We start from the raw sequence: 137,970 nt of genomic DNA on the forward strand, positions 1-137,970 counted from the left end.
ATTATCAAGAGCTATAGTCTCTGCATATCAAAAGAATATTCTCTAGCACAAGATACATGATGCATGCAGGAACAGCTTGACTATACCTTCTGTCTTGATTGTCTAGATGTGATTAATCCTACAGGGCAAATACGTCATTCATGTTTTCTTTACTTTCAATTTAGAATGGAGATATTCCCCTCATGGCCATTTACTTCTCTCCTTCCAATGAAAAGCAACAAGACTGGAGTCCTGGAGTCTGCAGCTTCGCATTTAGTCACTGCCTACAGAGTCACTGCAGATGGTATCTGCTCAATGCAACCAAATGCTAGATGGCGTCTATTAAGAGCACAAAAAACTCTCAAAATTATTTCTAAATGTTTAGAAAGTACGTATGCATTGTCAAGGGAGTGCGTGAGCTCAGTCAAGGGTTCTACTCAAATCCGCTATGTAAATTCAGCTGTAACTTACAAATTATGAATTTTATTGTCACATGGAACAAGAGGAAATGTCTGTGCTTCCAAATCCCTCCAAAAAGATAATTTCAGTGTGAGGACTAGACCTTGTAATTATTATTTTAAGAATTTGTTTTAATTGGACTGTTCCATGACAGGGAAGGCTTCTTTTCTCAGTGGGGCTCTGTGTACAAGATAACCAGGATTAAAGACCACAACCAGTCACTGAATAAGAAAATCCCTGAGAACAGAGAAACAGCTGGAGAGAGACCAAAATCTCTGCCAAGAGATGCTTCAGTGAGTGAGTGCATTCACTCTGATGAGGGGGGCCAGAGGATAGCTCTTGAGAAACAGTTCCTGAATTAGCTTTCAGTCTTGTTATCTGGCAGTGAACTTTATAGCTTTCACAACGAGGAGCGGGCTTCACAATCCAGCCCAGTGTCCTTGAGCGATGACACACTGGATGCCACTAGGCTGTATGAGGAAGATTGTCAGGGCTCTAGCTAAGGAAACCCATTAGTGAAGGCTTGAAATGTTCTTTTTCCTTACTGGGTATTGCTTTTGGCATGAAAACAAAACTGGCAGTGCAAAAGGAAGGCTGCCAGCAAAGTAATAATGAAAAAAAGGATTAAACTGAGTTTAACTTTCTAAAAGTGACTGGTTTACATTAATGGTCTCCCAGGAACACAGAGAAAGTACCAGGCAGTTTGCATGTTGGCGAACAACTGAGTATCCAATATGCAGAGGATTGCAAAGGATTTCACCTTTTCCACTCGTTAGTGAAGACTGCTCACAGCTATGCAGGATCAGGCCTTATCTGAACTGCTCTTGAAACTTGAGATTTCCATTATTTGAGCAGGGAATGGCATAAGGTTAAAATATCAAATGAACCCTGCATCTCTTTGAGGTGTCACTTATTTCTTTTGAAGTCACTTGTGGCTCTCGAATAAGTTGTACTCAACAAATTTTTAATGTCCTCTTAAATGTGTGTGGCTCTTTGCAATGCAGCTTATAAGCTCATAAAATCTGAGCAACTTAGTGTTAAATTCTAATTAAGAAATTTAATTGAGCGTCCAGTTGTTACTCTGCCTATGTGAGCAGCAGCTGGAGACTACCTAATCATTCAGAGATCTGTGCTACTTCCCTTTCGTTTGTTTAAAGAGCTGTACGTGACACTGTTCTTCCTTTAAGACAAATTCCCTTGAAATATTGGACAACGAAAGAAAACAGCATGTAGACCTTGTGGGTATTCCTAGACAACCATCTGAGTATTTTGTAAGTGATACTGGAGCTCTCTGTTTCTGCCTTAGGTCAAAACCCTTTCTTGTGTAATGCAGAAAAATAGCAACATTCTGTATTCTTGAAAGCATTTACTATTAGAAAGGCTAAATTGTCAAAGGAACATTTTATTGTCATAGAGATTTCACCACCATTATTTTCCACTGTGTCCTTCCCTCTGAGACTTTGTTATACATCAAAAAAAATCAAATGTCAATCATCTGTCTCTCAGTAGTAGAAAGTGATATCCATACAAAGATCAGAGCCCTCGAATGAGACTTTGAACCTGCTGTACTGGTAAACATCCAGAATAGCTTTGCTGCAGTCATTACAGATATTCTGGTGTAACTCAGGTCAGCCCTGTCCGCAGTGCCCAGCTTCTTCTGAGAAGTATCAGTTGCACTCCAGTAAATTAAACAGCAACACAAATAACAACTCAGATGCCCAGATTTTTCAAAGGTCTCCTCTGCCAAGCCTGTTTAGCCATGCTTACATATAATTAAAGCACACAATAGCCTAACTTCTACCATATTTCAAAGCGCCTGCATCTCGGTTTTGTTAAGGGCCCAGTTCTGTTGAAATGGTTTCAGATGATAAGATTATTCTGGTAAGCAGGGCTTAACCTTGGGAAAACAAAGAATGGATTGAAATAGAGAGTTCACCCTTCCCTTCTCTTCTAGTCCGCACATGCACGCCCGGCTGCTTGTGCTTCCCTCTCGTTTTAAACCCCATCCACACCACTCAACTTGCCAGGAAAATGCGGCATCCCCTTCCACGCGTGTTTCCCACCGCAGGGCTGCAAAGCGCTGATCGGCCTCTGCCACCTGCTGGCAGCGCCGAAAACGTTCAGGACGTTAAAGGGGAAACAAAAGTGCTGCCTACGCACAGCCAGAATCCAGCTCTTTAGCTAAAAACCACCGTAGTACAAACAGGACAACTTTCTACTGCTGTCGCTTTGCCTGCAGCTTTAGCTGCGAAGGCTGTGCCGGCAGAACCTTATCAGAAAAACACCTTCAAACTTAAAATAGTTGTTACTGCGTATGTACAAAATGGGTCTAGGCCACTTGCAGCACAGTGACAGTATGGGAACAGTTTTGTGCTGGTTTTAAGGCAATTCAAAAAACCTTAAACCTCTAGGATGTCTGCATCTGTTCTAGAAGTAAGACTTAACAGCTGAACCCATCCTCATTAGGCCTAACTAACGATTTCTGGTCCTGAATTGTGGTAAAATTGAAATGCAGATCTTGGTTAAAACCCTGGCAATGGTAGAGTTAAAAGAGGTAAACAATCACTTCTCAGCTTTGTATCCTAGGCCCAGGATGCTAAGTGGCCCACGCAACAGATCTGCACATGCCGTGTGAGTGTTAGCTGCTTGTTTAACATAATGTGTGAAGCTGATATTTGTCTCTGTGAGAGGTTAATAACACCTTTGTGAGCCAGAGGGTGCCTGGGCACGCTTGGGCAATTGCTCCAGTTGAATGCTTTAGGCTCCCAGCAGCCTCTGGCAATGAAATTCCCATGCAAAATCCATTCTGATGAATTATCGGTGTCCATCAAAGATTTTTCTCACAGAAGTATTGCATTTAATGTACTGAAGCTTGTTATTGATCAGAAAAGCATAAACACAGTCTGGCTATACAAACCCCTATAGTTTTTCACATTTGCCATGAGCTGTGTCTCGCTGGTCTGTCCTCTGCCCTCCAGCAAAGCTTCCTGTGCCAAAGCTGCAGCCTCGGGGGCGCAGAGCAGCCCTGGAGCTGCCCAGGCACCAGCAGTGCTGCTGACACCGTCCTTCTGGGAAGCTTCAGGCCTAGGAGAGAGATGGCGAGACAACAAAGGTCTGTCCAGGTTATTAAGCAGCTATTGGATTTAGGAAAGGGAAAGAAAAAAAAAAAAAAAGACACTACGTGACTTGACAGCCTTTTCGGTTTTGGGATCCTTCAAGAGGACGTGGCCTTTCACTTGGCATCCCCATTAGAGGCACGAGAAAGGAGAAGAGAGATGGCACACCAGAATTGCCTCCATCCAACTTGGATTTCTATTCCTTGTGCAACAGAACCTTATGATGCCCTTACTTCATCTCACCTCATTGGGCTGTAAAGTAACTACCCGCTGTCCAAAAGCACAGCCTTACAGTACACCTTTGGAAAAGGAAGACCGCGTGCTCAGAGCATCCTTACAGGATGAAGCTTTCCAGCCAGGGAACAGCTCTGGCCACAGCAGCTCCCACCGGGATCACCTCACCTTTCCTTTATGGGGCAGGGGGATGGACCTAACTCTGGTATATTTTAAGTGGACATGGCGATAAGATATAAGACATCCCGTTTTATACAGCATCACAAGAACACATTTAAAGCTTCCTTCCGCGGGCAGACGTGCGGCCTTTCCACGCGGGATGCACCCGCCCTGATCTCCCGCGTCCGGGGCGGTCCCGGGGCGCCCGCAGGGGAGGCCCCGGCGGAAGCGGCCCGGCGCGGGGGGCGGGGCAGGGCAGGGCGGTGCACGCGGGCGGCCATGGCGGCGGGCGGCGGGGAGCAGCCGCCGGGGCGGCTCTCGGCGCTCTCCGTGTATCGCCGGGCGGCGGGGGCCGGGCGGCTGGAGCGGCGCCGCCGCGGGACACCGCTGCCCGCGGGTGGCAAACGGGCCAAGGCGCGGCCGAGACGCCGCGGGGCGGGAAGCGGCGGTCCGGAGCCGGAGGCCCCGCCGCTGAGCGCCGCCGCGCCCCCGAGCCGCGTGGAGCCGGGCAAGGAGCGGCCGAGGAGCGGCGACGCGGGAGGCGGCGGCCCGGGGCCGGAGGCCCCGCCACAGCCGCCGCCGGGCGCTTCCGCGGCGCCGCGCCGCTTGGAGCGGGCCGAGACGCAGCCGAAGAGCAGCGACGCGGGAGGCGGCGGCCCGGAGCCGGAGGCCCCGCCACAGACGCCATTGAGCGCCGCCGCGCCCCCACGCCGCTCGGAGCGGGCCAAGGCGCCGGCCCGCCGCCCCGCAGCGAAGCGGCAGGGCGGACCCGCGGCGAGCCCGGGTGGCCCGCGGCCGGCGGGGGAGGGCGGCGGCGTGGTGGGGCTGCTGCGGCGGCTGGGGCAGATGGAGGACAGCCGGCAGCGGGCGGCCGAGCTGTTCCGGTGGCTGGTGGCCCCGGTGGCACCAGGAGAGTTCCTGGGGCAGCACTGGGAGCGGGCGCCGCTGCTGGTGCAGCGGGGCGACCCCAGCTACTATGCGGGGCTCTTCTCCACGGCCGACTTCGACGCCGCTCTGCGGAGCGGTGAGGTGCACTTCGGCACCCACCTGGACGTGACCAGCTATGCCGATGGGGTGCGGGAGACGCACAACCCATCCGGCCGGGCCCTGCCCGCCGTCGTCTGGGACTTCTACCAGAACGGCTGCTCCTTGCGGCTCCTCAGTCCCCAGACCTTCTCCCCCACCGTCTGGCAGTTCCTTTCCGTCCTGCAGGAGCACTTTGGCAGCATGGCGGGGGCCAACACGTACCTCACGCCACCAGGGACGCAGGGCTTTGCCCCTCACTATGATGACATCGAGGCCTTCGTGCTGCAGCTGGAGGGGAAGAAGCACTGGCGTGTCTACCGCCCCCGGACAGATGCTGAGGTGCTGCCACAGTTCTCCAGCGCAAACCTCACACAGGCTGAGCTCGGAGAGCCCATGCTGGAGACGGTGCTGGAGGCGGGGGACCTGCTGTACTTCCCCCGTGGCTTTATCCACCAGGGTGACTGTCTCCCTGACGCGCACTCGCTCCACATCACTGTATCTTCCTACCAGAGGAACTCCTGGGGGGACCTCCTGGAGAAGCTCCTCCCAGCTGCCCTACAGATGGCCCTGGAGGAGGACGTGGAGTACCGGCAAGGGCTTCCCATGGACTACTTGGGGTACATGGGGGTTGCCAATTCAGAAGCAGTCAACGCTCGCCGAACAGCCTTTATGGAGAAGGTGCAGAGCCTGATAAAGAAACTCGTTAACTACGCACCCATTGATGCTGCCGTGGATCAGAGAGCCAAGTCATTTCTTCATGACTGTCTCCCACCGGTGCTTACAGAAAGTGAAAAGGCACAGAGTGTATATGGCTTCCCGGCCCGGTGGCAAGATGGAGGCCCCCACGATGTCGATATACAGATAACAAAAGACACAGAAGTACGTCTCCTTCGCCATGGCATCATTAGATTGTGTAATGAAGAAGCAGGTGTGATGCTCTATTACACAACAGAAAACTCAAGAGTGTATCACAAGGAAGAACCCAAGTTCCTTGAGATAGATCCTGAGTATACAGACAGTATTGAATTTCTCCTGTCTTCCTATCCAAACCATGTCCGTGTGGACAGCCTTCCATGTGAAACCTTGGAGGACAAGATTTCTCTAGCCACGCTCCTGTTTGAGAAGGGCATTCTGATTACAAAGAAACCGCTGGTGCAAGTGTAACTCTTATTTTTTAACTGAATAAACACACATTTGTTTAGAAAGTGTTCTGTCTTGTTCTCACCTTACACCTGCTAGGCGTGGATCAGTGGTCCAGATCACAGTATCTCGTCTGGTGGCAGAAGGGCTTTGGTGTGGGTAGAGCGATCCAATGCTCTGATTATAACAGGTGTCTGCTTTGGGAGCAATTCTGCATGGCTGAGTGACTAGGGAAGGGAAGTGCTTAATTTTTTTGTATTTTCCTTTCACCAGCGATAGTAATAGATGAATTCAAGAAGCTAGCAAACTTGCTTGCAGTTTGTAATTCATGTATGTGTTTACACAGTGTTTTAAAGCAGTCTGCCCTACTGTGGAAAGTACTGTCATTACTCAAAGGCAGATCTGGTGATGGTCACTGTTTCGTGTGCCTGTGCTGTGCCACACTACACATACAGCCTGGCCTTGAGAACTGTGCTGTGCTGCACAGATCCCTTGGTTACATGGAAAACTTGGCCAGCTCTTCCTAAACGCAGAGCCTGCAGGCAGCTCCTACTTGGTGTTAGCGATTTTGCCACCTGCAAGGCCATGCCCTTGTCAAACAGTACAGCAAGGTGGCCTCATGCAACGTGAGCTCCTGCATTTGAAATGCTTCAGGCTTTGTCTCTTTCAGTCTGATAATCACAAGCTGTCATAGTGTTAAAATAACCTCCCTCACTGGTTTTCCCACAGCAGCCCCTAACAAGGAGATCATTGGTCCTTTCAGGGCAAATGGGGACACACTCTAACATGGGGTTTTTCATGCTGGGTGCAAAAAGTTTCATATCAGGACCTGGCAAGTTACATGAATACACACCTGGCTGTGTGGACAGTTCCTGGAAATACTGACAAGCCTCAGATACAGTTTTCCACAGTGATGTGTTTTTTCCCAGTCAGCAGGTGAGTGCTAGTCTGTCTTTAACGCCTCCTGAAGCCATATCCACAAGGAATGGGCTGCAATGGGTCACAAGGGTTTTGTGAGATGGCACCTAAACGCTCCAGTTGTTTATGATTTAACCGCTGCCTCCTCCAAAGTTACATACTTGCAACAGCCAGTGCGTCAGCCTCTCCCCCTTCTTTTGCCTGTATATTTTTGATAAATTTTGAAACAGGATGTGTAAAGTTGCACACCAGGAGAGCATGCTGAGGTACCCCTGGGGTCCCCTTTGCTTTGTGAATCACTAGTGGCTGGACAGAAATGCTGTTGCTGCACTCATCCCCTAACCTTTTTGTCTACTCATCCTCACCAGAGGATGAGTGGTCTTTGTCCCACCATTCATCCCTCTGACAAATAGCTTGTTCCTCAGTGGTGCCCTTCCTGGGCTGTTCTGTGTGTCCCCCCTTGCAACCACAGGCACCTGCACCATGGCTGCCTGCACCACAGGCAATCACAGCGCAGGTGGCCACACCACAGACACTTGCATCACAGGCAGCTCTATGGCAGGTGCCTGCACTGCAGCCTGCTGCGTGGGGCTGTGGCATGGAGCTACACCAGTACCTCATGTAGGTCTTTGTGGGCTGTAAGCACCGCTGTGTCTATTTCGGTAATGTTAATAACAAGCAAAGATGGCACAAATTCTCCTCAGCTTCTCCTAACCCTTGTCCTAACTCTTGTCCCAGCATAATGTTGCAGCTGGGGTGGGGCATTCTGATAATTCCTCCCCAGTTTCTAAATGCACTGGGAAAACTGAGCCAAACACCTTGCAGATACCTCTCACAGATTTGTGCAGGGCCAGTGAGGCAGAGAGTTTCTCTTTTCTTCGTTTTTCTTTCTCAAGAAAGCATTTCTCACTGAGACCTGCTGACTGTGCCAAATGTTTTGCACTAGGAGGCGCTGGTCCATTACAATCCCAGTAAGCAAGGCACTTGCATTCTGTAAGGTATGATTTAAAATGCCATTTATCAGAGTTAACACTCAAATAAGAGAATAGCGCAGATAATCTTGAATCCCTTTACATGCTAGGGACCCTAAGCAGTATAACATGTAACAGGACTCTGCACACCGTGCAGTCACGGTGCATAGCAGAGATTCTCCCATTTTGGTGTTTCAAGGTATTGTAAGATTTTTACATAAGGAAACAGCTCTATTTATAGTCAAGCAGAAACAGTGTTCACATGAGAACATCTTGCTGCACTGTTCGATAAAGGTAAAGCCATGCCGGTGGCAAGATTGCAGGTCCTGGGTGGGAGCTGCCTGTGGGCTGCGCTTTTAGGAAGAGCTGGCTGAGCTCTGCCTGCAGCCCAGGGATCATTGCCGCACAGCAGAGGCCCAAAGACCAGGCTGTACGTGCAGCGTGGCACAGCACAGGCCTGGGCATGCTCGGGTTGACTCTGTCATTGGTCACTGACTGCTCGATGTACAATGGTCTTCCCTTCAGAATCACTGCACTGACTTCCACTGAGAAAAACGGTGAGATGCCTAAACGTGCTGGAGGATTTCAGACCTAGTGACAAACTGATCTCCCAGTTTCGTAATAAGAAAGCAATTTATCTGCTTCATGCTTTGTTCCCTGTATAAAAATAGGAATGCATTTTCCATGCATGTTTGAATTCATAATAATAATGGAATATGGAATGCATAATAATGCTACAAATACACTTGCAATAGCAATACTTCATCCTCTCTAATGTCCTCTAGCACTCAAGATCTCTATATTTCTTAAGTATCAACATTTTTCAATTTGCAACCCAAGGCAAGGTAAAAAACTACGATTACTCTTATTTTACAGACAATGGCCAGCAAGGAAAACTCTGCATAGCTCAGCCAAAACCACATGGCATCTTTTGCAAAGGGTAGAAAAGAAAGCCATTTGCGTTAAGAACACAGACGCTGCTTTCATGGTCTCTTACCTTCTAGTATGTATGCAATCAAGTACGAAAAGATGGGCCAAAATGCAGTTCACCCAATTCCCTTGATTTCTGAGGTTTCTTAAATTAGAGTGTTTATTTGGAGCATATATATTCTATGGCTTTTTTATAATATTGGATCCAAAAGTACCCTTCCTGGATACTGATGATTTTATAAGTGTATAGGTGCTGCTAAAGAGAGAACAGGCAATTGCTTGGTTTCATAATGTTTCATAGCAGTTAGAATTTCCCATGCCGATACACAGATCGGCAGCCTCCAAGCAGGTTCTTCTCCCATCGAGGACAAGAAAGGGAGTTGGTGACCAGCCCGTGTTGCTCCACCGTGGCAGATGCAGAAGGTTTGATAGCCTTGAGCCTACTGATAACGTGTGTGCTTGTGAAAGCCCTCATTAAACCTCCTGATGCCACACTTTGTCACTGGGGATCTAGTATCGGAGAGGAAAACATGTTCAGACAACTGGCGTTGTCATCTTCTCTCTATTTATTAGATATGGAAGATCTCCCTGGGATATATTCACCAGGGAAATGCAGAAGACTTTCAATATTTCCACAACGGCCCTTTCTTTTCTGTTTCTCTGCTCTAGCAATGACATTTCCATGGAACCTAAAGTGGTTCAGTCACAAATGGGCTTCCAAAGTGACCTCATGGTTTTGAAGAGGTTCACAGAAGGCGAGTGGAACTGTGAAGTTGTCGTGCCCACAGCAGGAAATGCATCTTGCGAATTCTCCTGGAATTCCAGCTGAAAACTTCTCATCCAAAGGCTAGCTAAAAGTGTTCTTAGGAAAACTGCAAGAATACACTTATATTACAATCTATCTATGGGTGACACAGGTCTGCTCCTCTAAGTGGTCACACATGATCTGCCACAGGGCACTTAACTCTGGGCAGTTTTCCTCTCATCCTTCATGATGACCTCCTGCAGCAATCTGATCAATGGCCTGAGGATGGCTGCTAGAAGGAAAGGGATGGCTGATACCTCAGAATCAGTCCTTGATCAAACAGCCAGTCTGTCAGAAACCTGGGTATACCCTTAGTACTCCCAGTGCTCAGCACTAGTACTTAGATCTCCTAGTAAGTGTATGGATTCACCCTGTTCACCACACATAGGTCATCTCCAGTATATCTTTAAACAGCCAAACTGCTACCAATTCCCCACATGTGTGAATTCAGGGAAAGGGGCAACCCCTTCCAAAGGACTCCTGCAGCTTCGTCAAGTTTGAGAGAGAAGCTCGGGTACGGGGCTGCAGCTGCACCTTCCCCTGGGTCCATTCCTGTAAGATAATAACCAGCAGGCCTGAAGGCACATTGCTCCCAAGATCCTGCTGTGTGTTTGCACTTGCCGTTTGGAAATGGTCCCTGTAGCAGCTGGCCTGACAGCAGGTACAGGCATGTGCAGCTGTGGCGCAACGGGGCCTGGGCAGAGCTGCTGCCTTTGGAGATGCTCCTGTGTTGCCAGGGCACTGTCTGTGTTGAGCCTGCCCTGCTGTGGGTGCTGCCAGGCTTGCAGTGAGGGCTCCAGCAGCCTTCATGTCTCCCAGCACAGCAAGTGCCCCCCAGATGCAATCTCCCTGCAGGTGTGAGGGAGGGTATGGGCTGGGACCAGCTGCATTAAGGAGGACCCTCCACTGCAAAACACGAAGATGCACCAAGTAGCCCTAGCCTGTCTGCTCTATCAGGCAAGAGGGTAGATATGGGGTGCTGTTGCCCTGGCTGCACCTGGCGCAAGCCCTCTCTCAGCTCTGGTCTGATGGACCTGGGAAAGCATCTCATCCTCCAGAGGCCATGCCATGGCTCATGGAGGGGAATGTTCTACATGTTGTAAGTCAAGGCTAGGCTTGCTTGGGCTATATCCCTGGCCTGTATCCAAGGGATTCACAGAATCACAGAATCACAGAATCGACTGGGTTGGAAGAGACCTCAGAGATCATCGAGTCCAACCCTTGGTCCAACTCTAGTCCGTTTACTAGATCATGGCACTAAGTGCCATGTCCAATCTCAGTTTAAAAACCTCTAGGGACGGCGAGTCCACTACCTCCCTGGGCAGGCCATTCCAATGCCTGATCACTCTCTCTGTAAAGAATTTCTTTCTAATATCCAGCCTAAATTTCCCCTGGTAGAGTTTAAGCCCATGCCCCCTTGTCCTATTGCTAACTGCCTGGGAGAAGAGACCAATCCCCACCTGGCTATAAGTTCCCTTCAGGTAGTTATAGAGAGTGATGAGGTCACCTCTAAGCCTCCTCTTTTCTAGACTAAACAACCCCAGCTCCCTCAGCCTCTCCTCATAGGTCTTATGTTCAAGTCCCTTCACCAGTCGTGTTGCTCTTCTCTGGACCCGCTCCAGCACTTCAATGTCTTTCCTGAACTGAGGGGCCCAGAACTGATTCCTGCTACATGTGCCTGCTCCTGCAGAAGCACTTGTGCCTGAAGTGCTGGAGTGGAGCAATACAGAGGACCAGAGGGACAGAGATCTGTATGGAGGCAGCTGAGAGGCTGTGGGTCCCTTTCTTTCCCTTTGAGGCCAGGAGAAGTCTACATAGCGGTCTGGGTAGATGAGTAACTCTTAGAAGCTGAGGTTAGGTCTGGTGAGTCCCAACGTGGTAATGGTCCATCTGTATTTGCTATGCTTTGCGTGCACTGGGGACCATTTTCTCTAGGATGGTGGGGCTGAAACAGTAACAGAGTCTGACAACATGTTATAAATTAAAGCTTTGTAGAGGTAGTAAGATTAGTAACTGCACGCCCATATGACGACTCACCTGATCACTGTGGCAAACGCAGGATCATAAGCGATGTTCGTTTGGCACCCAGGCCATCTGGCAGTAAGACCCAACTGTGCAAATGCCTTTTGAATGCGGGTAACAGTCATGCCCAGCAATGGCAGTCTGATTTGAGAGAATCGTTCCTTACACTAATAACATGGGCAGCATCCTGCCTATGCTGCCAGTGTTGTTCAGGGGACAGGGTGTCAGATATGCCACGGGAGGGGGAATGCCTGGAGTAAATACAGCAGAAACCCTTGTGGCTGCTATTACCCCTATGTACTCTGTGCAATCTCTCAGTATACCTGAATGTCCCCACCAGTTACCTTCAGCTGCAGTCCAGCTCAGAAGTTGTGCTGGCATTTGCCTCGTGGTGTTCAGCATTAGCTGACTGACTGAGTCTTTGCAGTACTGGGGAGACCTCGCTTCTTGAGAGTACATCTTCCTTACTGGTCAGGCAGATAATTTCTGCAAAGGCAAGTGTTTTGTTAATCAAACTGGAAAAATGTTTGCAATCTCAAAGAAAGTAAATGCTAGACATATTTTCCTCCCCTTTACACTCTTCACCAGGAACAAGGAGTCAATTTTGAACCAGCTGATCATCTAAGACGGGGGACTAGGCAGCATAAGGCTCAGAGATGAGGATGATACTTGGCAAGAGATCTTTATTCTACCCCACCACCAAGCACACCTGGGTCTGAAAAACTCAAGTTGACAGATACTTTTTTGTTTATTGAATTAATATTGTTCACATCTGTACCAGTATAAACCCAGTATAAACCAGTATATACCTAGAGCTCTGAGTAGAATTGGATTTACATTTTCTGTAATTTCCCAGATCTTTTTTGATCAGGCATTGAGAAAAGGGATAGCATTTGAATTTATCTGAATTGAACCAATCATATGCAATATTTTGATTTATCTCACTGGAGGCCTGTGAACTTTAAATACATTTCTGTATTCTTCATATAACTGTAGTCTCCTCATGTGTATGCCATCTTCAGGCTGTACTTTAAAGCAACCTCCAACATACGCACCTTTTGGTGCAGAGATTTCACCACATTTACAGTGAATGTCTCATCACAAATGGAAACACCTCTGCTGAACTGCAGAAACTGTACAATATGGTGTGTTAGAAAAAGTAGTGGTACTGGTGTCCCTGCTTAAGAGCTGTTGTGAGAGAGACCTTCTCTCTGGAAGAGCTGTGTCTTCTGTGCCTTGGGCTCACCTCTCCTCTGAAAGGATGTGTTCTGGCCGGTAGCTTCCACTTCTGGCCCCAGTATGGTCTGGTCATCCGAGAAGCTGTTCTACAATCTCCTCTCAAAGGATGTATGCCTGCTGCTTTATGTTTGGATTGCAAAATTCATATAAGAGATCAGAACTGATAAAAGAGAATTAGCAGCAAATGAAACTCCCAGACCTTCCCCTACCTGGGATATTTTGTAATCCATGCTCCCAACTGGCACAGCCAAAACCTGTGGGCTTGCCCTAGCGTGAGTAGGGGTGTAGGCAAGAAGAGCAGGTGGCAGAGCAGGCGGGAGGGAGCAACAGGGTCTTCATGGCAGCCCGTGGCCATACCAGGTGCTGTCATTTGTCATGAAGTGCAAGACTACAACGTCCCGGAGGATTCCAGGAGACCAGTGCTGGGTTTGCAGGGCTGTCTCTCACTTGAGATGCTCCCAGGCCATGGCATCAGGCACCTACTTCAGCATAGGGTGGCACCAACCCCTTTGGATGCCGCCACTGTGTTGAGTTGGCCTCATCCCATTATGAGCTTCTGCAGGGAATCTTCTCCAATGGGCAAGGTGAAATCCAAGCCCCAAATGTGCTCCCTCACCAGGCATCTAGGGCAGGAGGGGCTGAAAGAGCTGGGGCAAGAGTTGTAATAGATACTGAGATCTGAAGTTGCAATAGAGTCTGAGATTTGAAAGCCATGGATTCATTTGTTGTGCTTCAGTTAGAAGCAGGGATCTTTGCATCTTGACCACTCTCTCATCCCAGGGTGGTACTTGCAGGATCTTGGGAGCAAGGGCTGTGCAGATGGGGAGAGGAGACCAGAGGAGGCCAACACATAGCCCCCTTACCTTCATTCTTCCACTGCTCTTGGGGCACCAACTGTGGAGGTGTGTTGCTTAAGCCTTCAGCGCCCTTTCCCTTAAAATCTGCTCCAGCATATGGCCAAGCTGGTGATCAAATCTAGCACTGCAAGCCAAGAAGGGTTGTTTTCGACAACAGAAGTTGCCACACATTGAAGGCTGGACACCAGACAACATACCCAAATGCCAGATGACAAAGCACTTCACCTGTTTAGGAGAGACAGGGCAATCCCCATGGGAACGAAAGACCAATGAGACTCTGCCCAATACCTCTGACCACTTAGTATTTCAAAATTGAACAATGCTGAAGGTTCCCTCAGGTGTTTCCACTTGTTTCACACCATTAAGTTAGACATGGGGAGGAGGGGAGCCTGATGAAGCAGCTCTCCCTTTGCAGTTCCCTTTGAAGCAAAAGATCCAACTTTGGGTAAGATGGACCGAGAGCCTTCTTTTTAAATCGTTGCACAATCCGTTACTGGAGGCATTTCCTGACCTGCCTAAAGAGTCTGTGAAAGCGCTCCTTCTTCATCTGTCCTGCACACCTGGGCACCCTGAGCATCTTCCTAATTCATCTGGCTATGCAGGTGCCCGGGTTTGGCAGAGCCTGGTGGAGACATAACCCGCCTTGCCCGGGACGAGGCAGTAAGAAGACATGAAGCGATGCTGCGCTGGCACTGGTTTGCCTTTTCCCCACCTCGGCTGAGGCTGGGGGTCTCTCCCGTCCCCTGGCTGCGCCGCACGGCCAGGGTCGCTTGCCGGCGGGCAGGAGCCCCTGCGCTGCCGGGGCTGCCCCATCTCTGTGCGGTCGCTCACACACAGACTCTTCCCTGTCATGACAATGAATCCCAACAGCTCGGTGGCTCATCAACACCTCTGCCCGCCCTTCCCGCACGTCCCGCCGTCCGCATCCACCGCTCCGCGCTGGGAAGCCCGGGGGGACACCGAGGAGGAGTTCCCTGGTCCAAGACGTCTCTCAGACCACGGGCTGTTTGTCAGATAACTCTCCACAGCGGGCAGGGAAGAAGGCAGGCGGGGCGAGAGACCTGCAGTCCTCTCCTCCCGCCGGGGCAAGACAGCGGCGCTCCGGGACCGCCCGCGCCACAACAGTCCCGGCCCCGCGGGGAACCGTTGCGGAATCTGCCCGCCGAGGCGGAAGCGGCGCGGGCCATGTGGCGGGTCACTGCCCTCGCCCTGTGCCGGGCGAGCTCCCGTGACTGCCAGAGGCGGCTGCGCTGGCCCGGCCTCAGCCCCGCGCCTGGAGCCCCGCGTCGCCGCAGCCCCGCGCTGACCCCCGGGACGGCCGTAGCCCGCGGCCTTTCCGCCATGGCCCCCTCCGTCCGCCTCTCGCCCGCCGCCCGCAGCCTCTTCGATGAGCCGCTGGCCATCGCCGTGCAGGGCCTCGGCCCGCGGCAGCAAGTCACGCTGCGGGCGTCCTTGCGGGACGAGTCGGGCGACCTCTTCCAGGCCTGCGCCCGCTACCAGGCGGAGGACGACGGGGAGCTGGACCTCGGCCGCTGCCCCGCGCTGCCGGGAGGCAGCTTCTCCGGCCTGGAGCCCATGGGGCTGCTCTGGGCTTTGCAGCCCCAGAAGCCGTTCCGGCGGCTGGTGAAGCGGGACGTGCAGAGCCCCTTCCTCCTGCAGCTGGAGGTGTTTGAGGGCCACGGGGACCCCCCCGGGCGGCTCCTGGCCCAGGCGCAGCATGAACGGGCGTTCCTGCGGGATGGGGTGCGGAGAGTCCCGGTGCGAGAGGGGAGGATCCGGGCGGCACTTTTCCTGCCTCCCGGTAAGTACCGGCCGTGCCGGGCTCCTTCCCCCGCGGTGCGGCCTCCACTCTCGGCCCTGTGCTCCCGGGCCCGGAGCCAGACCCCCCTTTGCGCCCAGTACCAGACGAAGGACAAGGGGGAACTGGATCTCACCACTCTTTAAGGAGCAGTCTGATTATCCCGGCCAGCTTTGATCTGCTGGCCACACTCCTAGTGCAGCTACATGAGTTAAAACACGTGGGAGTTTGTTTCATTAACTGTGGTATTGGACATGAAGGCATTGATCACAGCACTCTTTTTGTTTCCAAATGCTGTGAGCTGTGTCAGTCAGCTTTCAAAGTACCTTTCACCTGCTCGGCTGTTTGTTTTCCAGGGAATTCTGCTAGTATAATAATTCTCTGAGTAAGTTGAAGGTTGCTCTCTAGAAGCCTGGAATCCTAAATCTGCTGCTTCCCTTCCCAGCCTTTCCTCAGATACTCAACTCAATAATTTCATAGTTGCTGCAGCCCAAGCTGCCTTTTGCTGCCACATTTGTCCCTGACTGGTTCTCTGTGAGCAGAATATCCAAGTAAAGTGTGAGACAGGTTTAACCATACAGTATTTTTGCCGGAGAGTGATTGAGGGGGTCTGTGAGTTTTCTAGATTGCCTGACAAATGTTGTGTTGTCATCCCAGCGGCTGTCCGGACTTCTGCAAGTTGTCTGTAGGAAGCCTCATCTCTTGCCTCCTCTTGGTTGGGTAGCCTCTGCCAGCCCCACCACCTCTGCATCCCACCTCCCCTTCCCCCTGTGACCCAGAGGCTTTCACAAAGCATGTCTCTGGAACCCTGTGTACCCAAGGAGCTCCTCTACACAGTACATGCATTCCCCTCTTCACCTTTCTCCCTGACTATCCCTGGTAAGTCCTCCATGAGAGTGCTAAAACCATACACGCTCTCCCAGCCAGTGCCCCTGCCTCTGATGGCCTTTTAGCCTTGTGGATGGAAGTGAGTTTCCAGTTCTTCTTGTTTGTTGCACAAGTTCTGCACATTAGTCTGCAGACACCTGAGGGAAGCCTCACCCCCCTTTCTGACCAAGAACGGGAGTCTCTGTCTTGGCCTCCTCCTTTCCGTACTTTGTTATCACTTTGCAGCAATCTGTCTCAGCTCTGGACTTAAGTCCTTGTCCCCTGATGAACTTAATGTAAAGCTTCCCTCACCAGGTTAGCAAGGCTGATTGCAAATGCTTCATTCTCTCAGTCCCCAAATATGGCTGTAGTACATTTACACTGAAACTGAGAAGCTGGAACCATTGGATTAGATGTTTTGGATCAGTCTTCTGACAAATGCACTGGGGTGAAGCCTCCTGGGTATTTTTGAAGCAGAGCTTGATACCTTTGCAGTGAATTCACATGATGGAGAGAAATGTCAAGGGGTCCCTTCTGTTCCAGTCATGTGTCCCCTGGTGTTATCCAAAACATTAGCAGGCCTGCTATTTTGTGCTGTCTTGTTTAATCTTGAAGCAATGTAGTAATTTACTGAAAACTGGCATAGGGATTTAGGACCTTTAGTACCATTCTGGTGCTCTATGTTTTTTGTTTTGTTTTTTTTTCTTTTTTTATAAAGACATATTCCCAGGCCAATTAGTTTGGAATGTGAATTAAAAATAGTGGGTTAATGTGTCCTGTTATATGGTCTCTTGAAGGAAATGGACCCTTTCCAGGAATTATTGACTTGTATGGAGCCGGAGGAGGACTCCCTGAATATAGGGCATGCCTGCTGGCTAACCATGGCTTTGCTGTGCTGGCTCTGGCTTTCTACAGATATGAAGATCTCCCCAAAGAGATGAAGGAAGTACACCTGGAGTATTTTGAAGAAGCCATAAACTATATGTTACAACACACCGAGGTTGGTTTGTTCATTGGCACTCTCTCACTACAGGGAACTATCAGGTCCTGTCAGATGGCAGATGGGGCAAAGCTGCTCTACTTAAAATAGCATTTCTGTTCAAGTTGGCTGTAATTAATTTGTTTCACATCTTTAACTCCCATCACAATGGTTCTCTGTCAGATTATGACAGTTCTTCCCTTTGAACTGGCCAGGTGACAGAGTGACAAGTGAGTCACATACTGGTAATTTCTGCACCATTCAACCAAGTGTGGTAACTAGGGTACCAGTTACCTGGAAGCTTATTTGACTTCCAGTGGGGCTTTTAGGTTTATGCTCTGTAGAATGTCCTTTGAAACTAAATGCTCTTTTCAGCCATGGAGTACATGATAAGCCTCTGTGATCCAGGTCTCAAGAAGTCTACCAGTACACATTCGTTGCTGTGTATTGTGTAAGCTGTTAAAGTCACTCCAGATGTCAGTATTTGGTGAATGTGTTTTTTAGTAGCCAGTTGTGAACTCAAGAATCCTTCCAGTTCTTAACTCAGGAATCCTTCTATGTCAGCATGTCTTGGAAGAGAGTTCTGCTTGGTTCTGCATCTACTTCAAAGTAGCTGTGCACAAAAAAATACTAGAATTGCCCAAAGCAATACTCGGTCTCTCTGGGGAACTCAAAATAAATACCTTCCTCAGTCTCAGGAAGGTGAATTGTTAAAAGTCTTCCTTGCTATTCAGTCACCTTAACTGCTTATGTCACCTCTCTGCCCAAAAATCTCTAAAAATTGCCTTTTTCCCCTCTTTTTTTTTTTTTCCTGAGAGCAGTACCATAGCCTCTCATTAACACCTCCACTGATAGCCCCATCATGTTTTTAACACATTGCAAAGTTGCAGCCATATTTTCTGATTTCCCCCTTTCCATGCTTCAAAGTCAGCCTGTTACACTGGTGATAAGGTACAAAAGGTATGAAATTTTGATGCTGTCTCAGAGCCTTTTTACCCTTGAGAGTCTTTGGATATTGGAGCAGTTGTGATATTAGCTAACCTTCTTCCAGTATCCTTAGAGGATTTCAGCACCCTGTAAGATCATTTAGCTTTTCTCTTCTGGTTAATTTGTCTGTGTAAAGGAAAATGAAGGTAACCTATTCTAGGTTGACTTTAGAGGGAGGCTTAGAAAAATGCTTTCAATAGGTTATTTTTTAAAGATACTTTTTAATGAGTAAGCTACCTGAGAATACTTCCTGAGAATACTGTGAGTTAGACATCAAGCATACTAGAGAAATGGGAGAGCAGCTGATGTGGAGTCTGCTGCCCCATGTTCCCCATGTTAGTTTCTTAATAGCGGAGTCAAAGACAGTGGTTGAATATAAGAAATACATTATCATAATTGATGACAGGAGCATAGTCATTGCTGACTTAGAGCATTTTGCACTGAAAGAAATCATTCATAGAAGAAGCCTCCCCTGCCTCTTCTCTACCCTGAGCTGCCTTATAAGCAAAGTGAATCTGAGGCTGCACATCCGCATGCTCTTTGCAAGTACAGCTGTACCCTCTGCATATGCTTCAACACTGAGCCTTTTAGCTTTGTTAGGATGATGCTGCAGTTTTAGCAGGGCTTATGATCATAAACCAAGCACGGAACAGTGCCCCAGGATCCCTCAGACATGGGCCCTGCACACAGGACCTTAGATGGCTGTACTTGGGGTCCAGATTCAGGACAAAACATGGCAACATTTTTAAGAAGTGGTCTGTTGTGATTCATTGCTTTTGTTTTCTCTTCTTTCCCCTCCAGGTTAAAGGTCCTGGGATTGGCTTGCTTGGAATCTCAAAGGGGGGTGAACTCTGCGTCTCCATGGCCTCCTTCCTAAAAGGCATCACAGCCACTGCCCTTATCAATTGCTCAGTGGCAAATATGGGCGCGGTGCTGCGCTACAAGGACATCACCATTCCACCCCTTGGTGTCGATGCAAAACGCATCAAGGTCGACAAGTCGGGGATTGCTGATATTGTCGATGCACTGAACAACCCTTTAGAAGGGCCTGACCGCCAAAGCTTTATCCCTTTGGAGAAGGCCACGTGTCGCTTCTTGTTCATTGTTGGCCAGGATGATCGCAACTGGAAAAGTGAGTTCTTTGCAGTTGAGGGGAGCAAACGTTTGCAAGCTCACGGGAAGGAAAAGCCTGAGATAGTCTGTTATCCTGGAGCAGGGCACTACATTGAACCCCCCTTTTTCCCAATGTGTGCAGCCTCAATGCACTTGCTAGTTGGCAGGCCTGTGATGTGGGGAGGGGAGCCCAAGGCACACTGTGAGGCACAGATAGATGCTTGGCAGCAGATCCAAAACTTCTTCCGCAAACATCTAACGGGCAAGCCATCTGAAACACCCAGTATGCTGTGATGTGAGTTAGGTCACCTTACAGATGAAGATGCTGGTGTCCTATATTTGTTTTATTACATGGGTCTGAATGAGAATAAAGAACACCAGAGAATAAGCTATTGTGTTTCCTAGAGGACGATAGTGGGCAAAAGCATAAGAGCTTCCTTTTAACACCCTTCTCTAACCTTGGTTAGGGGTCTTGACCTCCTCTTGTGTAGTATGGGGTTACAAACTGTGGAAAAAAAATTGTGGTAAGGCTGTGTCTGCTTTGAATGTGAATTCAAGTGGAAGGTAACTCAGCTGAGATTTGGGATGAAAATTTGCTTTTGCTTTCTCAGAGGAAACATGTTGTATGCATTGCTCTTACCACAGCCAGCTTCATGCTCTATATTTTTCTGAAAGAAGCTGTTCTCTCTTCCTGCCTCCAGAAATCTTTCTATTCTCCATATGCACTTCCTTCTCCTTCATGGCTCCTTTCTCTTCTCCCACATCACTGAAATGCATGTCTTAACACTTAACACCTAAATATTTTACTCGCCAAAAGCAGCAGTACTGTGCCTGCATTCTCAGGTAACCTATCTCCCATCTGAATGACAACGCAGTCATTGGTCCCAGCCAGCACAGGTTCATGAAGCAAAAATCTTGCCTGACCAACTTAATTTCATTCTACGACAAGGTTACCCACCTAGCTGACCAAGGGAAGCCCGTCAACATGATCTTTATGAATTTCGGTAAAGCCTTTGATACTATCTCTCACAGTATTGTGGCAGAATGCACCCTGCCCCCGCTCTCCCCCTCCCTCCTTCAGTATGGAAAGGAGTAGGCACATCTCCCTCTCCCTCTGCTGTTTGAGGCTAACGGCTTCTTTTGTTTGGCCCCAGAGCAGCCTGGCCAGGGCGGTTAGGAGAAGGGAGTGCCAAGGCGCCAGGGAGCCGCTGGGCGCCCGCGGCGAGTGTGGGGGATATTTGGAGGCTTCAGGGGCACCCCACATCCAGGGTGGGGGTGCAGAGAAGCTTCTGGAATGCCTGCAGTCAGATCTGATCAGGCTATAAATAAAAAATGGGACTCTCGTCGAGACTCCGCCCTTCGTCGCGGATCTCTTGGAGCCGAGCAAGATGCTGCTGCCGAGAGCCCCTCCCGGGATGGAGACTCCGCTTGCCTTGCTGCTACGTGTGTGAGTGAAACTAACACTCGCAGGATTGCGAGTGTATCTACTTTCTGTGCACATTTGCATGTATATTTATACTTTCCGTGCACATTTGCACGCGTACTTTCCGTGCTCAATACAAGCACGTGTATAGATTATTTCCTCACATAATTGTGGGTGTATTTTCTTCCTGTGCTTCCACATAAGCACGTGTAATATTCCGTGCACATTTGCATGTGTATTAACCCTCGCAGTGTAATAAGTGATGGTCAAAATTGTTAATGTTGAACAAATCGAGTAGGATTCAATTGTATTATGCATATTATTGTAAGCAGTAACTGTGCTTGTGCGAGTTTGATTATGTTTTGTAGAACCTTGTAGTAGTAGTTAAAGACAATGCCATAAATAACAGGACTACCAGGTGGTGCCATAAATAACAGGACTACCGGATGGTGTCATAAATAACAGGACTCCCGGATGGTGCCACAGATAATAGGACTCCCAGATGGTGTTACAGATAACAAAGCGCTCGGATGTTGCAACAGATAACAAAAGTTCCAGAGACGGAAATTCCCAGCACGTAAACGAACGCACAACGTATATAAGCACATACGAAAGGTTGATTTGGTGTGCCTGTTGGCGGAACTGGGCTTCCCCCGGTCACCCAGCGCTGTTTTGCCTAATTACCGCTTGCTAAATAAAATCGATTGATTGACTCAGAATCGATTTATTGGCTCTTATTTATAACAGCAGGATTGCGAGTGTACACTTTCCGTACTCAATACTGTGAAAAATGCAGTTGTGATTCGTGCTAAGATGTTTAATGTTTACAGATATAACCAAATGAGGCACGGGCTCTGAACTTGGAAAAAAGTGGTTAAGTTCTATGTAAAAAGTTATGAAACTTGCTTATGAAGTTATATTGACAGAGGGAACTAACATTTTAAGGGTTAACTAAACTTATAATGGGTGCCTGCTAACAAGCTAACACTTTAAGGCTTAGTCACACAATAAATGCTTAGTTTAGAGCTTTATGTTAAGAAGAACAGAACCCCATCGAATGCCAAGATAAGAAGTTTTACTGCACCTAGCTGTAAACTTGAGGAGACAAGATAACGAAGATTTACAGCAAAAGGGGGCGCCAGTCTGGTTTCATTCAACTTGGCAGCTTGGGTCCCAGTCAATTCAACATAATGAGCCAAAGGTAAAAAGTTCACTGTGACGAAGCTGAAGGAGCCTTCATCCAAAGACCCCCAAAGACCCCTCCTCAAATTCACCAAGTGGCACTGCGCAGGTGCAACAGGGGAGGGTCTATGGAAATGGTTATCTGAGACTCATTTTAATCAGAAGCGGGGAAAGGTTATGAATATGTATAGGCGTTCCTGGGGTCATTATGAATATGTAATACCTTACTGTATTTAAGCACACTTCTTATTGTTTAAAGGTGTGCGTGTTGGGCGGAGTGAATCCCCCGCGCACCCAGCGCTGCTTTGCTTATGCTCTAATGAACACGTGTTTAAGGAATACAAGGAATTGGATTAAATGTTTTTTATCCATAGAAAAAGCGTAAGTTATTTATTTCAATACGAGTACATGTATCTCTTTAAAATAATCCCACACTGTGTTGAGGCAAGTGTGTACTCTTCCTGGACTCAGGGACGGCTCCGGCATTGTTTTGGTGAAACCACGTGCATGCACACTGTGGACCTCCTGAATGATTAGTTGCTGCCCCTTAATAATTTTCCTCAACTGATATCCGAACCTGTATTTAAGTCACTTTTGGAGTGCTAAAACCCTGTTTCTCACCAGTTTAATAAAGGTTGTTTTGGACCCTGTTGTCCCTTAAAATAACCTCGGGGTGCCTCCATGACAAGTATTCTGCTGGGCAAGATGTCCAGCATACAGCTTGATTAACACACGATGCAGTGGGTGAGCAATTGGCTGACGGGCTGTGCTCGAAGGGTTGTAGTAAACGGGGTTATGTCGGGCTGGTGACCAGTCACTAGCGGGGTTCCACAGGGATCCATTTTAGGGCCAGTGCTCTTCAATGTTTTTATAAATGACTTAGGACTTGAGGGATTGCTTAGTAAGTTTGCTGATGACACAAAACTGTGAGGAGCCGTTGACACTCCCAAGGGCAAAGAAGCCCTGCAGGGGAATCTGGACAAATTGGAGAACTGGGCAATCACCAACCACATGAAGTTCAACAAGAACAAGTGCAGGATTTTCCACATGGGACACAGCAACCCTGGCTGTACATACAGACTGGGGGATGAGATGCTGGAGAGCAGCTCTGTGGAGAAGGATCTGGTGGTTCTGGTCAATGGCAAGTTGAACATGAGCAACAGTGTGTCCTGTCAGCCAAGAGGGCCACACGTGTCCTGGGGTGCACCTAGCACAGCATGGCCAGCCGAGCGAGGGAGGTGATTGTCCCGCTCTGCTCTGCACTGGTGCGGCCTCACCTGGAGCACTGTGTGTAGTTCTGGGCAACACAGGATAAAAGAGATATTAAGCTACTGAAGAGTGTCCAGAGGAGGGGTACAAAGTTGGTGAAGGGTTTGGAGGGGAAGCTGTATGAGGAGCGGCCAAAGTCACTGGGTTTGTTCAGCCTGGAGAAGACTGCGGGGAGACCTCATGGCAGCTACAGCTTCCTCACAAGGGGAGGAGGAGGGGCAGGTGCCGAGCTCCTCTCTTTAGTGACAAATGACAGAACCCGAGGGAATGGCAGGAAGATGTACCAGGAGAGGTTTAGGTTGGACATTAGGAAAAGGTTCTTCACCCAGACCAGTCACAGCCCCAAGCCTGACAGTGTTCAAGAAGAGACTGGACAACACCCTCAAACACATGGTGTGAACTGTGGGGTTGTCATACACAGGGACAGGAGTTGGACTCGATGATCCTTGTGGGTCCCTTCCAACTCAGGACATTCTATGATTCCATGATTTATAGACAGCAACAGCCCATAGCCTGACATGACATTCTGGGCATATGCAATAGAAATGAGACATTTGTGTGGGTTTGGAAAATCCATAAGCATGAAGAAACAACAGAATTAGGCTCCATACCACTGTGTAGGTCCACAGCAGTGCTGAAGGGCGGTTCCTCTCTGCCTGCACATTCCCTTACTGCCTCCACAGCTGCCTGCCTGTCAGCACTGCTACCTTGCAAGCCTGCAAAGCTGCCATGGCAGCTCCGGAGGCATCTTTGCCCTGCTAGAGAGCACAATGCAGGCCAGGTTGTAGGAGCTGCTGTCGTGTGTGGGGAGGCAGGCTGTAAGGGGCTGTGGGGCACTGGAAGGGGCTGCGAGGCAGTGGCGCTCCCATGGTGGGGACCCGTGCCTCTCCTACTAGGCCCTGCAGGCCTCTGGGTGCCATTTCTGGTTGTCTCTGAGGAGCTGGGGGCAGCAGGGGTGCTCACCCCCCCCCCCGCCCAGGGATTGTCAGTAACCTTGGGCATCCAAGTGTGAGTTTGAAAGAAAAAGCACTGAATATTCTTCATGAGGTGCTGGTTGAGGTCACATTATTGAGGGTTTTTTTGAAAAAGCTTTAACATGTCAGTGATTTACAAACCCCAGCCGAGTGGATACAATAAGTTGCTGTTCGTGCCTTCTGTGAATTCTATGGGTGTTTTTAAACGCTTTGCATTTACTCTATTTTTTAATGGGTTAAAAGGAAACGCTAACTCCCATCAACACCTGCGTGCCCCGGATGGTGTGACGGTTCGGGGCGAGGCAGAGCGGAGGCGGGAGCGGCCCCGCGGGAGGTGCCTGTTCCGCACCTGCGCTGTCGCTGTAGCAACGCGCCGCCCGGGCGGGGAGAGGCGGCTCCGCTATCGATTGAGGCCGCCTGGAGGGGGGGTGGCCGCGCAGCCGTTACTGGGGTTGTCACAGCGGCTCTCGCCCAGCTGCCGCCGTCATGTGGAGAGCGGTCGCTGCCACCTCGGCCCGGGCCCTGTGCCGCGCCCCACCGCCGGCCCCACCGCCGCGGCGGCGGGCTGTGAGCATGGCCGTGTCCCCCGCCGCCGGCCTGGCGGACGAGCGGGTGGAGACGCGGGTGGCGGGGCTGGGCCCGGGGCAGCCGGTAACCCTGCGGGCGGTGGCGACGGATGAGCGCGGCTGTCTCTTCCAGTCGTGTGCTCACTACCGGGCGGACGGCCGCGGCGAGCTGCACCTGGGCACGGACGCCTCACACGGCGGGGACTACACCGGCGTGGAGCCCATGGGTCTGTTCTGGAGCCTCGCCCCCGCCGGCATGGAGAGTCCGTACCAGCGGCTCGTTCCGCGCAGCACCGGCACCCCGATAAAGGTGGAGATGTTGGTGCACCAGGGCCACGGGCTGCCCCGCGCCGTCCCCGGGCCCGTGGTGGCCAAGGCCAAGGTGGAGAGGTGGTTCACGGCCCCCGGCGTGCGGCGGATCCGGCTGAAGGAGGGAGGCGTAAGGGGCTCCCTCTTCCTGCCGCCCGGTGAGTGCCCCGGCGGGACCCCCCGCTTCTCTGTCCAGAGCAAGGAAAGTCTCTTAAAAGAAAAACAGATCAAGGAAATCACCCGGAAAATCCATGTTCCATACTAGATGTGAACGCCACCCTGCGGGCAGGTGGCAGGTTTTCGTTGGTTTTGCTTTGTTTTCCTTCAAATCTTAACGGAGACCCCTCCCAAAGGCTTGTGGGCATACGGTCCCGCTGGTGCGTGGCCACACTGCCTCGTCCTTACGGGCAGCAGCGGGCAGGGCAGGCTCCGGCAGGTGGCTCTTGGGGGACAGGCAGAAGCCAAATGAGAACAAGGGTTGTAGAGTTTACCGTGTCACTGCTCGCGGTTTACGATTTTTCAGTGGGCCTGATGTTTGCTCTGGATTACGGGAATCTGTAATATCTCGAAAAGCTGATGTGCTTCACTGTGTGAGCCTGTGTTAAATCTCCCGCGGATTTTACCCCGAGTAAGATGGAACTGAAAAAGCATTTTCCTCTCTGTTAAATGCATGCTGGTACACAGAGCAGTGGAAGAGATTCCAGAAAACATAGGTATTCCACCTCTGTTAACACAGAGTCAGAGCAAAGTTAATAGTGTAGTTACTTCAGTTGTTCTATGGTATAAAGGCAATAATAGATTTCTGAGCGAGTTCTACCTGTTCTGCTTGTGGAATGGTTGTGGTTTATGAGGCATGATATTCTGATGGACTGATAATGTTGTTGGAAATTGAAACCTTACACTGATTATGCTGTATGTACACTAGAGCCATGGTTTGAACTTACTGTATTTCATCAAGGGTTGTGCTACTAGAACTGCCCTCCATATTACCTCTACTTTATAACGACTTGGTTCAGCAAGTCTTGTTAAGTACCACTACAATTATTTGGGATTTAAGTACCTTCAGTGAATGATTTCCAAACCAATAATCTTTTTATCCATTTAGATACACATCCAAAGTCCACTGAAGAAAAAACAACAGAGATTGAACTTTGAATTTTGGATTAAATGTTTAGTCAGCATTCTGGATTTTCCATCGCTGAGACATGGTTGGTTTGATATATTGGAGGATGAGCTGGATTTTTGCTGAGCTTAGTGGGAATCTAGACATCTGCATGCTTGAACTGCGTTTTTCCCTTCAGAAAGTCTGGTGGTGCAATAGTGTAGAAAAATCCGGAATTGTTGCTTAAATGATACTAGCATGATTCTTGATGGAGGATCCAGTTACAGCATTACCACCATACCTTTCTTTGCTCCAGGGATGGGAAAAGTGTTAATATTATTATGATAAGGATCTTAAGCATGAACCGTTCTTAATGAAAGTGAAATGACACAAGTGGGCTTAGGCTGTAATTTTAATAAGAAAGAGATTTCTCAATTCAGGAAAGAGTTACAGGTGTGGCTTTTGTTTGTTTTCAAGCAGTAGTAAGGTTGTCTAGCCCATTTCATCCTGCTTTTTAGTGAGCTGCGCAGAAACCGTATACTTCAGCATGTGCAAGCACTCAGGAAGGCAGTCCAGGATCCTTGTGTAAGTTAAAGGTTGTCTTCATGAGAGAAAAATGCATTATTACTTGACTGCGTTCTGATAATGTGTTCTTGGCTAGAAAGCTTTCCAGGTAGGAGTGATGAACGAATACTTATTTTCTAGTCATCTAAGCTGATTGTTGTTAACAAAAGGTTACTGTTGATTGTGGCGTTATGATAAGTTTATCCAGACATATTTTCTCTCAAGTAGAATATTAAACTTCTATGAAACATTTCAGAACTGAAAGAAAAAGAACCTGAAAGCATGTTTAGGTCCTTTTCTGATTTCCTAATGCTTTAAGTTAGTGTGGCAGATGCACTCTGCCTCCCCCTGAACGCTGAGTTGCCCCCCTGCAGCAATTAGGAGGGTTCCACAATGTTTTGTCCAAAACTTCCTTTTCTCAAGCACCTTGAAATGCCAGAGGTCCTTATTGCATACAGGTAATGCCAGAGAGTTGCACAAGCAGGTACTGTTTCTGGTGTGATAATTGCAGTGAGTGCATCAGTGGTGACATCTGCTGGCCAGGAAAACAAAACAAAAAAAAGTGAAAAAAAGAAATTGCCAGCCTGGGGTCTTGATAGTTCCAAGAGGCAGTATGCTTAGCCTCTTAACTCAGGACCTGCTGGCATGGCATGCAGTAACATTACAACACGACCTTGACTGCAAGAGCATGGTCGTTTAAAATTGTGGTTCTGATTATTTGTGCAGTTTTGTATATGCATGTTTATCTAGATATCGGTCACACACACATAACCGTACCCATATAGCTCTCAGTTTTAGCCTGTTTCTTCACATCTGCAATAGCAGTTCTGCTGCCAAGTGTTACAGTGCTGATGTTGAGACAGAGCTAGTATGTCTAGTTGATTTCATCTAGCAATGGGTGTCTCTTTGCTGTGCTTTGCTCAATGTACCTTATTCCAGAGTTTGTTGAATTTTTGTAGAATTTACTTCTAGAGCTCAGTGCTCTTGCCTCATTAGTAATGACCTTACACTTCGCTAATCAAAGTGTGACTTCTTTGTGGGAAAATAGCTGATTTAGAGTATGATTGTTCTGAGTGTGGGAGGATAAGACCATTGAAAAATATCTTTTATCAGTGTGTGGTTGGTGGGGGGGGAGGTGTGTTGTTGGTTTGGTTTGGTTTTTTTTGGGGGGGGGGGTAAGTTTAACTGTTCACATATTTTTACAGGAAGGTAAGGAGCTATTCTCAGTTTGAAACAGCTTAAGTGGGATACAGCTCTGGCTCTCTAATCTCTGCTGTGCAAATGGAAAAGTAATGAGTATTAATAGAAAATGTCTTAAGCCTTCTATATTTTGTTGTTCATGCTTCACCAGATAGTTTTTAGGGTCTTGTTTGATACTTATCCTCTGTACCTTTTCTTTTTAATATAGGAGATGGCCCCTTTCCAGGAGTGATTGACATGTATGGTGATGAAGGAGGTTTGACTGAATTTAGATCCAGTCTCCTGGCCACCCGTGGGTTTGCTGCTCTTTCCCTGCCATATTTTGACTTCGAAGATCTGCCTAAAGTCATGAAAGAATTAAAACTCGAGTACTTTCAGGATGCAGCTAGATTCCTACAGCGTCACCCAAAGGTGAGTATAGTGAGAGATCTCTCAGGATAAGGGAGTTATAAGGCCTAAGTGGTGCCGGTAATTTTTTTTAGAGTATCAGTTTCTGTTGGGCAGGTTTAGGCCCAATAATGGAAAAAGTATAGGTCCTGCTTAGGCGGCTACGCATGTGACTGCAGAGAGTGGATTTCTTCCAGCACAAGCTGTCTGAAAATAAATTCATGCTGGAAACGAGAAGATTCCTGATCATTAGAGTAGTAAAGTGCTAGAATATCCTCCAAACAAGAGCAGTGGTGATGAAGATGGGATTTTTTTGTTTGTTTAAATTAAAGCGATTATTTTAAGAGAAGAAGATACAAAACTGCTCAATAGTCATCAAAGGAATTGATTTGAGTTGCTTTCAGTTTAACTTTCCAGGCTAGAAGAAGACTAAATACTACTTATCTAATCTTTCAAATGCCATTTGTGAGGTTCCTTTATTTGCCTGAGATATACATGGAAACAGACAGTGCTTGAACTTCCAGTTACCTGTTTTGGGAAAAAGAGAAAATATTTGCATGGAACTATGTAGTAGGGACTCCATGAGGTCCAAGTGATGGTACTTGTGCCTGTCTGTGTTATTTTATGGGGTTTGACAGCTCTTGTTGTCTCTGAAAAATAAGACACTAAGCAGAGGGAGGAGCCTGGGTCCAGTCTGCAGCTTTCCAACAGGTCACATCAATAATTAACCTAACCTTTTTTTTTTTTTTTTTTAATAGCACAACTCCAAAGGCAGTTAATGGCTAATCCCATTATAATGCATACTTCATTTACTCCTTTCTTCTGCCCTTCCCCACCCCCTGTCTTATTTGAAGGTGAAAGGACCAGGAGTTGGAGTGATTGGGACTGGGAAAGGGGCAGAATTGGCACTCTCCATGACCACCTTCCTGCCAGAAGTAGTGGCTGCTGTCTGTATCTCCGGCTGTAGTTCAAACACAGTTGCAGACCTCCATTATGGTGAGATGACTCTGCCTGGGCTGCGTTTTGATATGAATAAGGTCAGTGTTTCTGACACTGGTGTATATGACACTTTTGAAGCTCTGGATGACCCAACAAAGCCTGCTAATTCTCCTTGCACGATCCCCATTGAAAAAGCAGAAGGTCACTTTCTCTTAGTGGTAGGGGAAGATGATCGTATGTGGAAGAGCTCTTTATATGCTGAGCTGGCAATTGGGCGTCTACGCCAGCATGGGAAAGAAAACTTTGAACTCTTGAGTTATCCAGGAGCAGGTCACCGAATTGATCCTCCTTCTACTCCGTTCTGTCAAGTAGCTATGGATCGTGTTCTGGGGGTGCCTGTTGTGGGGGGTGGAGAGAGCAAAGCACATGCCCATGCACAGGAGCACTCCTGGGGGAAGATTCAGGAGTTTCTGCACTTGCATTTGGGATGAACACTTAAGCACCTGCAAGCAGTTGCGGAACTGCAGAGGACTGAGCTTGAGCCACCAAAATGACTCGTGAATTGGAGGGACTGACTTGAGAAAAGCTTTGCAATGTGAAATAACCAAATGACTACTTAGGTACAAGCTTAAATCCAAAAAGAAAGGTATTTATTTGAACTAGCCTAACTTATTTTAATTAGGTACACAGAGAAGTGAAACAATAATAAGTAGGCTGTATTGTAGTACAAATTTGACAGCCTGAATTGGTGATGGTATCAAGAAACAAGTATCTGAAGAGAGTAGTAGGTACTTTCTTGTGGTATTTATAACTCAGAAAATTTAACAGCTAGCCTGCACCCTCGGCAATGACAGACTGGATCGTACCTGGGGAACGATGGCAACCCATGGGTGATGAACTCTGACATCAAAATGATGAATGATTCTGGCTTTGGGTCTTAAATTACCTTAGCCCAGAGTTCTCAGATTTACAGCCATATACACTTTGGAAATGTTCTCTATTTACATGAAGCTTGGGATATCTATTTGTAATGAGATTTGTATACCTTGACCTTAGGTAGTAGTCTTCTGGTGACACAGTCTGCTTCTTTCCAAAAAAAACTACCTGTAAGGTAGGAAAATTAAGAGTCCATTTCACATCATTCCAGGAGAATAGTAGCACTAGCACTCTCTTGTACTAGGGATGTAACCATCTGTTCCTATAGTGTCTTGGATTGGCATTTGATACTCGGGGTATTAAAATTCTGTTGGATAGGTTAAAGCACAGTTAAGTGCAGTTACGCTATGTGCAAGTCTTACTTCTCTCTTTGTTGCTTGTTTTAAACTAATAATGCCTACTATTACATTAGGGACTAATTACTTGTGGAACTCTTTAGTAATTATGCCAACAGATGCTGCCAGCTGTTCTTGGGGGGGAAGCGGAGTTGAGAGACAGAAAACGTAGCCAGTAGAAGATCATTAAGGCTAACTCTAAAAACCTCGCCTTATGGTGGTGATTACTTAATCATAATACTTAAAAAACCAAAACCAATCAAACAACACAACTAATCCGCACACCCCCCAGAAAAACAAACAAACAAACAAAAAGCCCAACAAATCCAAATCTTGGATATCTTTTCTATGACTGCCTGAGAATGTCTGTTGTGTTTTGTTGGGTTTATTTTCCCATCCTAATTCAGTTTTGGCTAGTGCCTTATTTTTCTCCACCATGCAGATAGAAACAACTTCTTCCCGAATGAGTTGATGTCTTGAGAAAATCTTGCTGCAATGGTGGCAGTGCTGAAGGCCTGTTTTACAAGGGCCACTATCAGTATAATTTCTCCTTCCAAGGTCATCTTGTCAGACCAGTTTCAGAGCTGCCCAGGAAGATACAAAACCTTCATTTATGGCACTGAATTTTGCTTTGCTCTCAGAGATCTTTTCTCTCCAGTTAACTGTCATTATGCTGCTGCTCAGGTCTCATTAGCTTTCTGCAACTCTTATTACTCCTTATCATTTGATTGAAGTCAAGTTTTGCACGTGCCATCACTGCCAGTTGAACAATTTATCCATCCACTCCTTGCAAGAGAAGCTCCATCCTGCTCACTCCATGCAAAATGCCTTCTCACCTTGTCTGGCTAAACTCTTGCGCTGGCTGAAGAGGCCTTTGCAGAGTTATATCTGTTGCTTGAATCTCCACTAAAACCAGCAGCCACGGAAGTCCAGGACCACAGCCTGCTGTGATGTGCATGTTGGTGTCACCCACATTTAGTATCCTGCCTTTTTTCCAAACTCACTCCAACTTGCAACTGTAGAGGAAAGGGTTGTCCGAAGGTTTTGGTTTGTTTGGTCTACCCCCCATGTGCATCTTCGGTCCTTGGAGCTGTGTAACTGGTAGAGCAGTGACTTCTCCAGCCTTGTGTTCTTACCCTCCCAGTACTGATACCTGTGTCTCCGCACGGCAGTCCTACCTCAGCATATCCATGGCTATGCAAGGTTGCAAGCTGGAGGTTCAGGAAGTAAATGTTAAGTTGTAAATAAAATCAGGTAGCTTAGAAGTTCTCAGACTTCATTTCTAAAGCACAAGCCTTTAAAGTAATTCAGTGTTAGATGTTGTCAGATATATGCAATTTATTAAAAAGCAAGGCTATGTGAGAATTTGACATATTCTTTTCTGAATAGTTCATTTGTTGGAAAGCTGATTTATTTTTTTTAAACAAAGAAGGGAGGAAAAATAAAAGTAATGTAATTTTTCACTGTGAAGATCCTTTTGTGAACAGGTCAGGATATTCCTGGACAAAATCAGTCACAAAATGATCTATAGAAAACCAGCCAACTTTTGCACTGGTATTTTGTATATGTATAATGCTACTTGGAGACCAAAGATACATCACAGACACTCTGCAGATAATGTAGCTATGTCCTGAAGTATACATTAAACGGAGTGCCCGATTATGGCCTTAGTTAAAGCCACGTTATTTATACTGTTTTGCATTCCTTACCTGGCAGAACTCCCCTAGTGCTCCACTGAGACTTTTGCTTGGGTGGCTGGATCAGCTTTACTAAATCTGGGGGGCTTAGGCCTGCGGCACAGCTCACCAGGGGTTCCAAGCACTCCGAGAGGGCCGTGCGGCCTGTGCCGGGCCCTGGCAAAGCTCTGACCGGCGGCAGAGCCCCGGGAGGGCTCCTCCCGGGCGTGGAGCGAGCGCATCAAACTGCCGCGGAGCGGGTGAGCGCCTGGTGCTGACGCTGTTTGTCATTTGCAAATTGTTGTAACTTTTTGTCACTGATTGTTTAAATAAAAGGCGTCTGATTATGCTCGTGGGGTGTTTTTTTTTTTTACCGCTACCGTTACCATTAACGCCAAGCGGAGGGGGCGAGAAGCCCTGCAGCCGGAGTGGAGGGGGGGTGGGAGGGGGTCCGGCCGCCGACCGCCAGGGGGCGTTCCGCGGGAAGACCACCGCGCCCCCTCCGCCGCGTCCCACAATGCATCACGGACCGCCCCCTACGGGACTTCCGGGATGGGACTTTCTCTGTGGCAGCGCATCTCTATGATCGCCAGGTGTGGGTGCCTTCGTGCTCGCTCCCCCCGCCCCGACGTGCCCGTGGCGCTGCGCATGCGCGGGAAGCGGCTGTGCCATAGCAACCGGAGCGTTAACGGTAGCAACGGCAATGGTGGGTCCCGTCAGGGCCGGCGCGGGCACCCGGGCGCCTGGCGGGGAGAGCGCTGGGCCTGCGGGGGGTGGCGGCCGGCCTAGCGGCTGCTGGGGAGCCGGGGCGTCTCCGGGACCTGGGGGTGACTGGCGGGGGTCCCAACGACGGGGCCTGCTCCGGGGTGGGGGTGGGGAGGGCTGGAAGGGGCTGGGGTGTGTGAGCGGCGTCCCCTCAGGTCTGCCCCGGAGCGGTCCCCGCGGAGCGGCTGTGGCACCGCCGCCGCCCGGGACCGAGGGAGCGGTAGCGCGGGGGGACCGAGCCCTTCGCGGCCGGGGCTCCGCCGTGCTGGTGTCTGGCGCCGGGCAGCCCGGGCGCGGCGTAAGCTGGCCAGAACTAGAGGCCTTGGGTAAGGCGGGGGAGTCGTGGCCTGTAACTGCTCCTTGGAAAATGGGTATTTCAGGGACAGATCAAAGTAGTGGGAGAAAATTAATTTTCACCCTGCAGTTGTTGGGAGGCCGGGATGCCATCACATAAAAACCCGAGTTAGTACAGTTAAGGCAGCACTATCTGCAATTATTACACTGATTAGCCTGGTATCTGTTGCTGTGCAAATTCTGTTTTGCTCTATCTAACATATAAATAAATGTATGCAAATTAAGGCAAAGTGTCACTGTTTTACTTTCTCTTGGGGATCTGAATTTTGTAAATACTCTGTGTCCAACAGCCATGTTTTGGCGGGCAACTATTTCTTTTGTTACAACTTCTGCATGTACAGGGATATGTTTTTTCCCCTTAAAGTGTTATGTTTCTTGTTCCTGCAATGTTGATAGTGACTCTTCAGGGTGACAATTTCAGCTTTGGATCACCTGGCATTTTGAATGCTCTAACTAACATGACTTTATTTAATCTAAATACCTGTAGGAAATTTTTAAATATACAGGTCGAGGAACCCTGCAAATAGGCTTCTCAGAGGGAGGTTTCCCTTAAGTAACCTCTCTTGCCAGAAAATAGGGACATTTCAAGTGCACTTCAAAGAAAAAAACAAAATCCTTGATACATGTTTGCTTGATAAGCCACTAGGCTGATTTTCGTATTTCCACCAAATCAGATATTACCCCAGGAGAGACAAGTCAGCAGAGGTCAGGGAAGAAGCTGGTCCTTGTGCTCCTGTGGATGACTAGTTTTAAAGTCCAGTCCTGTTTTAGGCATGAGATTGAAACAGAAGCAGGCACTGGTCATGTAAGTCTGTTCCTGTCTTCAACAGAAGAGTGTCTGAGATCATGTACCTGAATGCCATGACAGTTGGCCACCATAGTTATGAAAAATGCAATGAATTTCAGGTCCAGAAAACCTGGCTAACTGGAAGCCAGCTGTTTTTGCTGGCACGCTGGCAGCTGTTAAAAGGGTTTCATGAAGCTGTTGGCGTGGGAACTAAGAATGTGATCTGAACAGGAGGTCGTGTAGGTGTTTGTCTGCAGCAGACACTGAGGAGATACTGCCATGGCGCAAGTTTGCCAGGTCATCTACACTGTGACCTACAGCTGCTCTCACACAGTATAGGCAGGATTAAAATGAACACCTGTCAGTGGGCAGGAGCAGCTAGAACATCTGAGAATGTTTAGTGATACGTGTTTAAATGAAGGCATATTTGATATCTGAAATGTGTGCTCGGAGTCCTTGGCATTGTTGGGTCTGAGACTGTTGCTGGGTGGGCAGGGGCTGCAGCCATTCTCTCATGTGCAGCTGCCTCAACTGTTGTCTTTTACTAAGGGGTTCAGAGTTTCTAGTGGTCTAGAGTAAAGTACCCAACCCTAAAGCTCTGTGACCGAGGTGATTGCATATAATTTTGCTTGGAAGCTACTTTGTTGCTTTAACTTCTATGGTCTTTTTTTTTTTTTTTTTTTTTATTTTTTTATTTTTTTTTTTATTTGATTACCTGAAAGGCTGCTTCTATCCACATATGGTAGTGCTACACTGAAGAGCAATAGAGATGCGTGGTTTTGTGGAAAGAAGGCTGTTGATCAGTTTTTGTGAAAGATTGGTCTCTGGCACCTTTTTAATCTGAAAGACATCTTGAAATATGTTTAATATTTAGGATATATCAGAGTTTCTCTATATACTACTGTTTTGGATATCGTCGCTTGGTTTTGATAAGTCTGATGTGAGGGAGAAGAGTTGGAGTTAGTGACAACAGAAAGTTGGTCAGTGGGTCAATCCTCTAAAAGCCTTGTACATCAGCTCTCAGTTTTTTTTCTAAGTGAATAATACATGTTTTCACATTTCATGATGTGACTGGACATAAAGTGGTCGGAGAAAAACAAATATAAACAATCCAGATTGCTCTTGATTTTTGACAAGGTGTGTGTTATCTCCCTCAGTGAATCTTAAGAGGCTTCATCATTCTGTCCACTCACTGACTTGCTTTCAGACAGGAAGTTGCTAATGCACAATAATGGAAAGTGTGGCGGGGTTAAGAACATTAGGCCACATTTTTCAGTGCAGTAACTTTTGATGTCTTTGAATTCAATTAAATTTCACTATCAAAGCTAACAAGCAGCATTCCAAAACCCGTGCTCCAGATGGGGCAGAGAGTAAGATCAAGAAGATAATGTCATTGCATTAAGGCAATTGGTTGCTTCTGTAAATGCTACCAAGTACCCCAGAAATTAACCTTACAGGGCAGTGGGGGGTTCCAGTGTGGGAAGACAATACAGTGAAGCAGTAGAAAGGGGTAGACAAGCAGGATAAGGAGAGAGAAGGGAGGGGAGATATGTTTACTGTGATCAAGCCAACTAAAAATTTGCAATGAATATTCATTTAAATTTGTTTCATTTTTAGGCAAAAGCAACAACTATCAAAGAAGCTCTAGCCAGATGGGTAAGTACTAGAACAGTATTTAGCTGCTTTGCAGTACTCCGTGGCATGGGGTTTTACTGTATTCAGCTAAATTTATTTTTCAAACTTACTGTAAGAAATATGTTTGCTTGAAACATTCACTGTAAGGAGTTTCACAAAGTAAAAAATGTATTATTATTATTTAAGTATAATACATTCTGTTGAACTTTCTGTACATTCTTGTTAAATTGATACAGCTTGGTAAAGATGAGCCTGTTTTGCTCACCTGCCTTGTTCTGTTGAATATGCTTTGATAGAAGGCCTGAGACTACAAAGAGGTTTAAAGTTGGGGATGTCTTATGTTTTAATTATGTGCTGTTAATTTTACCTGAGTGCAGTCCTTCCCACAGAATAAACAAGTAGGAAATTCTCCCTGCATTGAAGTCAGCAAAACTTCTGCTATTGTCTTTTAACATAGTGTTCCTCATATTGTGCAGAGCTTAACTCAGAATGAGTTTCATGCTTGTTTTTCTTCTTGACGTACTATGCCAATACAGGCAGTCATTTGGGGCAGTAACTGACCTGGCCTTGGAGCCTTCTGGAAAGCTGTTTGTTGGCAAGGGTGCAGATGTAATTTCAAATGATGATATAGGATGCTCTGGGGTCAGGTTCACAGTCCAGTAAAATCAGTGAGAATCTTTCCCTGGTCTCAGTGAATTTTAGATGAGGGCACAGATGTGCTGTTCAGTGGACATGCACTCTCCTGCTAAATCTGGCCAGCTGCTAGAGCAAGACCTTATAAGTGTTTTGGTCTCAAGAAGATCTGGATGTGAGGCAGTGTGGGCAGGTACAGTTGAAAGCCAGAAGATCTGTAGTATCAGCTCAAGGTACAAGTCTGTAATTGAAGACTACTTCCTTTTTGAATTTTATAATTGTTTAGTACCTTCAGTATTTCATGGGTCTTTTTAGTTATGTTGGTATATTACACAAACTTCACCCTGCTTTCGTAATAAGAATTAGAATGCAACAAATTGCAGACAACGACATTATTAGAGGCGTGAAGTGAGTATTAAAAAATGTTGCTTTTCCTCCCCCACTCTATCTGCCCTCCAAAACCTGAACTCCATGTTTCCTATTAAAGATTTATTTTCCATTTGCTCCTCTGTCACATGTCTCTTGGGGACAATAGACCCGTGTCAGTGAGTTTCCATCAGTGTTAGGCATGAAGTGCTGAATTCGCTTTTCTGTCCATGTTATTGTGGGTGGTTCTAAATCTTCCTGTTACAATTCCTAGTTTGGGTCCACGTGACTTATAAAATTGGATCTGGTGTTCTGTTGCAATCCAGATATTTTTCTTCCCTTTGCCATAAGGGTTTCCTTATATCCTACAGTCGGGGTGACATTAATTAAATTGAAGTAACTTTGGCTTAGCAAACACTTAGCCTGTTCTTAAAAGAGTATCAGGATGTGCTCACTGCTTCCTGCAAGTGCTCACTGCTGGTCACAGGCTGTGGTAGAAGCTCGCTCTCTTTCATGTTTTTAAGAAAAAATGCATTCTTATTTGTTGGTATAAACGGATAGATTATAAACTGAGTATACATGCAAATAGATACAGTGTTATTCTTAGAAAATAAAATGGAAGTTTCACATTTATATAGTGACTTAGTTTGAACACATTCACTATATTCTAGCAAAACATCTGACATGCTTATTTGCTAAATTGCTAATTCTGAGTAAAAATACTATCACACTGAATTTGGACAGAAACTGGAATATAAGTAAATGCACAAGACAACATGCTAGTTTTTTATTGAATTAAGTTGCTTGAAATATTTTGGTACATAAGAGAGAAAATAATGTTATCAAAACTTAATCTTGTGCTGTGGGATTCTTAAAGACTTCTGGGATGCAATTCATTTCATTACAAAGTAGCCATATAAACCAGGCCAGACCTTGGCTATCTCATTTCTCAGTAGCTGCGTAAAAATGGGGGAGAAAACAAGAGTCCTTGTTTTGAAAGTGCAGAGTAGATTTCTCCTTTGTTAATGGACCTCCAGTCCTCCCTCTGAACACTGAGTGAATTGACAAAGTGCTCCCTTTGTGCTGTCAGGGAGGCAGCTGTCAAAACTGGTGGTACTACCTAAATAGATACTTGTTCCAAGTGTTTAGTCAATAATTACCATTACTTCAGAATTTTAAAAGGTTTAACAGAGTATGTTTTTAAATAAACCCAAATGCTGAAGTTGTGGCCATTTTTCTAAAGCTCTGAACTTTTAAAAGTATTTAATCTAGAAAATTATCAACCTACATTGTAAATAAGAAATGTGTCTTTTTCTGTATTCTCTGAAGTGGGAAATCTTCCCACACTCTTTTTTAATGGCTAATTAGATTTTTTTTTTCTTTAGATTCTTAATTCTGTGAATCTGTTGAAGTTTTCCCCCAAAATGTAGTCCCCTGTGTTCAGTTTGTGTTGTGAGTTAGGCATGAGTTCTGAGTTTTCTGGGTGAAGTGGAAAGGAGATTTTTCTGTCTGAGCTTTTAAGAATCTGCTTCTGCTACAGATTTGCTGTAGTTGTGGCTCCTGTATGTCAGTGTAAGAAGTACTGTCATTCAGAATTTTAAACTTCTGTCTATTCTCCATTTCTTTATGGCAGAGGACCCCTTAATTAAATTGCTCAAGTGTAATACAACTTTTAAAATAAAGCATATGTAATGTACAAGTAAGGTAGCCTTCCCCTCTTTATGCTGTGCCAGCAGGAATCTTGATAAGCGGTATTCAAAATGCTTTCTCTTTTCAGTAATATCTTTTACTAGTATATTTGAATTACTTCTATAGTAATTATGTTTATAGTAATTTTTTTAGTATAGTAATTTTTAGTAATTGCACTTTCTCTTTTATTTAGGAAGAAAAAAATGGCCAGAAGGCTTCAGAGGCAAAGGAAGTGAAACTGTACGGTCAGATTCCTCCTGTAGAGAAGATGGATGAATCTCTCTCCACTCTTGTTAACTGCGAGTAAGTTCAGTTAAAAACAAGTTGGAAACCAAATCTCCTTCTCTCGCTCCTTCTCTCTCTCCTTCTCGCTCCTCCTCCTTTCTCTTCTTCTATTTATATTAATTTTCCATTTTTCTGCTCTCCACTGTGCAAATATGTATTTACTATGTCTAAGTGTGGCCTTCAAAGCAGCAGCTTTCTCTTATTTATTCTCAGCTAAGCTTTTCTTTCCACACTCAGTTCCTCTTTTTAATTAAAAGATCTCTGTCACTTAACTGAGATGATGTTAGGACAGATTCTTTTTTGCTATTTGGAACCAGAAAAATTAGATACTGTTTATCAGTATACAGTTACAGGTCCATGTTTGGAGTCCTTCAGCTGGCTGGCACATTCATGACCCATTCCAAAATTTGTGCCAAAAAAAGGAGACCTATGCAGGACTTTCAGAAAGAAATTAGAGCCATTTCAGAAGTAAATGCACATGCATTTGATAAGGCATAAAAAGTTAATCCGATATGTCATGTAAGTAACTCATGGTATTTTCCCAGAAGCTAAATAAAGTTATAAAAGTCTTGATGGTTTGAAGATATTCTAAGTCTGTTTACACATCCAGTTAGTTCACTATCTATTGAGAGAAGAATAGACAGTTATTTCTAATGCAGTGGTGTTTGGACATGAAACTCTTCTGATATAGTGATCCTTTGTATACTATGAATTGATTATTCTTGCTTTTAAAGGAAACTATCGCTGTCTACAAACTGCATTGAAAGAATCGCCAACTTGAGCAACCTGAGTAAGTGACAGTGGTCAATTACGTTTGGTTTTGAGTTGCTTGGATAGGACATATACCATAATTTGTTATATGTTTCCAGCTTTATACCTCTTCTTATCCTTTTTAATTCCTTCCTCTTAGAAAATTAGAGGTGACCTTTACAATGATCAGTCTTACTGGAGAATGCATGTGTAGCAGTAATGGTGTATTAGAGCACGTAGCCCTGGACTAGCCTTGGCAGTTGTCTCACTGTGCAGGTTTAACAACAACAAAATCCATTCAGAAAGCACTTTTGTAACCACCAGTGGGCCTAGTTATGATATTCAACACCTAATAAGTTCTTGGGTGATTTAATGACCAGTTTCCACACTCATGATGGAGATGGTCTGCAGTTCAACAACTCCATAATTGCGGTATTGGTTGTAGTGACGCTGGAGTGTTGGAGACGTGGATGGAAAAATGTTATTTCACTTTGCAGATGACTGGATGTACTTGGTCTGATTTTGTTCACACTTGAAAGGGGTGTGCCATCTGTTTAGAAGGGGAACCGAACTTTTATTTCTTGAGTGGCTGTCCATGAAACCTTGAAACTCATTGGGTTACTGACTTTGGGACAGAAGCCTTAATGGTCTGTCCTCAAGACTTTGACTCTGTGGCACGAGGCTGGCAAAGAGCTGCAAGTTTTGGGCTGGAGTTTCCATGCTTTTTTGTCCCTATCAAACTGCCAGCTGGACAGACAAGAAACCTGGAATCCCATCCTCTCCAGTTATACACTGATCAGGCTGTCAAGGAGCTTGATGAACTTACTTGTTTTCATAACGTGCTCAGAATTCACCCAATTTGCAAATACTATTCAGAGAAAAATATTGCAGTAGTCTTTCCAAAGAACTGTACCGTAATATTTCAAATTGAGTAACTCTATCATGAACAAAAATAATTAGGCAGTTATATATAAAAGTGAAACAGACCAAATATTTTAGTGGGATAAAACATGAAAAGCATTTAAAGTATCTTAAATACTTGTATTAATAAAATGTAGAACCAAAACACTCAGTCTGTACCAAGTATTTGAACCTAAAGCCAGACAAACTAGAACTACATGGTCTGTCTCTTAAAGGTATAGAATATGAGGAACTCACTGTCTCTGTTGTCTTCTGTGGAAGAGAGAGAAAGCAGTGCTTATAGCTATGGAAACAAGACTAATTTTTCCGTATTTGCTATTGCTTATTGCAGAGAGGAAGCTGAGAAACCTTTTTAAGCATCTGTACTCTTTTCAGATGGAAAAGATTGCTATTAATGTATATACCTGATATTGTGGTTATGTCGAGTAGATAATTCTGTGTAATGGATCACAGCCCTGTATCTGTACCTGTGAGGAAGATGTTTTAGGTAACAGCAACAAGTGTTAGTTTTGTGTTTTAGAGAGTGTAAATGTTCCACGAGGGAGATCTTTCTTCTTTTAAAATATAGAATATCTCAGAACAAGAGTAAGAAAAACACTAACAGGAGTTAGAAACAATTTGAAGGCATGATGTTTTCAGCAACCTGTCATTTTTGTATTTGTAAGTATCCTTTCATTTCTTCCAAATTTCAAATGCTGATGCAAAGTCACAATTTATAAATGTGAGTTACAGAGTGAATAGCTAGCTAGACCAAAAGGCCATCTGCCTGCGCTCTCCCCTGTGGATGGGGATCCTATATTAACTATAGTAGAATTAGACTTACTGATTATGATTCTTCATTTTTTGAGCATGATTGTGTATTAAGCTCTTGTGCTTAAAAAGAAGAAAAAAACTATCATTGTACCTCAACTTTTAAATGAAAATGAATCGTCTTGGTTTAGAATATTTGCCAGGTGTGGGTTTATCAGGTGTGATTTCATCCATATGTTTCTTGAGACAGAACATACAGCTGTCTGTTCTAGAGCAGTCTTGAGCCTTCATCTTCAGCAGTCTCTAGCCACTACATGTGGTGTCTATGGAGTATCTGCTGCTACTTGGCTGGAACTTTCATTGGTCTTTCCATTAGCTATTGTACCATGTGTTTCAAATCATTACGCATACAAGAGCAAAACACGATCATTAAGTATTTGGTCCTTAATGCAGTTAACAAGTGTTAAAACATTAATGAAAGGTACAGATTCAAAGTTAACTCAGCTACATGCTGCAACTCAGTTTGCTTATTTACACCTGCAGGAAAGCTTGTGTGAAAAATGAAAATGAGTTATGCAAGCAGACTTGCTGTTTTGTGATAGCTTTGAGTTACACTAGTATTGCACTGAACCCCAGTAAGAACAGCTCTCTTTGGAAGAAGTTTTGATTGGCTTCTAGACTAAACTGAAATGTCTGTCATCAGATATCTGTAAGGCAACTTTATATGTTGCCCCTATTACAGAAATAAAATCTGCTGCCTTAAAACGAGATCACAATAACTTTTGCCTGGAGAAGGGGTATGAACTATGTAGGATCAAAACAAGCAAGTTAGCAGTTACAGTACCAGTACAAGGTGAAATCCTCATTTTTTTTCAGTCATTATCTGAACTGGATTTTGATTAAGTAACCTACACATGAGCATCTTTATGTTCATGGGTGCATTTCTGTGCTGTTCACTGCATCTATACCTGATGGTCTGTGTAGGTCCGGAGGTTCTGTTTCTTTCTTAAGACAGCATGTTCAAAGTGCAGTTTGTTTGTAAGTAGAAGATGGCATTTTACCTGACTTACAGCAGCTTGTTGTGCTAAAAAAAAAAAATAACAAGAAAATTTCTTTTATCTGTTACAGAAAATTTGAGGATTCTGTCCTTGGGAAGAAATAACATAAAGAACTTGAATGGATTGGTATGCAGTTCTTAGTATCAATGCTTCACTAATAAAATGGAGTGCTGTCTAGAATGTAGGATAATTCCCTATGTTCATAAAAGTCTTTGCTGAATTTATGTTATTGCCTAACTATTTATTTTCTCTTTTCTCTATGATCTGTTTACATTGCTTCTCAATTTTTAGGGTTTTGGTTGGTTTGTTGGGCAGAAGAACATTTTTCAATCTTTTTTTTAATGAATATAGAAATTATTTTCTTTCTCAAGAGATACTGTATTTTTCTCCAATAAAATGTTTCTCTTCAAAGCTATTCCCACCTTCAGAGATGCTACATCTCTTAAGTGTGAAATGTAGAGTCAATGTGTTAATGGCTGGTTTAAAAACACCTCTTTTTTGAGAGAATTATGAAAGCAGCTGACAGGTACAAACATATATGGACCTGAAATGAGTCCTTTCCTCAAATTTTATAAAACCCTCTCTAAAGTAGTTGTTAAATTGCATTCACTTAATGTGTACTTGCAGTGCACAAGCAGCCAAATTTGTCTCTTCTGCCCCTATGCCTTAAGAACAACTACTCCAGCCAGCCATTCCTTGTCTTATTCTAATATCAGATTTCTGTCCTCCTAAATATATTTCAGATCCTTTGTTCTTAATTCCCCTAAGTATTTATCGTGCATAATTAGGGATTTGCTTAATAGGAAATGAGGACCAATATACCTTCCTATTTTCTCACATGAGGTGACCTATAGGGAGTGAAGAGAGAATCTGAGGAATAAGGAATATACACTTCTGCTTACCTGAGTAGTCCTGTCATTTTCTAGGAGGCAGTTGGAGAAACTTTAGAGGAGCTGTGGATCTCATACAACTTCATTGAGAAACTGAGGGGTATCCGTGTTATGAAGAAGCTGAAGGTTCTTTATATGTCAAATAATTTGGTGAAAGACTGGGGTAAGGCGCGCCTCTCTATTCTGCAACTTTACCTGTAGTGTGGTGAATGCATGAGTTAAGTCACCAAGTAAAAAATAGTTTGGTATGTTACAGAGTTTTAAATCTCACTGATAAGCCTGCAGATACGTGCAGAATCCCTGAATATCCACTCATGCATGAGAGTAAAAAGAGTTAGAATATTGAATTTAATTTCTAAGCTCAGTGGATTTTGTTCTTTGAATCATCTTTCTCAGACTTCATTTACAATGCATACGTGTTCTCTAACCTGACACCAGTTCAAGCCCAAGCAATCCCTATCCTATTGTATCCCATGCTATTTATGTTTCCACTGAGTTTGAAAGGAAGGTTTGGTGCATATGTACTTTCAGTGTTCCACAATCTGTGTGGTGTTTTCACCTTTGTGGTTGCAGCAGAGTTTGTGAGACTGGCAGAGCTGCCATTACTAGAGGATCTGGTGTTTGTAGGCAATCCACTACAAGAGAAATACGCCTCTGATCAGAACAGTTGGATTGATGAAGCAGCCAAACGAGTACCCAAGCTGAAAAAGCTGGATGGTGAGTTTGGGGCATGAGGCAACGGGTGTGAGTTAACAGCTTAATATGGAGACAACCAAAGGAAAATGAATCATAGCCTCAGAAGTTCATCTGTGTGCCTATCTAATTAATATTCTTCCCTCCTCTCTTTGGAGTTATTCAGAAGTAGTTATTGAGATCCTGGCTGCAGGATATTCTGAGAATGTTTGATGGATTTTTGAGCATTAAATCTAAGTGGTCATGCAGCCCACAGTTGGGCCTCACTCTTGAAATTATCCAGTCAAAGAGTTTTAATGTATTACGAATAGGGAACTAAAACATACATACATACACACACATATATATAAACACATTTAATACTGGTTTCAAGTTCTCCTTGTGGAGTTCACATGTTGACTGCTCTTATTATAACCTTAAGTATTTAGTATTAAATAAGCTAACAAGGCTTTCATCTGCCAAGTTGAATCACTGTTTTCCCAGCAAATTTGATTTACAGTTTTTCCAACAAAAGAGGGTGACATGGGAGGATGAGGATAGATATGTTCTGTTTTGCTTCTGGTGTAAGGGAAAGTTTTCAAAACTTTATGCAAGTTTCGTAAATGCCTGAGTATCCTCCTCTGTGCAGTGACCCTCAATTTGTGAGCTATCCTCTTCACTGATATGAAAAAATATTAAAGTATGTCCTGATTAGTGACTAAAAGTGAGATAATTTAAAAATATTTTTTCAAACATTGTTAATGGAGATGGTAGCGGGTCACGGTTCTCTGCTGTTTACTAAAGCAATGAAGAGGAGAGCAGGACTGGTAACACTGATAAAAAGCCAGAGTAGCAGCAGGGAAGGTACAAGTGTGGGAATGGTGACAAGAGGACAGCTGCATTTCAGGGAGCAAGAGATGGGAAATCAAAGTCAGATCAACTGAAGTACTAAGAACTACTGGGAAGTGGAAGCTTGCTGAGAGAAGTGTACTGCTGTGGAGGATGGCCTGCAGTAGTTCCTTTGCTGTTGTAGCAGAAAATGTTGTGAGAATGAAACAAAAAATAGAAGAGGGCACATATCTGTATGGGCAAGGAGTGAGCTTGTTAGTATAAGGTTAGATCCTTAGTTTCTTAAGCATTCCCACAGCCTGGAGCAGTGGGCAGCTCTGAATGAGGCTGGTATGTTTCCTATGCAATGTAGAAAGAGAGGATGGTATGTAAGAGTGGAAACGACAAAAACTAGAATGTTGAGAAAAAAATGTCAGAAACACTGTAATTGGCCATAAGGTTCTTCCTGTTACACTGTCCCAGGATCCTGTTATGCTTATGTACTGTATGTGAGATGACTAATATGGGGGCCTCAAAATTATTGAAATGGTTGAAGATGTACTGGACAAAAAAAAAAGCATTGAAGGTCTGTCAGCACATGGGCATCTCCTTCCTGTTAGTTTCTCTGCCAGGAACCCTGCTCAGCCGTTAAGTACCTAAAAAGCAACAGAAACCAGGCTGTGGTGGTTTATTTTCTGTTTCCTACCTCTGAAAAAAGAAACAGAGCACCCCAATCATACAGTAAGCAAAGGGCTCTCACCACAAAGCCTCACCATAGGTCAACTCTGTGCCTCAAGCTGAGCAAAGCATCAGTGTGACCCAGTTCCCATTACCCAGGTGACAGCACAGGTAAATAGACATAAACCTTCACGCCCCTTGTACTAGTTATTTAGGCATGCGTTTGATTGTGTTGTTTCAGCGTGCTGTGAGCTTACCTGTACCATTGGGGTTTGCTACTGTGGGGAAAATTTATAACTTGATACATCTTTTGGGGGGCTATTAGCATTTCAACTTATTTTAAATTCATGAGCCCATAACTATGAAATGGTGTGAACCCTGCAGGCTGCCGCAGTCTGATGTGCCCTAGCTCAACATGGCAGTTAAAAGGTGATTTATTTTTTTTCAGAAGTACCCAAGGGGTATAGGCTATGATGCTACTGTGCAGTGCAGCTTTATCGACATCCAAGTTATCCCTAAGAGATGTGACCATATTGCTTCTTGGATCCACATTAATATAATTGTGTTTTGTAGTCTGGATATCCTAGTTAGGTATCTTTGAGGAGGTATCCCATTTTATTTGGTCATGTATGTCATGGAAATAGCAGCACAAAGTAGGGGCCCAACAAGAGAAGTGCTAGTTGGTTGTTAGCCGTTGAACTGACATGGTGCATCTCCCAGTGACCAAGTTAGGCTGATCTTTGCAGGTCCTGCTTTAGTACCTTTTAAATTCCATGTTACCTGAAACATTGGAAAAACATCCAACAGAATATCTCATCAGCTGAAGGCTTTAGTTAAGAGCACTTCAGGTGTGCAGAAGTTCATGTCAGTTGGAAGCAGTGGCAGAAAATACAACTCTTTCCTCTTTCTGCCAGTCGGACTCTTCCCAACAGTCCAGATTAAATATCTCTTTCTCTGCATAATCTATTTGTAAATCTTTGCAGATTTTTTTCCCTCTTTTTTTTTTTTCCTCTTAGGTACCCTACTTATTAAAGAAGAAGAAGAGGAAGAAGGAGCAAACTGATGACACTGTCTTGTTGGGTATTTAATTATTTAAGTAACTCCAGATAGCTCAGCACATAGAACTTTTATATAAATGTTTGTTTTGAAGAAAATTTTTGGCAAGTTTTGAAAAGACCAGCTTATCTCCACAGTCTCTCACCCAAAGAGTTACCAAAATTTGGGCACACCAGTTCTGTCAAGCTTATGACACCTGCTATAGAGACCAGTGGAGCTGAGTTTGTCTGCTCTTCCTCTAGAAAGAGATCTTTACCTAAACTAATACATAGATGGTTTTAATCCCTGATTAGTGGTGCTTGTTATTCACTCTTCGGTTATATAGAACCATTTTAGCTTGTTCGGTGCAGCTGACCAACATTATCATTGGAAACACTGAGGCCAAGAGAACATTATTGTGGTTTAGAGACGTGTTACAGGCTTTGCTGTGTTTAATTTTGTCATGGGAATCCATCAGTGTTTTAAATATGCAAGTCAGTTTGCCTTTTCATCCCCTTAACTGTTATGCCAAACAAGCCCAGTAGTTGTGAACGCACAAAAAAATTATTGGTCTGATGATTGCTTGTTACTGGCCTTAAGTTTTGAATTGGGCTTCCCACATTGGAACTCAACTGCATTGCTTAGAAGGCCATGTATAACTTATGTATTTATTTATTTTGAAGAGGCAATGGGAATTCTTTGCATGGTTTCAATGAGACTAAAATATCTGCTAGCTTTTTTTGTTGTTGTTTTTTACTAAGAAATTATTTTATATTGGAATATGTGGCCTGTTAGCTGACAGCTGGTTCTTAGTTTTTGTTTGGGTCACCGGTAGACATAATCCTTCTCCGCTCTGGAATTTTCCTATAACTAAGTAGGCTGATACTAATACAGAAACAAGCAGTGAACAGAAGACCTGGGTTTGAGGACAGAAAATGTTGGTTTTGGGGATATTCATTTTTTGTGAAAGCACCGGTGTGAGCAGTGAGAGAAAGTGCATGTAGTCAGTGGGGCAGGTGAGATGAGATGGAAAGTGGGCATTGGAAACGAAAGTATTGAAGACGTCCTAAATGTGCTGCATTACAGGGTAGCCAGTTTTAGTAAAGCCCCATTATATGGCAGGTAACTATTTCTAGTGAAATGCATTAAACAATGATGAAGACATACCTGGTTGTACTGTTGGATGCCAATAGTGTGGGGTTTTTTCTTCTCTTCCGAGAACAGATGATGTCACCTGAGCAGATTTTTCTGCAGATTGTTTTTTGTTTTTTAAAAGCTTTTCTTCTAATTCACGGTACCATCTCTGTTTAAATTAAAATGGTGACAAGTGTAGCTGTGGGTTCCAGACCAGGCAGAAAGGCTGGAGGCGGAACACCACTCTTAAATATTTTGTTTGTGAAGGTGTTGAAATCTTGGAAGTCATGGTCAGAGATTAAAAGGTACAATTGGCCCACAAAACAGTGTTATGGGACTCAAGCTCCAGGTATAATTGTAGCAGAAGAGAGTTCTCTCTCTAATTAATTTGTAGGTGAACAGTGTGAAGTAGAAGATTACAAGACAATCAGAGTTTAGTTTCAATATATTGCTAGTTATTCTATGATTGTTAGAGGAATTCTTAAGCATTCCAACTTAAATTGGCAATTGCTGATAAAGCTTGAGTTTTATTTAGATCTGTTGCTTAAAATAAGGTCAAGAGAGCAATGGCAGAAACTGTGGACATTCTTTACCTAGCACAAACTATTTCCAGGCAGCTGTTCTCTTGACCAGAAAGCAGTTTTCTCACAGGCAACTTTATATTTGTACGTAATTTCTTTTAGAATTATTAAGTAAGCTTTATCGTTAGTAAAGGCACCATTGACCAAGAAACAGGATGAGAGAGTGCGTAGTCAACAGCCGTTTCATATTGGCTTCTTTTAAAACTTCAGCCATTCCATTCACTTGCAACCAGCCACTTTTGGCAAAGGGGATGTGATTTGGTGGTATGTGGCCTGTGACACACTCAGCCTCTACTGACCCCGCCTGCTGTGGTGGGGCAACAGGGTTGACTTGTGTCCTTGATGACTGTAATTGAAGTGTGGTTAACCTGAGCCACAGCTTGAGCGGAGCAAAACTTGACTTCTGAATACTTCCAACCAATGGAAATGCCAAATTGATCTATGTGTTTGGAGACATTTTCAGAACAGACCATACAGTGCTCTTGTCCTAGTGCCTGGCCACAACGAAAAGTGTTTGAACTGCTGTAGCTGGTCTCTCCTAGCACAATGTCTACAAGTCTGGTATGTACAGCGATGTTAGCTCCTCAAATGGAATGTGACAGGAGAGAGTGAGCGATGAGCACACAGTCCAGTGCCAGGTAATCCTGCTGGTTGAATTTTTAATATCTAAATATGGTCCAAGTCCGTACATTTCTGAAGGTTGTGTTGGATACAGCAAATACTCTACACTTTGGCTATTTTGGGACATTTTGAGAGCACTGTTCTCACTGTGTGGTGATGATTGGAACGAAACATAGCTCCACTGCCAAGACATGAGGGGTAAGAGCAGTTCCTGGCTCATGTAAGTGACCAATACAGGCTGTTCTATGGGAGCAGTCCAGGAGCTATTGCAGTTGATGGTGGAGCTGTGGGCATTGTGTGGACCACTCACAGATTTAAGAGCAGAAATTCTCTCGTGCTTTTTTGGGGGCTGCATTGTAATTGCCACCAAAAAAAATAATTGTTGAAGCAATGGAGCATCTGGACTCAGCACAATTATAACAGCAGTAAGGAACACTTGCAATAGAAGGCTTCCCTCGCCTTTCACCCTTCATGCTGTGATGAATTAGCATATAATTTAAAACCCTTCTGATACAACTATATATCTCAATGAAACAACACAGTCAGAGAAGAACAAACTGTGGCTCTCATTTGTCAGGAGATGCTTCAGCTCAAAGCTGGGTGGAAGGTTCAGCTTAATGGTGCTTTGCCTGATGAATCATTATTACTCTCAAGAACAAATCAACACCCCCCCTTAACTTTTTCTCCTCCAAAATAAGTTTTCCTAAATCTTAAAATTTGCACTTTAAAATTCTGCACTGGATGTGGTGGAAGACATACACAGGTGGTAGAACTGAAGCAGCCGCTTTGCACATTGATGGTGCTACACCATGTGGTGTGTAAGCTAACAGCAAAGCTCGGCCTGCGCACCCATAGGGAGCGGCTCAGCAAAGTGTCAAAACGCTCGTCTTTTGGTGTTACGCTTTGCTCTTCCCTATCGCACCACATCCAGTAAAGTCGTAAGCACATTATTATTCATGGATGAAAAGAGCACCCATGTAAAACTTGCAAGCCATGTGGAATTCTGCTTTTCCCAGTGAAATTATGGAGGATTAGCATCCACTTTATTACTTAGAGAAAGATTCTAAAATTAAATTAGTGGTAGGAAATAGCTAGGGTTTTTACTTGCTTGTTAGCACATTGACCCCTCTTCAAAGAGCTGATGTATGCCGTGATTATATTGAGAACTGCTGGAAAAGTGTGAGAAGAGACCTGAGAACCAGCAGATGACTCAGGTTACACTAGAAGTAGATGCATCTAGAAAAATCTTCAAGCAAGAGAGCACTTTTAACATCCCCTTTGACTATCTTTTGTATACAGTAATTTTGTAGCATGACCAACCTGTTAAATTTGCTGTGTTTAAATTATTTAGGCGTATGTTTGTAAATGTTATTCTGTGAAACTTGTTTAAAAATAATATAACATTATTTTTTACAAACATCTTTGGCTGTTGTGTAATGAAATAGTTCAGTTTGTGAAGAGTGTTCAGAAATTAAATTTTGTTCTCATTAAACTTTTCTAGCTGCTCAGGGAGCAACATATTTATAGTATATAAATGCTGTTCCTTATTGCCTCTATATTTTAGAATAGAAAATAACTTAGACTTTTAAAATGCTGATATATTGTGATTGTTGTCATCTGACATATAAATATTTTTCAGTCTTTTAAGACACTGGTTGTCAGACTTTGTTCTTAGGTCTTAAAAGAAAAGTCATCTACTGCTGTACAGGGAAAAATCCAAACAAGTTAAGTAAATGGCTGCCCTTTCTTCAGTACAAAATTACTAATTCACTTCACATTTAAGTTCTGTTCTGTTAACAGCAATATACTATCAATTCCATTAAAGCAGGACAAGAGAAGGTTAAATGATTGATAAACTTCTGTCATAGAAATTTTAGCCTTCAATAGACAGTGTCACTGAAATGTAATTTCAAAACTTGGATATAAAGAACAAGCTTTCTACAGTTTTGGGCCCGTCACTACAAGACAGACATTGAGGTGCTGGAGAGAGTGCAGAGCAGGGTGACAAAGTTGCTGAGGGGCCTGGGGCACAAGTCTGATGAGGAACAGCTGAGGGAACTGGGGCTGTTTGGCCTGGAGAAAAGGAGGCTGAGGGGAGACCTGATCGCTGTCTACAACTACCTGAAAGAAGGTTGTAGCATGGAGGGTGCTGGTCTCTTCTCCCAAGTAGCAAGTGATAGGATGAGAGGAAATGGCCTCAAGTTGCACCAGGAGAGGTTTAGATTGGATATTAGGAAAAATTTCTTCATGGAAAGGGTTGTCAGGCACTGGAACAGGCTGCCCAGGGAAGTGGTGGAGTCACCATCCCTGGAAGGTGTTTAAAAGACATGTAGATGAGGTGCTTATGGACATGGTTTAGAGATAGACTTGACAGCACTGGGTTAATGGTTGGCCTTGAAGGTCTTAAAGGTCTTTTCCAACCAAAACAATTCCATGATTGCTATGGAAAATAGAGAGGTGGGTATGATGAGAGCAGAGTAGCTGAAGGAACGCATAACCGCTTCCTTTGCACAAATGCATCACAGTCACTACCACCCCAAACCCCCCCAGACACTCCCACATACCAGCAAAAAACTCAGCTACGAAACAATTTTTTAAACCTCATTTAATAAAAGGTTTTTTAGATATATAGAGGATATTAAGTAAATAAGTTACATAGTACATTACAATCACATCAGCAAGATTTCCTTTAGTGTATTAATATTTTATAAAAAAGCACACAAAAAATAAATTCAGTCCAGTCTATGACAACTGTACAGCAACAGGTAAATATATTTATATATGTACATTTTAAACATGTAACAGTCTTTTTTTAAAAGGTGCCCTAGGCAGCAAACACACAAAAGGAAGTGTCTGCTCACTTGTTAAAGTAATATACTTTATTATAAAGCATTTATATAGTAATTACAAAGGCTGACTGCTCCTGTACAGTACAACAAAGCTTTGACTACAAATTTTAAAACAGAACATAAAAAGAATGAACACAAAAAAGTTTATATCAAATCTGAACTACAAGGGTACATGTGGAGAAGCTGCAGGAAACTGTTTTTTAAAATATACAATTACATTTCTATAAAAATATATGTTGTCTTCTAATCTGGAGAAGTTAAAGTTTTTTCAGGCTCAGCTGTCAGTGGAATCCTAATCTGGGAAAGAAAAATCCTTAGACAGCTGGGGAGTCAAAGTTTGTGTCTTCCTAAGGTTTGACACGGGAGAAAATGAGGGTGAGTAAAGCAGCTGAACCCAAGTGACAAATTCACATAGAAACTCACCCCCACAAAAAACAACAAAAAATATCAAACACCATTTGTAGACACTGCTTCTCTGTCTCTTTAAAGCTTTATAAACTTTCAGACATACATCAGAAGGTAAAACAGGGAGAAAGTTTGTGTGGGAAAATGCAGTTTAGAGTAAGGTTTCTGGCCGAGGTAATCACTGGGCTAAAAGTGCCTCTGTGTGACAGCAGACAAGACTCCTATGGCTACAGGCCTCCCTGCTCCCATTTCCTTTAAAATAGGATACATATATATATATATATATAGAAACTTTCTAGTCTGCTGCCTGAAAGAGAATTAGAAAGTGTGCCATTGCCGAGAGGGAGAAAGTTCACTCTTTGTTGTTTAGGAAACACTTTTTTTTGAATGCTGATTTTAATCTAAGTTTGTTGCAATGATAAAAAATGACCCAAAGCCTCAGTTTGATCAATCAGAGGGTATTTTTAGCTAATTTGGACTTCACGTTTTATCTCTAGTTTGGGATTAATAGAGGAGTTACCTTTAAGCTTTAGAATGTCTCTCCTTCCACCTCCTGTATTCCTGCCCGGGCCTGGCCAAATGCCAAGGTCCAACACAGCCGACTGAACTCAGTAAATGGAGGGGCTACAGAATTTATCTCAGATACCATTACCTGTTATCAGTAAATGGAAAAAGCATCAAATAAATTAAAATGCAGAGTTGTTGCTCTTGTGCGAGACTGCAAAGCACCTGCGGCTATATCAGGTAAGTGCATGCATGTATCTAGTTGTTATATACACACACAGTCTTAGGAAACAGAGGTGCGACCCCGTGCAGACCACAAACCTGACAGACTGAATCTCCCTGCAAAGGGCAGACAACAGGGGCACAAGTACGTGACCAGGGCAAAACCTGACCTGTCGCTGCAGCTCCACAAGGCCCAGGGCTGGCATCAGCGCTCAAACAGGTAAAGCTGTTGCACTACAGCCACCTGGCTCTGGGGTACGTCCCCCCCTGAAGCCTGGGCTCACACTGTAGAAGGCAGATCACATTCACAGAACTGGAGTCTATAAATCTTGTGTTTGTTCCCATAGAAAAGGCAGCTAAAGCCAAGAGATGCCTTGTTCAAACTCAATTTAATGACTGGGCATATACTGCCTTTTTTCTTAATTAACAGCAAGCCCTTATACTAAGTAAGGATCAGTAAAGATGCCTTTAAACAATGGAAGATAACGAGCATAGGGGTTTAAAATGGACAAATCAACAGAACATAGAAAATAATATATTTTTTTTAAATTGTGATTAAAACAACACAGCCTTAAATTAACACTGTGCTGCAGTAAAGAGCCTCTCAAGTTATTTTTTCCATGCTATGAAGAGTAACAGAATTCATTCCAGATTAGACAAATTCAGTTCAAATGCTTTGTCCACAGCAACTGGGGAGTGGTTGGTTTGTCAAATCTCTGCCAACTTCTTCTAGTAGGCAGGATCTAATTCAGATGTAGGGTCAATTCCAAACTCCTACCACAAGAAACTGGGCAGCAGGTTTGGTTTTGCTTGTTTGTTTTTAAACAAGACACTCAGAGGAACATTTTTACTTATTACCATGACAGAAAAGAGGCCTTCTGGTGGCTACTAGCAATATGTAAACAAGCTCAGAAACATGTCCATTTGATGCCACTTACATAGAACATTTACCTGATTTTGGTCAGCTCTGCTAACCCACAGCTGTTAGAGGGTGTCCTCAAAAAAGCCCTTTTCTGATTTTCTTCCAGTAACAGCCCTCCCTGTATCAAATCTTCCTGTTCTCTTCTACTGCAGCAGGGTGGGAGACAAACAGCCAGTACTGGATTCAGTGTGTAATATTTACACCATTTTTGTGCAATTAAAGAAAACCTCTGATTTGTTCTTATCAGCACCTCTATGGAGTATCCTTGATGAGAGGAAAAATTACTCATATAAATTTCTTAAAATAGGGAGAATCAGAGAAAGATCTGGTCGTTGGAAGACTATAGTAATGCTTACATTCAAGCATCATCATATCTGAAAGAAGATTAAACTGGTACTTAAAACAATCCCATCATTTGTTCCCTCTATCTTTGTACTTCATTGAGTCTGATCGGTTGTCACCATAATTAGCTATGCCGTGCCTAAAACCACTTCAAGTTTGACAATTCCTAAGGGCCAAGACTAAATGTTTGCTCATTATCACCCAGGCCTGCTTCCAGACACTAAAAATATTACAGTAAATGCAGGTGATACACAGAGCAGAATAGCAGAAGGCAGAGAAATGTCCTGATTTTCTGCCTGTAAGGAGAACAGTACATTTCAGCGCAAACCTCTCTGCAGATTTGCCTTGCCAGAGAACACATGCAAGTTCTTCTAGTGTAGCATCCTATTTTTCAGCTGGAACGACACCCACTAGTCTGCACTGTCCCTTGCGTTCTCCTGAGCGCCTGCTCCTGATCACTGTCAGAAACAAGACCTGGAGCCAAACAGACCTGTGGTTTGTCCCAATATGAACAGTCTGTTTTTTCCTAAGGGATTACACACTGCTTGATTTTGCACTGTTTTAGCAAGGGCAGTGAAAGCATTTTCCTAAGACAGTATTGATTAACCTTATTTTAGTTTGAGTTTAATCAGACCTCCTCTCCAATTAAAAAAAAAAAAACAACCCAAACCACTTCATTTTTGCCATGTTTCTCAATGTGTGCCAGTTCCAATTCCACCTCCATTTGTTACGTGTTTCTAGGTGTTCCCAGTCTCTGTTAGGTAGCTGCACACTGTTCTACAGCGGCAACACTAGTATTCCAGACATATACATTCATTCTAACAGTATAATTATACCTACATTATTTTAAAGCCTTTCTAGATATACTCACAAGCCCTGCTTGTTCCTGAACTGCTGCCCTGCAGTTTGCAAGATCTGGAAACTTTTGGCAACTTCCCAGAAACACACTTCAGAATTGTAATTGCATCATTGCTTTTTACTGGAATTAATCCCAGTCCAGTTGCTTCTCTTACTGTCTGTCCCAGCACACCGTGACAAAGCTCCTGTTCTCTTTAAGGGCCCTGGGCTAATGGTAGATAAGCATTTTCTCCATTTTACAAAAGGAAAAATAATCAACGCTGAAACTCTTAATAGGAAGACTGATTTGCTTAAACTTCTTTTATAAGTTCAGTAGCTTTTTGTTCTTTGCAGTTTTTGAATTATTTTAACAGTTTATGACATGCCATCTGCTTCCACGGCCTAGTTAGTCAACAAGACCCGTGCATGTAGGGACATGAAACAGTCATCCAAATGCTGAAAGGAAACCTAATTTTGTTAGGAATGACAAATAAAACCTTGGCAGAAAACTGAACACTTAAAGGCTGAAGTGTCAACACTGAGAAAAGTGCAGCCCTTAATGATACTCCTACTTATTTTGTAAGAATAGCAACTGTTTCTACTATTAAGAAAAAGGATATATTTGTCAAAGCAAACACGGTACAATACACAGCCTCCCAAGACTTGGAGGCTGAAGTGGTCATGGTTGCCTAAAACCATGGGGCAGGACAAGATTGCCAGAGGGCACGCTGGAGTTAGAGCCACTCTCCATAGATAAGCTGGTGTTTATCTGGCAGCCTCAAGGGTGAAGATTTACAAAATTAAAAAATCATCCAGTTGGGAACACTGTGCGGTTCACATACAGCAACCCCCCCGGACCCCTGCTTGGGAATGCAGGAGCAATCAGCTCCTTCGGTTTTGCATCACTGCGGCAGCGCAGACGCCAACTCATAGAATCAGAGAACGATTGGGGTTGGAAGGGACCTCTGGAGATCATCTAGTCCATCCCACCTGCTGAGGCAGGGTCACCCAGAGCACATCGCACAGTGCCAGCACCCAGGACGCTGCGGGACCAGCACGGGCTGAGAGAGGGAGCCGGGCAGCTGGGGCATGAGGCCGGGACTGCACATGGAAGTGACCCGATTCTTTACGTCTTTACAAAATAATGATGAATGTGGGCTATAAAGACGTACAGAACAATCCTGTGCAAATCTAACATCTACGTCAGCTGGACCACTTCTTAACTCTCTTTCACCAGCAGGCTTTGGGGTGACCAGACTTTTTGGGCTATCAGCATGTGTCAGTTGTGAAGTAAGAGTCAGCCCTTCAGCAAAGAGCAGGGCTCACAGCAGGACAACCCAGCAGGCAGGGCTGTCCAGCCACCAGCGGGGAAGTAAACGACAAGCTCCTCCTGCACGTGCATTCTGACAGGAGTATTTGGTGAACTAGGGTCCCACCATACAAGCTCCTGATAATGGCAACTTTGAGGAATAAATGAAGGCTGTCACAAGACAGAAATGGATGTGTTAAGAGGTAAAAGCTATTCACAGAGGGATCGCTGCTGGAGATGAGACTCTGTTCCTCCCATCTCGGAGGTGCACACAGTCCAGTGCATGAGAAGGTCTTGGTTCATTTTCACTAAACAAACTTGCTCCCTTTTATGCAAAGTCAAAACCAGCAGTTTTCATTTTAAATTGCACTTGTGAAGCCCAGACTACTTTCCATCAAGTTAATCAAAGACAAACTATTTTTTTTTCCAAGACGAGACAACCCGCAAGGCCTGTGGCTACTGTAATCCCACAGGATATTTTCATATCCATTGCTGCATTCTTAATGGACTTTAAAAAGCACCTCAGGCTTCCTTTTGAAAAATAAAACTTCTCAAAAGGAAAAAGTGTCTTGCTCATCCCACTTCTCATTTTGCGAAGCAGAGGCCAAAAGGACAAACACCATCTTTCCACAAAACTTGTTGGCGGCCTGAAAAAAACGCTCAGAAAGAAAGCCAGGAAAGTGTAACAGGAAAGAGAACTTGCTGAGAAAGGAAACATCTAGAAATCACCAGTGTCACAGTAACTGGATACACTTAGCTCAGAGCAGAGCATCGTTTTTTTGCTCCAGTCTGGAAACCTTAATATCCAAGAGTCCTGTTATCATGATTCCTGACAAGCACAAAAAGAAAGGTCTGACTGACCCGAAAGAGAACTTACTTCCACTGCAGGTGACATTGTTCTATCATGTACCTCAGGTATAATTATAAATAGAATAGAAATCTTATTTGTTTAAAAAATAAAATCCAAGTTGAAACAAATCTTTCCATCCACCACTCCGGCTTGGTCAGTACTGGCAAGGTGAAGTGGAACATGTGGCGTGAGGGAACGGCAGCACTGAAACTGAGACCTGATGGTTCAGGTAAGAAAAGTGCAAACAAAAAAACTGAGACCGCCAAGAGGGAGGTTGGGTCCAGCCTTGCTACTCCCTCCACTTCTGGTCTGCTGCTATATTTCTCCATCTTCATCTGAGCTCGTGCTGCTGCTCCCGCTGCTGCTGCTCCCGCTCTCGCTGCTCTCATCCTGCTGGGCCCGGCTCTGCGCGGCTGCTGCTGCCGCTGCCGCCTCCCGCTCCTGCTGCTTCAGCGCGGCTGCCTTCTTTTCCTGCTCCGCATGGCTCTTCATGTGAGCGCTGCGGCTCTTCACCTTGTAGAACACCCTGAGGAAGCACACACGTGTGTTAGCATCGGTCTCTCCTACAGCCTCCTTCATTAATTCTCCAAAAGAGCTTCTGCTCCTCCAGCCTCAAGCATGTGAGCTTTGGCATAGGAACTCAGGTTGGCATTGCAGGAGAGCAAACACCGCTTCTGACTTGGCGTCTGCCAGCACCAGGTGAAGTGCCAGCAGGAGATCCCCAGCACCCTCAAACCATTTGCTTTGTTTCTTAATACAGCCTTTTCCTCTAATCTCTCATTCAGCTCTTAAATCTTTTAAATTCTGAGGAGCAGCGCCGGTATCTGAAATACACAGCTGCTGCTTAACAAAACAGGGCGCTGGTTTTTAGGCATTCCCACTATGCTGCAAAAATACAATAAACATGGAGGTGAACAATGGCCGAGTGCCACTCCTGAGCCCTGTACACACAGCCAGAAACACGTGAGCTGTTTCCTCCTAACTTTGCGCTTCTCTGATCTATTCCTGCAGCTTTTGCCGTTGGCTATCTGGGTTTGGCACCAGGTGCCACAAGGCAAGTTTAGACACCACTGAGAATCTTTGCCTGCTTCTCCTTTGTCAGCGGCCAGGACCAAATCCTGGACCAACTTCTCCCAGCACTGCCCTTCCCAGCGCCACGTGCTCCCGAGGGCACGGAGCCAGGGGACCTTGGCAGGACCAGCTGAGCCCCAGCCACAGCAGGAACCTCTCAACACCACAGAGATGTAACTAGCTGGAGATTGCGTTTTCTTGCCACCCCCTGGGCTTGGTGCCTTTTTAAAATAATGGATAACCAACCACTGGTATTAAGAGAGTGTTGGTTTAAGAGTAAGGAATTTATGTAGGGAACTGAATTTTCTTGACATTTATCAATCTGTTGGCAACAAAAAACTGCTAGAACCGTGTGAGGAAAGACAAATATATTTTACAGACACAGAAGATGGGTGCAAGTTTAATCAGATGAACTGTGTACCCACTGGCCTAATATCTGCTGCTATAACAATGGTAGTGTCTTGCACTTCTATACCACTGTTCGTAAGTACCATCTTCTTAATATGTGATCTAGCAAATATATATAAATTACTTGTTACAAAAACATTGCAGATGGGCAATATAGCAGCTGTTTGCAAGTGCAGCTTCATAAGAAATACTGCACACAGCTGCAATGCAGGTGGTGTGTCATTCCATTTGAGGAAAAACAGCAGCAGGTAATTATCCAAGTAGCACTACCTTAATATCAATATATGTAAAACCCCTTAATCTGCAAATATCAGTGGAGTAATAATTCATTAAAATTATTGCCAGCCTCTCTGGCCTAAATAGACAGAAGAAAGCTCATTGGAGAATACGCTTCCACAGGAGATGTTCCACTGCAATTCTTTGACTGTTGCTGGCAACAGAGTTGCTCTTACCTGCCACATTTTTTACATGGAAATGTGTTTTCTGTGTTCGGAGTTTTACTGGTAGCATCTGATTTTATCTTCTGTTTCCGCCTCCTCCTGTGCACCGGAGCAGTAACAGGCTTTCGAGGCTTCACTGGTGTCTCTCTTGGCTTCCTCCCAATTCTGCCCGTGACAGTTGCCTCTTGACTCCTCATGCTGGCATCGTGGGCCTTTGGAGAGAGGGGAGCGGTTAATGCAAACTGAAACCTGAACCCACCGCCAGAAGGAAAACAACGGCTGAGCTCCTGTGCTTCGTTTATTCTGGATCAGGGTTTTATTTAAGGAGAAAGTCTTCAGGGTATTTTTAGGACGTTTCTCATCACGGTCCTATGTGCACACCAACCACAAAGAGTTATACTGGGGTTTATTCCCCTTGCTTACCCCAGTTCTCCCACCACAGCACACAGTCTGGTTGCCAGTAATACCATAAGCTACCTCAGCCCAGTCTCTTGCTCTGGCAGAAGTCAGAGGTGGAAACTTTTTACATCTGGAATTGTCCACTATTTTCTAAACTAGTTGCAGAGTGAAAGCAGCATAGAAAGCACAACATGTGCAATGCAGCACTTACTATTAAACCATCCTGTAGTGTCTGTTCATCTTTGAGAGGAACTGTGCTCTTCTTTCTGTTATCCAACCCTTCCTCTGCTTCCTCTTCTTCTTCCTCTTCCTCCTCCTCCTCCACATGCCCCTGTTCTTCACTGTAAATATCCCTTCTGGGAGGAAGAACACGTGCAAACCTATGGGAACTCTTCACCAGAAGACAAAGGAACTGTTAATTTTGATGTCTGTAAGTAAATGTCATTATGTGACACAGAACACAAATGTGTGAGTCCGGACTCTTCCACACTGGCCAGATTGTTTCTACTTTTGATTTTACCAGCAAATGAGACAACAGACAAAAATCAGACTTCACACCACAGCCCAAAAGGGGTAAGAGAAATTTAGGAAGTTACCTTGATGTCAACTTCAGCTTCATCTTTCATAGACTTTTCATTAGCAACATCAATGTCCCCAAAGATTAAGGTCCCATTCCGACCAATTTTCACTTGTTTCTTGTATGTGTAGTAGAATTCCACACACTGAGCCACTGTTTTGGTTTTTATCTGGTGTTTAAAAAAACATAAAAGTCCAACAGATTACCTGATTTTAAGGCGGCTTGTAAATAATGACCAAAGGTGCAATAAATACATGTCATACTTTTATTTCCCCGGTCACCTCCATTCCACCACAGCTGCTGTTAAAGCCACCTCTTCTGTGTCAGATTTGCCTGTATGGCCTGTCCCGCAGCCCGTCCCCTATTGCCACTGTTATTCACTGAGAACTACAGGAAAAACTTCCCAAAGAAAAGCTGGTCAATGTAATTTGACAGAACCTGGCACTTTGTAAGCTTAATGCACCTCTTAGCCTCTGGAACACTCCAACTGAGCTGTCAGAGTTGAGAGCAGCCTTTCAGTTTTATGGGGGAGCTTTATTTTCCAGCAGCACTTCAGAGAAGACCAGACCAGAATACCGATCCAAAAATGGAAAAGAAGGTTTGCAGCCCTCTCCCATTTTGGCCACACATATTTCGTACTCATATGGTGGCAGACAATTTTCAGTACAGACCCGTGACCACCTACATATTCTCAATCCGTGATTTTTTGGAAGTTTTGGAACGTGTTCTTAGCTTCTGGGCTTTCGCAACTTAAATGCCTTTTGGGAATTTATTCAGAAAATGTGTATGCAGCTCCTGGTTTTGCACCCTCCTTCAGTGACTTCCCCCCCACTGAAGCATCACACCTCATGAAAATAGATGGAAATTATCATATTTACTACCATTGTCACAGAAAATTGTAAAGAGAGATCCTAAAAGATGCATCATTCACATATCCTTCTTTGGTCCTTTACACCAGTAGCAAGGATGCGTTCCTATTTTGTTTTATAAGCAAGTCATTTAAGCCGTACTGGAACTTTACCAGCACTCTATAGATACGCCCTGCAGAAGTGATATCTGCAGTGGGCTAGTGGAAGTAATGCACCAGTGCAAGAGTTAAGTAAACAACAACAGCAAAACAAACACTATTGTTCTAACTATATAGTGAGATTTTATGCTGTGCTGGATGATAAAATTCCTCTGAAATCTTTTGAGTGCAGGACTTAATGCTTAATACTGAGGTTTCAGAAAGGTCAAGATTGAACTCCCTGTATTAAATGCTCAACAAAGGTGTAAGAATGCATCACTGCTGTCATTAAAAAAAAAAAAAATACAAAAAGTAACTTACAAGCTTTTGGACCAAGAAAAAGTCTTTCTTGTAGATGGCAATGCCTTTGTTGAAAAGCTTTTTTTCAGCAACTTTCCACTTGTCTGATCCTGTAGATAAAAAAAGTTGTAACCAAAGTCCTTACAATTTCAAATGTTTACTCTTCTACATAATTTTTCTTCATGTTAGCCTTAAATACAACCAATACACACATGCCAGGATGCAGCCCCACATCACACCGAATCCAGCATCACTGCAGACTGCGGCTACACCCTCCCCTACTGCTCCACTTTCAGCCCCTTCCCATCACTTCTTTTGTGTCAGACCTGTTACAGTACCACAGGTTAACTCAGTTCGGCTTGCAAAACACAGACAATTAGAAGAACTAAGATGTTTTCCAACAAAACAGCAAGGTGAACAGACACCTGTGGTGGCCCAGTCGTTAAGATTTTATACAAGGGAAATGGTGGGGCAGGACAACAGGATCTTCTCTTTCAGCAGCAATCCACAGTACTTGAAGATTTATTACATCTCAAATATTCCTACCATCCTAGCACCCTCGCCTCCAATAAAGCACACATTTTGGAATCTCCTCTTGACTTACAGACATTACCCAAGTAACACTTCCCAAGCATTATAGTAGGAGTCATTTCAATGCTTTGTGGTTCCAGCTATTAGATGTCTCTTTACCACATTACATCAGGTGGCTACAGTCACTCTAGATCACTGAAGTTAGAGTCATACAGATGACTATTTTCTAATTAGGTACAAGAATACAAAGGCAGATTACAGCATTTAAATTTTGCAGAAACACTGAGAGCCATCAATAGTTGGCTGACCTTTCTTCAGCAAGCTTGAAGACTCTTCCCATAAACCCCTCTCAACTCCACCCTGGAAATTCATGCCAGAGAAGCTGTGGTTCTGAGGTCACCACAGCCCTTCTTGCACATACCAGCTATCTTTCTGCATTCTCTGTGTTTAGTGTACGGGATCACATTCCCCTTTCCCACAAAAGAAACCAGAACATACACATGTGCAAATACATGCACATGTTCCACGAGATGCAGCGTTTCTTCTAAGTGCCATAATTTGCACAGGCAAAATTCCTGGCAAGCCATCACTTGATTTACCAGACGGAAGAGTGGCCTTTTAATCTTATTGTAATGTTGCGGAGTTCCCCAAAAGAGCAGAGAAGGATAAAAGAATTCCTTTATGATAGACAGCAGCACAGAGTTATTTCGGTCTAACAAACCTGTGTAGTGATAATCTGCTAAAGGGTGCATAGGGGATCGTACGGGCCTCTTCAACAGCAGCTGGGTCAAAGCTCCCTAAAATAAACACAAATAAAAGAATTAATTTAATATTTGGGGTATTTAAAACAGAGATCAGGAAACTGTCAATTCTCTCTTTTCTGGCAAACTGAGAATACTATAGCATAGTTTAACATTTGAGACAACTTCAAAACCACATTCTTGCTTATCCACTGAATCTGGGGTACCACAGGCAAGCGGTAAGTTCTCAGCACTTCTTCACATCTCTGCGAATTTACACTTTCCAATGCAACCACCACAGTACTGGGGGACAGTTAATTCCACAGAGAGACCACGAAGCAGTTCAGTCATTTACTGAAGGCCTAAGTTACACACTCACATCCAAACACACCACCCTAAATGATGTCTGTCTTAAACATCCAAGTCATTGTGATCTCATCTCACTTAACTAAGCGATATTTCAAAATCAAACAAAGCAGTGACTGAAAGATTCCACACACAAAAACCAAACCCTCTCAAGCAGCTTTTTACTTTGCACATAAACTGGAAATGCTTTCAAAGTTAGCTGGAGGGAGAGGAAGGAGTCAAGCTTCCATCAGCAGTTTAAAGCACCTGAATGACAAACTCCAGCTGCCGGGGCAGTCTTGCTCCTCCCCAGTGCTGGCAACAGCATTCACAGGGTTCTGGGGACCTACCTAGCAGAAACCTAACACACACAAAAATGTACTTTTTATTTATTTCCTTTTCCAGTGCAGGTCAATACAGTCTCACAAGTGTCAGTGCTGGTGCGCTACAGGGGAAAGGGAACAAGCGGCCAGGCAAAAGTGTCAGATACTCCTGACCACAGGGCTGATTTACTCCAGGTTAAATCAATCACAGAACTATAAAAGGACAATAACCCTGTCCCATATGCTACACTCTGCTTTTTGATATTACCTCCCAGGGGTATAAAATGGCATTTATGAAAGTGTTATCACGCCTTACAACACTGATACAAAACTAGCAGCACAGCTGTTGTGTAGACATGCGCAGAGAAGTTAAATGGATCTGCCAAAAGCAAGAGGAGCAGGATGCTGCACTTTTAAGTCTCAGCTTCAGCCCCAGCCCCTTATTTTTCCTTCCGATGTGGTTATCTTCCCAGCAAGACAACATTTAAGATTCATTTAGCAGTCTCAGCTCGCTCACCCTGTTAGACTGTCAGTTTGTTTGTTAAAAAGCAACTTGTCAAAGTTGTAAACAAGCAAGAGAGCATGTGGACATGGCACTGTACGTCAGGCAGAACCCACTATAAGGACAGCAATACCTCCGAGGGATACTGAACAGTGGGAGTCAGATGCATGGGAAGGAGTTTGCAAGGCTCTCCTCTCAGGAACGACAAGTTACCTGGCCCTCATTAACATCTTTGACCACATCAAGGTGAAAAGCTGGAGAGACTCACCAGAATGCTTCCCTTGGCTTCATGTAAGAAATGCAGCGCCAGCTCCTGGTTGGTTCCACCCCCAGGAAAAATGCTTGAACAGGCAGCAGCTAGCAGGTTTTCCACTATTTTCACGGAGATACCAAACAAATTCAGATAAGATGATTAAAATGGAGTTTCCCCATAGAATTCACATCATTAATTATCTCTTTTGAAGCAGAGCTAGACATAACAGAAAGTAAAGCTCTCAGAGAAGTTGAATGTCCTTGCAAATTTATCTGGGTCAAATTTGGACTCAAGAACTCATTAGACTGCAAAGTCACACAACATTGGTCTACCTGCAGGACTATTTTTCTCCTCTTCTCCCTCCTACATTGTCTTCCCATCTCCCTTCAGCTCAGAGATTTCCTCAGTTCCCCCCTTACTATATCGTGAATTTCCATCTCACAATATCCCTTTTTTCTCTTTCATCAGAAAGATTTCTTCCAGGGCTGCCCACTTCCTCTTCCCGTCAGGATTTCTATGTATCACAGCCCATGTGCACAAGCAGCAGACAGCTCCCCAAGCCTGTTACTGGCTGCCACAACTCCTGCTACCACCTACCACCTGATTTTTCCAAGACACTATTACGTCTAGAACAGCCCTTGGAAATACAGAATTTGAGCGCATCTGACATTCAAGCGTTAGCAAAGAGAAGGCAGCTTCACTGAGCAAAAGGCTGCTCTTTGCCTGGTCCCATTTTATCTCAATTGGAAAAACCCAATCCTATCAATCTCCCCCCCCGCCACATACAACCCAATAACAAGTTTTACTCCTAAGACTGTTTTCAAGGCCACTCAAACACAACACTTGAGTGGCAGCTCTGAGACATTTTACATTATGCCTGCAGTAGGTATGTTGTTACCTCCACTACAACTGTGACAATTCAGTCCCATTTACCAGCCTTCCACAGTCTTACCATTCTCCTGGGTGACTTTGTTGGTTTCCAGGTCGCCCCATGGCTGCCACACCAGCTCTGCTTTATGTTCATCAGCTGCTGCCAGAGATCTGTCCTGGAGTGATGGGATTTCTGCTTGAAAGCGAGTTCCTACGTTTATTCGCCTGCAGGAAAGGTAACAAGTAACACTCAGGCCCCCTTTACAATACCCAGAAAGTCTCCATCCCTGCTGGCAGCACTAATTATGAAGAAACTGAAATGCAGCAGGCTCTCACATATAACATGAACAGCTTTCAGGTGTTGTAGGTGACTTTGGCAAGTATGACTCAAAAGGTGAGAGGTTTTATGTCCATTATCAGTTTCCATTGTCTTATCAACAATCATTGGAATTATATTTAAATTAGGATCTCCTAATAACTGCTTAAAGAACTGCTATTAGCTTTCAATAATCATCACTTTTTGGGAAACCGTCATGTGAATTTCTCTTGCGGCAAGCCTGCTCCTCTCACACAAAACAGGTGAGCCTTTTTTAGGATTAACATTTTGCCAGCCATGACTACAGAATCATGGCATCTTTTAGTCTCCAGAAGTCCTTTTCAACCTGTCTAGTTCAACTCTCCATTCAAAGCAGGATCAGTCTCAATGTTTGATATTTTATGATCTTGACACAAGCTAGTATCTTCCAGAAACTATTTCCAACAACTGAAACAAAAAATATAAACCTATAGAAGCTGTATTGCTCATTCTGTACCATCCCATTGTTTTAACAACAACTCCATACTTATAGATTTTGCATTCTACACCAATAACACAGTATGCAGTGAAGTCTGGATGTCCTTTGCCATTGCTCTACATCTCTTACTTGGTGGCAATATACGCAGAGAGACAGCAGTCACTACACAAAGTCAGTGTAAAATATATTGGATAAGTCACGAACAACTTTGAGTACAACAGCAACTACGTACGCAATTCAGAGTCCAGAAGAGAGACCAAGAGAAATGTCCAAACTAAGCGAGCAAAAAGTCCCTTCATAAAACCAAGATATTTGAGAACAGCTGCTGTTCAGACCACTTACAGTATAACGAATATCTCCTATTCTGAGATAAGACAGCTACGCTTAATGCAAAAATGTTCCTCTTTCAGATGTCATTCAACTTGCACCATACTGATAGCTCCTAAAACAGTAAAGGATGGAGAAATAAGGTCTTTTTTGTTTTTGAGAGAGAGTACATCAGTGAGCGCCCACAAGATGGTTAAACTCTGGCGTTGCTTCATAAGAAAAAAGGTAGAACTCCCTGCCCAGGGCAGGGTTTGCTATGATTCTCAAGTCTTGGCTTGGTTCCCCTCCAGCATGAGCGGAAACACAACTGCCAGAGTAAAAAGCGTGATCAAGAACAATAAGGAATGGTAACAAAAACATCAGAGAAGTGCCATCCTCCAGACTTCTATGGTCCTTTGCTGTCTTGAAATGACACACGCATGCCTACTAGGAAAGCAAGTGTCTGGAAAAGGTACAGGGAGGCCTTGAAGCAACACATATAACCCAGACAAAAACCCAGAGAGATGCTAGCAAATGTTCCAATAGGATGTTTTGAAGTCCTAGGAGATTGTGGTAACAAAGGGAAGCAAGAGGGTATCATTTTCTGTTATGGAAGAAGAATGAGGAAACACCTTCATTCCCTTTTCTGCTTCATTTCCATTTTTCACTTTGCTGTTGCCAGTAAACATCTGCATCATGAGACGTCATGAGCTGGAAAAGCCTGCATTCAAAACAAATGGCTGACTTCAAGCATACATAAAGAGATTTTACAAACTGTTTCTTTTTCATCTACAGCAGATCCAGGTCTACTTCCTTACACTCAAGAGGAATGGTTTACAATTCACTTGTGTATAAACGAAGAGATGCAGAAGATAACTACACTACACGCTTGTTTTGACTTCATCCACCCATTCAGCAGCAGCACAACACTCATGGGGTGGGATTCCTACTTGGACAAGCAGAATCTGCTAGATGCACAGACTGATGCTATCTCCCTTCCAGCAGGTGATAACAGGATGACATCCAGCACGACAAATGCGTCAGGAAAGTTTTAGACAGGCTGTCATATACTATTTACCATACACTACCTCCAATACCTGTCAAAGGTAAAGCGATAGGAACATTACACACCTCACATGATGGCAGTGGGCAGGGGAGAACTAACGCAGTTGAAAACTGCTTCTCTAAAGTAATTACTTTTCAAACCCATGCTAAAAGCAGGACCTGCATGGAGAACGAAGAACTCAAGAAAATCTCAAAGTTTGGTTTTGAGTGTTTTACAGGTACAGAAGCTATTTCAGCTATAACACTATGTAGTTTTCCATTTTTCCTTCATGTCTTTATAATCTTGTATGTAAACAGCTTAATCCAGACCAAAAATAAAGAGAGATTTCGTGCAAGATTGAGGAGACCTTGCTAAAAACCAAAGCAAAATAAACACCATGCAAGTCCTCCTTTTGCACACTGCAATGGACTGAAGAACAATGTTTATATGGAATCTTCTGCTCACTGTGATTAGCCATGATTATTGTCGCCACATGCAGTTTCACAGTGGAGGAAAGAATAACGGATTCTGATCCACCCTAGGAGGGATGACTGACAGAAACTGACACTTTGCTGTCTACTGGAAATAGACAAAGAGGCTGTTACTGCACTGGGATTTTGTGTCCCAAGACACAGACTCCTCTGACCTCACCTGGGAGAGATGAAATAAGAAAAGCTGGAGGGAAAGAATGTGGACTTGAAGGGCTATCAGAAGTAACTTCTTCTCTTGAAACTGAACTTAGGATATGGCATCCTTAGGCTAGAAAAGCCTAAGAGTTAGACCCTGCACCTGCAATATCTAAATAAAACCAGATTTCCATTGTAAGAGTTGACCTGAGTAATGTGATCTAATTTGACGTGCTCCAAGCAAGGGCTTAGACCAGATACCTCCAGACATCCATTCAAGCTATGTTATTCCATGATTCCTTCACTGATGAAACTCAGATTTCAGTACAGAAGTACTTGCATGTAAGCACTGATGGTGTTCCTGGGAACTGAGGCTCTGAAGCCAGAAGGCAATTCAGAGCTGATGCCAACTAGCAGAAGGGTGACTTTAAGACTTCGAAGCAACTGAACTGCAAAACTGGTAATACACAAAGATCTGTGACACCAGCTGCCTATTGTAGTACTTCACAAACAGAAGAATTAAGCTTAATTATCACATTTCCCATTCCATATCTCTGCATCGAAATGACCTTTTGAGAAGCATTAGCAGGAGGTCTGGCAAAGCGCAAGCAATTAAAAACATAATACTGGGTAATCACCAATTATAGTCAACTTCTCACAGAGTGAAGAGTACAAATCAAATTAAACAATTTTTCTTTAAAAAGTAGTGCTTGCTGTATTTCCTTTATAGAAGATACATCTACATAACTGACCACAATACTGCTGCACAAACAAGCTCCAGAGCAGCAAACTAATTACTTTGACAACACAAAATGATACCGGTTTGTTAATTTATCTCGGTTAAAAGTTAAACCTGTCTACCTGCGTAGACTTAAGATGACAGCAAGATAACTCTTTGCACATAATTCCTTTTTAGCAACAGGAAATACACTTGCATTACTAAGTTATTATGGTTTGAAATTTTCAGCCAAAAAAATTGAACATTCTCACATACAACTAAAATTATATCAAACTCTATGTCATCAACTTCAGGAATTTAAACTGCAGACATAACAGCCAAAGACAACTGCACCATAAAGAAGTCAAAGATCAAGACTTGAGGGGATTAAAAAAAAAAAATATGTGTTCAAGAAGAGCTTCCCCTGGACTGATGTGCAATGAACCAACAACAAAAAGATGAATTAAGTGATTTTCCAAACAGGTTTAAAAAACAACAAATGTGATTATTTCCATTAATGGACTCATCCTGGATGGGATTTGCAAAGATGACAACAACAACCTGGGTTTATTCACAATTGCAACATTTGCTCAGACAGCCTGCTGACAAAAGTGCAGAAAACTCAGCTTCAAACAGGAAAGCAGAATAGAGAAAAAAAAAAAAAACTGACAGCAAATGCTCCAGTTAATTTTTAAAATATAAGTCATTTTAGAAGAATAATTAAAGCAGCCTGGTATTTATTTGGGAAGAGTTTGAGTTAAACATCTCAAATGTTACAGGCTGTGCTGCAGAGTTAGAGCAAAGATTCCTGGCTGCACAGAGTCAGCAGCACAGAGACATGTGGGTGGTTTTATGCCACAGGGCTGTTTCCATGCCATGCAGCCCTGTGTTTAGATTTTGTAAGAGTTCATTAACCTACGGATAATAACGAATTTGAACTATCTTGCTGTAGTTCTACAGCACTGAACTCAAGCTGATAACACTCCCAGAGGGTTTGCAAGGGCTCTGAGAAACATTTGCTACTCTTGCCTTTTTTGCTACTCCGCTCAGGTTTAGCAGGACTGGCACCAAGCCTAAGCTCCTAACTCCAGCTTCAGCATCTCCAAACTGTATTTTCTTGTGCTGCTGGGTCCACACACATCTGAGCTTTCCCAGCACACCACTAGCTAAAAGGACTAATGAGGTTTATTAGCTCAGGCCACACACAGTGCATGCAACTGGCCACAGCGCTTTCAGACCGAGCAAACCCAGGAGGGAGCAAAGTCGGGGTCACAGCTGTGCAGCCGCTAATACACACCCTATGGATAACGTGTGTCTGACCAGTCCATGTGAGAGCTAACTACATTTTTCCATACTACATTTTGGCCTTCCCCTAAAGGAGCATTGTTTCCCTACTCTAAACCACACACGGAGCATACACATAAGTGTTTGCATACAGCCAAACAGGACAGATTCACCTTCAGCTAACCAACAGGATTTCAGCCCAGAGACAAATAAGCAGTCACAGAAACCAGTTCACATCACCAGAATCACAAGGTGTGTTTTCCAAACAAACATTATTTATCTTATGGATTAATTTTTAATAAAGACTATTTACATTTTGAGTCACTAATAGGAACAGCTTCAATGTTTCTAAGAGATACATCAACTCTACAGGGAGCGGCTTGAAGGTTTAGGAGGAAGAAAAGCAGCACATTCACTACCAGGCTAAGAATCTACTGGGTACTTACGGTTCAATACTGACTGGGGTGGCTTCCCCCACGACCGTAAGAACAGGAGGGGTGACTTCTGAACTATCTGCAAGGAAAAGAACGAACTGCTCAGATGACATACCTTTGCATTCAAGATATATTCTTTACAGAGCTTGTAAATCTATCAGAGCTATCCACCTCTCAGAAAAGTTACCCATATGCTAAAGGAGTTTAAGATGACCAATAACTCACCTTCCGGTCCCCATCTACATCTCAGTAATAACTATTCACTGTCCCTTCAGCTCAAGATAATGACAAGCTTATTCTGGAGTAAGAACTGACTTTTCCATTCCCAAGAACGTCAGCAGGGGGTGTTGCAGATTACTTGTGAATGCACCTTAAACACATGCCCAGATGGAAGCAACATTGTATTTCCTCCATCCCACATCCCCAGGCCACCACTAAGAAGTTCCAGATAACCACACCTCCTCAAGTCACCATCTTCCTCCTCTTACTCCATAGTTCCTAATCATAAATCAGCCAAGAAAGGAAGGTTAAAGTGGGACTTACTTGATCTAAGCAGAGTTCTGTGAGCACTTTTGGGAGTCATTGGAGGTGGAACTGAAAGACCACTTGAAGAGAGGATAGCATTAAAATATAGCCCAGAGCCTTCCCTCACTGGACTAAGAATTGGTGGAGGAGTGTAAGGAGGTAGCTCAAAGTTCCTATCTGAAGGATGATCTGCCAGACGGACAGGTGACCGTAAGTGACTCTGATACGGAGTAATGTTAGAATAAACAGGGGGTGCAATAAAGGTGCCAGCTTTTGGTGGTATGAAGAGTGGCTCAGGTCTTGGCCGCTGCTTTGGTTTCCGGGCAAAGCCCTCTGCTTCATCCTTTGGAGCAGCATCTTCATGCTATTAGAAAAAAAAAATTACATACTTAATTTCATTTTAAAACTTCAGGACATTTGAAAAACTTTAGGGAGATGACAACGTTCTTTCATGGCAGCTCTGAATCTGGGTAGGGCAGCTGGAGGGTGTCTCAACAATTAGCACAAAGGGAAAGAGGAAGGAAGAAGATGGCGAATGGCACAGACACAGGAACTACTAGGTAGCAACACAAGCTCCAAGTGCTTATAAATTTATATTTATATTTTACAAGAACTACACATGTGTGGTCCAACCTCTGGTTGGAAAGATAATGACCTCATGGCAGCTTCAAAAGAGGACATAAGAGTATAGCAGAACCTTGGTACAGATACAGGGTGACACCAAAGAGCGAGAACAGAAGACAACATAACAATATTGTCTGAGATGGTCAAGCATTTAAATGCAGAGAAACCTCCCTAGATCCCTGCAATTTTTCTGGTATCTGAATATTCTATTGTACTTCAGAATAGAAGAGACAAAAAAAAAAAATAACAAAACCAAAAACCCACTCATCAGCACCAGACTGAAGGGGAACATGAAAGTACTGACCTTTAGGACCTCAGTAAGAGATTTCCACTCCATGAGAATAAATCTTCATTTTGGATTTTATTAATATACAAAGATATGTGCACTACTCACAATTTATTATTATGTATGTGTGTATGGAGAAAGCACTCTTTACTCAGACAGACTACTTATTCTAGTGTTATTGGCTATCTGGATTTATTCACTGTTCATTATTGGGGCACTGCTTGGCCATACTAGCTAGCATTAGTCAGTCACAAAAAGTGAGTGATTCCCAAATATATGGCAATATTATGATTAAAAAAACCCACAGTCCCCAGAACACATCCATTCCAAGTTTAAGCCTTGCGATCAAACTACTTTAATAGAAAAGCTTATGGACAAAAAAATACATAATTAAATCTACCAGATTTGGCTCACCTTTGCTTTCTTAGTTTATTCATACCTGATTTGAGGTTTCCATGTTAGTACTACGATTAGATCGCCTCCGAGTGACTATCACAGAAGGTTTGCGTTCACAAGAAGCTCGATCATTTGTTTGGCCTCTCTGGAGCTTTCCATCCTCAGACTTTTCCTTTCCAAGGCTCTGCAAGTCAATTTTTCTCACTGGCACAGACACCGGAATGATAAGAGGCATGAGGCTGTTGTCCTCCCGGGCTCTTTTCGGAGCTGGTGAAGAACTGGCAAACTCCACAACACTTTTTGCAGCTGTAGGCCCTGGAGCAGCCATCAGCACACTCTTCTCTTCTGAAGTATCCAGTTCCTGAGAACAAAAACGATTCCTTAGAAGTTCTGTAGCACTTGCATAATAAAACAGGTATCTCACTTTCAGTGTATATCAAGTTTCTCAATGCAATTTGCAAGCTGAAATGGATTTGGAAAAGTGTTACTGGAGGAAGAAGAATACTTCACAAAAGCATTACCACAATTTTTTAGCATTACTTGAGGATTGCTTGAAGCCTCAACTGCTAGAGTACTTGTATATATCGTTCTTAAGTATCATGTAACTACCTATGGTTTGACATATTATTTTCCAAATGAATTTCTGCCCTGCCATAACTTCCAACAATGTTTCTTCAGTTTTAATCATGATTATAAGCTGCAGGTTATTAACTTCAAATATTGGGCTTCTGTTCCAGGAAAGACTGAACCACAATAACCTTAATTAAATCGCTCATACAAAAAGCAGAGCTAGCTTTTTGCTGCATTTTTTTCTGATTTACATGACAGAGGCAACTTTCCTGATTATAACTGGAGCCTTTGAGGTTTGCTGTCTAACCGCTTGAGCCTGAAGGACTTTTACTCAGCAGAATCAACACTGCATAACTGCAAGCCGGTACTTTTTGCATTGGTATTACAGCTTCCATGTCTCTGCTTTCTTTTACTCATGGAAACCCTAGAAAATTGAGCTCGAAAGAAATGAGAATAGAGGATGAGTTACTGAATGAGTTACATGGATACTGTAACACCAAACGGCTCCAGGTACTGTTAGATAAGTGATTTCTAGTCTTTCAAATGACTATCAACATGTTCATTCCACCTCTTTTCAGGGATGTAAAAGGTCTTCTTGAGTTCTGATGAAGTGCAATCTAGAAGCTGTAGAAGATGCTCCTTTTGCTGTTTCAGAACTTCTCATTCAGAGCTCTGTTTGGAAAGCCTTTGCATAGGATTAGGTATGCAAACTCATCCTCCATCACAGCCACAATCTACTGAGAATCTACTTGAACAGCTGTGTTTTGTAGGTGGAAAATAAGGCACATTATCTCTCAGGCATGACAAGAGGTCTCCAACCTGAACTTCCAAAATTTTGCAGAGATTTACTTAAGTCTTCAAAAAGAATCTGTTGTGTGGCATTAAGAATACCTAATCCTGATTAAAAAGCTAGCATAATCAGGTTTTCTCATAAGTATTCAGACAACCCCCCAGTCATCTCCCTGTGGTTACAGATCAAGAAAGGCAGCTTCACTGATGAGCAAGAGAATACGGTCCAGCTGGCCCATGAAGAGTCAATCATGATAGCAAGAAGGACACTAGACAGAAGTCCCACTTTAATACGATATTTATATTGAGGGAAGTTCAACCGTATTGTCACAAGATGCATCAGTCAGAGCCTGCACTCAATGCTCTGGCCCCTATTCAAATGAGAGTCCTGGTAATTTTTGTTGCTGTTAAATGCAAACAGGTCCACTCTGAAACACTAAGCCTAAGATTTAGGACTGCCTCTTTCCAGACCTTTTATTAGAGTAAGGTTGACCATGCACAAAAAGCTTTGGCCCATAAGTGACACTGCAGTTTAGAAGTCTGACTGCTTCTTCACAGAGACTGGAGACATCTGCCCCCACCATGCAACGATGAAACACAACCGAAAAGTCACAACTGGCATCAGCTGCCCCATATCATGCTGCAGGAGGAACTAATGAGCTCTGAGGACCTCCCTGGACTCCATGGTGGTGACATGCACCTGCACTTTCCCACGAGACTACCAACTTTGGATTTGGAGGGCATTTATCACACTGGCAGATATGTCACTAGGGACCACTACCTCTAGATAGCAAGGGACACTTGTAAATTTTGTAGCCTCCCTCAACTACTTCAGGAAAGTGAGACTAACAAGGATGCCTTTTTAAACATATGAACAGGTCATCTACTGGAAACGTGCCTGCTTCCACTAGTCGTGCCCACATCTGAAGAAGTAGCTCAGATATGGCTTCATGCTGCTACACGTGTGCCTCCATTCATCAGGGAAACCTGTGCTGTTGTCACCTTATTACAGAAGCCTAGTTGAACATCTGGGATAGCTCTGGGGTCTGCTTCTGGCAGTGAGGTCTAGAGTAGATCATTTTCCACCACTGTTTAGAGCAGTGCATTCATACCACATTCTTTAGACCCCTGTCAAGAAAAGTCTTGGTTTTAATCAGATTACTTTTTTTCCTCCTGATGTAGCTGTTACTAGGCAAGCACTCTAGCATACTTTCTGGGTACCTGAGAGAGCAGCAGCAATCAAACAAGTAATGGCAATATGAAAATGTGAACAAGCGCCAATTTTGACCAATCTACAAACCTCAGATATTTCCTGTGTGCTAAACAGATCACTGTAGGTCAAGAGACAGGAACTAATTTCTTAACTGCAAGGAGCTATTGCAGCTAGTCACACAAAGATGTCACATTTCTTTGGCTGTATGATCAGTTAACTATGCTCCTTTTATTTTCAAGATAAGGAGGTAAACAGCAAAGGACTCTCTTCCTTGATGACAGGAGAGGTAACCCTTTGAGAGAAAAGAGGAATGAGGAGACCTGAACAGTAGTACAGATAGAGAGAAGGCACCATTTGGAACTTAACCTAAGTTGTTAAGACATCCTTAAAGATGCTCTGGTCTACATCAGAGCTTTTCTGCTCATGAAAGATCACACGTACCTAAGGTTTACAAAGAGGGGACGTGACTGATTTTGGAATTAAGCCATTTGTTTCAGGTCCCTAGTTTCTCAACTATTTGATTGTGCTCAGAGGCAAGCAGAAAGGAGTCACTGAACAAGGGACAGGACCTTCACTTACAGAACTACTACAGGATTTTCAGCTAGCTCAGCATCTCTGTTGCAGAATTTGGGGCAGAAGGGCTGCTGGATAACTCCAGCAAGCACAACTTGTTGCACTTCCATTTAGATTCTTGCATAAATATTGAGGGATGAACCAGTGATCTAGAGTTCTCCAGGACACCCACCGAAACCTATCAGCCATTTTGGCATTCATCCTATTCCTCAAGTGCTTTCTAAAAAATTTAGAATTCACAGACAAAACCCAGTTGCGGTATCTAGAAGAACTGTTCCAAGGCCACTTCTATGATCAAACATGAAACCACAACAGCCTTTTAGAAACACCTGCCATGCAGAGCTTTCTGCCATCATTCTTCATCAGCTTGCTAACAGTAATGGCAGCTTCTCTCTGCAGTCAAAGTGAAGTCTGCCCATGAAGGGGGTGAGTCCAGGACTGCAATTCCAGAAATACTTTTTCTTTTTTTTCCCTTTTGTATGTGGCAGCTGGTGCCCTGTGCCACAGGAAAGAGGCCAGGTAATTAAAACCTCTGTCTCCCTTCCATAAAGGAACACTTAAGTCCGGACACCCTTAAGATGACCACTTCAGATCTGAGAAAAGGTTTTTTGCACTATTGAAGAAAACTAATTACACTGCCTTTTTGCATATAACATTTGTATGCAAAATGAAAACATAAAACTAAGAGTTGAGAATTTACTGCAGCGTGTAAGCAGCAATAAGTTTGCATCACCTGAAAACCGCAGGCACAGCACGATGGGCAGCTCTGGCACAAAGCATCAGTTGTGACACTACATGTAGACAGATCCCTCTCCTATGAAGACAAGCTGAGAGAGTTGGGGTTGTTCAGCCTGGAAAAGAGGTGGCTCCAAAGAGACCTCACAGGAGCCTTCCAGTACCTAAAGGGGGCCTAAAAGACAGCTGGAGAGGGATTTTTACAGGGGCATGTAGTGATAGGACAAGGGGTAATGGATTTAAACTGAAAGAGGGTAGATTTAGATTAGATATAAGGAAGAAATTATTCACCATGAGGGTGGTGAGGCACTGGAACAGGCTGCCCAGAGAAACTGTGGATGCCCCATCCCTGGCAGCATCCAAGGCCAGGCTGGATGGAGCTTTGAGTGACCTGGTCTAGTGGAAGGTGTCCCTGCCCATGGCAGGGGAGTTAGAACCAGATGATCTCGAAGGTCTCTTCCAACCCAACCCAGTTATGATACTGCTGTCCAAGGTAATACTTTTGCAGAAGGTACACACACCTACGTTGGAACCTACTGGTTCAAATGATGAATGTATCCTCTTTCATCAATAATTTAATCTTATGGCCTTCTTATGCGTTCTCTTCACATAACCTATGCTAGAGAAGGCTTCTAGGTTATTTATAACAGAAAGACACTGTTACGAGGAGACTACTCTCCTCCCATAAACAAACATGTTTTCTTTTTCTCCCTCACATGATATCCAACCCCCTTAAAGATGTAAAATCCATCAGACTCAGGTAAGAATTTTAACATTTTTCAAAACCTCATCCTGAAAGCCTGAAGAGATCTAAACATAAAGAGGAGTTCTGCTAGGGCCATCATGGAAGCAAACAAACTGCTCCTGTAACTGCGAAGAACAAAAGAGCATCTGTCAAAACACTTCTCTGTCTGGTCATTACATTATGAATTGAGCTACAAGTAGACATGCCTTCAAATGGTCAGTTTCTGGCTTTGCCTCTCAGGGCCTATTCCTAGATGCTCTATTAGTTTTTTTCTTGCCACTGTATTGGTGATCAGATTGCAATGTGAATTGCAGGCCTTCCTGCAATATAAACATACAATGGCTGGGATTATGAGCAAATAGCTCACGCTGCTAACTACTAATAGTTTTCTATCAAATCTGCTTGTTCAAGATTGCTCAGAGCAAAAAGGATTGAAGAGAGCAGCAACAGTCACTGGCTGCTGTCTTCAGTGCAAGAGATGGAGTAGGCTATGGATATTTGCCTCATTGTTTATTAGTTCAGTTCTTTCACACCAACAGCACATCCATCTAAGGAAGAAATTGGAAAAATATCCACAGACAGACTAGGAAGAAAATTATGACGAGAACAAGAAAGGGAATAAAATTTGCTTCCCTTTGTTGTCTGACTGGGCAGAAACTCAAGTGGCAAAACCGCAGGTAAAAGTAGCTCATGCTCTAACACCCATATTTCAACAGCCTTTGGCAACAAAGTTTCCAAAGAAAAGTGTACCTCTACTTCTCATAACAGGCAATCAATGCAAGATTAGTCAAACCAAAACTGGAAGAAAACCTCCAAAAAGACCCCTCAAAAAACCCCCACTGAACTCCGCAAGTCCCACCACTTAGTTTCCCTAGCCTAGTTGATTTTGAACCCTGTCATCTTGCCATATGGAATACATACTGTAGAGTTTAGATTGATGGGACACCAGAAGTATAAGAGTAGTAAACTACCAAAACAGCCAACACTAAATTTCTTCCCCATCAAGCCCTACAGAAGGTCTACTGGTAGACTTTGTCCCCAGGTTACCAATCTCCAACATCCCCTGCAGGTCATTCTCAGAAATGGGGTACCACATCAGACAGACCTTCATTATGCCTGCTCTAAGTTCCTAATATAAGTGAGGCTTCCTTAGACTTTCAATATTAGGGAAATATCAAACATATAAATTGCATTATGTCATTCTTAGAAAGCACAATTTAGAAACACTTCAACCGCTAAAACTGAAAAACTGGCAGTTAAGCAGCTGCCTTTTAATGTAAAAGGAAGAGAATGTGAAATCGGTAAAAAGACACTAAATGAGCTGTTTATACTTGTCTTTCCAAATTCCTGATCAGCTTGAGGTCTAAGCTGAAAACATCCATATTTTCAAGCCCTGGGATAAAATCACATTCAGTATTAGTGGAATAAAACTGCCCTTATGTGGTTTTACTGCACTAGGGGATCTCTATTCTCTTAAGTCTATGAATTACAGGAACCGAACCTACACGGCACTACTCCTGAGCTGCCCTTGCTGTACTACAACACTTCTTGCATCAAGATACCTTGTTTTCCTGCATATGTACATTAATTCCTTTCACTTCAGCTCTATTTTGTAGTCTAAAACATGCTATATTGGTTAGGATGTGTACCTTACCTTTACATTCTGAAGAGAAGCCAGCTCAACAGCTTTTTGGGCCAAAGTTAGCAAATTTGCTTCCTGAGAAACACGCCGTCTCCGTCGTGTACTCTGGATTACACCACCTCTGACACCCTGAAAATCATTAGTGCTCTGAGTATTTTCTTCAGCTGCTGCCACCTGTTTCTCCCCTTCTCTGCCATTCTGGGCTGTGGGTTGTCTGTCTGTTTCCATCTGGCACAGCTCACTATTCACCAGGACATCCTTCTGCCCCATATCCAGTCTCTTGGGGTGCAAAAAGCTGCTTTTGCTGTGGGCCAGCGATTCAGGCAGCTGCTGTAATGGGACCTCTTGCTGATGCGTTTGCCAGGGATGCAGAAATAAATTGCTGGCTTGTTCTTCTGCCTGCTTGGAAGCCACCACTTCTCCTGTAGATGTCAGCAGGACACCTTCTTTGGAGAGTCTCCGTGACCTCCTTGGAAAGGGAATCTGGGTCTGAGGTAGGACAGTCTGTTGGTTCTGCTCTGTTAGAGCCTTGAATAGTTCCTGGTTCCTCTCTGGCTGCTGAAACTGATGTGCCATCATGTGATGCTGAGGCGCTGCAGCTGCCACATGAGGCTGTGCTATGGAAGTCGTTTGCTGCAGGCTGAAGGCTTGTGTGGCAGCCTGCTGCTGCTGCTGAGGGTAGAAATTCTCAAACAGTTGTAGCTGGGGAAGAGCTTGCTGTTTCTGTTGAGCAGTAAATGCTGGACTGGAAGAAGCTGGGGCTTCTTGAAAGACGTGTAATAATTCAGGAAGACCCTGCTTTTGGCCCTGGTGACCAAATGCAAGTTGGAAAGGCTGTAGCGGCAGACTTTGATTCTGCTGCTGCTGTTTCTGCATCTGATGAAAAGAATTCATTTGAGCTTGCTGTCTCACCAGGGCTTGCTGTTCCAGCTGAGCCTTCTGGGACATCATCTGCTGGACAGCATCTCCATACAAATCCAGCTGTGACACGAATACTCCTTTCTCTTGATTTCTCTTAAGGGCTTCTGGGTGGCCATAGAAGCCTGGGCCACCAGCATTGGAGTGGGGTCCTTTCGGGTTGCCCCCAAAGACCATACCATGGTTCCACATCGACGGTGGAGACTGCCAGTGGCTGTCACCCCTATCTGGCAACCGGTTTCCCATCAGTGAATTCTGCCATTTGACAGCTGTTACTGTCTGGGGCATCATCATTGATTCTCCCCTATCTTGACTGTAAACAGAGTTCATCAATGCAACATTGTTGGGGGCACTTGTCAGTCCTCCTGTGTGAGAAATCTCCACAGTTTGGGAGACCGGTACATTCGCTCCATGACCATAGTATTGTCCTTCCTTAAGCTGCTGCTGTGGTTCTTTAGATGACACAGGGATTTCCTGCTCACTAAAATAGGCAAGCCGTTTCCCAGTCCTTTTGCTTGAAGACTTTTGCTGAGCCTGAAGATTCATGGTTCAGTCTATTCCCCCAGCTGCATACACTGTATTTACAACCCACCCATCCCTGAGGCTGGGGGAGGAAAGGCACAGAAGTCTCTCTTTTCCATTCAGTTTTAGTAATAAAGGGCAGGAAAGAAGTCCAGATGAAAGTGCATCCACTTCCTTTTTCTTCGTGTGGTTCTCCCACTTCTTTTCACTCTTATCCTTTGTGGTTCAGAGGTCAGTAGGGTCCACTTAGTTACAGGTCCTGAAATAGAGAAGCAATTGCAATGAATCATCAACAGACATAACTGTCTCACATGATAAGCAACAACCTGTATGTCTGTCCCATTTCCCACAGAAACAATGGTCAGGATAATACATGTAGGAAATAACAGATCTGACCTACTAGAAGAATGTAAACCAAAACAACTTAGTTTTACACAACAGATAGCACACTGTATTTGCATGATGCAACTCCCAATTGCACACAGACTTCTGACTAATCACTCAAGCTCATCCTGAAAGTCTTTCTCTTAAACTTCCTCTCTCTCATTTCACCAATTACTTCTATGTCTTCCTGCAGTCAGAGTAATCTGTTTTTAATCTGAACTCAAAAACACAAAAAACCCCTCATGACTCATCAAAAGAAAAATAACGTCAGGCCACATTTCCCAAGACTTTTAAAACACACGCATGTCCACAAAGGCTGCAGCTATACACACAGCAAGATGCTCAATTCCATGTTTTGAAGGAAAGGCTGCAGCTCATCATCCACCTTCCCTCCCCGGTCACGACAGTTGCCTTTGATGAAAAACTGCCCACCGAGCACCCAACCACCACAGACAGGGCCTGCTCAACCTGTTGCCCTCTCGGACACTTTCTTTAACAGCTGAAAGCAACTGCTCCTGCTCAGGTCACACTCATGGAAAAGGAGTTCAGGCAGATTGTTACAGCTGCTCCTGGATACCAACAAATATCTGGTAAAGCTACAAACACAAGCCCTTCCAGAACACGCAGCCTAGGACAGGTCCACCCTCCTCTTTAAAAGCCTGGTTTGCAGGATTAAGATGTAATGTGTTAACACGCACACCCCAGTATTTCTAGTAGGACACCTAAAAATCTTTTAACAAGTCTTAGCTTTAAACTTTATTAAATTCTGAAACTACTACCGCTCAGGTAATTAAGTGCGAGTCTCTATTACTATCTCTTCACTATGCACTCTGTTCCACTTCAAACCACGTTGCCAATATATCTCTGGAAGATTTTAACAAATTTTTCAAAGCCTATTCTTATTGCATCCCTCCTGCTATAAAATCAAGTTTCTCTTCAGTGGAAAAGGCAAGACTAACACACACATCTCCTCCAATGAAACCTGCAATCCATTTATCTCCCTCTGTAAAATGAAAAATAATGGAGCAAAAGCATGCAGCACACTGAAGTCCTGTAACCGAAGTTTGCTCTAGACAGATATGGCTGTGGCGGAGATTTTAATACTGGGGTGGGGTTGGGAACACGATGAGGAGGAAAAGACAAAGAGTTTAAACTTACGCAACTTCCACCTCGGAGGCCAAGCTTGGCTTCAGCGCTACTGGAGCCATGGGCCAGTGTTTCAGAGCGAAGTGACTCACTTCCTCGAGCTGTTACATCGCGGTTCCCCCCACGCTCCCTCCCCTTGGCCCTGGCTACAAACCGTGGACCTGTGCCACCCCGTATCGCAGAGCCAGGGCGTTCCTCTCTCCTCTAAGCACAACGTCTCGGCTCGTTTTCCAGTCCTCTTTCAACGGGACAAAAATAACTCCAGGAGAAATTATGGACACATGAGATGGAAAATTCTCTCTAAACTGCAACTAGTACACAAACGAGGATTCCATAAAGTAAGTTTTTCCTATTTCAAAACTTCATTAGGAGAGGAAAAAAACATCCTACAGCAGGAAACTGGATCCCTGGTAGCAAAAGCATAGAGGTGGAAAGGTTGCTAAATGTCTTTCAGGAGCATTAATGTTACTATCTCTCCTCGCTTTTTGCACCAGTGCTACAAATTGTAACAGAGCTAACAGCTAAACCACAATACATGAGGTAATACTACTAAGAGTGATTTCTGACACTATCTTACTTTCTGAAATCATCACAAGCTATTTTTCTCTCCAAACTAGACAACCTTGTAACAGTTTTCCTTCCACCAGTGCTTCTACGTGCTTTGTATTGATCTGTCACATAATTCTGACAAAAAGAATCCAAGTTTTTCTGTATATCAGAAGACTTTACTACTACATCAAATTTAAACTTGCCAGACAACCTTCAGAAGCTCTGCTATAGATTTTCTACACTTTGAGGAAGAATGCAAATATAACTGCCCAAATGCTTGCATACAACTTCAGGGGTCCTTGGTTTTAACCCTTTCAAAAAACAAACACACACAACAACAACAAAAACACAAAAAAACCCCACAAAAAACCATACCCAAACAACAAACCAATCCCCCCTACCCAAACAACAACCAAAAAACCCCAAAACAACAACCAAAAACCCCACAACCAAATAGCTGATGCTGTTCTTAATAGTGGTGGCTGAGATTTGCAGGTACTACAGACACAGGTATCCAGAAGATCTTTAGAAAGAGGACTCAGGTTAGTTAGTGAGAAACATTGCATTAACACAGCTCTCAAAACCTCCACTTGTATGACTTCAGCTCTGTTTTCTCCATTGCTACATAAGAAGCCACCAGCATTATCAAGCCTAACTCAGACCAGTTTAGAACTGCATCTATCTAGGAAAGAGATGTAACAGAAGTATAAGGGTGCAAAGTTCACAAAAAAAAACAGTAAGTTCAGAGATAACATAATGGAGGGAAAGGAATATGTACTCGTGTGTTCCATAAAGAGAGTCCTAAAAAATATTACATGCCTCTTAGGGAAGTTATCTTGAAGACTGCAGTGATTGAAGAAGAACTGAAGTTACAGCAGCATAAAAAACCAGGATAGTGAAAATGGCATCATTGGGGAGGAAAGAGATTTAAGGCACTTTGAACAAAACACACTTATTGAACATCCCAGCTCTCCCAACAGCACCCAAAAATAAATAAAACATAACTAAGAGATCATAAAGAAAAAAAAAAAAAAAAAACACATTTGGTGTATCCAGTATTAGACAGTAGTCACAAAATTAGCTTTTCAGAATTTATTTCTATATAGAAAACAGCAGGGGGAAAATAAATAAAAAAATATATATATAATAATAATAATCCATAGCTTAAGCTGAGCGACAGGCGTTCAAGCTGCAGCATGACTATGCTCCAGGAAGGCTCACACTTGGCAGCTTCACTGGCTGCGCGCTGCTGGCGCTCTGACTAAGCAGGCTTCCCTCCCTGAGCCGGAGGGATGAGCTCACATTATCATCATCCTACCCAATTACCAGCTTTGGAGACTTTTTTGTTTGTTTGTTTGTTTTACTTTAATTTCAGCACAAGAGTCAGCCTGCAGTAGCACAGTAAAATGGTAACACACTTCCAGGCTTAAGTGCGTTTTGCAGCAGTGCACCCCTGACCATTTCTTACCTTTGAACAAAGCACAGGGCCAGTTCTGATACCGCAGTTCCCAGAAGATACTGTGTCTTGCCTCCAAATATATTGAAGTGTTATGACACCTTGCATTGCTTTTATGCTGCACAGAGAAAAAGCAGAACCTAGCATCAGTATATTTTGTTTTAATAACTTTAAGATTTGGCATGCAACATCATCAGCTATTTTCACTTCCAGGAACTTCTGGCAAGCCTCAGCCTTTTTTCAAATGAATATGAATTGTATGTCACCACCTTTAATACAGTAAATATTTTCAGATTGCTAAGGAATTTATGTTCCAAGGCTTTTTCTTCTAGACCCAAAAAGAATGTCAAATTAGATACACATATACCCAATGGGCACTTATTCCGTATTTTCTGGAATTAAAAAAACATAAGTTAAGTAAAATATGGCACCTTACTGAGAGAAGTTAGGGTCAGCATTTTAAGCTAAAACTTCTCCAGCATATCTACACTACAGCATTAAAGAAAATCATGAACACCTATAAAACACCATGTAGACTAGATCTAGGCAAAATCTTCTGAAGGCCTTTCCTTAAGTACACAACAGGACTAAGGAGGAGTCTCTGCCTGTGTCCAGGCTGCTGTTCTCAAATTCATAAAGTCCTCCCAAAGCAGAGATACCTGAGAAGTGTGGGGCACAGGCACTCACTCGGCTGGTACCAGCCCTGAGCAGGTTTTACTCAACCCAAAATAGGTTCTACAAAACCATTTAGGCATCCTTATCCATTGCAACAATCTTGTCCTAGTTTATCACTAGCCTGGAGAGTTTGCTGTTGAAAAAAAAAAAAAAAAAAGGCATTAAAAAGGTTTTAATTAAGTGTAAAGGTTATTTGATTTAGAGGACAAATTTAAAACAGTCCACAGCAACCATTTAATAGAAAATATCTTTAACTCCCTCTAAAACTTTTTGCCTGTGTATTTAGTAACCACCCGTCACTACTCTATTTCGTTAAATACTCTCTTCACTAAATATGCACATATTTGCACAATTTAATATATCAAGTTCACGACCTTACACATTGTAGTAACCTTAAACTCTACTCTTCAGCTCAGTTGCTGAGGGCTGTGCTGTCCTGTACTTTTCCTTAGTTCACTTACTACACCACTTACACTTGGCATGATAAGCAAGTTTAAATTTTGCATATTCCTAATCTCCTTTGAGATCATTTGCGCATAATTGTCTCTGACAGAATGCTGCAGAAATGACTCAGGAAAGACTCCAACCTCTCCTCAGACCCTGGCAAAGTTAAGGGTGCAGAAAATAACAAGTGTTCTTTTTAATGTGAAAAATGAAGTGTGTTCCTGGGTTCTAGCTAATGTACATTCACTGACTTAACTGCAACAACACTGCCACAGTTTGCTACAGGAGATCTGTCAAATTAAGAGAGAAGAGAATAATGTCTCACTAAATCCTCCTGCCACCAATTCAAATTACTGATTACTGCTGCAAGAAGCTTAATCACTTTTAATGATGATGAACAGACTCCAACAACAATTTTTACAATTCAGTCAAATGCAGCAAGCTAGTCAGTGTTCTTCTGAGACAAAGCAATTGAGCCTTCTTTAATTTGCTCATCATTATGGTCAAATCCCACATTTATGAAATAGGTGAAGAATCATGACGCACATTTTACTAATGAGGAACAAAACCAGAGGAACTAACTCACTTCTAAGATCACACAACCAACCAGGTCAAAAAATCAAGAACAGAATATAGAATCCTAGCTACCAGTTCCCTTTCCAATCCTGCAAGAAAACACGGGTTTAAATCTACATGCACAAGATAAAAGTCAGGTTTGCTATTTACATATGTGCAGAAAGGGCAAAGAAAATTTAATTCCCCCAGTGCAATAGCAGGACAGAGATAGTTTAATAGAGTGGGTTCTGTTTCTGGTTTTGGTGGTAGTGTTTGCGGGTTTGTTTTTTGTTTGTGTTTCGTGTGTTTGTTTGTGGGTTTTTTTAATGACTGGAGACTTAAAGGGCATCACAAACAAGAAACTTGTTCCAGCTAACAGAAGTTTGCCCCAGTGAAAACCACTGCCTATGAAACCAACACCACCTATTGCAACGGTCTTGAGTAAGAACCAAGAAAGCGATGAAAACAGGAGTCAGTTTTTGTGTTTGGCAGAAGATTTGCCAAGCTTATTGCACAGCTTATCCATATCCTACGCTTACTCTGCTGTATACGAAAACAGCTTCAATCTCTCCCCCTCCCACACACTCACTCTGCCACATGTTCTTCCAGACAGTTAGCTATAGCAAAATTCCTGCAGATCATTTGCAACCTCCCACTCACCACCTTCAGACACCTTGAACAGGAAGGATAACAGCACAGATTTCCTACATATTGCCCCAGGATGGAACAAGAAAAAACAGAAAACAGACCATGTTTCCAAATTCTATACAGCAGAGCACAGTAATCTCTCTTCTGAAGAAAGGCAGGAGAAAGCTCAAAGCAACTGAGAAGCACAACATTGTCTGAGAAAGCCAAAAAACTTAAATGGAGGATGCTGGCTTTATATCCCTGTCACCTTATCTTGAATGGGAAAGCATTTTCCACAGACACCTAGAAAGCCTTTCTCTACAGCAATTTTCCAGGAGCCTTGCACCACAGAAGGGCAGCAACTGAAATCCAAAGTGAACAAGCAAAACCAATCACCTGAACATTCTCCGGTTTAAAAGAACCCCACTACAAAAGAACGAACAACCATCCCCCCACAACACCTCCAAGAACTGTACCAGATAAAAGTCCTAGAATCAATAACGCCTATAAAATGGGGAAGGCTTACTTGTTTGAGTAACTGCATAGCAAAGAAGGAACTCTTTACAGCCTGCCCATAACAGGGGCAAAGAGATCAAAGGAAAGCTGCTGCACAGGCAGACAACAGAAGGGAAAACATGGCATCCAGGCAGCCTGACAACTTGCCCTGCTGCCCGAAGGCGCCTGCCTGGGGCAGGCCAATGCATACCTAAGTAAGTAGCACACATCCAAGACATTTATGGCCTACCCAAATTTTCAGGTGATTGGCCCATTTCTACTGCAGAGAAAGACTAAAGCTATGACTGACTTGAAGGGCATCTCTGCCCTGAGGACAGCATGGTTCAAATTACTTTGTTACCACTTTCACTTTCCCATTTTCAGCGGCTGGGATTAGTAAAGCTGTATGAAACCACCGTACTAACCAGAGATTCGAAAGTGACATCCATCAGCTCTGCGATGTGAAGCAGGGGAGACAATGGCCATGCTGAAGGACTATGTGCCACCAAATCTGGTAGCTTGCATTGCACCACCAGATGGGACAAACTACTGCTCCAATCTAGATCACTCCTGACACTCAGTATCATAGGTTAATTACCTACAGCAAGTAAAAGAACACAGAATGTAGAACTGCCATACTATTTAGGAAAAATATACATATGCAAGAAGAAAATATTAACTACACCTCATGAGCTAATCAAACCAAGGAGAAATACAAATCCTACTTAAGTAAAATATTTTGGTCAATTATAGTAAAGGATGTCATAAAGTAGAAGCAGTGAAAATGTGTTCACATAGATGTTATTTGACTAGGCAGCTTTCTTTTCTGTTATAATTTTCTTAAAATTCACCTAAGCATGCATTCTGCTTATAGTTTGACCCACTATTTACATCCATATATGTAGTTTTACTTATTCCCTATCACCACAATTTTCCACATTCTAACTAATGACATAGAAGCATTATAGTGTGGAGGACATTATAGAGAAGCATTTTTGGCTTTTGAATTACGGGGTCTGAAATACCACAGATGCACCTCAAAAGGAAGTTTTCAGAAAACAGTCCTTTGAGAGTACTAGAGGTTCACTTTTCAAAATACACCTGGGATTTTCCACATAATTTTATTTTAAAGGGATGAGAAAGCCACAAAATTTGTTACACAGAAAATGCCCATTAAGTGCTGATTACTCTTGTCCTTACAACAAGCAAGCCAGACAACACCTGGCTTATACAAACAGCTCCAACAGAACAAAATCAGCATGAGTGAGGAAGAAAAACTATTAAAGAGACAGACCAGAATTTAAAACTTAGACGATTATTAAACAAAGAACAAAAGGAAAAAAAACCCACCCTGATTTATTTTCGAAGGAACTGATGATGTTGTTTCTACCAGCTATTGAAAAGGTACTACAGCAAATAGTCAGATCCTAAATTTGATTCATTATCAAGCAAAACTTTGAGTGGTATTTCCACACTAATTGAAATTTTGCACAAATCTCATCTCATGAAAACAAGATTCATGATTTTCACCAGACTCATCTATCGCCTTGCAAAGCAACAACATGAAATTCTTAGAGAGAGTTATAAGCAAGAGACAGCTACATAAATTGGACTTCTGTAAAGAAATATGCAGGAAATATGCAGGAAATCCCACCTTTACAAATGGTTTTGCAACACAGTGCAGGCTTACCCTTTAACAAAATAGGTATATGGTACATTTCTTAAATTAGTTTATGTTTATAAACTGTACTGAAGTTAGGAATATTAGTTATTATAGTCTGTCATCATGATAAATGCCATGATCTGAAGAGGTTTGGGTGGCCTTAGAGCACAGAAAGAGCACAGCAATTAAGGAGTATGAAACGCTGCTTTCAGGCTTCATAAAGTTACACGAACATACTATTCTTTCCCACTGGAAATGGGTTAACTGTTCTTCTAATTGTAAGCATTTAGATGGCTATATTAAGCTTTTTTGTTTGGAGCTGTCAGGGAAGGCAGTTGCTAGCAACAGTGGGATGAATACTCCAACACGCAGGAATCACAGCAGGCTCCAGAGTCAGAATGGCAAAGAGCAGCCGACAGCTTCTCCCAGCCCTCGCGTTCCCACAGCTGACACAGCCACATGTCCTTCGCTCCCAATGCCTGTCCTGCCACAAACACTCCAGCTGCAGAATTGCAAGGATACACCCCAGAGACAGACCCAACCTCTCTGCACTTTAGCCCTGAGAAGAAAACCCATCTGAATGCACTGGGCTGCAACAGGAAAGATTGCTGCAGGTCCAGTTGTCTCCACCCTGACCGCTCCAGCACTCCGTCACAAAATCAGACATACGTAGGTATCCAGTGTATGGAATACCACAGCTTTAGGGCTTCAGAGATTACTTCAAGGCTTTACAAGAGGTAACAGCCTACAAATAAGGGAAGAGAAAGAGGAAAGTTCAATATAGATGATGAAACTTTCCATTCCCAGAGGTTTCTTCATGACAGATAAATGCACCCGAAACCTAGTCCGCAGCTCTCGGCAGAGACACTCCTGATGGCAGCAAGGAGACATCATCACTCGCCCAAGCCTGGCTGGAGAACAGCTGGGACTAAAAGCAAAGGCAGAACCTCAGAGGATCTGGGATCAAATTCCAGCTTTGCCACAGACACGGATCTTAAGCCACCCACTTCAGATCAGTTCATAAAATTAGAATAATACCTGAAACTCAATACACTGATATTCATGAAGAGCTGAGGTCACAAAAGTTGTATTATCTTTAACAATACCCACTAACAGGCTAGACGGGGATTCTTCCACGAAGAGCTTAAAAGTCTAATTTGAGACGTGATGCAACAGTGTAGCGATAACCAAAGAGGGATGGGGCTGAAAAAATGAAGGAGAAAGTTCACACAAATAATAACATAGTTGTTCTTTTGTCATATGCCTTCCTCGACCCAGAAATATCTTTTTGTTTGTCAGCAGTTACATAAGCTGAAGCAGTGCTGGTCTTGGTTTGCCCACATCCACACAGATCCCACTACGGACTGAGCTAATCTGTTATAAAACTACTCCAATAGTCAAGTCTTTAACAGCACTGACAGGACTTCAGTTCAAATTTCTAAAATTATGTATTTTGAGAAGTTTTGTGGTCGCTATTGAATATAAAAGGTTTTTTTTTTATTGTGCTGTTCGGTACAGCAAGCTCTTGGCCATGACTGTGGCATTAAAACAACAACAAAGGTAAGCAAATGCAGACTAGTTAATACTGGGAGTAGAACGCTGAAAGACACGGGCAAGCACAATCATCACACAGGGGATTACCAGCAAGGTTTAAAGAATTCAAGGGCCCAGAGAGCACTCCAATTTCTTAATCGTTAGTTAATGAATCAGAGCACTATCCTGGCCCCCAGATTCAGAGCTCCCTGCCTGTTACCTGCCCAACCTCCTCCTCATTTTAACCACAGGGATTTCAGTGGAGGAAAGAAAGAAACAAAGAAAGAGCAGATGGCTGGCCCCAATACCCGACCAAATCCAAAGCAAACCTCTTCCATTTCTGTAGTAGCTTATTTGTATCCTTACTAACATTATGAAGTACTTTCACAACTGGCCATACGTGTCACCAGCCTCATACTTACTCAGAGCAAAGTCAGAAGCTTCCCAAAGATTCAGCTCAACAAGCCTACCTGAAACCAAACCAACCATCCATCCTGCATGTTACAATTAGAAAGGAAAAATGCCATTCAATAACAGCATAAGGAAAAGTGTTCTCTATTAAAAATCCTAACAAAACCATTTTAAATTGAGCTAAATACTCAGTTCTTAATAAAACACAAAATTAAGGTTGCAATGATCAATGGAATTTTGTGAGTGTTATGCAGAACGGAAGTGTAACATGCGTTCTAATTGAAGACATAACATTTTGGATCAATAATCCCACATTACACTTTGAATAGCTGTATTTGCTAAATATACAAACTGTGTGATTGCTATTAAGAGGAACAGAAAGTCCTTCCCAACTGTGAAAATACGGCCATAAATAATTGGGAAGTCACACAGGAACTTATTAGAAGAGCCAGTAAGAGGATCAGTGCTAAACACTTGACCATCTCCAGAAGAAATCGCTACACATTAAAAAAAAAATTTAAAAATCATTTACATAAAACAGTTTCAACTCTCAGAATGAAAGGCTAATGAACTAATCATCCCTTCAGGTGTATGAATTGCATTTACCTGATCCTCTCACACTGAAGAAAACTAAATTCTGAGACCGATGAGCCTTTACAATCCATAATGCAGCCAGTGGATTCTAAACTATTTTTGCACAACGGCTAGATATTAATAATAGCACTCTCTTATTTAAAATACTTTACTAGTTTAACATGTCCCAGAGCTTTTGATAACTGTATTTTCAACTAATCTCCAAACAATAAGAATGTCCAGTCTCCCACCAGCAGGCTGACATTCATTTCCATTTGGGAAAGATGTACAAAATCAACTGAGATAGAAAAACACTGCACTAGTTGCTACACTGAAGACAAATTTTGATTGGGGAAAGTAGTTGGAGGAACTTGCCCACAAACAAACTTGACATTATTGGAATACTTCACTTTTATATAACACTTTGCAACAATCAAAGCAATATATTAACACCAATTCATCCCACGTCACAACATCTGTACAGTGCAACATTCTGTATTTTCAACAGGTACACAAAGAGAAACAAAGCAGGCTGTTTTGCACTAAAGAGTGAAGGGGTAGCCAACAAGATATTATTCTTCTGGAATTCCTTGATCTCAGTTTTGTCCACTATTCACTTCTTCACACTGTGCAGATGCAGACTGCATTTGTAAGAGGTCAAGCAAAGCATCTTCAATTTGAACAGATACACTGAAATTTAGAACCTGGTATAGAAAACCACTTCTTAAAATACTCCATAGAACTCCTCCCACCCTGATGTAAATGTTAAGGCTATTTTGATATAAAAATCACAATGTCTTCTAAAGCACACAGAAGTTCATCCACCCATATCTGTACAAGAGCTCTAACATTCGTATGTCAGTCTCATACTAGAGATCTCTAACCAACACTCCCCAGTGTTCTACGATGCCTTTGTACGGCAAATGACTCTTTTTATTGTCCATAGCTGCATTTCTTGCACTGTAGTACAGAAACTGAATTACAGCAATTGCTACTTTACAGAGTTGCATGGCCTCATAACAGCACCACATACTCTTTAATGCACTTACTCTGGCAACACCTCTTTAAAGGAGGGAACTACTATTATTCCCTTTTTATTGAAGGGGACTAAGTCAGAGAGAGAGACTACAAAGCGACTTGCCTAAGAGGTCTATGACAGAGCAGGGAACACAACTCAGTGTCAAGCTAGTGCCCTAACCTTTCAATCATGTTTAGTCTCTTACTCAGGTTGAAATCCCACCCTAAGGATGGCTAAAGTGCAAATGAAGCTTCTCTGAGGTATTTCTTCCTATTTCAGCCCGCCCATGAGACACTGTGTCATGCATAATGGTGAACTTAAGATAAGCATACAGCAGTCAGTGCAGGTTTACCATGGATCTAAAAACATTTTTCTAGCTTTTATTAGAGTTGTCACTTATAAGGCATATATGCATACCGATACACTAGCCTTGGCTGCAATGATGTCCAGGGGACACAGAGCAATTCAGGAATACTGGGCAGAACTATTCAAGTGCAAACATGACATTGTTATTAATTTTGTCTAGGGATTAGGTAACAATGCTTAATAGCCTCATCAAATTCCTTCCTTGCATGCAATTACAAATTTAAATAAAGAAAAAAGGAATATACTAATTTATAGCTATAAGTAGATTAGCTTTGATACAGATTTGCATCTGTTTACATCAGTTATGACCACTATAACCATAAAATGACACTTCGGAAACAGAGAATAACAAAAGGAAAGGGGGCTCTTAAATCCTGCAAGACAGCGCTTTTAGCAATTACTGTGACATGTATGTTCCTCTCATCTTTGCGACCTCCTTCCTGACAACCACTCCAAGGGAAAAGACTTTTTGTTCTTTTCCCACAACTGCAAAATCTGAGGTGCCACAAATAAGAAACAGCTTTCAGGCCCACAAGAAACAGATGCGTTGGAGTCACACGTGCTCAGAGCCCACCCGTGCAGGGACAAACTCCTGCCCCTTGAGCCCTCTAACTGAATATTCTCTTTGACCCTGTCTATGGCCAAGTTAAGAGCAAAACTCATGCTGATTTTTCACAGGAACGCGGCAGAGATCACAGCAGTTGGTCTGCAGGAACAAGGACTCTCTCAGCAGATCATGGAATGGGCTTTGTCATTGCCACCATGGGCCCTTCTGAGGCCCCAGAGGCAGGGGGCACAACCACGGTCCTCAGTCCCCATTCTGCTCTGAAGTCACAAAAGTCAGATTTCTGTCATTTGAGGGGGGGGAGGGAGACCAAGGGAGGAGCAGAACCATCAGACATCTGGTTGTGAAATGCATCAAAGCGTAACAGAAAAAATAAAATAGAGGCATACACTAGAGATGAAATTCCACGTCTTGGTTTCTTGTCTCTCCATAAAAAGCTATGTATTTATAGCCGCTGCTTACAAAAAAAAAATATCCTTGAGGGTTATGCATACAGCATGCTAAATCACAATATTAGAAAGAACAAGTACTAATTTGCACATAACTGTGATGAAATTCAGCTATTACAGTAGATTAAGTCAATTCTGCTCCTGACTCTCCCACCAGTTATATTTGTGGCTTTGTTCTCTCCCGTCCTTACTAAAAATCCTGACAACTCAGCACAAAAGGTTCCCTGCAGACAAAATCTGTCAAATCACAGTCACGAAAGTACTGTTAGAGCCACAAAACTGAACAAAAACCAGAAGAAAATTCACACTCATCACTATCTGCACATAAGACCATCCAGGAAAAAAGTTCATACAAAAGAACAGCTTCTACATGTACTTAGCTCCTGCACGTAGCAGGCTAAGTTTGTATTATTGTAGCCATTTCTAAACTTAGTCCTTCACAAAAGCAAGGTTTCCACATTCTTCAGGTACATTCAGCAACATGTGCGACCCTTTTGCTGGCACAAACCTCCACAGTAGCATCTGTGCAGAGATGGGGATTCCCCCAAGCAGCAGCTTCAGAGGCCCAGAGCACTTTTGATTTCAGACTGAGGTCAAGTACAATGGTTGGTTTCCATTCATGCTGCAACACGTAGGAAGCCAACACACGAGAAAAAGGTGAGATGACTAAAAAACTAGCAGGAAGAAGAAAATATCTCCCTTCTGAAACCAGAAGTGTATGGGTCCCTGCAGATGCACTTCCTCTTGCACACACATTCCCAGTACATTTTGTCTATTTTCTAGAATGTGGTGCCTTCCAGTTAAATATACTTAGTTCCACAAAGATACCACAGCAGGACAAACTGTTTCAAAAGACATGAACCATCCGTCCAATAAAGCAACTGTAACAGCTTCTTACTGTATTTGGTTTTTAAAGTAGTTGCTCATAATGGTAATTTCTTTAATGTAATTTTTTTACTTCTAGCTTATCTGAAAGTAACAGGACAGATTTGAACGTAAAAAAGCTAATAAAAAGAAGTTGTTTACCACTTTAGTTATACTTATCAGCTCCCCCTCCTTGAAGAAACATAAGTTTTTCCCAAACATTTCACATGTTAATATATATGTATTTTATTTGGAAGAGGAATAACACTTTTTTTTTTGAATATGGAAATAATACAGCGTGCCAAATTTCTCAATATCATTGGAGGAACTGTTTATGGTTTGAAAGAGCGTGAATTCTCAAAAATAATTTGAAAAATTTCATACACATACATCCACCTAACATTCACTAGACATCGAATTTAAATGCTCAGTTTTTTTAAGGGCAGCAGCTGGAAAACCCCACCTGTCAGTTGCTCAACTCCCAGTATCACTTCACCAGCTCTCTTGTCAAATTCTAAAATAAGCAGATCTGCAACTCTAATGTTAAAAAAGGAAATTGCTTACCACTCTCCAACTTTTCAAACTTTTTATACCTTAAGCAAGTAAAATGACACTTCTGGCAGTCTTCAGATAAGCAGTTTAAAATGAAGTCCATAGCAATAAAGATACTTTCCTTGTCTAGCTGCAATCGTAAAAATTTCCTCAGCCAAATATGGACGCATTTCTTTTCCTGTTCACTGTGGAGAACTAACTCTTCAGTAACAATATCTTGCTAATCTCTGTACTTACAACTATTGAGAGCAACTTAGCTGTTTCACTACACCAGCCTAGAAATAATTTCCGCAATCATTCTGGGGAGGAACAAGGGGAGATGTATACTTGTAAATGGTTAACACTCTCCCCTCTCTCCCTCCAAGCAAATTGTACACACAGCCAAAAGGCAAGGGAAATTATTAACCTTCTAACTCCTGAATTTTGGCTTCAATTCCCTAAAGTAACTTCACGCACGAAATCAACACGTGGAAAGAGTAATCAGTGGTGACCAGTTTGCTGAGGGTTGTGGAAAACTGGCCTATGGAGCAGAGCGAGCTCTGACCCGAGATCTGTGGCCGCCTCTTCTGCCACACAGACCTCAGCAAACAGGCACCGCAACTGCAGCACCGTGCCCTTCCCAGGCCTTCTGGAGAACCTCAGTGTCTAACAGCAACCACTGACCACCTCTGCTCTCCCATGCTAAAGCTTAACAACTTAAAAGAAAAAAAATACAATTGGAAATGTATGCACTAATTTAAAGACACTGTTTAGTCTTTTAAGGCATGCAATTCCATCACATGGCCCTAATAAAGCCTCCTCTGGATACCGGCACCATTTCTGTCAAGAGATACAATCCATTTATTTTAAGACACAGAAGGGTGTTGTTTTAATCTACAAGTTTGCTTTCAGTTTGAAGCTGCCTTTTTAAAGCAAAATGCTTCTTCATTAAAGTATCTTAGTATTTGAAGATGAAGTGATCAACAATACTTCATTAAAGTAATAATTAAAGAAGTCTCTCATTCATTAAAGAAAAAAAAAATCATGGAATGATCTTATTCCAGATTGACTATTTTTGTATCATAATTTCTTCCTGAAGAAGCAGCAGCCTGCATAAGTGCTGTCTGCATATAATTTTAGCTCTGTACTGTACTTACAATCAAATATTTTAGGAAATGTAGCTGTAATTACTAAATATCTTCCAAATTAGCATTCTTAAAAAAAAAAAATCTTATTTTTCTATCCAAAATGAAATCTGTGTTTTAGAGGTGTCGAGACACCGGGTTTCCCCCAGCAGGGAAGGCTGTCTGTCCTCCCTCCCCTGCCCTCTCTGAGCATACAGATATCCAGTATGTCAGTACCTCTGGCACATTCATCTCTCTTATCCAGGTACACTCCCACTGCTGTAGAACTGCTCCCAGACACTTATGTAGGCATAAGGGGACCAATAAATCTTAAAGTACATTCCAGTTGTAGCTCATGTCCTGTGTCTCCCTAGCTTGTGTAGTTTTACAAACACCCTGAATGCCTATCTCGTTCATACTAGGCTGGAGCAATGTTCTCCAACCACTGCTGCAAGCCAGTCTAAGCACAAATTTCCATTTATAGCTCTCTACCAAATAGGTTTTTTTCTCTTGTTGAGGCAAACACAGGCCTCAGTATGATTACAATCCATCTGTGCATATATCTGGTAGAAAAGTTATTTGCTCTTACAGAGGGTTATATTTATTTAGCCGTAAGTACAGCTGCTCCAAAGCCACTTGGAGTCTAAAAGCATGCTTGTCTGATGGTGCGTTTCCCAATGAAACGCATCAGCTGCCGAGTAAGAACCCAAGTGACAGCCTGGGGAAACAGTATCTCTCAAAGGCTTTGTGTCCACCCTGCAGCTGAGCTCACCAGTCTCAAGAAGCACAGGCTGCCCCCCAAACCAGGCACCTGGCAGCTCCCCCTGCCCTCGCAGGCAGCCTGGCAAGCCACGACCTGCAGCTGCAGCTGCTGTGACATCCAGGCCCACCCCCGTTAGTTTAGGGGGCCCCCAGACACTAAACACCCCTGCAAAGACTGATGAAGCAACATCCACAGCACAAGCGCGGAGTCCTGTGCCCTGCCCAGCAGTGCACAGAAAGGCACCCTGGAATATACTCATTTCATTTACCTCTTGGATGAGCTTTTTTTTTTTTAATAAACAGCCTCTTCTGTTGTTTATACTACTTGTTCTGCATTTCCATGAGCAAATAATACACATAGCTTCTTCTTCAGCTTCTGCATTAGTAGGAAAGCAAGCTCCCTAAAATGATAAATTAAAAGGGCCTAGCAACACCACAGTGTTCAGACTTCGGGAAGAGGGAAGGTTTTTTTGTTTGAGTATTAAAAACCTATACACAGTTACCCACAACCCTCACAAAAAACCCTAACACAAAGTATCTCTCTCAAATGCTTTCATCTTCGACTTCCAAGAGAGGCAATGCTTTCAATGAAATTAAGGCCGTAACATATTTGCAGCCTTCTCAAAGGTGCTGCTCTCCCTGATACTAGCATCCAGTTTATATTTGGATATTTTATTTGGCAAGAAGAGGAGATGAATGCTATTTGCAAAGCACATTTTGTTTGAAGTCACAACAATAACCAACACCTGTGATCATTAATCAGATGTATTCTATCTTGGCAATAACTTACACCTATACTGTATGTATACATGCATACATTCACATGACTACATACACTGCACGTAAGAACCAATTTAAATGGAAGAAATTCTTCCTGAGAAGTTTACTTAATTTTTTTTCTTAAAATGATGCTTTATCCACACAAACAATACACAAAGAATCTGATTAAATTATGAAGTCTCCAGCATATTAATGTCTTTGCAGTCATCAATGCATTGTAAAAACACTCCCTTGTTTAATTTTTGAAATAAAACTAGTTATTTTGCTTTCAAGAGGTTCTTGTAAGAGATGCATCAAGGACACTGGAGTTTTTTCACCTCTAAAAAATCAGTTTCTTTGAGAACTTTCTCAGTTACCAACAAATTGTTAAACAACATGAAAGTATAACTACACATTTTTTCATGCTTAACCAACACGGTGTTTCTAATTGTTAAAACTGTATTTAAAGTGACGGACAAAGGGGAGGAAAGAAAAAATATTTTTCATCCAGAAATATTTTATTTTTTAAAAGTTCCTGTGATGGAGGAAGCTTTTATTCTTAAAACAAGGAACAGCTAATCTAAAATGCTAGACAAATGAGTAAGTCATAGGTATATTAAAATGAAGTTGAAAATTCACACTGAGGGTACTGAAAAGAAAAAAACACCCTCATTTTCTGAAACTAATATACACTTCAGAAAAAAAAAAATCTTCAAAAATTAACATCCCTGTCTTTAATTAAGATGTGAGACTCAAGACTTTTTTTTTTTCCAGCAATTGTATTTAATAATAGTAAGGGACTGCTGTTAACAGATAAGCTGACAGCTGACATTGTTCCAGATACATGAGTTTTCCAGATCTTCCTTATTAAAAAAAAAAATTAAAAAAATTACTTCTGTTTTAAAACAGAGGGATGCGAGATAAGTCACCTTTAAAGCAAAATGGTCTCCGTGAGTCCAGTCAGCACGCAAAGTATTAACTTTTGCTTTATTTCTTCATCTGTTTGCATTTTAAAAAATTTGTTTGTACAACACAGAAAAATCAAATCAGTGGTTCTTTCCCTTCAGAGTGATCCATAAGTCCCATGTTCTCAAAATTCAGCATTTGTAAGAAATCCTGCAATGCTGGTGTGAGACTACAAGTTAATTGTGTGAATGAATACAGGGATACGGAATGATTAAGAGTCATGAACACGGCTTTAACCTTTCAGTAAGACAACTGCAAGTAACACTAAGTAAAATGCTTGCAAGTAACTTATTTCCAGCAATGAAGTGCCTTTCAACTACACTGACAATGTAGTTGAGAATTTCTGATGGTGTAAGAGTAGAGAATATTGAAAGGCAAAAGAAAATCAACTTTTTTTCCAGAATAAACTCCCCAGATACTCCATGCAACCTTGTATAAGCTCTCCAAACCAGGACTGTAAGTAGTAGCTACAAGGAACACGCTACAAGAAAGCTTTATTTTTCTTACTTTCTTATGCACTATGCTAAGTGTTACTAGTTTTGTGCAAATCAGTCATGTGCAGAAAATTTATCATAAGAAGGGCAAAACTTCTGCAAGACTTCACAGTTGTTACTGTCAGTTTTTTTACCGTGTTTGCTGGTTCTGTCAAGCCACAGAGGGCAAACCCAGTATAAATGTAATGCAAAATACAGCTGTGCTTCTGTACATAAATATAACTTCTTTCAGCTCCTTACTTGCTCACCATCCAATATTATGTGTGCACATACCAGCCCTGTCTTTTATATGTTGTAGCATTTTGTGCCCAGGACCAATTTTGAATCCAAACTACAGCTATTCCAAATGAAGGGTATAACATCACAAAGAGTCACAAACAAGCCATCTACCATAAAACATTTTTCCCCTTCTTCAAACAAGAAAACCTCAGACTATTCAATTCTGTTGTATGATGCATTAAGCAGATTTGTGTTGACAGAGTTGTCCTGGGTTTCCATTAAAATATATCAACACTATGCAAAAATCTTCAATGGGAAGGCAAAGGGTTAAAATCTCCATTATAGTTGCTGCAAAGAAATTGTGGCAAGTAATTTGACTAAATATTCTCTAAGTTTCCTGCATTCAAAGTCATTACACTTTTCCCCTTCAGACAGGGTCACCATGTTCTGCCAATTCATGAGCTCCCAAAAATAAACTAGTTGAGTAACTAAAGATGTCAATAGATTTTCACATTCCCTTCAGGCATCCAAACTGTACAGCTCAGATGATTACTTGTAAACAGGCAGACATCCTGCACTTTATCTAGAGCATTTTCCCAGGTATACTCTTCACTTAGAATAACTCAGTTATAGCTGTCACTAAACACGGAATACCCTTCCACCTCCAAATTGTACTTTTCTCTCATAAATCAAGTCACTCACAAAGAACTGTCATCTTAAAATACTTTTTAGCACACAGCAAAACTGAGTAGTTCTGTTCATCTTCACAGTAAGAAACAAATAAAACAAACAATAAAACAAAAAACCCCCACAACAACAAAAAAACCCCCAAAACACCACCAAACCCAAAACATAATAGAATAGCTTCCGGATTTATAACCACCTGGGGAAAATGCCTTGAACCATGCTCCAAGGGAGATAGTTGATCTACCACTTTGGTTTCTTCCATCTTTGACCTTTTTGATGAGACCGCCAAAGTTACTCAACTGAGAAACAGGAAAGTATGAAATAACTCTGCATAAGAGCTGGACTGAAATCATCTAAGTGCACAGAACCAAGGAGATGATAATTCTGTTCACTGACAACATGATTTAAAGCCAAGTAAGTAACCTGGCTAGGGAAAAGCTACTCAATCCACTCCATACATAAACTGGTGCCTCATTTCTAAAATGCAATCCAGAAGCCTCAGTTCCATGTGGAAGATTTCTAGAACAAACACCAAGGGATTAAGAACCTCACAGAGAACCAAAAGTCAGCCTTTTAATCAGACCCTTCAGGAAAAAGCCAGTGAAAAAGGCCCACAGAGGATGTACCCTACAGGCAAACATGTATCTGCATCTGAATGAAAAAAGTTGCACAGGGTCTTCTTTTTAAAGAGGCCGCCAATAACTACTTCTGAACAACAAAGCCAGCTCCATCTCAACCACAGTAGTGTGAGAGGGTGTGACCTCCTCTACAAAGCCACCTGACACAACACTCACCCGGGCACAGAGATGCAAATTCAAGACTCTCAAGACTATCCCACCTTCCCCTAACCCAGCCCCCATCAACCAGCTCCCCTGGCAGGGTTAGGTCTCCATCCCCACTCTTGACACCGTGCATCGCTTATTAGATCAGAATACAGTTCTGTAGCCTCTTCATTAAAAGCAATCACCTCACCTTAAAAGGAGGGTGATAACAAGGCACAAAGAAGGTAAATTACTTGTCAGCGCTGAGATAGCAAGAAAGGGAGAAGGCTGGGAACAGTTTTGATGTATGTCCTATGGCACTAGAAAACACTTCCTCCTTGCGTAGCATTTTGTTGCCTCCTCCTTCGGGTCTGTCTTTGGTCTAAGTTGTCCCATAGTTGTCTGACAGTTTGTAAATGTAACTGTAGACTCCTACATTAGATGCACAAAATTCCATGACAGGGCTTCTGGGTCAGGACAAAAGACTTCCTCTAAGCTCCAGGTAGGTGCTCCTAGTTGCTTAGATTCAGTATTAGCAGTTTGTTGTGCCTATGTGTGAATAAAAGGCTCAACAAAATCATGAATGCAAATACCTTTCCCTCCCAGAATATTAACACCAGTTAACTCAGAGACAGAACACTAAAAGCACTTCAGGGTTACAAATAAGATCAAGTTTTTACTTAAGATTTTTAAATACTGAACAAAGCCACTGACTTCTTGATAAGAGTATGGATGTGACTTCTTAGGCATTTTAACCCAACTAAAATGTCAGAAAGCTTCAATTTCCAGGCTGTATTCCTGAAACAGACCTCCATAAGAACCGCTGGTACAGACCCAGGCACAGCATTGCCAACTGCACTACCAAACCAGACCCTCAAATCCAAAAATACCAATACCTTTAATGAAGGAAGCATTAAAAGCTTCTAAATCTAAGCATCTTCCTACCTTGGCATCTTTTTATTTTATGTGTGTATGAGAATGTTTGTTAATTTTGGGGTTATCTTTCAAAAACAAGGAGTTTTGTCTATTAATCTAAAACTCATTCTTTCCACAAACATGAACAGTAACTTCAGGGTACTATAAGAACAGAATATTGCTGGTCAGTAATGGAACTTGATTTAGAGTTATCACCCCTGGGGAAGAAAAACAAAACAAAGCACAACACTCCTGTACAAAAAAAGTAAAGGCCAATTCAGTGTCATTCAAATACATCATCAGCACAGAAGCAGCAGTATCTTGCCAACGTGGCTGTTTTAACATCAACTCCAAATATCAAATGCACTCTCCCTATCTGAGTAGACCTGCTCAAGCAATTGTTGATGTTGACAAGTATTTGGGCCGCTGCCTTGGCTCTCATACTTGCCTAATGATACCTCTGACAGAGGTGCCTTGTATACATCCATAAACTCATTAAAAAGCAGCAGTGCAACCTGAAGCCCAGTGGAAGGTCTCTAACCCTGTGCTATCATCCCATGATAGAAATGCTTTGCTTCATTATGACCAGTCTGCCCAAGCTTCTCTCGCCTCTTGTGTTTTATGATTTAGCAAATATATGCTTATGTCATTCTTAGACAAACATAAACCTGCATCTTGGCATACATGTGCGCACAGGCAGGCTACCTCATTTTAAAATGCCAGGAGAGATTACCTGAATGAGGAAACTGAATCCTCCAGTGTGCAATTTATATCAATACTAATACTGAAATATTTCAGTTTTGCCAAAGAAAGAAGAGCTTTAAAACAAAACCAAACCACCACACAAGGAGCCGTCAAAGTAGTTCTTATACTTAATAGGAAAGGAGAAATGTCCTAAATACATTTTGCATTCTTGCATTTATTTAGAAAATCATGGTAAAAATTACCACTTCGATACTGAAATTAAATTATAAAAAATTTAGCACATAATCAAATGCAAAATTTTGCACAATTGTTTACTTGCAATAACACCCTTTACTTGCAAAAGGCTTTCTAAATATTCAAGGAAGGCAGCTTAAACTCAATGAGAATGCCCAACAATACAGTAATACTTTTCAATTCCTAGCTTTCATTGATAGTATATTCATTTACTTCTTCTCGGGCATCTCAACAACCCTAAAAACACCTTCATTTAAGCAAAACTGTTCTAGAAAGACTACATTATTTACTCATTATATATCCTCAGGAAAAAATTGTTTTCTAACAATTTGAAAAGATAAGAGCTTTCCAATAGAAAAATCAAAATACATCTATATTTTTAGTTTGACATAGTAAAGATTACACTATAAATATTTCGCACATCTCATACAGGATAGCATCTAGAGCTTGTCAAAAAAAGATTCTAAGAGAATAATTTCACTCAGAATTTTCTAAGTCACAAAGTCAAACGTAACGATAGGGGCAGTCAGATCTCCCTACCGGTTTCACATACATGTGTATTTGGCATCTGAAATTGTCATCATTGGAATTTCCTAAAGCAATCAGAATGCCTTGCAGCTGTGGATCTCTCCCGTCTCACCAGGAGTTTGGCAGTGCTGAGATTTTTTTCTCCAACGGTATAAAATCAAATTCAAAATAGGAAAATACTTTGCTAAATCCTTCTCCACCCAAGTGCAGTAATTTCCCACAAACACAAACTATCCTTTCAGGAAGTGCTTGAAAGAATGAACAATACATTTTGTAGGAAGAAATAAATCCTGAAAACAAGACAGTTTAATGGAAAACAATCCAGTAAAATCCCAAGAGTATTTTCACCATATGGCACTTTGTTTTACTTCACTTTCCAATGTGTCTAAAGAACCAAGAATCTGAACAGTTAGGAATATTATGAAACTGCAAGAAATAGTTGACTTGCGTTACTATAAAACCCTAAACAATAATGTAATTTATGAAAGGCTACTAAAAGACAGATGCAGGAGTTCAAAAGGTGCTGCTCAAAGAAACCTAAGCGTACAGACCTGGCAGATAAGGTTGCACCCAAGCGTACATACTTGAGTTTGAAATCACGCAACATCCTCAAGCAGCTTGGGATCCAAACAGAAATGCACTTTTACCCTAGGAACTACATCGTAACCAGGCAATTTGGAGATTCAACTTTAGACTTCACTACAACGCACACTGCCAACAAGGTGACAAGCAGGGCTACTGCCTCACAACACGTGGCTTCAGAGGACAGATTCTAGTCCGCCCGTACTGAAGGGATGCAGCTGATCCCGTAGCTGGGAATCAGCCGTACAACACCATACCACAACCAGACTGCAGAGCCAAACAAGTACTGCAAAAAGTCTTCTCAGTTAAAAGCCCTTGATAAAAAAGACAAGAACAATCCTTGCAGTCACAGTTTATGCAACTGTAGGTAATTAAAAAAAAAGGTATCAAAACTGCTTCTCAGTTTACTACTTCAGTCATTAACAGTATTTAACTTGTTTCAAGCTTTACCAACACTTAAGTCAAACTATTTAGAGCAACTTTAAAATTAAATTTAAAATTCAAAAGCTAAACCCTAAAGAACAAAGCATTATTCCATGTTTTTTTCAGGATGCCTTTAAAAAAAAAAAAAGCCACCACTTTGCTACCCCCTCCAAATCTAGCTTTTCCCAGATTTTAACTTATTTATCAACACCAGCTGTCAAACGCAACAGGCATTTATGTAATTTACTTCTACGTAAAAAGAACATCCATTTTTGAGAGATGTACATTTCAAAGAATATCTATACATATTCTATACCATATCTAGATTAATGAATTATATTAATTCAGGCCTGGTGATGAGGTGGCTGTCAGTTGCAGCAAACATGATAAAAAGCATCGACACAGGCAGAAAAGCAAAGAACTAATTACCAAGATTTATCTCTGCATCCCCATTCAATCGTTTGTTCCTGAATACCTGAAAATTGGTTGCATTCAAAATACATACATTCTGATTTTTCCTGGTGTGAAGAGTATAGCTTTTTCTCGTAACATTTTGTGTATTTTTCAGTCGCTCAAGCTGATGAGCGGAGCACTGGAGAAGGGCTACAGTTGGAGATCATTCAGAAACAGAAGTTACGCAAAATGTTGTCAAGTGCTTATTGAGCAGCCTCACGCTGGAAACACACACCATCTGCGCACTGGGAGCTGCTGCAGCTGCCAAGGAGCTTCCACGTGGAATGCGAGCTGCTGGTATGCAGCTACAAAAATTTAAATTACTACTTGAGCAGCCACCTCCTTCAGGGACCTACATATCGCACTACAAGGATTTCTTGGTTTGAATTCTCAAATCGCACTAAAGGGAATGTGTGATTCAAAGCACAAGCTCTGTGCCACACTATTCCAATTATTAGGGGAGGTCCTAATTATGATTTTTCCTTGAATTAGCAGTACATCCCTATTTACAAATTGCTCAGTGACAAGTCTTCCATTTGGAGATGACTCATGAGCCTTAGTCTGTCTGTGCCAGAATTTGCGAGCTTTTTGGACATGTGTTGCAAAACCTCACCACTAGAGCTCCTGCCCCCCCACCCCCCGTTTCATATCATGAACACTCAGAGAAAAGTGGTTTATTTCTCCTTTTATGTCACTTAGAATATAACTAACTGCACTGGAGACAATATGCATATTTACTACATTTCATTTTAGCATAAACCGTAATTTACTGCAACTGAAACTGAGATTTTATGCAATGCCTCAAGAAAAAAAAAAAAAAAGAGAAACCACACAACAGTTTTGTGGGTTTTTTAAGAAAAGATGAAACAACAAGAACAAATCGGTTCTTATCCCTAATACAAGTCCATTCTACATCCTCATTCCATTATTTGATCAGTAGGTTAAAAAAGTAGCTGTCAAATGTTTACCTGAGCTCGAGAGAAAACTAGGTAAAAGTTTATTGAGTAGAAACTCCTCAGGAATTGCTAAGCATACAGAAAACACATCCACCTTTGGAAACAGGACAGACCCCCATTCTGAAGCGTGGCAGTCACTCTTGCCTCCTTACATGCCCCACACAGGCTGCTGCTGCTCCCAACATCACCAAGGTGGTCACTTCCAAAGAAAGGCTACAGGTCCTCCAGCGGGGGCAACTGCATGGACTGCTGGGCAGCTCGGCACAACAGCTTCCTGGGAGGGCTGACAGGCTGGACAGTATCTCCTGCAGTTCTGCAGCTACAACTCACCAGTGACAATAGGAGTGAAAATGGAGAAGGATAGATTAACACCTGGAACGAGTACAAGGCTCTCAAAAGGCTTGTGCTGCGATACAGTCCTCGCCATTTCGTATCACCACTACTCTCGAGAACCTGGATGGGTTAAAGGCTGGCAGGGCTACGCCTCCCTTTTGCTAATATGCACACAAGTGCACATCTATGACTAATTCCACTGAGCACCACAGGACGACTCATGAAACATGAAAGTTAGCTACTCCATTGCTTACAAGCCCAAAGAATCCCAGCCTAAAACATCTTCTCCCACCACACAGGCTGTGAAAAGCAAGTCCTGCCATAAGGAATGACTGTATTGCATTGCTAACACAAAGGATTCAAGGAATCTTTAAGCACTGTTTCTGCTTTTCCCCAGAAGTAATTTTGACTTTCAAACACCCAGTATAATGTCAATTGACAAGTCAGTGAAGACATGAAAAACGATTCAAAGAAAAATCTAAAAATAGATCATAGCAATGCACAGATTAATATACCTTTGCTTATTTGGTATTACAATAAAATGCTCCAATAAACTTACAGAAGGATGACTAGGAAAGTAAGTTTATCAAGTGATAGGCCTAGCGTTGTGGTTAATTAACCACTTGCTAAAAAACAAACAAATAAACTTTTTCAGCACAATGTGTTCTTCATTAACAAAGCTACATACATTTTACATAAAGCATTTAGTTGACAACCTGAGGAAACTACCCATAACAAGGTGATCTGTATGTTCAACTAAAATATTATGTTCTAGTTGAGCACCAAGAAATTTTAAAACAGCCTTCCATTTTTATAGTACTTCCCATCACAGTGCTCAAAACACTTTACAAGCCTTCACAGCACTTAAGACATCAGCAATGATGGTTAAAAACAACACTTCTAGAAAATTGTCTCTAATCTTAGAAAGGCAAATTTCTGAGTACCAGATCTAAAAACTTTTAGATCTGATATTAATTCAAAGTAATTCCAAAACTAAACTGAGAAAACTACAGGCAACCAGCACCTCTGAAGCCCGAAGTCCTAGGTACCATAAATTGTATCCACAAGGACTTTGGCTTAATTTTATGGTCTTTCAAAGTCTTAGTTAAAAAGACTTGCTAACGTAGTGTCAGTCAATAGTGTCAATGCCTTGTCCAATCCATCAGCCAACACTGCCTGCAAGATCACTGAGCAAGATGCAACTCTTCAACTGAAGCTGAACCAGCGTGTTCAAAACTTGTCTAGTCTAGCTCTCCTTTCAACCTCCAATTTTTTGTGGCCCAACAGAGAAACTCTCCCCAATGCTCTTCTCTCCATTTCCAAGAAAGCTTGCTCATCTGTAGTTGCTTATTTTTTTTCCCACACAAGCACAGAAGAAATTAGAGCAGAGCAGGAATTACACTAAACCTGCAGGACTGTTAGCAAACCTGCCTGATTTTCACCTGCTGCATAATCACTTTAGAAACATGAACCCACAGATTCAACGAGCTTGCAGTTTCTTCTGTGATTTCAGAGCCTACTGGTGGCGTGTCTGCTGAGTATTTCAGGTCTGTGACTTCTACAGTCAGTCCTGCTGCACTTCTCCTTTCCCCCCCACCTTCTAATTCTTTGGTAAAGTCAAAGAGAAATGTAGCAGTTCAGTGCAGAATACATTCTCTTTTTTAGCATTTAAAATGCAAAACTAGGTTTTGTTCAGTACTGAAATCTTGCACAATAGCCTGCGTACTCATATACGTATTTGTTCCAACAATGCTGTCCTATGCAATCACTCTGTAATTACATACAGTCATAAAGCTGCTGCTGTTGCTGCTTGGAACTGCAGTCTCGCCCTCTAAACAACCTAATATCAGTCTCCGCATTAGGACATTTCTCTTCTCTCTTCCCCTCCCTTAACTGCTTGCTCCAGTACAGATGGCCTTCACGCTCCAGTCAAAACACTGGATGAAATCGAATTATTATAAAAAAATAAGCTGTTTTAAAGAGGATGCCGAGTAAATCTCTGTTGAGCAAACAGAGTATTTCTCCGATTCTGCAGTCTGCAACCACACAAGACTTTACAAACCAAAAATAAATCCTGCTTACGCCTGTTAAAAAAAACCTGTAAGTATTATATAAGACTCACATACACGCGTGGGTGTATCATCAGCTTTTACTGGTAAACTGCAAAGAATCTGTCCTCCGCAGTTGCTGTCAGAGAAAAAGCTGTACATTTGAGAGCACGAGATTTTCAGAAATTATCTAATAAAGTCCTCCCCACCCCCACCCCCTGCACAAATCCCGGCAGAGAAACCCAACCCTCGCAAGCCGAGGCCCACGGCGCGGTCCGGAGCGGCCGCCGCACACGCGGAGCTGCCCTGGCTCCTGCACGCAGCCCGCCAAGAGAAAAGCCTACAAGAAAACCCCCAAACTCTTCCAAGCCCAGACCGACCCCCCCCAAAATACCATGGCAGACAGCTCACCCAGACACAGACGCATCATTAGCGCGCCGCTGCAGCCCGGCAGCAGCGAGGCAGCCCCTGCGGAGCCCCCGTCGCGATTCACGGTGAAGCAGAAGGAAAGAGCTCGGCAGCGCAGCCCGGCCGCGGGAGCGCGGCTGCCCCGGCCCCGCAGCGCTGCGCGGCCCAGGCCGCCCCCGGCACCTCCGCAGGTACTTGTCCTCCTCATCCTGCACCCACAGACAAAGCAACACTCTCCCGCGCACCCCCAGAAAAAAGCCTCAGGAAAGACACCCCCTCTGCAAAATGGCAGGGAAACGGAAACAAATTGTGCAAATAAAAAATAAATAAACCCACGGAAAGCAGGAGAAGGAAGAAAATGTGTTTGCTCACCTGCGAAGCGAAGCACGGCTGCGGTGGGGGGCGCCTGCGGAGGGACGCGGAGCAGCAACGAGCAAAGGGACGGGGGGGAAGGGGTGAAAGAAAGAGCGGGGGGGGGACCCCAAACTTTGTTTCTTTCTCTCCGGGACTCAGGGAAAGCGTCACTTCCTAGTGCGGTAAGCGGGGAGGCTCCCGGGCCCGGGCTCCTCAACTCCTCCTCCTCCTCCTCCTCCCGCCTTCCTCCTCCCGCCGCCGCGGCGCAGCTCCCGCCGACCCTCCGCGGCTCTGCCTGGCACCGACCTGGCTCCCCCCTGCCCTTTTTCCGCAGATCTTGGCTTGACCTTCGGTGCTGGGCTTTGCCTGCCGTTTGCAGGGAAGGAGGGGAAATCCCCAGTGAGCGGAGGGCGGGGAGCGAGTTTGCAGCACTGATTTGGAAGCCCAGCCCGGCAAATCCTGCCCTGTCCCACACCTGGCACAACGCGCCGGCCTTATGCCCTGAGCTCAGCGCCAGGTCCCCAGCGGGATCAGCCTGCGTGGCCCTTCAAAAAAAAAAAAAAAACAAAACCAAACAAACTACAAGCTTTTTGTTTTTAAGGAACCACTTGTACCAGAGGAAAGCACGGTTTTCTGTTTCCTCTTTTTGGTCTCTTCCCCCCCCCCAAACGGCTTTTCTTCTGAAAAAAAAAAATAAAAAAAAGTGGAAAAAGAATGAAGAAAGAAAGGATTGGTATCTAATACAAACCCTCAGGTCACCTCTATAATGTTGGCTGTTTACCAAACACCTGAAATTTACTTTCACGAGAACACTTACTGCTGAAATTTCCAAAAGTGTTCAGCTCGTCTACTGGAATATGGCTTCCTCTGCTGCCTTGGTCTGAGAATAAAAAACACAGTGTGCTGGCAAATACCGTCACGCTGCTCCTCTTACGGCAGGAAATAAAGAGGCTGCTTCGTCATTGCTCCCCCTGTAGGCTGCTCTGATCCTCCAGTTTGTTAGCAACGAAACTTACAGAATATAAAATAACATTCAGGCAGCGTTCAGAGAGGAGACTCTCATTCCCTGAAACATGCCAAGCACATGCAAATGCCAAACATTTTTCCCCAACATGCACATAAGCCACGTGTTTCCCTTCACCCAGGCTTAGATCACTCATTTAGAGCACACAGCAGTGTAGCTTCTTTTCAGAGCAGCAAGGCCCCTTCCCTTCTAGCACGTGTTGCTTTATAGAGTGAAATATAGGAGTCATTTCTGCACTGCTCACTCTAGCTTGCATTTCTTTCACAATAGTGCTTGACTTCTATGCAGAACCTTTTAGCAGGGAAGCTGAAGATGCATGGAAACAGGAGCCCAGAGAAGTGACATAGCCGTGACTACAGCACATATCTGATGCATAACCAGGTTTCTCTGATGAGTCTCAGGTCAGTAGTCTAATTACCACACCCAGTCTTTTCCTGTCACGGTGCAGAGAATAACAGTGAGACACATGGAGGTGAAGAGCAAAATAGTAGCCACAGGAGGTACTCCCGGTAAAGTTTTTTTCTTTCACAACCGAAGGTATCATTTGATGCAACACTGTCTCAATAGGACATTCAAGGAACACTCTTCTATACTACCATTAATACATTCGCTCTTCTAAATTCCTGAATAGACAAGAGCAATAGGTCCATAACTATTTAAATCAATACAGGAAGAATATTCACAGCTGTTCACCAGTTAGCTAATATGTAAAGCAAACTTAAATAATGGAACATAAAATGACTGGAACCAAAGCCAAAGGCATACAACCCTTTAGTTTAATTTGCCCTAATAGGGACTGAAAAGACAGATTCCATAAAGAGGAGTTATTTCCTTCTCTGTTATAAATGTTAAGCAGTCGGTGCCTCCCATGCAGCACATCAGATATTGATAAGATTGAAATTGCTTATCTCAGCTTTCATGGGGAAAAATAAACAAACAAAAAACCACATGCACAAAAAAACCCAATTCACTCTTCTATGACTGTAAATCATATTGTAACAGCAAAGTGCAGCTCTTCTTTCTAGCCAGGATGAATGCATGTTGTACTCCACCTGTTTGGAGTTTGGGAAGCAAAATGCTGAGCAGCATCTCATGTTTCACAACACATAATCACGTAAAAGCAGCAGACAATGGCAGAAATGTCATCATCTGGCTCCAGAAGCTAACATTGCGCAGACCGGGAAGTATGTTTTCTACCCTTGTCTAGGAGACATTTCACCATTGTTTTTTGATAGTTGCCTCTTAAATAATGCATAGGTAGATAGGAATCCTTCTTTCCTTCTTTACTAAGCCAAAGACAACACAGTCACCACAAGGACAAAGCTGAAACACTCCATAAGATGCAAAATCTATAGGAAAGGATGCTACTTCTTCCTAAACATACTAAATGGGATAAGAACAAAACCAGGCAAGCCTGTAGGCACACCAGCCAGTTTATAGATCCAAACCGGATGAAGCACACTTCAAAGACACTATGGCATGAGGCGTTTTTATAGAGCTGTAGGCTACTGTTTATTTTACTGAGCAATAAGCAGTTTTATGAAGTGTTTTGTAAAGATTTTCCCATTCTTAAATTGTTTCTCTGCTCCTCATGTTATGAAGTCCGTACATCTCCTCTAGAACCAGCCATCATAATTTCAGTTCTTGCAGTAGCAGCTTTTGCTATGCTCTTTTTTTCATATATGCTGAGACTGCATGCAGGCTGCTCTTCTATCACTTTTACAGTTACAAAATTTATTCCCTGTTACATTGTTATTTCATTACTACATTGAAGAAGGAGATTGGAAGATTTCCTGGCTATCACCATATAAAATCGTAGGTTTCTTTGGCCTGTACAGACACATCTTCTGCTGTAACTACATCGACTCATATCATTAATAGACTGGATTGCACTGAGTCAGAATTTGGATTAAAGACTATGCTTTGCATACTTACGTTTGCAAAACAGGGACACGGGCTCAGTAGGTGGCACTCTTTTCACCAAGTCAGAGCAGAGCCAAGGCCCCATCCTTGTTCCAGCCTATGGGAGAAAATAGTTCTATTAGTTCTCCCTGAAATTATGTATAAAATGAAGGCCTTAGTCACCATAGCTAGTAAGAAAATAATTGCACCCTTTATAATAGAAGTTTCAGATTCCAGCAAACCTAAAACTTCCATCTCATAATCACACTGAAATTTCCTCTAAAATTTCCACTGGATGCGATTTTTTTCTTCAAAAATGAATGACAGTATAAAACAGTAATGAATAGCTGCAGTGTTTATCCCACAAATATATTCAGTGCTCGAGGGCAGGGCCGCCTCTACACAAGCTAGAGAATGGACCGACAGGAACCTCATGAAGCTCAACACAGGCTAATGCAACGCCTTTGGTGGGACTAACTTTTTGCCGTTGCACAGGCTGGGACCAACAGGCCCCTCAGCACCACTGGTAACATCTGGGACTTCTGGTGGATGGTGGAGTGAACACCAGCCAGCAGCAAAGCCTCAGATCAGCCTGGGCTGTATAAAGAAAAGCACAACTAGGTCAAGGGAAATGATTATTCCTCTGCACTCATTTGTTAGTCTGCATCTGGAATACTGTGTCCAGTTTGGGGCACCCCAGTACAAGAAAGGTGTTGATAAACTTGAGCCAGTAGAAAGGCAAAATGATCAGGGACTGGGACAGATGTCCTGCAAGGAGAGACTGAGGGAAACTGGGCTTCTCTAGAACAAAAAGGAGGACAGGGAGGAGAGACTTAATACTAGCCTTCTAGTAGCTGCAAGACCAGGTCTTTACCTATAAGAGAAGGCAAAACCAGGTTCTTTATTGAGGTGCACAGTGGGAAAAAGACAACGGCCATAAATTGAAACGGTGGCTGTTCTGACCAGCTAGTGAGGACAGTGAAGCAAGGGAATGGGTTGCAAAAGAGGATGTGGAATTTCTTCTCTTGGGAAGTTTCCAACATCTGACAAAGCAAGCCCTGAGCACCATGGTCTGAATTCAGCATTCACCCTGCTTCAAGCAGTAGGTTAAACTACTGACCTTCCAAAATCCCCTCCAACCTGAGAGATTCTATAATTCAAGAAGCAAATCCCCTTATCTCACATAAGAGGAGGCTTAATTAAATTATAGTAAAATAGTTTGAAAACATCTTATAGGAAATACAAGTGATTGTATATGTTTCAGGTTGGCTGAGCTTTAGTTTTGAGGTTGTGATTTTAGAAGATCAAAAGCATAAATACAAGGAAATTCACTCCCTCATAGTCAGCATTTTTCAGATACATTATTGCAGGAGAAAATGCTTATAAAAATGCTTTTTTATTTTTATACAAGATTAATTATTCTCTACTACAGAGAAATTCTAATTTCCCCAAATATCCATGTCTGTCTCCCATATTTTTTCAGAATTAAAATGAAACACTCAAGATGTTACATTTGAAATATTATCCTAGGGTACAACTTCTCTTGGGAAACTTGATGCAGTCAGATAGAATATTTTGAAAGAACGGGTTTGCCTTTTATTAAGAATTTGCGGAAAGAAAAAAAATCTTGCATATTTATTTTAAACTTCATATCTGATTTTAAAATGAAAACACTGAGTTTGCTTTACTAACTTGAGCAAAAATCAGCTTCTTTGATAAATCTAGGGAAAAATAAGTGTGTTTATTTATAGAGTGTGTGTGTAAATACATACGTATACACACACACACGAAGTGTCAGGAACTGGCTCCCTGAGAACCAGGCTGAGACTTTGTTACATGAGCAAAAGGGAGGGACACTGTGGTTTAGAGAAGAAAGCACATGTGAAAAGAAAAAAAACACAACCACCATTATTTGCTTTGCTTAAACGTTACTGAAAGAATCTCAGACACCACGGTGAGAAAGACAGTGTAAGAATCTATGAAGTACCAAATTATACATCTAGGTTGTGTAGCCTTAAACACATTTTGCAGTCCTTTCTGCATAAACTGTCACTTTTCCAAGAATCCCACATTCTGTTTGTTTGTTTTACAAACAATAGTCTGTGGTAACATTATTCACTGTTTACAATTTTAACATTTGGAGAAGCTAAGTGGTGAGCTGAAGGCCAGAGGGAGGTTCAATAGCTGAGCTTTGGTTAGCTCCAAATGCTCAAGTTGACATGTAGATTCATCTGTCACACTCTACTTTTCCTTTATTTTAGGAGCTCAATCTGCAGATTGTACTAAACTACAACATGCCCCCTCATCTGTCACTAATCTACACATACAATTATAGGATATTAAATGTCTCATGCTGCTCAATTGATGGAACAGTGGCACAAGTCCTTCTGTAAATTAGGTTCACATTGCCTTCAGCAGAGTGATTAAAAAAAAAATCAAATACCATCTAAAGTAAGATAATTTTCAAAAAGCTGGCTGTAAACTGCCTCTGCTTATTCCTTAAATAGAGATATTTTCTTATCTACTATGTGAGAGGAACTTTTAGAAAAGGAACTAATTAATATATGCAGCATTAATATTTATTTTAGAACTCTGGAAATCTAAAATGCCGTAAATTAATTAGCTCTATGAATTATTGTTATTAATATACATATTTTGGAAGAAGTGCATAGACTAATAGCTCTCAATAAGATCAAGAAAACTTTGGATTGATAGAAATGCTCCTGAAAAACAAGAAGTATCAAGAACTGGTGGGCATATGCATATTTTTAATTCTAATGTATATTTTGAATGCTCTAATTACTAAATGGTTTGATGGCCAATATTATAACATTTCAACAAAAACCTTTCTAGAATTCACCTCCCATTATGCATTACAAGAGTGCAACATCTTTAAAAGGAACATACTCGACTCCTATGCATGCCGTATATATGCCATTTCCAAAACATTGAAGTTTTGGAAATTTGTAGACCTGCTTTCAGGAACACTTACATTGATTCCTGCACCATATTGTTTTCACAGTAAATGCTTTCTAAAATATGAGAGTAATTTTACAGTTTCAGTGAAATCCGTATGTAAAACTGTCTAGGAATCAAATGGATGGGTTTTCTTTTCGGGAATAGATACTCCAATTAAGACTCGAGTGGGTGACCGCTGGGGAGCACCAAGGGCTGGGGTTGCTCCCCAAGGGCCCGGGGTCAGGAGCCAAGTTGATTCTCAAGGTTGGCAGGACAGGTCTGGTCCCCCCAGGGCAGGCCAGGGGGGCAGCCCCAAACCCAGGGCATCAGACAACCCCATGGGGACGAGGCAGGGCTGAAGTTAAGCTGGGAAGACAAGTTCACAGGTCAGGATTAAGTGTTGGGCACAGGCATGGCCGTGATGCAGCTGCAGTGCAGCTAAGGCAGGGCCATGTGCGAGAGCCCCAGCTTAAAGTAGCTCCTGAATAAACATGGCAGGAGCCCCCACCACGGCTTGTTTTTGCAGGTGACTTCCACTAAGGCTCTTCTGTCTCTTTTTCCCCAAGACAAGCAGCTGCACTTTCTTTTAGCTGGCTTTGAGCCTAGGCAGAGAAACCCTCTAGAAGCACTCAGAGTCCTAACAACAACAAACCAACAAGAAAAAGAAATATTGAGAGCATTTACTGCAGAATAATATTCACAGCTTGGTTTAATTTAGTGTAATAACAGAAATAAAGACTGGAATTCAAAATGATGAGCTGGAATATTTTTCTGCCTTTATCTAACATTAATGCTACATACTAGGAATTATTTTTATGAATTATACTCTAGGCTGTTCCTTTAATACTCTGAGAAGACCGATTTCTTATTGAAGCACAGAGTAGTTAATGAATGTGATCATTAGTCTATTTCATACTCTAAAGTGCTTTGGTTCTACTTATATTTAATTTTCATATACATTATAGTCCTCACAGGTACACCAATATGAAGACAATGCTCTCTCCTTTTTATGGAAAATACAGTCAAAATTCACTTCTAAAATTGTTTATCTGGACCAAAGGATTCCCATTTATGCAGGAAGTCTCAGGTTTGATACCACCCAAATAATTCCTACACATCCAGCCCACTAACAGCAACTGTCAGATCAGAAGAAGAATGATTTAATATTTCTTTATGTCCCACTGTTTATTCCAGCTACTGACTAGCACTAATAACAACTGGAATACAATAGCAATCCTGAAGTTTCATGGTAGGAATATCTTTGCACACATGCCTTCCCAGCAGCACTGAGGAAAGAAAACAGAAATGTAACTGAGTTACAGGAGTCCTTAGCATTTCCATTCTTTCAAATATGTCATCTAAAATGTGATGCTTTTTCAAATTACACAACTGTTAATGCGTTCAGAAATTTAAATTTTCAGTGATTTATGGTGGGAAAACAAAAGCTTTCAGTTCCTTACTACATATATTTTTTAAAAGTATTTCTGCTGTCATCAATCATTAAAAATAGTAACCCTTGATGAAAAAATATATTCAATATATCAATTGCTCACCAAAAAAATCCTCAAATAATTAAGAAACTCAGGCAGAGATGACATTTTTTTAACAGGTTTACATAAATGTAATAGTTCATGCCCACAAAAATAAGATTATTTTCCCTGTTGATACCAAGAAACTACTCATAACTAATGTTGCATGGAATATAAATATCTGCTGGATTTGGAGCCTTATTCATTATTTCTATTATGTATATTTTTAATGTACAATTTGTATATATCTAGGTATATATGTACACATATAAAAGAGCATCCTTCAAGTCACCTCTCATGGAGAACATCAACTAGGATCAACCGAGCTTCCATAGCTGATCTAAGTAGCCATCTCAAAGCCCATTTCAAATTATTTGAAACAATGATTCTAGGAACTTTCAGCCCAAACAGGCTTCAGTGATGATGACTCGGTACCGTTGCAATTAAATAGAAACATATACAGTATAAATCTTGGGGCAGAGGGAGAATCAAAAAGCAAGTATTTGCTAACATCGGGCTCCATAGGTAGTGTATGGTTCTCTGTCTCACAGGGACTTATTCCTACTCCATCCCATAAAGAAATTATAGAAGGGGAGGGAGATAGAAATCAATGACAATGGGAGACATTAACATGTATAAATAACATATGACAGGTATATACCAAATATAGAGAATAATCTGGAACCACATAATTCTGCACCTTGATGACCCCATTTGTCCCTCTGCTCCTTGAACCTTCTCTACTGACTCTCTATGCTTGTCTGTGCACTGGTGCAAACCAGGCTGCAGAGCTTTTTCTATCATCACTATTACACTGCCGTGTAACTAGTGAATTGCTGTGTAGTTTTATTCTTCTCAGATTCAGGAGCAAGTTACATCACATTAATTTTCATGCCCTGGACTCCAGAAGTACTTTGGCAGTCCTCCCAGCTGCCTTCCAATGCCAAGTTGTGTCCTAGCCCAACCAGATGGTCTGTTACTCTCTGTAATCGCTGAACGTTCCTTAATTCTGTTTTAAAGTACATAGTGTGTTTGATAATACAGAAAATTAATTCAGTTCCTCTCTGTATGTCTACTGGTACAAATTTCATTATAGAATTTCCCATTTTTTCCTCTCCCCCCCTCCTTTTTTTGGTGGAAATTTGGCAATTTGTTGTTACTGCTGTCAACGGGAACCTTAAAAAGGCTTGTGATCAAAGTCCAATGTACAAATACAGCTATTTTGCAAGATCTACATAGGGCATAAAATGCGATTTCAAAGAATTAGCCCTAGCTAGGATGTGGTATTTCCGGGCAGAAATGCTTCCCAAATATGGATGTGGTTATAGTATTATATTGTCCACTGAGCATTTGACTTACCAAAAATACACTAATAATGCTCAACAGAAACACATACTTTCATGGCTGTGACAGGATTGCTAGCCTGAAGAAAATGGGGAGCAGCAATTCCAACAGGCAGCAATGATCTCAATGCATTTCAGACATATTATTTGTACTCTTAAAATACTTCCCTTCCTACAAACTAAGCAGAATCTCTCCTCCCTTGCAAAAGCATGCTCCTCCCTCATCTGCTCCCCTGCTTCTGCAGAGTCTTCTCTAGCTCATTGAAGCCACTGTGGACTGAGAACGCAAAGGAAACAGACCTGCACAACAGAGACAGGAATGCACATGATCTACCAAGGCGACAACCAAACAGGCATTAAAATGCCAAGCAAGACCACTTGCTCACACATTATATATGTGCTGGATTTACCATAGCCTCTGTTTATAGAGGACTTCCTAACAACAAAACACTGTCACAATTCACTATGAAAGACAACTTTGTAACTGCAGGGTGGAGCTTTGCCATGCAGGAGGCACACAGACTAATCAACAGGAATATACAAAATCAGATAGTGGAGTTAAACAGGAGCATATTTTTGGAGACTGTTTTCTGTAAAAACTCCAACTCTCTCCTACTGCATGCACTTCAGTCTTAGAGTCATCAGCTGCGGTTCAAACATCACCAGCAGATCCTCAGCAACAATTCTCCCAGTCCCTTCGAGAGAACAGCATTCTGGTTTCATTTCTCTGACATGCAAACAGAATTCCATCATGTCATTTCAGCTTCCAAAAAGTAGTGGTGGGAACTGTGAGAAAAGACTAATTAGCAGAAATTACGTAACAAGTTCACTTGAAAAGCTCCTTGATTTGTAGATCTGATCTCTCAAATCAGTAATGTATTGCTAAAAAAAAATTATAACTAAAATATACATTTCCCAGAACTATGATATGGCCTATTTATTCCTGTTGTTTGGTGTTCACCATTCTATTTAAAATCAGTGCAATATGCAGTGTTTGCAAAGCCAGTGACCTAGAGGTCTACCCTTGCATGGCACAGCACAGAAAGCTGCACAAAGAACTATTAATATGAAAGAAAGGCATCCAAACAAGATCTCATTTTCTCAGTTGATGTACAAATGATCTCCCCAAAATGCCCTTAGAGACTGTAATTTGGATGGTCTTGTGTACAGCTCAGAAATGGCAGAAAGCCTCTTGACTACTGCCAACCAGCTCTGCTGGGTAAAATATAATATGCAATTCTAATTTGGATTTGAAGCAGCTTTTGCTTAGTTGACTCAGAACTTCCAGTTACTAGTTGTTATCAGCCTCTAAAAGACACCCTGCAGTTGCTTAGCAGGGAGTCAAAACAGTTGTCATCTAAGTTTCATTTGTCCAAAAAAATACTTTATCACTCATAATAATAAGGGCAAGCACAGCCTCCCAGAATACGGTCACTGACACTATTAATTCCTCCCAGGCCAGTTGCGCTTAACGATCCCTCCTCTTTCCCTTAGAGGAAACAGGTGAAAGTCTTTGCAAATTCTGATTTCCAGGCCAGTGGAATACAACAGCTGATTAATCTGATATCAGAATTGACTGATAACGACCAAGTGCTGTAAATCTCTGGAAGGGAATATCCACACACTGAATGGATGAGAAGCATTCTACTAATATCCAACAGCTCTGAAGCAAGCCCTGCACAGAGCTCCAAAAACAGGCCTTTGGTCATCCTGAGACTTTGCAGGTCTCTGTAGTCCTCTTGCACAAACCAGTACTTGCTTCTCAGAAACAGCACTCCATAAACATGATCCTAGTGCAAGGAAAGTTGTTTCTGAAGCAGCTTCAGCCTCATTCATTTCCCTCCTTATTCACACCTGCCTTTATTCACCTTTTGTCAGCTTCCATCTTTCATCTACATCCCAAATGTGTTTTTCCACAAACACGTAGGTTGAAATCCACATGATAAGACTTTTGAATTCTGTTTAAGAATTAGCATGCCAAGGAGTCTTACAAGGAGGCTGTACTATGTGTAACTTCATATATCCCTCGTATTAACATTTTTTTTTCTGATTCTAGAAGACTCATTTATCTTTCTGCTTCTGTCAGCCATTAGCATCAGCTCTTCTAGCATTAGGATGCATGAGTAAGAAAACAGGACAGTTTTACAATTATTCTGAATTTCATATATGAAAAAGAACAGAAATATGATGCAATATTCTATTAATATTAGGATTTCCTCATGCAGCAGAGTCTATCACCCACTTCCACCTCCTGCTCTGGTGCAGCAATTGGCAGCATTTTCAACAAGTGGTGTTCATATGTTTTCTGTCCTCAGTTCAAACAGAAACACTTGTCCCAACCATTTGCTGCCAGCAATTTCAGACTAAAGAAGCATAACTTAGCATTACTGTGTGACTGTGCAAAGATTGTTTTGTGTCCCGAACAAGTCATTTGAGCCTTTGTGACCACATTTCTTCCTTTCTGCCGTTTTTCAGGATGATCTGGTATCTTGGATACTTACACAGTTCAGCTTATTTTATTATAACTTCAGTTCTTTCTAAATTACAAATGTAGTTACATTTTCACTAAATGTTCCAAATTTCCATTCATATATGCTGTGAAACAAGAAAAAATAAGGGATCACTTACCTTTAAGAAATTTGTTTCCAATCTCACAGCATTTTTTAGAGAAAGTGGAGAAAAGAGCAGTAGGAAGAAATGCTTTTGAGGTTATCAGTATTCTTCATTTAAAAACCCTTCAGTCTTTCCTGGATTTAATTATAAAGCATATACAACAACTACAGGCCATGACAACCAAATTAAAATTCAAACTTTTAAATGGTGTCTACGACAGATGAGTAGTGGTGCTTTATATTAAACTGGGAAAATTCTAGATATTCTAGATATTTTTGTTATGATACAGACATGCATGACTGAATCTCAGAGTATGAAACATACACCATATTTATATTAGTACCTCACTGGTTGCAGATTTCTGAAGGCATATTAGTAGAACCTTTTTTTAATAACTGGGAGATATCATTATACCATTAAACAGAGCAATGAAGAAAGAAATTTCCTACATAGATGAGTATGCAAATCTACCAGTGTGGTTCTAAAGCAGAAGTTCCTAGTTTCCTCAACTGCAGTAAAAAAAATTAAAGATGCAATATTAATATAATGCTGCAGACCGACAGGATTGTTTTCATCTACAGTGTGGTCAGGTCATTAATAAATGTTAAATAAGTAGCTATACCAAGATGTTACTTCAGTGCATTTAATAACATAGAAGTTACTAGAACATCTCCTGACCCTGACTGGACTTAAGAAGCCATCACGAACAAACTAAAGTCAATGGAAAAACCAGTCTTTGCAGCCAGCATTTCCGTATTTTCTTTCTTCTCTTAAGGATGAAAAAGGCACAGACAGAAAAGGAAGCAAAATTATGAGTAAAACTTCGTGATGATCAAACAGTAGTAATCACTATCAGATTAAAATGAGGACACATTATGCTCAGTTTTCATTTATTTAAAAGGTTTTACAAAATATCAAATGCTAAAGATCAGGCCCAACAAAGTTTGTGTAAAAGCCTTGCAACCCTGTGTTTTCCTTACGAAAGTCAGATATAAAGGTGTGCTATTGACACATTGTATTTTACTTTACCAACAAAATGAGTTATTTACCTTAAAATGAATGTGATTCTTCAAGATGTGCTCTACAGATTGTCTTCTGTGCGAATATATATCAAAACCAGTACTTTTGACTAGCAAAGTCTATGTATAGAGCCAAGCTTCCTTACCATCACAAAAATTGTAAGGGACAGAGCAAATCCAGATCTTACCTATGCCCTTTGGCCAGTCAGAATCCAAACAGAAGTTTTGAAACAATGACAAAGAAATATGGGTCAGTACATTCCCAAGCATTAAACATCAGAAAAACAGGGGTTACCATTAAAAGTAGCAATTGCTTCTTATCTGTATGTGTACAGATGAAGCCCACTTTGTGATTAGCTAGCAACTAGCATCAGAAAGCGTTAGTCTCACATGACAGCTAAGTGGTCATCTGCAAAACTTTCCCACAAATATCTCTGCCTCAAGCTAATTGTTATAGATGATCACGATACATAGCACGCACTCGTCGGAATAAATTGCTTAGAATTTATTGCAGCAAGCGGCAAATGGGCAAAACAGCGCTGGGCGACCAGGGAGTCGCCACGGTGCACGTTTTCAGTAGCTGCAAGCCTGGTTAAATGTGGTAGAGGATTACATATTCATGGTTATTCCAGGAATGCCTATACATATTCATAACTTTTTCCTCAAAAAGGCCGTCCTTATTAAAATGAGTTCCAAGGAATTACATCCATAGTCTTCAGCTTTGGCTCTTTCCTGTTGCGCCTGCGCAGTGTCTCCAGGTGGTCACGGGCAGGGGTCTTTTGGATGAAGGCTGCAGTCTATCTTGTCGTGCACTTCTTATCTTTGGCCTAGCACGCTGGATTTGGCCAAGGCTCCAACGGCTTGAGCTGGTTTTCCTCCCGCTTTGTGCTGAAGACCCCCGTTATCTTGTTCACACAAGGATGCAACTGGGCCCTTATCTCTGTCAGTCTCTTACTGAATGTTCTGCAGGGCACACTAAATTAGGCTTTTACACATATAAGTTTTTTACAAAGACTACATACAGGTTGCATTGTTTAATGGCAGCATGTACTAATATCATGTTATATGCTCAGGTTTCACAGCCACTGATAACATATCAGTTTAGACCGGTTTGATTAACAAATATATTGTTAAGTCTATTACACTAATGCTCAGTCCATTAGGGATACATCATGGGATTTGTTTCTTTTTACAAAACAGGACATGCATGGAGGAAAATGGCAAAAGCAAAGACAGTTCTAAAGTGGATGTGATAACCTGAGTTGGATGATAACTTGCTTTCCCCAGCTTTCTACTCTTTCCAGCATTTTCAGCCAACAGGGAACTGAGCTGCTCACAAAAGACCTTAAACTGCACTCTACCACACAGTATGTCACCTTGACAACGTCAGCTGAATAGTTCAGCTCAACCTCAGCCGCTGCCTGAAGCTAAAATTTTTCAGTTAATACATTGGATGACTTATACTGATTCAAACAGCCACTGCAAATGGTTGTAATGACCTAATGTGTTACTGTCCTCTCCTGAAGTTATTGCATCCACAGTTTAACTGGCAGAATGAATCATCTGCAAGTTCTTAAAACATTTAATGCAAAGATATGTGGATTAGCTCAAATTACACCCAGCAGCACTTCAGGCTGTGAGCTGACATTGCATCCAGGCAACAAGAGAGCTTTCTCATTCTCTGTTGTCCTGGCTCAGCAAGGAGACTAACTAAAGACTAATAAACTAATAGCTTAGAAAAACAGAATCATCAAGTCTACCACAGGTTATTTTGCAAAATTATTTTTTTACTTCAGCTTGAAACACTGTTTTAGAACTTGTAGGACAACTGAACTGGTTTTGTTAGCCAAGAAGATGGAGAGATACCACTCACCGAGTTCTTACGTAAGGCCATTTTTATCAGTAAAGAAGGCACACCTTTGCTCAAGATACCTTCAGCAACATTTCATCAATTTTCTGAAGAATAGTTTAAAAAATGTGTTGCTAACTTTCTGTAGCCTTATGCTTCCCCACAGCAGAAGATGATATTTTAATATCATGTAAGAAACATACTACATGAAGAAGATTTAAATTGTGTTAGATTTGAGTAATCTAATTGATCATCCCTATCCACAGAATCCACGAAGGATGTTTCTTGAGAAACTTCATAGACCACTTTGCTCCCTACACACACAGGCTAAAGAATCTAGTGTCATCCAGAGCTCATGCATATCTCAGAGGATTTTAATGGCCAAAACACAGCTGCACTTCAATTACATAAGCAACATCTGTAGTATTAATCTACAGAGTTTTTAAAAGACTGCTTATTATAGTGACATTAATTAAAAACAAAGAAAGTGCAAATATCTGCCAAGATTGTGAGTTACCTATGAACATGGAAATGTGTAAAAGGTGAATTATTATTACATACTCTCACCATTATGATCCATAAGCACAGAAATCTTTCAAAATTAATAGGTTTACTGTGTACTTTACAAACATTTAAGCCCCACAGTACAGACAGAATATGTAAGTTTATTGTTTCCATATTAAGGGCATCTAAAAGGAACAAAAAAGATGTTCTGGAGTCAGCTAAACCGTCAATGAATCTTAAAGGAAAAAGAGAGAAAGAGAGAGAGAGGAAGAGAGAAAGAAAGAGAGACAGAGAGACAGAAAGAGAGACAGAAAGAGAGATGGAAAGAAGGAAAGAAAGACGGAAAGAAAGACAGGAAGGAAGGAAAGGAAGGAAAGGAAGGAAAGGAAGGAAAGGAAGGAAAGGAAGGAAAGGAAGGAAAGGAAAGGAAGGAAGGAAGGAAAGGAAGGAAGGAAGGAAAGGAAGGAAGGAAGGAAAGGAAGGAAAGGAAGGAAAGGAAGGAAAGGAAGGAAAGGAAGGAAAGGAAGGAAAGGAAGGAAGGAAAGGAAGGAAAGGAAGGAAGGAAGGAAAGGAAGGAAGGAAGGAAAGGAAAGGAAGGAAAGGAAAGGAAGGAAAGGAAAGGAAGGAAAGGAAAGGAAGGAAGGAAAGGAAGGAAGGAAAGGAAGGAAGGAAAGGAAGGAAGGAAAGGAAGGAAGGAAAGGAAGGAAAGGAAGGAAAGGAAGGAAAGGAAGGAAAGGAAAGGAAGGAAAGGAAAGGAAGGAAGGAAAGGAAGGAAGGAAAGGAAGGAAGGAAAGGAAGGAAGGAAAGGAAGGAAAGGAAGGAAAGGAAGGAAAGGAAGGAAAGGAAGGAAGGAAGGAAGGAAGGAAGGAAGGAAGGAAGGAAGGAAAAGAAAAGCCTCCAGACTTTGATTTTTTAGTTCTATTTTAACAATTGTTCTTTGCTTCACTAAAATTGACAGCTAGCAATACGATTTTAACCATTCTCAACCAGGTAGCTGTTTACGTGTTTACACATGGTTCCAGGAGCTAATGACTTTGTATCCAAGAGCCTGGGTTGTTTGTTTTGTTTTGTTTTTCTCTCTTTTTGTTCTAAAAGGATAAAATAGGTCAAAGTCTTTTAAATCCAACTACGTGGCCAAGAAATATGTTTGCTTTCTCCAATTTGCCTGATGTTGGTCAGAAAAACCTTTAACTGGGGGCAGTATCTGTTCAGTGAAGTGAGGCTCAAGTGAACAGCAATTCATGTTTGGGTACACAGCAACGGTTTGCTGGCTGTGACCACGACCATCTTCCAGCACAAACTTACACCATATTATTGTCTCTGCCCCATCTCTGATTGACTTTAAAATGACAACACCCAGGTTGATTTATCCTTGTTTATATGTGGTAACAACCCCTAGTATGTATGTTACGTAACAACCATTCCACAATGGCCTGCTTGCGTGGACAGTTCTGTTCCACACAAAAGGTGACTTTGTGTGGTTTCACTTAGCGTGAGGTGGATTGTGCTAAACCACAAGAAGGCATTCTTGGAGTAGAACACATATCCACAAGGCAAGTCAGCGCAGAATGGCTCCTGCATTTTAAATTCACATGTAAGCTGATTTCACAATAGCTTCACTTTAGTCCTTGACAAAAGAGACAATGGGGGGGGAGAGGGGGGGCGTGAATTTAAGCGTTCAAACAGTAATGTGCAGGTTATTGCTGTAACCACCTTTCAGGATAACCTTGTTTGTGGGGAAAACCAAGCCATTGTGGGCTAGGCAGGAGAAAGTGAGGTTTTATAGATGTTCTGAAAGCACTTTTTTCTTTTTCCTCCCCCCACTTATAATGAAATATCTAAAGTTGTATTGTCATGATGTAATATACAGAAATAGAATAACAGAATTATGTGCATGTGCCTGCATACAGCATGCCTCTTCCTCACTTTTCTTTCACCTATTACTAATCATTGAGATACTCCCTGCTAATTTAGAAATAGCATTCTCCATTAAGACACTTCATAATCTTTTCCTGTTTGCTCATATAATGACCTGCAACACTGATTTCTGAAATAATGATTTCTGTAGTAATTGTGCTGCTCTTTTCTTGCATAAGTATGAGGCAAGCCAGTATTAATACATGTTAGTGCGGGCCTTCTACACACAATATATGCCCATTTGAAGCTATGAGGACTTCAATCCTGAGTACTTAGTTCCAGTGCATTACACTGGTATGACGTTGACCTTATAGTAGATCAACTGATACAAGTTGGGGAAAAAAAAATATGGAGATATGAATCCCCTTATTAAGATACCTCACATTTTCCCCTACACCACCCCAGTTCCAATGCTCTTATTTCAACTGATGTGAAATGAAAAGTTTTGCCTATTATGATGGCACAAATTAAATAATTCACTTAGGCCTGTATTAAAGTGCTATGGGTAAAGCTACAACAGAAAGGCTTAGTCTGCCTTTATGTGAGAGGCAGAGTACAAAGTCACCAGCATCATTAGCCTGAAAGAGGTTTTCCAGAGTTTCAAGTGGTCAGTTTAAGCTTCACAGTGGTTTCCACCGACTCATTGGCCACTTCACAGACCTGTTTGCCTTTCCAGTGAGGTGACTCACTGCAACACTGGCCAAGCACCCAGAGTCATCCAGTTGGGCAGCACCAGGGCCTGAGCACAGTCCCAGGGGAGTTGTTCATCCTCCTGCAGCCTGGTCTTTAAGGAAAAATGCCTCTATCTGTATTCAAGCACGGCAGAAGTATATGGTATATACAACATATTGTATGTAACAACAACTTTGCTGGAACTTTAGGAACACAGCCTTCACAGAACCACAGAACGATTGGGGTTGGAAGAGACCTCTGGAGATCATCTAGTCCATCCCACCTGCTAAAGCAGGGTCACCCAGAGCACGTTGCACAGGAATGTGTCCAGGTGGGTCTGAATATCTCCAGAGGAGGAGACTCCACAACCTCTCTGGGCAGCCTGTTCCAGTGCTCTGCCACCCTCCAAGTAAAGAAGTTTCTCCTCATATTTAGATGTAACCTTCTACGCTCCTGCCTGTGCCTGTTGCCCCTCATCTTATTGTCGGGCACCGCTGAAAGAAGTCTGGTCCCATCCTCTTGACATCCACCCTTGAGATACTTATAAACATTGATGAGATCCATGAGCCTTGTATTGCATCAATGAACAAATTCTCATCTGTTAGCACATGTAAGGAGTATCTCTTAGTGCTACCCTCTCCCGATGAAAACCCCTCACAAGCTGTAAGTGCCTTTTCCCAGCACCTCAGGAGATGAAACGCCATCATCTCACCCGCACAGGCAGCCGGGCCTCAGGGCGGGACACCCCAGCCCACAGCCCCTCCCCACGAAACAGGGGGAGAGAGCAAAACGGCGCCTGCTGCCGCGGGGGGGCCGTTGACATGCCCCACCACCTCTCGCCCCTCCAGCTCCCCCCGCCAGCCGGGGGCCGGGCTCGGGCCCAGCGCCGCCGCTTTAAGCGGCATTTCCTCGTTTAAGGCCGTTCGCATGCGCGGTGGTGGTGCCGGCCCGGCCGGGCAGAGTCGCCAAGTGCGACCTTGGAGGTTCCAGGGGACGGAGTACCGGGCGCTCGCTTGCTTTCCCTGCCGAGATAAGTGTGCCTTGGTGCCCTGTGTGGAGCCACAAGGGTCTCCGACCTCGTTGTGCCTGGGGGAAAGCTTGGCAGCGCCCTCCGAGCACTCTGTCGCGGCAGCGTCCCTGCGCCCCTTCCAGGAGCCATTTCCTCGGGGGCTGGCGGCTCGTCGTTGCAGGGTAGGCGGGGGCAAAGGTTTGATGGTTGGAAGAGACTATTGGGATTGCCTGATCTTTAGTACAGGAGCTTTAGTCTGGCTTTACTGAGCCCGAATCAAACCGTGGCCCTGAGGGACGGATGGGGGAATCCTTTGGGGTTCCTCAGCACCCACGTCAGGGCTTCTGTGCAGCCCGTAAATGTGAACGTGGCACGTTGCTCCTCACCGCTCCGGAGTTCTCGCTCCTACCTTGATCTGTCTGTAGCTTCTGAAGCTGGTGTTGAACCATGTGCGAGGCAGCCTCCCGGCTCTGACAGCAAGGATTTCTGAGTTGGGTCACGCCTGGGAAGGTGGATAATCGGTCAGCCTTTGGGGTCGCTGCATCACGGGCTCACCAGGGAAGTGCCGGGTGCTGAAAATGCTGCTCGTCTCTCCTGGGAGCGATCTGCATCCTTGTGTTCGGTATTCCACTAAGGAAAAAAAAAGAGCCTTCTGTATGGGTAGTTTTAAACAATTTTTAGCAACTCTAGTACAACACAACTATTTATTAAAAAAAAAAAGCCACAGAGGTGGCACCTGGGAGCTTTCAGCTTTTTTGACACCTAATTCTGGAAAAAGTTAAAGTTTATACAATCCTTTTGTGTGTAGATATGAGTGTGTATACTTACTGGAACTTTTGCTCTGTGTCAGTCAAATTTGATAAAAAGGTCAAAGATACTAGGTTTCAGGTAAAATAAAAAACAAAAGGCTGGATCAAGATCCTGCTATTATTGTCATTCTCCCTTTTTCACCTTTTTCCTTCTTCAGTAAAAGCCTGCAGCCTGCCCTCAACTCTGACAGCGTGTCAGAGAACCCACCTGGAGATAACGCTATGGGAGGAACTTCACTTACACCAGAGAATTCGATTATGAGATTTGAAACATTAAGAAATCTGGATTTATTAGTTAAGCTTGTGAAAGTACTTATCTTTTTATGACATGTTTTTCTCTATTCATGACAGTCAGTATTGATTGTGGCTTCTACTTTTTGAAAACTCGAGTTGGTGGTTTAATTAACATTCTTCAAATGCAGAACTTCTTCGGGACGTGGTAGACACTTTGGTGCCTACTCCATCACATTTGCTTTTCCATTTCTTTTCACCTCACCTTGCCAGTTACCATTTTTTTGCTTCTTGCCCAGCCATTCCCATCTCTGTTTCCTTGATTCCATCTCCTCATTTATCGTTCTCAGTTTCTCCAGGTCTCTCCTCATTCTGTTTCTCTCTTCCCTGCTTTACTTGCCTTGAAGCTGGTATTCTTGCTGCATTTCTCTGTCCTCACTGACTCCTAGTGCCAGTCCTTCCCATCTTTCCTTCCTGCGTGTTCCTCATTCTTCCTTGAAACTTCTTTCTTTGCATTTCCTCTGAGGATCCTTGTTCCAGCCATTTTGACACTACAGTTTCAGAAGATTTCCAGTCTTACTTTTCCTCCATGTGTATGGACTGCCTTCTTCCTCCGTGCTGCCTGGGCCTGATACAGGAGGCATAAACTACCTGCTCTTTCATTTTTTATTAGATTGCATCTGGCAGGGGGTCTAACAGCTTGGAAGCGGGTGAATCATTTTGGCAAAATCTTATGTAACTGAAAAGTGTCTTATGGGCAGTCTCAAAAAACTAAGCTGAGGACAAACTGGAGCATTTTAGCTCTGCGGAATTTATTTAACATTTTTTAAATGAGTTGTCATGCATCTCTCTGCAAAAATGGGAAAAGAAAGGCAATGGGAGAAAGGCATAAGAATAAAACTGGGCTGAAACATACTTGAGACTCGCCTGAAGATTCTCCTGTTGTGCTTAATGCTCCTGTTGTGCTCATTGGGTGGGTCAGGTGATCTTGGCCTATAATGATGATGTTAAAACTTGCAATTTTTACTCCATTTGATTTAAAGAGTAAAGTCAACTCAGGTGATTTTTGTTTGGAAAAGCTAAAAAATAGCAATGCATGTTGCTTCATGTTGGTCTTTAAAAAAAGATGTCAAAAGCATGCTTCACGCTGGAATTACACATACATTGAGAAGGATTATGTATATGATAGAAATCCACTTTATTTCACTTTAAAAAAATATGTTATCTTTCTCCAAAAGCTTTCTGCAGTTTATGGCACTAAAGGATGGTGCTTCTACTTATTTTCTTTAGTCACTTTCATAGTTTTAGAATGTAAGGAAAATTTGATTGTTTCTTATTATGTATGATATTGGTGTGAACATTTGCTTGTATAATGGCATTACTGGCTTCCACTATAGAGTAAGTACAGTGATATTTAGAAGTAAATGTCCATCTCCAGTGCTGTATTTTACTGTGACAGCTGTCATGGAATGAGTGACAATTCAGTTGCCAGCCTCACTTTCTATCCACCCACTCACAGTATGTGGAAGATGTTCAAATTGAATTAGTACACAGGCTTCTCAACCAAAAGCTGTGAAAATGGCCTGGGAAATCAGTAGCATTTTTGTTCTCTCACTATGTCAGGAACTCTAAGTAATCTAAACTTTGTATTGCTTCTTCTTTCTTTTAATATGTTAATATCTTTGGCTTTTTTTTTATTTTTTAAGAACAGTAGTTTTTCTCTGTACTATCATAGAAAGCGGATATTGCAAGTCTCTGTTAGGCACAATAAAAATGCTTTTCATTGTCTCTCTTCTTGTTCAGATTGGGTTTTTGCATTTGCATAATAGAGGTATTTGGCTTCAGGATAACAGAAATGGAGTCAGCAGTAGTGACAGCGGGCCTTTCTGTGAGGCACGAGCTCTGCAGTGATTCTGCCTGCTTTGGTTTATAAACAGTGGATCAAATCCTTTAAACCGTGGATAGATTTGAACTGAATATGAATAGTATATAAAGGAATGATTTGCCCAGGTTTCATGTGAGCTGTCACATCACTGTTGGTTTATATTCGCTGCATTCTTAACCTGTTATTCCGGCTCATCAGTGGTTATAAAGTTAAGCCAAGTACTGTATGTGCACAAATTGTTCGCTGGAGTATGGTCGTACTTTTAAATTGCACTGGGCACATCTGACAGTTTATCAAATGCTCATTGAATTAGCACAAATTCTCACATGCTAAGACAATTGCTTTGGGGATAACAACTGTACCACTTGAATGTAATTTTGCTATGCAAATGTTATCAGCCAAGCTGCTGTAAAAGGGTACAGGTATTCAACAATTCAAAATTCAAGCATTTACATTCAAGTGCACTTAGGAATGACATGGAATATAAAGTTAAAATATTCAATTTGATGTTTTTATGCATTATATAGACTGAAGAGGCCATTATGGGTATAGACCTTTCCACTTTAAAGTTTTGAAGAGGAATTTGGAATTTTGTTCTGCAGAATATTTTATAAAAGAAGTATAAAATGACGTGCCCAGGGTGACACAGAAATTCTTTAGCGAAGTATGATGCTGAACCCAAGATCTGCCCAAGCTGATACCAGGCCATCCTTCCTGTTAAGGTTTTACATGAGTACATTTATTCCAGAGATTGTATTAGCTGTGTGGATATAAAAATGGATTTTTATTTCTCTTTAACTGTTAACTCCTGTATTTTCAATGCTCTTTTTTTGTTTGTTTTTAAACAGTAACTAGTAATTTCATCCAAGTGTGGCTTTTCTTTTGTTGTAGACTGATGTTGTACATTGCTTTGTCCAAAGAATTGTGCACGTCACTTATTTTTCACTGATGCGACACTGTGAAGACATATTTGAGATCCATTTCTTGTAGCATCCTTAGGTGTTGAAATACTGAAAAGAAAATAACTCTTGAATCATTTTAGGATAATAAGTAACTTTTCAAGTGCAAACACAATCAAATGTTAAACCTTTATCTGGTTTATGAACAAAATACTTTTGGTTTGAGTCAGTTGTAGGTTTTAGAGGAGAGAGAAAGGCCAGGGATATGCCCATTATGTTTTTCAGCACTGCAGGCTGTAGTTCTTGATGGCCTGTGAGTGCTGTAATGTAAGCCCCATAATATTACAGACAGAAAGTTCTGTATTTTGCAACGCTCAGAGACTAAAGATGTTAGATGAGTGGTGATGTTCTCTTCCTAGGCTCATCTGTTTAGCTTCACTCCAATTTGCTGTTCTTGTCAGCAGAATAAATATTATGACAAAGGCATCAGCTATCATGTTTCATTCCTTAATGTCCTCGGTTTTTGTGGAGGCTGGTTATTGCTGCACTCAGCTGAGAATATTAGTAAGAATGTTTTAGTTTGTATGAGTTCTGAAAGCATATAAGACATTTTTTCTCCTTTTAAATCAGGTTCGTTCCCTTTTGACCACTTTAGCCTCTCACAGCTGCCAGAACACAGATTTCCAATCCTCTTTTAAACTGTTGAAATTGAAGGAGAAATTTTTCAGTAAAACAGGTCAAGTGGTGATCTGTTGTAATTCTTTCTTATCTCTGGGCCAGACTGTTTCTTAGAAGAAAATAAACTGCTGATAGACTGGCTATTTCATGTGAAATAGTCGACAATCTCTTTTAGTTTTATACCTGCATGCTGCATGTGTGTCTTTTAGTGAGCTGCATCTGGCTGACGTGTGCAGAGCTGCCTTGGAGTCTTTTAGGTGGGCACAGAGTGTCCTGAGTCGGCACAGGAAAGCAAACCACACGCATCTCCTACAGCCTGGTAGGGGGTGGTGATGATCTTACAAGGAGCACAGTACATTATAATTTTAAGCATTTTCAGAAGATGCTGCTGTGATATTGTATAAAACCATGGCTTTAACTAGGTAAACTTGGCAACTCTTTATTCACAAGTTTGTTTATTTTACATTTGAAGTTGTCTTACATGATTTTTGGGCATGGATGCTGAAGTTGCTGGGGCACATATTTCATCCCCAGTTTCCAGATTGCGAAATACTCTGCCTGATATTGTTTTTCGAGAAAATTTATGTTTCAGTCCTTCAAACAATGTTTTCCTTTGTAGGAGTCCAGTGTGAAACTGCTGCAAAAACAGGGATGATTATACAGAGAGTAGTGCTGAATTCACGCCCTGGTATGTATTTCTCTCCGATAAAGGAGCAATCTGTTTGTTATGGTTGCCTAGTGCTCCAAAATATTGAGGGTAGAAACAGACACTAACTTAAGATACTGACATATATCTTAATATTGCATTCAGCAATAAATAAAGTTTATTGTGAATTGTATTTGTTTAGTCAGTATACACAGATTTAAACTCCTGGGTGAAAAAAAAAGGTCAATGCATAATATATGAGAAAATCCTAAATGTAGGCATGCAAAGTGAAAAAAGATTAGCAAACGTTAATTTTTAGTTCTAATATTTGTTCTTTTTGCACTTTAAGAGATAACTAAAATAAATATTTTGTTACTCTTCATTTTTGTTTCCTTTTAGTAAATATTGAATCTTTTCTTCCTCTCGTGTTTCAAAGTGTTTGTTTTTTAAATTTAAACTTCTATTTGTTTACTTCCTTGCTTACACATTTGCCTTGTTACAGACGTCAGCACAATTTTTTGAATGGTGAGTTTATAAATTGTCTGTTATAGAAGACACAGATGTGTGCACTAAGTTTTTGGGGAGATATTTTTTGCTGCTCAATGCCAAAATAGTCCTAGGAGGTAAGAACCATTGTGTGCCCTCCAAATAAGTCTTTTCTAATGCAAATCAAATGTTACAGTAGTAGCCTGCTCTAGTTGCCCGGTTACAGTTGTCAGTCTGATCGATCTGCTGCATGTGGTACCAACCTGAGGTCGAAGCCCACCGTTACGTTTTATAGATGTTTTTGGAAGCTTTAATTTAAATAGGTGTGTCTGTAGCCACAAAAGGATGCTCTTGCAGCATATAAATGTGCAGTGGCAATGGCCTTTATTCCCCCAATCTCACTGAGTCAGAAGAGACTGAAAAGTGAGAGTTTAAAACTTACCTGGTTAAAATGTATGGTCATTTGCTACTGGCAAAATAGTGCATGGTGGTTTTGTTATGTGAGAGAAGTCTCAATGCCTGTCTGTGTTTTCAAAGTTATAGGCTTTTCAGCACATCAAGTATATCAAACTGTTCTTTGAGAACTGAAACAGCCTGTTTTTTTTCTTTCCTTTAGCCTAATTGTTAATAAAAACTATGTGCGGCAAACAGTAGGGAAACTGTCGTTTCAGTTGCTTTGTGCTGGTGCTGGTAAGCATAAGCTGACAGATCAGCTGGTCATCAGTTTGGATGGTGGCAGTGCACCCATTCGAATCATGGTTTGTGAGACAAAATCTGAAAGTTGGTCAGTAGTTTTATACCTGAGTAAAGATATAGCCTAACATATTTCAGAAAGGACTACCTTAAAAAAAGTCTTCCCAGATTGATTAAGGGAAGCTCTACATTGGTTTATTTTATTTGTTTCATTTTAAACAATTTTAGGTAAGAATGGAGAGCCAGTGGCTGAAAACTTCCGACTGGAACAAAGTACAATACCAGATACTATCCAAGCGGGACAAGTGCGTGTTAGAACCCTTTATCTCTCGGTGGACCCCTACATGGTAGGTGATGGACTTAGAGCTAAGCCAGAATTTGTTTTTAAAATATCTTCAACTGTGGTGTTAAACATCATGACAGGTACAAAGCTACCAGTTACAGGACAAATGTATCTGAAGTATAACTTGGTAATTCTGTTCATTTTGATGGAGTTATATTGGGAAGGAATTTGGCATTGATTTGCTTGTGATATATACAGGAGTATGACTTCATAGGACAAGGAGGAGACTGTGAGTCCTGGTATACCATTGTTTGTGTCAGCTTTTTTTTAACTTTGCCTTTTTATATACATTTTAAACTTCTTTTTTTTTTTTTTTTTTCTTCCCCATGGAATGAACTGAGTGTGGGTAGAGGAGAAAGAATATTTCATGATGAAGCAAGAGAGGGACATGATCAGGCAAAATATTTCTAGGCAAAACACGTGATTCAATTTAAATGTTAGTTAGCTATTAACAGTTTGTTTACAAATGAAAGTCAGATGTTCTCCTTAAGTGGGTGGTGGCAGGCAAAAAATATGTGTCAATAATTTGTAAACAATGGAAACAGAGGGAGGATTAGTGAATGAAGCCATAACCAGCACTTGCACCTAATTCGGCAAAGCTGTAGAAATTATGTGTTTGGGAGAGTTGTGAGTTGAAATGGAAGAGAAGGTAGGAGAACCAGGCAGACCCAGTCTAATAGTACGTACAAGTTTGCTATAAAGAGAATTCTGATCATTTGTTCCATGCATAGGTGGAGACAGTAGAAGAGAAACAGTCTTAATTTCAGGAGAGTAGGTTTAGCTTGGGAATTATGGAAGAGTTTAAGAATCCTGAAGTACTAACTCAGCTTAGAGGTGGAGATACAGAGAAAAAAACCCCTTAGATTTCAAGAGATTTCATTAAACAGATCTCTGTCAGGGATGGTCTGCATATATTTTACTGTTCTTTCGTGCATAAGCATGGACTAGATGACTTGAGTGTGGTCTTTTTCAATCCTATGTTTCTCTAATTGATCCAGTTGAGGAATGGCATTTATGGGATTCTTGTCAGACCCAAGCCAGTCATCTTTGTTTGCGCAGCTGACTTTGAGGCAGTGTCTACAGAACATAACACTGTTGGAAGAGATCAGAATGGTCTGTCCTCCTTTTGTACCAAGCAAATGTGGGGAAAGAGGGATCTAAGAAAAGATTGTGAATATTTTGAGGCTTATTGAGAGATTTTTTTTTAGTAGCCCTTTGTGTTTAAAGTTTTGAACATGTCTCATCCTCAGCTTAAGTTGAGTTTATAACCAAATCATGTGTTCCACCAGATCCTCTCATTAAAGCCTTGTCTTTCAGCGCTGCCGGATGAATGAGGACACAGGCTCAGATTACCTCCTGCCATGGCAGCTGGCTGAAGTTGCTGATGGTGGGGGCGTTGGGGTTGTGGAGGAGAGCAAGTATGACAGCCTTGCTAAAGGAGACGTTGTCACTTCCTTCAACTGGCCCTGGCAGACAGTGGCCATTCTAGATGGAAGCTTGCTGCAGAAGGTAATGTAAATACAAAGTCCATATTGTCACTATTTTTATTTTCCTAGCCCTATTTTTTTTTCTAAATAGGGGCTAATGGTACTATTTCTTAGTCAAACACAAACCAACATTTTTGGAACAACCAGTACTCAAAAGGCAAGTTGATGTGGATGAGATGGAATACTCAGTTGGTCAGTTTTAGTTACCTGTGCTGTCTGCCCCTCCTTGCAAATATGCCCCTCTCACTTATGGGACTTACCAGAATTTTTGGTTGTTATAGCAGTAAATCTAAACATGAGCCTCTTCTGCATTCCATTGGTTGCCCTTATCAGTTCTGGAGCACAGTGTCTCAAAAAACATGCAGGCAAATTCAGAAAAGTACAGTTACATAGAAGAATTTAGCTGGAAGGAAGAATTCACTAAAAGAGAAGCTGGTCTTGTTTTTAACAAAACCAGGACACAAATCAGCTCACAGGTAGCACAGTCTGTATCAATTTATCTCTTTTCTTAACAAAGAAAGCTGTGAATGCTGTTTCTTGGTCACAGACATGCCACTAGTATTTCAACTGTTGGATTTTTTACTAAATTTCCCTGAAGCTGCTTCTGTTAATTAATTCTGTTAATTATCTTATTCTAGTTAGAATTAAGATCCACAAGAATGTAGTAATAAGACTTAAGTCTTTAGATACATTTAATTCAATTTATTTCACTAATGTGTTAGTAAAAGCTTGTACTTGAGATTTTACATCTACAAAAGGGTATTCAACATTAAGTTGAATGTGGAGAGGTAACTGCACTAGGTATATTGTGTTCATCATCCTCATGTAACACAAAATGTTGTTGTAGTTTACACATGTACAGTTTTCAATTAGCTGCTTCCTTTAGAGCCCTTTTCCACTGATCTGCAATTCCAATATTTCCTAAAACGGTACTATTTTATCCTTTATGTGAACAAAAGGATGATTCACCATTGCTGGAAGCCTCTTATCTCACAATTGTTCTTTGACATTTCCATAGTTAAAGTTCTTGCAAGTGACTTTGTTTAAAAACTTCTTCTAAAACTATGGAACTATAATCTTTGTTTCATTTTGTATAAACTTGTTATTAAGGTAGACCTAGTCTGTAGCTAGCTTTTCCCTACCAGTTGTACCTTGCCTGGTAAATATCCTAAGTTAGTCTTCTGTCCTCAGACAACCAAAGAGCAAAGAGCAAAACCTCACCTTAAAAAGAGATGAGCAGCACCCCATGTTTCTGTTTTGTAGCTTGTCCCACAACTTGTAAATGGACGCCTTTCTTACTTTCTGGGTGCAGCCGGCATCACAGGACTGACGGCCTTGTTGGGTATAAAAGAGAAGGGACACGTGGCTGTGGGTGCCAATCAGACCATGGTGGTGAGCGGCGCAGCCGGTGCCTGCGGCTCTTTGGCCGGCCAGGTGGGTAGGCTTGAGACATACAAGTGTGCTCTCTTACCAGGTTTATCTTCTGGAACATGCTGGTTAGTCAATGTACAGATAAAATCATTGTACGTATGAGCAAGTGTAATTCCATGGTAAAGGGCCAGTTTCACAGGTTTGGCTCATGCTCTCACTGAAAGAAATTTTAGGTGTGAAACTTAAGTGTCATGAAACAGGAGTAGGAGCAAACAGCCCAAGTGATTACTTGTCAGTAGCCTAAATAAAGTAGATGGTATAAATACATGCATTTACTATATATTTAAATTGTAGTCTGGCACTTGATCAGTCTTTGAGTTGACCGGCAACTTTCTCTTTTTCTATATTTGAAAACAGTCAGTAAAAAATGTAGGAAGCCCCTCTTCTTGTTATTTTCCATGACAGCCTTTGTGTTTTGAGATTTACAGCCCTTTTATCCTCCTCAGCTTTGTAGAACATGTTGCGGGTGTGTTTGTATGTGTGTATGTACATATATACAAATATTTATACAAACACAATAGCCATTAAGCAAGCTTAAGACTTAGTAATGAAGAAGAACTATGAAGAAAGAATACATAAGCAAATCTATGAAGAATGCATTTAAATTGATTATTGTCCAATCTTTTTTGCCTTTTATTATCTGTGTTATGGTATTTGGCAGATGGTAATTTGATACTATATTTGGCTCTTCAGTACTGCCAGTTGTTGATGACTTTACAGATAAAACCTCCTGCAGTCAGTGAGTTTGGAAAGATGGCAGATTTTGGTTGTAAATGCCCCTTCTTTAGGTGTGAGGAGGAAATGACAAGAGGCGATTGTGTGACATGAGATGGGAGCTTGGGCTGAACTTTGCTGCCTGGGGTTTAGTGGGATGGGGGGTAACTGTAGCACTCCCTAAGACTGCCTTCGTCCCCCTGATACCTTTATGCAAATGAATGATCTAACATCTCTTTATTGTTTGGGTTTTTTGTTTTGTTTTTGATTGTTTGTTTTGGTTTTGTTTGTGTGTGTGATTTGGTATTTATTGTTGTTTGTGTGGGTTTTTTTTAACTGTGCTCCTGCAGATTGGCCGTCTGGAGGGCTGCTCTAGAGTTGTGGGGATCGCTGGCACAGATGAAAAATGCTCCATTTTGGTCCAAGAAATGGGGTTTGATGCTGCTATCAATTACAAGAAGGGGAATGTGGCAAAGCAGCTACGTGAACTCTGCCCAGGCGGTGTGGATGTTTACTTTGACAATGTTGGTGGAGACATCAGTGATGCGGTGATAAGTCAGGTCATTATACCAGCTGTCAAGTTTATTCTTGTCATTCTCCAATGTCTGTGTGCCCAGCTTTGAATTAATTCATACTGGAGACCAGCCTGCAATACAGCAGAGCGCTTCATTGATCTAATTCAGGTGCTGATCCTGGTCCTGAGGAGAAATCAGATATTTTAAATCAGTGTTTGTCATTTAGGTTGGCTTGACGGTATAGGAGTAGAAAGTCTTGCTTCTTTGACCAGGAGACTTGGTAATATTCTAAAAACCTTGTCTGTCAGTGTAGTCATCTTTTGTTTTGTCAGCTTTGATTTTCTGGCTTCACAAAAGACCAAACTCTTGACCAGCCCTCTTCATTGTTAGTGTGAAACTCCTCTGTCTCATGACAAGGAGGCTTTGGTGGCAATGCCATCTTTGGGAGCTCTAAATCACAGCTGTATCCAATAGCTGTATCAAAATTCTTTGTCCTATTACCCCTCTCCTCCAACAAAAAAGGCACACAGTAAGGTAACAGTTTCTTATATCCCTTGTATTTAATGCCTTTTAAAATTACACATAGGCTGTATAGCATTTCTTTTTCCCCTATTGCCTGCTTTTCTCTGTTTGAATGTTGTCATAGGTTGAATGGGACTGTCTGCAATTGTCCTACTCTTTTCTAGGAAATGTGGCTCTAAATAAGGATACACACAGGGAAATTTTGCAATATAATCTATTCCATCACTTGAAAAGTTAGTTTCTGAGACCAAGGGATGTAATTTTTTGCATTTTGTGCTGTCCCAAACAGATGAATCAGAACAGCCATATCATCCTGTGTGGACAGATTTCTCAGTATAACAAAGATGTGCCTTATCCTCCTCCGCTGCCTCCTGACATAGAAAAAATACGGAAAGAAAGGAATATCACGAGGTACATTTATCCTCCAGACCTTGTGATCAGGTTCCAGGTAGTTTGTGTACATGATGCTGTGACTCTGTTCAGAAGGTCATCTGTAGATCCGCAATAGGCTCTTGTAATTGGAAAATAATGTTGCCATACTAAAAAAAGGAAACTATAGTCACAATGTCAGTAAATTCTCTCTCTTACATTTGTCTGTATCAGCATAAAAACTGGGAAAGAATGTTGTTACATG

At 42.4% G+C, this 137,970-nt stretch overlaps 6 protein-coding genes across 14 annotated transcripts in view; 5 read left to right on the forward strand and 1 right to left on the reverse strand.

Annotated features, from left to right (window-relative positions):
* Positions 1–4,188: 4,188 nt before the first annotated feature.
* Positions 4,189–6,178, forward strand: RIOX1 (ribosomal oxygenase 1). The gene has a single exon (XM_005502423.3). It carries the CDS (start codon positions 4,227–4,229, stop codon positions 6,135–6,137), a length of 1,911 nt encoding a protein of 636 aa, XP_005502480.3. The 5' UTR covers positions 4,189–4,226; the 3' UTR covers positions 6,138–6,178.
* An 8,433-nt stretch (positions 6,179–14,611) lies between these two features.
* LOC102085610 (acyl-coenzyme A thioesterase 1) lies at positions 14,612–22,870 on the forward strand. 2 transcript variants are annotated; one of them, XM_065064542.1, is made up of 4 exons: positions 14,612–15,656; positions 17,318–17,520; positions 19,288–21,046; positions 21,432–22,870. In XM_065064542.1, the coding sequence occupies exons 1-3, from the start codon at positions 15,041–15,043 to the stop codon at positions 19,891–19,893; spliced, it is 1,425 nt and encodes a 474-aa protein (XP_064920614.1). In that variant the 5' UTR covers positions 14,612–15,040; the 3' UTR covers positions 19,894–21,046; positions 21,432–22,870. The 2 variants fall into 2 exon arrangements, with proteins under 2 accessions (XP_064920614.1, XP_064920613.1); XM_065064541.1 differs by having other exon boundaries at positions 21,488–22,870.
* A 1,934-nt stretch (positions 22,871–24,804) lies between these two features.
* Positions 24,805–32,810, forward strand: LOC102085434 (acyl-coenzyme A thioesterase 1). Its single transcript, XM_021287538.2, has 3 exons — positions 24,805–25,480; positions 28,397–28,599; positions 29,430–32,810. Exons 1-3 carry the CDS (start codon positions 24,934–24,936, stop codon positions 30,003–30,005), a joined length of 1,326 nt encoding a protein of 441 aa, XP_021143213.2. The 5' UTR covers positions 24,805–24,933; the 3' UTR covers positions 30,006–32,810.
* A 180-nt stretch (positions 32,811–32,990) lies between these two features.
* Positions 32,991–50,542, forward strand: DNAL1 (dynein axonemal light chain 1). Of its 3 annotated transcripts, none has more exons than XM_065064546.1 (8): positions 32,991–33,167; positions 35,985–36,023; positions 38,884–38,993; positions 39,710–39,765; positions 42,525–42,580; positions 43,381–43,507; positions 43,918–44,061; positions 46,539–50,542. In XM_065064546.1, the coding sequence occupies exons 1-8, from the start codon at positions 33,165–33,167 to the stop codon at positions 46,583–46,585; spliced, it is 582 nt and encodes a 193-aa protein (XP_064920618.1). In that variant the 5' UTR covers positions 32,991–33,164; the 3' UTR covers positions 46,586–50,542. The 3 variants fall into 3 exon arrangements, with proteins under 3 accessions (XP_064920618.1, XP_064920619.1, XP_064920620.1); XM_065064547.1 differs by having other exon boundaries at positions 32,996–33,167; positions 43,921–44,061; XM_065064548.1 differs by having other exon boundaries at positions 32,996–33,167; positions 43,972–44,061.
* Positions 50,543–51,481: 939 nt separating this feature from the next.
* On the reverse strand, positions 51,482–108,632 carry MIDEAS (mitotic deacetylase associated SANT domain protein). Of its 5 annotated transcripts, none has more exons than XM_005502226.4 (14): positions 108,476–108,632; positions 83,191–83,296; positions 78,216–79,902; positions 71,980–72,297; positions 70,649–70,994; positions 70,118–70,184; positions 64,981–65,123; positions 64,044–64,147; positions 62,587–62,662; positions 61,356–61,444; positions 60,048–60,197; positions 59,663–59,842; positions 59,065–59,264; positions 51,482–57,659 (listed from the first exon to the last, which is right to left on the reverse strand). In XM_005502226.4, exons 3-14 carry the CDS (start codon positions 79,665–79,667, stop codon positions 57,449–57,451), a joined length of 3,336 nt encoding a protein of 1,111 aa, XP_005502283.2. In that variant the 5' UTR covers positions 79,668–79,902; positions 83,191–83,296; positions 108,476–108,632; the 3' UTR covers positions 51,482–57,448. The 5 variants fall into 5 exon arrangements, with proteins under 5 accessions (XP_005502283.2, XP_064920615.1, XP_064920616.1 ...); XM_065064543.1 differs by lacking the exon at positions 108,476–108,632 and adding an exon at positions 107,677–108,306; XM_065064544.1 differs by lacking the exon at positions 108,476–108,632 and adding an exon at positions 107,308–107,629.
* Positions 108,633–125,847: 17,215 nt separating this feature from the next.
* Positions 125,848–137,970, forward strand: part of PTGR2 (prostaglandin reductase 2) — a 15,313-nt gene continuing 3,190 nt past the window's right edge. The window contains exons 1-8 of one of the 2 annotated variants that reach the window (XM_065065911.1): positions 125,920–126,179; positions 131,119–131,187; positions 131,648–131,670; positions 132,553–132,671; positions 133,985–134,176; positions 135,418–135,588; positions 136,650–136,859; positions 137,626–137,747. In XM_065065911.1, the coding sequence (XP_064921983.1) occupies positions 132,669–132,671; positions 133,985–134,176; positions 135,418–135,588; positions 136,650–136,859; positions 137,626–137,747 (698 nt within the window). In that variant the 5' untranslated portion in view covers positions 125,920–126,179; positions 131,119–131,187; positions 131,648–131,670; positions 132,553–132,668. Of the gene's footprint in view, positions 126,180–131,118; positions 131,188–131,647; positions 131,671–132,552; positions 132,672–133,984; positions 134,177–135,417; positions 135,589–136,649; positions 136,860–137,625; positions 137,748–137,970 lie in introns of both variants that reach the window. The other variant, XM_005502224.4, reaches the window with a different exon arrangement.

Source organism: Columba livia, chromosome 5 (assembly GCF_036013475.1).
Source record: "Columba livia isolate bColLiv1 breed racing homer chromosome 5, bColLiv1.pat.W.v2, whole genome shotgun sequence".
Taxonomy (NCBI): Eukaryota; Metazoa; Chordata; class Aves; order Columbiformes; family Columbidae; genus Columba; species Columba livia.

Excerpts from the sequence above, each read along its gene's own strand:
- LOC102085434 (XM_021287538.2), top strand. The coding sequence starts at position 24,934 with ATGTGGAGAGCGGTCGCTGCCACCTCGGCCCGGGCCCTGTGCCGCGCC. Across the intron at positions 25,481-28,396 it reads CTCCCTCTTCCTGCCGCCCG|GAGATGGCCCCTTTCCAGGA; the intron begins GTGAGTGCCCCG and ends TTTTTAATATAG. Across the intron at positions 28,600-29,429 it reads TCCTACAGCGTCACCCAAAG|GTGAAAGGACCAGGAGTTGG; the intron begins GTGAGTATAGTG and ends TCTTATTTGAAG.
- RIOX1 (XM_005502423.3), top strand. The coding sequence starts at position 4,227 with ATGGCGGCGGGCGGCGGGGAGCAGCCGCCGGGGCGGCTCTCGGCGCTC.
- DNAL1 (XM_065064546.1), top strand. Across the intron at positions 38,994-39,709 it reads TCCACTCTTGTTAACTGCGA|GAAACTATCGCTGTCTACAA; the intron begins GTAAGTTCAGTT and ends TTGCTTTTAAAG. Across the intron at positions 44,062-46,538 it reads CAAGCTGAAAAAGCTGGATG|GTACCCTACTTATTAAAGAA; the intron begins GTGAGTTTGGGG and ends TTTTCCTCTTAG.
- MIDEAS (XM_005502226.4), bottom strand. The coding sequence starts at position 79,667 with ATGAATCTTCAGGCTCAGCAAAAGTCTTCAAGCAAAAGGACTGGGAAA. Across the intron at positions 62,663-64,043 it reads AAGCCAAGGGAAGCATTCTG|GGAGCTTTGACCCAGCTGCT; the intron begins GTGAGTCTCTCC and ends TGTTTATTTTAG. Across the intron at positions 61,445-62,586 it reads AGCAGATTATCACTACACAG|GATCAGACAAGTGGAAAGTT; the intron begins GTTTGTTAGACC and ends TTTTATCTACAG.
- LOC102085610 (XM_065064542.1), top strand. The coding sequence starts at position 15,041 with ATGTGGCGGGTCACTGCCCTCGCCCTGTGCCGGGCGAGCTCCCGTGAC. Across the intron at positions 15,657-17,317 it reads GGCACTTTTCCTGCCTCCCG|GAAATGGACCCTTTCCAGGA; the intron begins GTAAGTACCGGC and ends GGTCTCTTGAAG. Across the intron at positions 17,521-19,287 it reads ATATGTTACAACACACCGAG|GTTAAAGGTCCTGGGATTGG; the intron begins GTTGGTTTGTTC and ends TTTCCCCTCCAG.